Raw genomic sequence first — 121,896 nt, 5'->3', positions numbered from 1 at the left:
TCCTGGCAGTGGGTACATAGGTGACTGTGGAGCCCTATTCTTGACCCGTATGTTCTCCTGCAGTGAGAGCATCAGTTTCCAGGTGAAAGGCAGTCCTTGTTGAGGTTGGCTTGACGCATCTTCCTCTTGGCATGTTTCTCCCTTTTGCCCTCCATTTGTACCTCTTAAAATTCTGCAGCACTGCTGCTCACAGCTGACCTCCAGTTAGAGTGCACAAGGACCAGAGCTTCCCAGTTCTCGGTGTCTATGCCACAATTTTAAAGGTTGGTTTTAAGCCCAATTTTTAAATCTCTTTTCTTGCCCACCAACATTCCATTTCCCATACTTGAGTTCAGAGTGGAGTAACTGCTTTGGGAGACGGTGATCGGGCATTTGAGCAACATGGCCAGTTCAGCGGAGGTGATGGCAGAGGAGCATCGCTTCAATGCTAGTGGTCTTTGCCTCTTCCAGTATGCTGACATTTGACCACCTGTCTTCCCAAGAGATCTGCAGGATTTTCCGGAGGCAGTGCTGATGGAATTATTCCAGGAGTTGCATGTGACGTCTGTAGACTGTCCACATTTCACAGGCATATAGAAGGGTTGAGAGGACAATGGCTTTATAAACAAGCATCTTGGCCTCCCTACAGATGTCTCAGTCCTCGAATGCTCTCTGCTTCAGTCTGAAAAATGCTGCACTCACAGAGCTTGGCTGGTGTTGTATTTCAGTGTCTATGTTGCCTTTTGTGGAGAGGTGGATGCCAAGGTAGCGGAAATGGTCAACATTTTCTAATCTTACACCATTATGCTTTATCTCTGGCATTGCACAGGGATTGGCTGGTGACTGCTGGAAGAGCACTTTGGTTTTCTCGATGTTCAATGAGATGCCGAGCTTCTTGTATGCTTCTGCAAACATGTTTAGAGTGGCTTGTAGGTCTTCTTCTGAATGCACACAGATGACATTGTCATCTGCATATTGGAGTTCTATAACATATGTTGCTGTGATCTTGATTTTGGCTTTCCATCTGCTGAGGTGAAACAGCTTGCCATCTGTCCAATAGATGATTTCCACTCCAGTGGGAAGCTTCCTACCAACACGATGAAGTATCATAGTGATGAAGATAGAAAATTAGGTTGGGGCAATAGCACATCCCTGTTAGACACCTGGTTCCATCTTAACTGTTGCCATCATGTAATTGTTGAGCCTGGAACCCCAGGTTTCAGTGATGGCTAGGGGAGCTTTTGCACAGCTAAAATTTGTGTGCCAGCTGTGCCCGTACCTTGGGAAGTCTTCCTTGGCCACACTCTTGTTACATCCCGTTTAGACTACTGTAACACACTCTATGTGGGGTAGCCTTTGAAGAATGCCCAGAAGCTTCCGACTCTTCATGACCTCATGGACCAGTTCACATTAGAGCTCCCTGTTGGCCGTCACCACCCCCAGCTCCTTCAGAGTCAAGCCAGTCTCTTCATTTCCTGAAGTATGGACTGTTTGGATCTTCTTGTAGTCCAAGGCACTCTCAGAAGTTTCCTCCAGCACTACAGTTCAAAAGCATCTATCTTTCTTCACTCAGCCTTCCTTATGGTCCAGCTCTCAATCCGTAGGTGACTGGGGAATATCGTTGCTTTAACTATGTGGATCTTTGTTGCCAGTGTGATGTCTCCACTCTTCACTATTTTATGGAGATTGGACATGGCTCTCCTCCCAAGAAGTAAACGTCTTCTGATGTCCTGGCTGCACTCTTAGTCTGCAGTAATCTTTGCACCTAGAAATACAAAGTCTGTCATGGCCTCCACATTTTCACCCTCTATTTGCCAGTTATCAATCAGTCTTGTTGCCATAATCTTGGCTTTTTTAATGTTTAATTGCAACCACAGATTCTCCAAAAATTTTGGCATAGATGCACCCTGTGCTGGATTAACTCTCTCTGAAGAAACGTTGAAAAGAAAATTCAAGCAGTGATGGGTTTTCCTTAGGGTCTCCCTAACTGGGCAATGACTTGAAGGCACTTACTTAGGCAATCCCTGGTTATCCAAGTAGGATAGTCCTCCAAGATCAGTGTACTGGCGGTGGGTCTGTAGGTAACCGTGGAGCCCTATTCTTGATCTGCATCTTCTCCCGCAGTGAGGACATTGGTTTCCAGGTGGAAGGTGGTCCCGGTCGGGGTTGGCTTGGCGCAACTTCCTCTTGACACCTTTCTCTCTTTCGCCCTCCATTCCTGCCTCTTCAAATTCTACAGCACTGCTGGTTACAGCTGACCTCTAGCTGGAGCGCTCAATGGCCAGGGCTTCCCAGTTCTCCACGTCTATGCCACAGTTTTTAAGGTTGGCTTTCAGCCCATCTTTAAATCTCTTTTCCTGCCCACCAACATTCCGTTTTCCCTTTTTGAGTTTGGAGTAGAGCAACTGCATTGGGAGACGGTGGTCGGGCATCCGGACAACGTGCCCTGTCCAGCGGAGTTGATGGCACACAAGAACAACTCACCCTTAATGAATACTGGGAAGGGAATTGACGGGTCCAGGGCTAACTTTCTTCCTGTTATCGGGAGTGGGACAGCCAGGCGACCAGGCGGAGGTGCCAGTCCCTTAGGGGTGGTGGAGGAGGAGGGGCCTTCCTCTCTCGAGCTCTGCTTTGGCTCCTGAGATGATGGAGAGGGAGGTGGGAGCCGGGCTCCGTTGGGAGATGGCCCCGTGCTCCGTTCCTCTGCCGCCGCCCCCAGGTAAAGGCAGCCCTGCCTCCTCCTGCGCCCTCCCTCCCCGCCTTCTCCCTCCTTGCCCGGGATAAAACGCCGGGCCAGGCGCCGCAGCCGGCCTCTTGCTCCCCTCTCTCTCAGTCTCTCTCTCGCCTTGCCTTCCCTCCCTCCCTCCCTCTCTGCCCTTCTTCCAAGCAGGCCCCTCTCCGCCAAGGCATTGTCCCGGGATGGCAGCGCTGGGCGCCTTGGTGAAGAAAGTGTGGAGCCTCCGCCGCTACTTGGTGCTGCTTGGCACCCCGCTGGTGCTGCTGCCCATCCTCTTCAGCCTGCCCCCCAAGGTAACCCCGGACAAGCCCCCTTCCTTCCCTCCCTCCCTCCCGGCTAGAAGAAGGGCCTTTTAGGGAGCAAGGTTTCACCCCTTTCCTCGCTTTCGCCTCCAAGCCCGTCTCTGGATTTGAGAGGATTTGTCAGCCCATCAAAGGTGCCTCTACACTGTAGAATTATTGCAGTTTGACAGGACTTTAATTGCTATGGGATCCTGAGAGTTGTTTTACAAGAACTGGAGCCTTCTCTGTCAAAGGGTGTTGGTGTCTCACCAAAGACAACTCCTACATTGAGCCAAGGTAGTGAAAAGTGTTGTCAAACCGCATTAATTCTCCACTCTTGATGCACCCCAACACTGTTCTCTCTGCAAAAGTGCTAAACAAATGATTCCTCACATCATTTCTTTACCTGTATGGCAGGTGGAGCTTCCATAGGTGATGTGTTACCTATGATTCTGTGTATCTCACCTATTCCCTTCCTGCTTACCCTCATGTAGCTCAGTGCTTCTTTTGGGTCCCTGGTCGCAGCAGGTTAAACCTCTGAGCTGCTGGACTTGCTGAACGAAAGGTTGGCAGTTTGATTCTGGGAGTGGGGTGAGCTCCTGCTGTTAGCCTCAGCTTCTACCAACTTAGCAGTTTGAAAACACACAATGTGAGTAGATCAGTAGGTACCGCTTCAGCAGGAAGGTAGCAGTGCCCCATGCAGTCATGCCAGCCACATGACCTTGGAGGTGTCTATGGACACCATTTCTAAGCTCTTTGGCTTAGAAATGGAGATGAGCACCATGATTAGACTTAATGTCAAGGAGAAACCTTTACCTTTTAAGTGGGACTAGCCTTTGTGGACTAATGTGCCACAAAGACGGGCATCATATCTGTGCCCATAGATGACAAGTTTTTTCTTTTTCTTTGGAAAAGCCTTCACGGATCTGCAGCTGGTGACTTGAGGACTGGCACCATGGCCCCCGGCTTTGAATAATACTTGTGCTGTTGTTAAAAGTGATGAGAAGAAGTATTGGATCACCCCCTTTCCTTGGCATGGCTAAATGACTGCAGTGAGACCCACCTGTCTTTCCTTGTCAAGAGATGCAGACTCAGACTTCTGCGCTTTTCTTCTTTCTCTGTGTGGCATATCCTCCTCCGGGAGTAACATTTGCTTCCCTACTAAGCACTCAAACTCAACTTTGGAATAGTCAAGAGACTTATCAGAAGATGTCTTTATCTCCTGTCTGCCTTATTTACCCTGATTTCATTTCTGTTTGCTTCCACAATCACTCTTCTCTGCCTCTTCTTTGCAACCCCCATTTTGGAGCTCACTTGGCCAAAGGCACAACAGACACTACACCTGGCTAGATTTTGGGACTTTTTGTACTTTCCCCTATCCTCTAGTTTTGTACAATTTGGTCCAATGAAGAGTTCTACAGAACATGGAAGCTTGGCATTTTAGTGGTCTTGATACCTAGTGATATTACCCAGTTTTGATTTTTGCTTTTTTATTCTGGGATCACACAGCTGTTTTGATTTTATCCCTATCTACTGTTCCAATGAAGGAATCCTTACAAGGAATCCTCTGCTCCCATCCCATATACTTTATTATTATTTTTGTTTACTAGCTACACTTGCACCCCCTTCCCGTGGCACAGCATGTTAAACCGCTGAGCTGCTGAACTTGCTGACTGAAAGGTTTGTAGTTTGAATCTGGGGAGCAGCATGAGCTCCCGCTGTTAGCCTCAGCTTCTACCAACCTAGCAGTTTGAAAACATGCAAACATGAGTAGATCAATAGGTACTGCTTCTGCAGGAAGGTAATGGCACTCCATGCACTCATGCTAGCCACATGACCTTGGAGGCGTCTATGGACAACACCAGCTCTTCGGCTTAGAAATGGAGATGAGCACCAATCCCCAGAATCGGACACAACTAGACTTAATGTCAGGGGAAACTTTTACCTTTACCTAGCTACACTTGAATTACTTGTTAGGGATACTTATGGCCCTTACTGAGCCTTTCAAGAGATCCCAGACTTCCTTCTACTCATAGTCGTTCTCTGGCCCAGAAATTACTTCATGTGAGCTGAGGAAGTGTATGTTTGTCATCCAAGAGAAAGTTCATGAGACGAAGTCATGCCCTTCAGGCATGGTGGTTAACCGGCTTCCTTCACTTCTCAATTCCCAACAAGGCCAGCTCAATGCATTTATTACCTCAAGGAGAGCAATAAATGGTACCATTTCCCAGATATAGTGTTTGACAAGTTATTTCGACATCTGAGGCAGAATTTTCAACAAATTCTTTCAAATATTTTGGTGATAGAACACACCAATAAGAGGCAGTATGGTGTAGTGGTTTGTATGTTGGACTACAACTTTGGAAACTAGGACTTAAATCCTCTTCTGCCATGAAGCCCACTGAGTGACACTGGGCACATCACACACTCTCAGCCCCAAAAAGTCCTGTGACAGGGCCAACGTAGCTTGGGAGATTATGTCAAGGCACACAACAAGAAGAAAAACATTAAATGGCAAATATATTCTGGATTGGCTACTTGATGAGGCCACTTTTCTCTGATTTATGACAGAATTGGCTCTGGCACAGTACAGAATTTCCCAGTTAAGAAAACAATTGGTCCAAAGGAAAATAAATTTCCCCTCCTTTAAGCTGTCTTCTTTTTTCTCCACCTACTTTCTGTTCTTTCTCGATATTCTTTTACCTGTTCATTATGGCATCTGCCCCAAGAAAATATTTCTATTCCTTCCTCCTTGGCTAGATAGATTGGTAAAGGTGTTGGAGCAATAAGAGTATTGTAGTTCTCAAAACTAAGTTGTTGCTCTCTTCTAAGAACAATTTTCCTGCCACTTCAAAAATAGTATATCTTGTTACCTTCTGTGTTGATACACACCCACCCCTAAAGTGTTTGGACAGATGTTCAGTTATTTTCAGGCCTCTTGATAATATTTCTCTCCATTCATCCAAATACAGAACAAATAACCCACTGTTTCCCAAAAGTTTTAAAATGTTATCTTTGTGGATTGTAACTTCATGAATTCTGCTACCCAGCATGGTTCAGGGATTCTGGGAATTGCAGTTAAAAAGGACTTATCCAGGCTCTAAGTTTAGCTCCTGGTGACTCTGGTGGTGCAGTGGGTTAAACCGCTGAGCTGCTGAACTTGGTCACTGGTTCAAATCCGGGGAGCGAGGTGAGCTCCTGCTGTTAGCTTCAGCTTCTGCCAACCTAGCAGTTTGAAAACATACAAATGTGAGTAGATGGATAGGTACCACTCTGGTGGGAAGGTAATGGTGCTCTAAGTGGCCAGATCTTGGAGGTTTCTATGGACAATGCTGGCTCTTTAGCTTAGAAATGGAGATGGGCACCAACCTCCAGAGTTGGACATGACTGGATTTAATGTCAGGGGAAAACCTTTATCTTTACCTAGGTTTAGTTCAAACTGAACCCTCTTCTAAATAAGATACTCACCCATTCAGCTGGGCTTCAGTACCTCAATAGCTAGAAGGCTTTATTTTAATAGATTGCATTTTAATCCATAGCACTCTCAATTGAGACAATTTCCACCGAAAAGGTAGTTTCCACAAAAGTAGTGGAAAGTGGGCTGTCCCATGCTGTGGCATAGTAATCACAGTTGCTTCCTCGCAAAGCTAATTTAGTTACTCTACTTTCAAGAATTCTCTCTTATTCAGGTCACAAGGAAATAATGCTTTTTCCTGGAGAAATTCCCAGAGTTTGTCCACTGCCCTTTTCAGGCATACTTTCCCTTCCGGTTCTCAGAGCTACCTTGTCCAATAAAGAGTATGTTTGCAATCCTTCTCTGTCTCCTGTTTCTCAGATTTCTGTTTCTGAAAGACTTTATCTTAAGCCTATCGGTTGGTGCTGATTTGTAAAATATGATGGTGGATGGGTTGGCAGAGAGCTCATCTATAAATTAACTGTGCCGTTCTATGAAGAGTATTTAGTTGGCAGTAATTTGTGGTGTTCAGTGTGAATTCTGGTTTTTGTGCATATGTTTGCAGCCTGTGACCTTAACCCATTACATGCTTCCTTTTGAGTAAACATGGTAGTCCTGTCAAATCGCTTTCTAAGCATTTTTTTGCATAGTTCTCTAAATAATAATAATAATAATCATCATCATCATCATCATCATCATCTTTATTTGTACCCCACCACCATCTCCCCAATGGGGACTTGGGGTGGCTTACATGAGGCCAAGCCAACAATGCAATACAATAAATATCAAAACATAACAACATAATACATTACATAAAACATAAACTATAAAAACAATATAAAATTACAATAAAATCATTCATAACACATAACATGTTAGTATTGCAGAATGCTTTGGGATATCTTATCAGTTTTAATGATTGGGATTTCTTTAAAAACAAAGAAAGCTCATTTGGCAATGTCTGGATTGGGAATATATAGCAGCTGTCTGTGGCAGAACAAACATTTTATTATATCATCTATAAAAGGGAAATGGTCTAGAATAGGCATGGGCAAACTTTGGCCTTCCAGGTGTTTTGGATTCCAACTCCCACCATTCCTAGTTTAAGCAGTTGAGGGGGGAAAGGAAGGGGTCTGAGGCTTTTAGGAATTGTGGGAATTGGAGTCCAAAACGCCTGGAGGACCAAAGTTTGCCCATGCCTGGCACAGAATATTCTTGCAAGTGTTCACTTTATCTTTTTCCTCTTCTCTCGTTCTTGATTTTGGATTTCAGACTTGCAACAAAAGGGACCCTCAGTTTTGTTTTTGTTTTCAGAAAAAGAAGTGGGTTTTTTTTTGTCTTGTCTGACCTTAATTCTCAGTTTCCTCCAGTTTAGCTAATCTGTCTTTCTGAACTATGAAGTTCACCATAATTACTTCCCTAGCTATGAATTTGCTATTGCATATTTGATGGTTCCTGCATAAATATAAAGTGCCTATTCTGTCTAGTTTTCCTAACACTTTTTCCATGTGTCAAACACATTGGCCTGTAATGAAATGTTCACCTTCTGCAATATGAATTCTTCCTGTCAACTCATGTTAGTTATGAGATCGTTACCTAACTTCCACTGCTTTCTTCACTTGGTAGAGACATAGCTCCTTTGACACTTCCATATAAAATCCAGATTATCTGCTTTGAACTGGATTATTTGGCAGTGTAGACTCATGTAATCAAGTTCAAAGCAAATAATGTAGATGATTGGTTAATCTGGATTATATGGCAGTCACTCAAAACGATAGTTACAACATTTGAGTCAACTGAAATGTGACAAGTGTGTTACTATTTTGGCACTTTGAATTTAGTTTGTAGCAAATGAAGTATTCTGAGGACAAATTGGAGGAGAGAGAAACTTTTGAAAACTTTTCTTTTTCAAGAAAAGCAGAAAAGTTGGATTCAGGAATTAACTGGTATTGCCCTCACCAAATTGGGACCATCAGAGAACTGCGCTTCTTTATATTGCAGTCCTAAGAAAAAAATACTTTTGATGATAGTCTTTGATTTGTGGGAAATGTCCCATTTAGTCAACTGGGGAGATTTTTCTAACTGAAAATATTAGCTCCATATTTTCCTCAGGATTGCAGAAGGAAAGATACAGGTTAATTTCCATTCCATGCTTGTTGAACTTCTAATAATTATCTCCACCCATGCAATTTGCATTAAAAAAACTTTGCAGATTATATGCCTTTGGTTCAGTTAGGAAGGGGCTGCTGGGAAGGAAAATTTCTCAGCTCTGGACTTTGTTCAGGCTGTTTGGTGTTTGATTTATTGACTTTCTGGCTTGAAACTGATTGACAGGAGATGATGCCTCCTTTTCAAACATATATTTCTTCTTGAAAAAAATGCTTCCTATCTATACCCTGGCTGTATATTTTAGCAAAAAGCAGCTGTTAAATATAATGTAGTTTATTCAGAACCACATTCCTTGTGATAATGGAAATGCTAGGATTATTTTTATCATGTTCAAAGCAATATTAAGAAAGACAAGTTTCAGCTCTAAAGCATTTAAAACAGGCATGGGCAAACTTTCTAACTTGGGGGCTGCATGCTAGCACTCCATGCTAACAGGACTGGCAACCTGGTGATGGAAGGAAGGAGGAAGGAAAGAGAGAAGGAAGGATGAAAGGAAGGAAAGACAAAAAGGAAGAAAGGAAGGAAGGATGAAAGGTTGGAGGGGATGGAGGAAGGAAGAAAGAAAGGAAGGGAAGAGAGAAGGAAGGACAAAAATGTGGAAAGGAAGGCCTGGGTTTGCTCATATCTAGTTTAAAATATAAATCGTCTAACTGGGTAGACAAAATTAACCAAATGCTTGCCATGGAATGGAGGGTTGTTTGCATCGTTGGCAAGATGTACTCAGATATCTCATGATACTTGAAACTGAATGGAAGGAAGCTAACTGAATCCAAGGAAAAATCTGATGAGAGGCTAAGTGAAAATCTTTTTAATTGACTAAATGGAAATGATATAATAATAATAATACAGTAATAAGCCACAAAGATCCACCTAGTCAAAGCCATGGTATTCCCTGTAGTAACCTACGGATGTGAGAGCTGGACCTTAGGGAAGGCTGAGCGAAGGAAGATCGATGCTTTTGAGCTGTGGTGTTGGAGGAAAGTGCTGAGAGTGCCTTGGACTGCGAGAAGATCCAACCAGTCCATCCTCCAGGAAATAAAGCCCGACTGCTCACTGGAGGGAAGGATACTAGAGATAAAGTTGAAGTACTTTGGCCACATCATGAGGAGACAGCAAAGCTTGTTGTTGTTGTTCATTCGTTCAGTCGTCTCCGACTCTTCGTGACCTCATGGACCAGCCCACGCCAGAGCTCCCTGTCGGCCGTCACCACCCCCAGCTCCTTCAAGGTCAGTCCAGTCACTTCAAGAATGCCATCCATCCATCTTGCCCTTGGTCGGCCCCTCTTCCTTTTGCCTTCCACTTTCCCCAGCATAATTGTCTTTTCTAGGCTTTCCTGTCTCCTCATGATGTGGCCAAAGTACTTCAACTTTGTCTCTAGTATCCTTCCCGCCAATGAGCAGCCGGGCTTTATTTCCTGGAGGATGGACTGGTTGGATCTTCTCGCAGTCCAAGGCACTCTCAGAACTTTCCTCCAGCACCATAGTTCAAAAGCATCTATCTTCCTTCGCTCAGCCTTCCCTAAGGTCCAGCTCTCACATCCGTAGGTGACTACAGGGAATACCATGGCTTTGACTAGGCGGATCTTTGTTGCCAGCAAAGCTTAGAGAAGACAATTATGCTGGGGAAAGTGGAAGGCAAAAGGAAGAGGGGCCGACCAAGGGCAAGATGGATGGATGGCATCCTTGAAGTGACTGGACTGACCTTGAAGGAGCTGGGGGTGGTGACGGCCGACAGGGAGCTCTGGCGTGGACTGGTCCATGAGGTCACGAAGAGTCAGAGATGACTGAACGAATGAACAACAACAAGCCACAAAGAAAGCCAAGGAAGAAGTCAGATTTACAATGAAATATCAAGAAAACAAACAAAAAAGCAACCACAGGTTATTTGCACAACTTTAAAATGGATGAAGAAGACACTGAAGTGTTTAAAGATTTTTTATTCCTTGGCTCTGTCATGAATCAGAATAGAGAAATCAGAAAAAGGAATAAAAAAAGAAGGTAAGTCATGAATGAGACAAGATCCTGAAGTGTCAAGGCAGATCATTGAATACTAACAGTAGGATTGTCCATGCCTTTGTATTTTATATTTCTATGTATGGTTCTGATAGCTGGGTTGTGAAGAAAGCTAGCAGAGAGAAAACTAACTCATTTGAAATGTCCTAGAGAATTCTATGTACACTGTGGATTGCTAAAAAGACAAAGTAGTGAGTTCTTAGTAGCCAAGTTGTCTAAACTGAGACTATCATACTTTGGCCATATGAGAAGACATGGTTCATTAGAAAATAAAATAATCCTGGGTAAAGTTAAAAGCAGCAAGCAGTAAGAGTCTTGGAAGTCCTGATGGAAAGGTTCGATCCTTGAGTCCGAAAGACCTGAGAAGGGCTACTGATGATAGGATGACCTATGGCCCTTCCAGACAGGTTCTATATCCTAGATTAAATCTCTAAAATGCTATGTTATTTCAAGCCACAATGACAAAGACTCATTTGGAATGTATATCACAGGTCAGGGAAGGCAGGATGCAGTTTGAGTAATTGCCATCACAGTTAAAGTCATGCATAGGAAGCTATCAGAGGGGGAGGGATGTCTTGTGGAAATCTTAGAATCATAGAATCATTGAGTTGGAAGAGACTGCATGAGCCATTGAGTCCAACCTCCTGCCATGCAGGAAAAACACACTCAAAGTATCCCTGACAGATGGCCATCCAATCCTCTGTTTAAAAGTTTCAGAATAAGGAGCTTCCATCACATTCTGAAGCAGTGAGTTCTACTGTTGAACAGCTCTTAGAGTCAAGAAGCTCTTTCTAATATTCAGGTAGGAACTCCTTCCCTGTTATTTGAACCCATTGCTCCGAGTCCTCATTTGACTTAGGAAAAAAGTGACTACTATGAGACATGAGAAAATTGATACAGAAAATTAGATTGAAAATTGAGACATGAGTCCAATTACATGAACAAAAAGGGGCACAGATTTGTTTGAAAGAAGTTGAAGATGGCAATTTGGTATGTAAAAGGGATTTTTTTTTTTGGAGCAAAAAAATTATTTTATTTAGCATTCTCCACTCCAGCAGTTTCCTCCCCTCATTCTTCTTGCTTCTGTTTCCTTTTATTCTTCGGGCCATTGGTTGTTTGCTTGGTGGTTGTTTTATATTGTGTTATGTTGTTGTTTGTTTTATATTGTTTCATGAGGTTGTTTTATGCATTTTATTATGTTATATTTTAACTATGTTGATCGGGCTTGTCCCCATGTAAGCCATCCCGAGTCCCTCCAGGGAGATGGAGGCAGAATACAAAAATAAAATTATTATTATTATTATTATTATTATTATTATTATTATTATTTTCAACAAAATAATCCACAGTGGGTGGAGAAATCTGTCAAATTATAAACCGGCTAGTTTAATATCTATTCTGACTAAAGTGGTAGAAGGAATTATTACAAATAATGTGGCGTACACCAGTAGCCATTAGGCATGGGTTCTAAATGGTTTTAAAGTACTTACAAAACTAGAGCAAGCTGGTGCTTTGCTTCTACAGTGTTGCTAAAGTTCTGGTGGTGAAAATTTCAGAATTCTAACAAAACTTTCAAAAATTTGTTATAAATGGCAGTTCCTAATTGGTTCTGTCATAAAAATCGCCAATAACAAAATAATAATGAAATTTTGAAAGTTTTGTTAGAGTTATGAAAGTAGAAGCAAAGCACTAGCGCCCTCTAGTTTTGTAAGTACTTTAGAACCATGGAGTTGGAAGAGACCTCATGGGCCATCCAGTCCAACCCCCTGCCAAGAAGCAGGAATATTGCATTCAAATCACCCTTGACAGATGGCCATCCAGTCTCTGTTTAAAAGCTTCCAAAGAAGGAGCCTCCACCACACTCCGGGGCAGAGAGTTCCACTGCTGAACGGCTCTCACAGTCAGGAAGTTCTTCCTCATGTTCAGATGGAATCTCCTTTCTTGTAGTTTGAAGCCATTGTTTTGCGTCCTAGTTTCCAGGGAAGCAGAAAACAAGCTTGCTCCCTCCTTCCAGTGGCTTCCTCTCACATATTTATACATGGCTATCATATCTCCTCTCATCCTTCTCTTCTTCAGGCTAAACATGCCCAGCTCCTTAAGCCGCTCCTCATAGGGCTTGTTCTCCAGACCCTTGATCATTTTAGTCGCCCTCCTCTGGACACATTCCAGTTTGTCAATATTTCTCTTGAATTGTGGTGCCCAGAATTCAAGAGAGATATTGACAAGCTGGAATTTTAGGATTATCATAAGTAAAAAATGACTTGGAGACACAGCGACAACAATATAGATGGAGAGACCTTTGCAGTATAGTTTCTGTAAAGGTGTGCCCTTTCTCTCACATTGAAATATTCTTTCAGTGTTTCAGTAAATAACCAAATGGAGAGATACTCTTTGCTTGGACTAAGAAGATACCTCTGATGAGTCCATAAATATCTTGAGGGTGTCTTTATATAGTCAAAACCCTTTTATTTTTGAGTGCATGGCATCAGAATTGTAATGATATCACAGCATGTGGGGATGGAGGATCATTTCAGTTTTTTATTATTTCTCATTCCCTTTTAAAAATTATATGTTGGGTAATTTTAAGAGCACATGCAATGCTTCATTAAGTTCAAAGAGAAAGAATGGAAGGACAAAATGGATATTTAATTTCTTTTGGGAGCCTGTAAATATGTTGTTATATAAGCTTGTTGTGCATATGATAGTTGAACAAACAACTTTAATAGTTTTTAATGCCTTTTGAAGATGATGCCATTCTAGGCCTGTGAATACAACTTGAGAGAGGAGTAGCAATGGGTTGTCTTTTAAACATAGAAACTCAGCTTTTGGATTGATAATTGCCAGTATTATATTTTGGACTGCAACTCCTCAGATCAACATGGTCAATGGCCTACTGCTGGGGGATTCTGGAAGTTGTAGTCCATAAATAATTGTTCCAAACAGTGTTTATTTGTTTTGGTTTTTGGCATTACAGCAAGTTTGTAACTTGCCACTGGCTATGTATTGATTGAACCCAGGAGTCAATAAATCTCCACTTTCAAGTCCTGCTTGCAATTGTAAAAATAGGGCAGAGGGTTCCTAAGTACATGGCAATTTACACACATAGTTGTTTGGCTGCATTTGAGTTGGTGGCTTTTAAGGTGATATGAATTACAACAAGATATTTTGTGTTGTTTAACCCATCCTTCACACATGTGCAGTCCCATCAAGCGTATTATATATAAACAGTTTTTGGCATCTCTGCCCTGGTGAGAATATTGAATAGGAAACCATCAGGAGTACTGTGCTTCGGAACTGCTATGGATACAGCAGGGGAGTACTCCAGAGTCCTTTCTACATCCAGATGGCTGGATTGACATTTTATTGGGGCTGCTGTATTTTGCTGGCATCTATTTGATGTCTGGATACTGAGTTGGTTTGGACCTCTGGATTCTAGGAAAAAGGGAAGTGTGGTAAGTCTGGTGATACCCATGCTTGGAGCGTGGAAGAGCCCTAGTGCAAAATCTTATGCTAGTCTGGTATTTTGTGTATATATGTTTGCATGTGCTGAATAATCAGATTTGTTTTGGATTGAGGGGAAAAATGCCTTTGTTTGGTTTTGGCAGTCAGAGGCAATTGTTTGTTGTGTCCATGCAGGATTAAGTTCTGATGCTGTGAGAGCTGCGCTTTAGTTTGTTCTGCATGGCCCTAACCAGCAGGTTGCTGCCACAAGGAAAACAAAAGGGACTGCTTACATTTTTAACAACGTCTTAAAAATGCCAAGAGGCGAAGTCACAGCAGGCAAAGGAGGTTCGTGGGGTTATTGGATTCCAGGCCAAATACCAAGAGGAAAGGAAAGTTTTGTCTCTATGCCTAACGTCTTAAGTTTAAAGGATCCACTGGTGATGTTCTAGTTCTACTACACAAATCATACTTTGCCAACAGAGCAGGGAAATGTTAGGATTTTTTGGACTTTTCCCAGAACTGTGGATTCTGGGAGTTTTAATATAAAACCATCACTGTGTACCTAATGTAGCATGTTTTTAATTTCTCCAATACCAGAGTATGGTATTTATACTGATAGTTGGGGCATTTTTTGAAAAGTACACAGTGTGGTCAGTCCAAAGACCTATTGTATTTAGCCCCCCTATTTCATTTTATTATCAACTAGATTCCTCTGCCAAGTCTGCTGTTAGGATATGAAGACTACAGTCTTCTCCTATTCTTACAAGAGACACTTGAAAAGCAGTTTCTAACACTGGAAATGGCATAAATACAGTCATCAGGACACATCTCCATTCTGACACTTGTCTTCCACTCATTTATCCAAAACAGATGTGAGCATTGTGTGGCCTATAGATGTTATTAGGTTGCAACTCCTAGTCAACATTGTGAATCATAATGAATGTTTGGAGTTAAAGAACAATTTCAGGTTTGTCCCTGCTCTAAGCCCTTTTTACTCTTATGTTAATGGCTATCAATGACTCTGGTGTCAAGCTTGAAAAGCTACTCTTGAGGGCTATAAATTCCACAATCTTCCAACCAATATGACTAATGATCTTTGTCTCTAGGGACCTTAAAATTAACACATTGATTCCTTTAAAAAAAAACACCCCCGATGCGCCCAAACTTTCTTGAGGCAGTGTGTCCTCATCTTCTTTTTCTTTTCTGTCACTGTTTTTATGCAAGGAACACTTCCCCTTGCTGTGTATCTCATGGCAATTACGAGGAACTGTTGAATGCTTAACTTTGAGCAGAATTCTTCTGCAAACACTTCTGTGTGCATGGCAAATGATTGCAAGAAGCAGCAGGGCAAGAGGTTGGGGGTGGCTGTGTTCTTGGCAGGAGCAATGGGGACATTTTTAATGAGGTGTGCAAAGAGCTTGTTACTACAGCTTCTAATGAGGACAGGGTTGCTTAGAACGAAGTTTGAAACAGGCAGCATGTCCTGTGGGCAGCTCCCAGTAGGTCAATCTTAGCAGTCTTCCAGGTCAAGATGCAAAAAGATTCTGATTCTTGGTGCTCACCAAGGATACTGCAAGAAATTATCAGAGTCAGACCATTTGAATTCAGGAGAAGCAACCTAAGAATCTGCTTTGTTGTACTGAATCAGGCCATCTAGATGTGGAAGGGCAACGTACCACCTGATGTTGCTGCACTACGGTTCCCTGCATCTACATCGTTGGCTAATGGCTATGCAGTCTAGAATGAAGTTTAACATCTGGAGACTTGAAAAAGTCCCATCCAATCTGTTTTAGCTCATTGCCAACTCAGCTGATTGGCTGTAGCTCCCCATGGTTTGAAGCAGAATTCTTTTCAAGTTCTAGGGCCATTCAGACAGCCTCTTAAACCAGGAAAAAATGGAGCAAAAATATGGTATCTTAAGGAAAGTCCAGACACAGAGCTCTCAGTCCCAGTAAATGGGCCCCAGGTGTCCTGAAAGGCTTGGTAATAGTGTATTTTTCAAAATGGATGTGGAACATCCACCAGATTTTTCTTTTAATTCTTTTAATTGACTCTCTAAGGTGCACTGGACCTCATAAGTGCTGGTGTGGATATTAGAAAGTCCACACAAGCAAATTTCCTGTCATTATTGCTCTTGCTGCCTTTACATGTATTTATTTATTTGCTATTTTATACCCCACTCTTCTCACCCTGAAAGGGACTCAGAGCGGCTTACAAACTATGGCAAACATTCAATACCACATCGAGCACATAACAATAAACATACCATATTAAAATATAAAAGAGTTAAAAACATATAAACAGTTAAAACATGCCCTCTTGAACCCGACTTCCCTTTGGAATCACTTGATGGTGCCCACTGTGAAATTTAAAGCTATTTAATTTCATAAATATGAGAATGAACGAATGGTTGCAGAGAGTTCTCATGGGAATTGCTTTCCAATTGTGCTTCCATTTAGCCACTTGGTTTACAGCCCTCATCAGCTGTTTTGGGATTTTAAAATGTATGCATACACTGGAGCTGTCCACACCAGCACATTGCGATTTAGTCTTGTGTTTTTCTTGGGTGCAGGGATATACAGTGATGTGAATATCCACATCTTTTGGCTGAAAATGGATTTTTTCATGTGTTTTGCTGCCAATAGTGTGATTCAGTGTGCATTTTCAGAAAATGCACACTGAATTTTTTTCTGGATTTTTAGGCCTTAGTTGAAGATGCCAGGGATTGAGTATGAGACCTTCTGTACACAAAGCCATGTATCTTGCTACTGAGCTATTGCTGCTCAACTGTGTGAGCAAAGGATGGAAAGTTATGAAAGTGAACGTATAAGCAAGCAAACAAGCAAACAATGGCCTTATAGTCTTGTTACTACTGTGGGAAGTCTCCCCTTGACACCCTCTACTTAGCCCATAACTTGCTGGTTCATGAACTGCTAGAAATGTGGGCAGTATGGCAAAACTGAAGATAAAAGCTATAGGCAAAGTTGGAATAGGGAGGAGAGGAAAGAAGACTCACTTCCAGCCTCTGCAAATGCTCCAGCAGCTTTGATTCTAACCACTATATTTTAGATAGTAGCTAGCCTATTAGTTCTCAGAGTAGACCACAGAGGAATGCGGTGGTGAGGAATTCCTAGGAGAAATAATGTTAGTAAATATCTTCCTCAGAAATATGCTTAAAGTCATATTAAGTGTGAAATCAACTACAAATAATAATAATAAATAATAAACTTTATTTATACACTGCCACCATTTCCCCGGAGGAGACTCGGGGCAGCTGACAAAGCCCTAAGTATACCACACATATGAACATGTGCAAAGCCACATGTCAATGCTTGCACGTGTTCTTGTCTGCTGCATTCTTATGATTATTTGGTTCTGTCTTGACCTATGTCTGGTGTCAGAATGACCTGTCTCTAAAAAAATCCATGCCACATACAATCTATCATCTGAGTAAATAGAGAAGGAAGACAATGTGTTTTGACTGTTCACTGAGTTTAAAGGTAATGTTCTAATTTAGGGCACTAAAATTTACCTGGATCAGAGAGTATAATCATATTGACCCCCAGATGCCATTGGACTGCAAGTCCCAGCAATTGTGAGGAATGTTGGAGAATTCTGGGGGCTGCAGTCAAATCATATCTGGAAGGTTACATAAGACACAAGTCCAATCTAAATGCTTTCCCTTATACTTAGTTATAAAAAGACTTATCTCCACCATACAAGTGTTAATCTGCACTTAGATATAGTTCCCACCTTAGTTGAATAACAAATTACCATAGGTTATCATCATATTGGTGCCTTTTGTATATCTAGTGCATTTTTCATCCCCTCCCACCACCATATATATAAATATCTGCCCAAGTGAGGTCACATGTAGAGGTGGGATATAATTCGTTTTATTGATAAGTTACTATACATTTCAATTATTATTATTTTTGCAGTAATGAGATGGAATGGAGTTAGATTTTTTATATAATAGCCATGGCTGTAATCCCTTCACTTGTTAGTGGAATAAGAAAGGGTTATCTGCATCTGTGCACTGATAGAGGAGGAAGGTGTGTAAACTATTAACTGTAACAATCATCCCACCTCACTCAGTTTATTATCCTTGGCATTTCTAAAGGGACTTTCTTGATTGAAGTATGTTCTATATCAAGAACTGCATCTTTTATCTGTCTTGAATTTCCCACCCTTCAGCTTCAGTGGATGGCCTCAGTCTTAGTACTATAAGAGAAGAAGAAAAGCCTCTCCCTTATCTGCTGTCTCCATAACATACATATTGTGTTTCTGTTTGTTCACTTTTCCTCAGTGATGCTAGACAATCTCAAACATCATAATATTTACTCATTGGGGAATGTGATTCAATCCCATGGTAAATTTCACTGGCCTTTTCTGTACCTTTTGCAGTTTGGGTGGTAATAGCAATAGCCACAAAAATAGGTAGGGAATACATATAGTCTACAGGTCAATTGTTGTGCACCTGTAGTTTAAGTGAATGTAGAATATATCTTACTGTCATGGGGAAGAATATATGACTAGGTGACCTGTGTACTTGCTTAACTTGTTGTCACTTTAGTGCCTCTTCTATTTTTTTCTTATCTTGCTACCAGTCTATGAAGTTACCTTGCATGGGAAACAAGATTGCCTGTCCTCTCTGCTCTCTTTGCTAGTAGATAATATGGCTGTCCTATTCAAATAAGCATTTAAAGATCAACCGCATGCAGGGAGTCATGGGAGCATGCTGAATTTTAAACTTCATTGTTATATTTTTTGAAAGAACATTAAAAATGATATTTTAGTATGAGGACTTGCTTAATTGTGTTTTAACTTTTGTAAACAATGATAATGATGATGACTGGGTTTTAGTTTTCCTTGTTTTGACATTCCTGTAAGCTGCCCTGGATCTTTGAGTCCTGGATATTAAGCAAACAATTATTTAACTTCAAGCTAGTCTTGGACAATACAGAAACCTTCCTTGAAACAGCTATAAGTGATTGACAGATGCATCAATCAACTAAGACAGGAACAGAAATTGTGTAGCCCAGGAGGAGAGGTCCAGTGAGATCCAACTCCTGAAACAGAGGGAATATAGTCTTTGACAACTTTATTCTATGTGAATTTGTCCAATCTGCAGTTCATTTTGGTGGCTACTACTCCACATCTTCTGTTGATAAATTTCATGATTTGATTATGGTGCATGAAGAAGTATTCCTGCTCTCTGTCCTGAGTCCCCATCATTCAGCTTCAGGTTCTGGAATTATTGGAGAAGGGAAATTAACCTCTCACTGTCTATTTTCTGCATTACTAGAACCAGTGTGTACTTTAAGAAATGTAGAGTTATAGACTCAAACACACTAAGTGTGTCAAAGCTTGCAACCATTCCTTTCTCTTTTAATCTGTGTAGGTTGGGGTGGGTTTGAAATATTATCTAGTATTTAGTGTCAGTGAGTTTTTATTTCCTTCTGCTTCCCATAAGCGAACATTACCCAATGTCCAGCATTTTTGCTTCCCATAAGTGAACATTACCCAATAACCATCAACCTTGGTTTCATTTTCTGCTGTAGAGGCACATTCATGGAAGGAAAAACCCAGACAGTCATAGAACAAGCTATAACTGCGTCATGACTGAGGCGATTGTGTAACTGAGGAAAATACTTCTTGGTTACACAGTTAGAAAATTAATCCAGTCACAAGATTCACAGCAAGGAAGTTTGTATTTGTGACAATTCTCACTCCTTCCAAATCCAAACTTTAATTAAGCAAGATAATAATTTATTTTCCAAAAATAATTTTGACCATTTCTGAGGCTGGGATTATTTGGTGGCTGCCAAACAGCAAAGTTAGGTAGAATTTGCTTTATGTAATCAGAAAGAGAAATGCAGTCTCAATCTTTCTCTTCTCTCTATGGGAACTCATGCCCTTTGTCCATATCTGGTACATGGGCATATAAAGCTTGGACTTTGCTTTTCTGTAGCTTTATCTTCAGCTTAATGACAGGAAACAAGATTGCTAAAATAGCCTTTTATTTGGAAAAATGTAGCTGGAGAACAGAAAGGGTGCCAGAATGAGCAGGTTGTAATATAGGTTTCATCACAAGCCTGTTGTATTGTCCATACAGCCCTCCAAGATGGGGATGAATGATGTCAGTTGTACCATTGGAAGTTTATTTATTTCATGTCAAAAGCATTGCATAAAATAGTTCATCCAAAACTGATAAAATAAAGGGATCACAAGCTGCTAGATAGTTTTAAACCAGAAATGGGCAAGAGCGACTGCATTGCTTTACAACCATTAGAGGTGGGTGGCTCTCTGATTTTGTGTGCTTAAATCTGAACTTTAAAATAACAATGCAAGACTCTGGCTCTATTGTGGGGTAGGACTCAGCATTTTGACAGCTCTTCTAAAGTTCAGGCCAAAACCTGGAATTAATATGCCATCCTGCTGACAGGGAAGCCACCAACTACCACTGGTTTGTGCAAAGCTGATAGTTTTGTGTTTGGCAATTGGAATGCAGCCATCTCATTTCACTTGCTTTTGCTTTAGGATGTGTGATTTCCTTTGGATTTCAAGAGAGATGCTATATGCTAAACCTGTCTTGCTGATCAATATGTGACTTTCTTCCAGATCTCTTTGCTCAGTCACTTCCTGGATGCTGAATTTTAAGTGGGTTGTGTAGTAATCTTTCCTGCCATTTATCAGCTGCCAAGGGCTGTGTAGCCATCATGTGAAGGCAGACCAGGTGCTTCCGTGCGGTGCCCAATTTCATTCACTCATTTGCTCCATTTCAACACTACTTCTCTTTCTGTTTCTCTTTTTATTCTTTGAACATTCATCTAAATATTGAAAATGCTGCAAAAAGTCAGATTGCTCTGATCCTTGATTCTTTTGTTGAATGAAACATTGCTAACTAAAAATAAACAAATTTCACCCATCTCAGTTGTAACTTGGATCTGGAGCTGTTTGCTCTTCTAGGTGACCACAAAGAAACCCAAGTAATCAAGAGAAAGCACACAAATTAGGATGGTCAAAATGAAATGATTGTATAGCAGAAGGATTTCAGCACGTGTTGCTTGTTACTTGGTCGCTTGACCAGCAGCACTTGCTGAAATCTTTTCTTCTACTACGCCACCATTAAGGTACAGAAACTCTCTCCAGTTTTCATTCTAAAGGATTTTCAAGGATATCATGTTTCCCAGTGCTGTAACATAAGTGACCGACTCCCCTCCTTTGTTTTCTTGCAGGAAGGGAAATGTCTTTATGTCATTCTGGTGATGGCCATGTACTGGTGCACAGAAGCTCTGCCGTTGTCTGTGACTGCTCTTCTTCCCATCATTCTCTTCCCCTTCCTTGGGATCCTCCCATCCAGCAAAGTTTGTCCTCAGTACTTTCTAGATACCAACTTCCTCTTCCTGAGTGGACTAATCATGGCAGCTGCCATTGAAGAGTGGAATCTTCATCGCAGGATTGCGCTGAGAATCCTAATATTGGTGGGAGTTCAACCAGCCAGGTAAATAGATGAAATTATTAGGCTTTTGCTCAACTGTGCCAGAAAAGTATAAAATAAAGTAACTTTGCATTTTCTTATCACATTATTGCAGTGATTATAAAGCAGTGGTTTCCAACCTTTGGTTTTCTAGGTGTTTTGGACTTCAAGTCTCAGAAGTTCCGGCCAGCTTACCAGCTGTTAGGAGCAATAGTATGATAGCTGAGACTCTACGCTAGTTGCACAATGTTGGTCAGAATTAATAAAGGAAACACATGCGGGAGACAGCAGAGTGAGTGAGAGGTGCAACTGCGACAGGAGAGCAGTGAAGTAATTTAACTCAGGAGGGACAGGATAAGGGAGAGGTAATGTAACAATATTTTCCCCCTCCTTTTTATCCTTCCTTCCATTGGTAGTCTTTCCCTCCTCATTTTTATCCTTCCTTCCATTGCAACGACTCTGCCGCAGCTGCCTCTCTCACTCGGTGCACTCACTTGCGTATGTGTTCCCTTAATTCAGAGCCACGTTGTGCAAGCAGTGTAGCATAGGGTCCCTGTTAGGAATTGTGGAAGGTGAAATCCAAAACACCTGGAGAATCAAAGGTTGAGAAGCACTGCTATAAAGGTTGCAGCATATGAAATTTCTTTCCTGTGAAACAAGTGTATAGAAGCATCTTCAGGGATTGGTTCTGGTAATTCTAGATGGCAGGTCCAGACCTTGGAAACTCCTAGAGTCCTTCAACCAGCTCCCAGAATTCATTAGCTAGCATGGCCATTTAGCTGTTAGTCTACAAACACTCTGAGGGATATACTATCAGTGCCTCATATTTGTGAGTTAAGCATTTGTGGATTTGATAAGTATATTTGATTGATCCCTTCTGTCTAGGAATCTCTAGGTCCTCCAGCATGACTCCAGTAGAGGTTGACCATAGAAATACCTAGAAAGAATACTTTCATAGTCATTTGTAGTCCTCCTGTGCAACATTCAGCAGATTCTGCCAGGGTGTTTCATCTCTCTACTCCCACAGACTAACCTCTATGTAACTAAATAATGGTCCTTGATTCAGCTTAGATACTAGATAGGATTGTGCTGCAACTCTTCCTTTGAAATAAAGACCATGTGATTAACATTTGGCTAAATCATGCACATATAAAGTTGTATATGTACTTTTATTTTCAACATATTTCTTATAGCAAAAATGAAAATTATTGGTGATTAGACAGAGAGATTGTTGCATTAAAAGAGGATATGGCTGAACAGAATTCTTTCTGCAATAGTTTAATGTTAGTCATGAATGAGAAATGGTTTCTGCAAGCGAATTTTTACAACAGGAATACAAATGGTCTGATCATGCCAGGGCTGAATTTCAAAGGTGCTGTCCTATATCTTTGGAAGAAGACATGGAATATAGCATGAAATTTTCATAATCTTCCTATAATACATAAAGATATAAAAATACAGGTTAAATTTGCAATCCTGATGGTTGAGGCATAGGGGACATTGGAATAAATTTGCAGAATGACAGATTCCTCTTAATTTTTACTTTGTCTCTGAAATAAAGATCTTTAAAGCCCACAAGAACACAGGAAACTTGATCCATAACTGAACACATTGTAATGCAGACATTAGGCAGACTTCAGCTGAGAAAACATTTCAGAAGTGTGGGGTGCATACCTGGAAATTTCAAATTATTCTTGCATTTTCTGGATTTGTCCTACAGTGTACTGCTCCTGGCCTACCTTACAAGGTTGTTGTAAGGAGAATTTAGATTATGAATGTGAAAGGCTTGGGACTGTCCAATTATACTGTATACAAGCTATTTAAATGATCTGTATTGACTTGGAGAACAGAAATAAATTTATGTACATGAGACAGTTTAAGCAGATAAGCCATGCAGTGTGGTATTTTAAAAGGGGTAAGCAAAGAATGCTGTTTGGCCTACACTAAATTCACTAAAAGGGTCTCAGGGATTGTATTCTTGCAATGGTAGAGCCAGGAGTCTGAGATGGAACCAAATGAAACTGTTATGTGCTGGATGCTATTTTTACTAAGGTGGACATTTTTTTAAAAAAACCCTAATTTCTGTTTTTGTTTACCTTGGAGCAAATCCCAATATAAAGTATTTTGGATACCAAAGCAGAACTCTATTCCAAGATTTCCAGGTTGCAGACAAGTATTTAGTTCGATGCACAATTCAGTAGACTGCAAACAGGTCACTGGTTAATCTGATTCACGGCAGAGTCATGAGAGAGGGATATGTGAAAAGGAGTGAAATAAGCAATCCTCACCACAACTATAAGGGGAAAAACACAATTTTAAAAATTACAAATGGACACACCATTGGCTACATGTCTAAATAATAATAAATTTACTCTATTCAGTTTGAGTTTATATGAGGAGAACATACGTTGCATAATAAATACAAGTTAACACAAATCTAGAACTGATGTTGGGAAGGGCAGCAAGATTTTTTAAAAAAAGTATAGGGAGGGCTCTTAATTTTCCTCTATTTGGATAATAAAAGAAGAGAAAGATAGCCATTGAGCACTGCTGAAATCAGATTAATAGTTCTCCTAGTTTTACAGGCTTGGATATTTTACAGAATATGATTGAGATGGATTTGTTTTCCTTAATCTTAAGAGACCTCTGACAAGAGACTTTCTCAGCAAAACAAAAACAAAGCAAAAAAGATGGTAAAACCCTTACTTTTTCTCCTTTCTTTTTGTTTGATAGACTCATTTTGGGAATGATGCTGACAACCTCCTTCCTTTCTATGTGGCTCAGTAACACAGCCTCTACAGCAATGATGCTACCAATCGCCATGGCTATTCTGAAGAGTCTCTTTGGAGAAAAGGAAACATCCCAGGATCTCAAGAAGGAGAAAGATGAAAGCAAAGGTAGATCAGGGAGGGTAATAGGATAATTGTTCTTGTGCTAGCTGGAGAGCAGAAATCTAAAATACTCAAGAGGAAAAAAGGGGGCTCTTAAAGATGTGGTGGCAAAAGGAGCTCATCAAGGGAAGGTATAGTACCATTCCATTGAGAGACAGAATGGCTTTGAGGTTTGAACTCTAGCAGACCAGAATTTGAATTCCACAGCTATAGAAACCTACTGTTTGACCTTGTGCAAGCTATATTCTTTCAGCTGTAGATGAAGGCAATGGCAAACCCACTTCCAGAAATCTTGGCCAATCCCCTCTGTGAAAAGATTACCATCAGTCAAAATTGACTTGAGGGCACAGAGCAAAAACAGCAACAATAACACTCTGTTTAGATGAGATATCAGCTGATGCATTATGTTCACTTCTGGACACCACTGTTTGGTATTGGCAAACTTTGGCCCTCCAGGTGTTTTGGACTTCAAATCCCACAATTTCTAACAGCCTACCAGCTGTAAGGAATTGTGGAAGTTGAAGTTCGAAACACCTGGAGGGCCAAAGTTTGCCCATGCCTAGGTTAGGGAGTGCCAAGAAGAAGTTTGCCAAAGATGAAAAATCAAGATATATGAGGAATGATTGAGAAAGTTTTATACATTTATTTATTTATTTGCGATATTTGTATACAGCTCTTCTCAACCTCGTAGGTTACTCACAGTGTTGGCAACAATTCAGTGCCATCGATAAAACAGTATAAAACATTAAAATTGACCCTCCCCTAATAAAACATTAAACATTATTAAACACATCACATAAAATAGCATCACCTGTCACACATAGACATAGCTGTTGTCGTTAACAGTTCTTATAGAAGATTGAGAGATGATAGGATAGCCATCTGCAAATATCTGAAGTGCTATCATGTAGAACAGTGTTTCTCAACCTGGGGGTCGGGACCCTTGGAGGGGTAGCAAGGGGGTGTCAGAGGGGTCGCCAAAGACCATCAAAAAACAGTATTTTCTGTTTGTCATGGGGGTTCTGTGTGGGAAGTTTGGTCCAATTCTGTTGTTAGTAGGGTTCGGAAAGCTCTTTGATTGTAGGTGAACTAGAAATCTCAGCAATTACAACTCCCAAATGTCAAGGTCTGTTTCCCCCAAACTCCACCAGTGTACACATTTGGCCATATTGAGTATTCGTGCCAAGTTTGATCCAGAGCCATCATTGTTTGAGTCCACAGTCCTCTCTGGATGTCGGTGAACTACAACTCCAAAACTCAAGGTCAACCTGCACCAAACCCTTCCAGTATTTTCTGATGGTCATGGGAGTTCTGTGTGCCAAGTTTGGTTCAATTCCATAGTTGGTGGAGTTCTTTGATTGTAGGTGAACTATAAATCCCAGCAACAACAACTCCCAAATGACAAAATCAATCCCTCCCAACCCCACCAGTATTCAAATTTGGGCGTATCGGGTAAATTGGGTCCAGTGAATGAAAATGCATCCTGCATATCAGATATTTACATTATGATTGATAACTGTAGCAAAATTAGAGTTATGAAGTAGCCATGAAATTAATTGTATGATTGGGGGTCACCACAACATGAGGAACTGTATTAAGGGGTCGCGACATTAGGAAGGTTGAGAAACACTGATGTAGAAAGTGAAGCAATCTAATTTTCTGTTGCTCCAGAGGGTACAACCTAAAGCAATGGATTCAAATGACCAGAAAAGAGATTCCAGCTAAACATTAAGGATTTTTTGGCAATTGAGTGAAGGGGTTTACATGCTTGAGAGCTTTTACATGATAGAGTGAACTACCTCAAAAGGACTTGCCTTCACTGGAGATTTCTTTTAACAGAGGCTAGATGACCATCTCTCAGAGGTACTTTGGCTGCAGATTTCTTCATAAGCAATGGGTTGGACATTGTGATCCTCGGAGTAGCTTCCACTTCTACAATTTGGTGTTTTCTCTGCTTCAGTGGGTGCATACTAATGTACAAATATATACAGCTTACGTTGTTGCTGTTGCTGTGTGCCTTCATGATGTTTCTGACTTACTATTATCGTAAGGCAAACCTATTATTGGTTTTCTGAAGATGAGAGTGTGTTGCCTGCTCCATGCCACCCAGTAAGTTTTCATGGCTGTGTAGGGAATCTGAAAGTTATACAAGTTCACAGATCCAGAACTGAGGAATCCACCATGGAAGGGAAAAAGACAGTAACAGTACATTCATTTTCTTTTTTTACTCCACTGAAGTGTAAAACATGACATTGCAAAAGCCACTGGTTCACTGAACAGATGCAGACTTACTCCCTTCTTCAGCAGAGTGAAAAAGTCCACAAACTTTGACCGCATTTGCTTGTCTTTTCTTGTAATGTTCTTTTTATCTTAATGTGGGGAAACAGATAAAGTGGGTAGCATTTCCAAATGGAAAAATTTATACCAGGAAATCTGGGTTCAAAAGAGCGATGATTCTATTCAGTTCAGTGAGCAGCTGGGCATTCCAATGGTTAGTGATCCCAAACCAGGTCCTCTTCTTACAATGCAATACAATCATAAGGTTTGAAAAGAAAATGTATTTGAATTTTGTGGAAAGAGGGAAGAAATTAGATCAAACATACAGAAGCATAATATCAGTAAATACAGATTTGTGATTTTTCTGGACATTGTAGAGGAGAGACAAATACATTGCTATTAATTGTTTTGTTAATTCAGAATATTAAAATATAAAAAACCTGTAATTATATTGAAAATTGCTGTATATTTGCTGACTTCATAGATGGATATTCATGTTTCTGGTGCTATAGCCTGGAAAATTATTACTTAGTAACAGATAGGTAGGTATGTTGTTCCTTAAGAAGCCCCTTGAAAGTAACAATTATTATTATTATTATTATTATTATTATTATTATTATTATTATCTTTATTTGTACCCTGCTAACATCTCCTGAAGGACTCGGTGCGGCTCACAAAGGCCAAGGCCCTCAATAAAACAACAGCATAACAAATACAACAATAAAACTCATAAAACAAACCAATAAACATTAAAGCAATAACAGTAAAATATCAAAACAATACATCATAACACATTTAAAACTAGGGCCGGGCCAAATGTAATGAATAAATTAAAAGTGCTGGACATGACATGTGAAATGTAAGGATTTTAGGGTAGGTACGATGTGCAGGCAATCTTAAATCTCTGGTAAAGTGCGTTTGGGACATGATGCTGGGAGTTTCCTATTCTGGAAAGGCACACTGGAACAACCAGGTCTTCAAGCTCTTCCTAAAGACTGCCAATGTTGGGGCTTGTCTGATGTCCTTGGGGAGAGAGTTCCAGAGTCGGGGGGGGGGGCTACCACAGAGAAGGCTCTGTCCCTCGTCCCCACCAAATGCGCTTGCGATGCAGGTGGGATCGTGAGCAGGGCCTCTCCAGATGAACAGAGGGATTGTGTGGGTTCATATACGGAGATGCGGTCACACAGGTAGGTAGGTCCCAAACCATTTAGGGCTTTGTAGGTGAGCACCTGCATCTTGAATTGGGACCGGAAAATGAACGGCAGCCAATGGAGCTCCTTAAATAGGAGGGTTGACCTCTCTCTGTAAGGAGCACCAGTTAACAACCAGTTAACAACAATCTCACCAGGAAGGGAGTTACATAGCCAGGGAGCAATCACCGAGAAGGCCCTGTCTCTCGTCCCCACCAATCGTGCCTGTGACAATGGTAGGACGGAAAGCAGGGCCTCCCCGGAGGATGTTAATCTCCACGATGGTTCATAGGGAGAGATGCATTCGGACAGGTAATCAGCAACTGCTCTTCATGATGGTTATATTTCTAGAATCAGAGATGGAATGGTGAGGTGTGTTTGTCTATTGGGGCATCTGAATGGCTGTTGTGTGAAACAGCATGCAATGGTGTTTCACACAACATGTAATGGTTCAGTCTGGTTGAGCAGGGATCTTCCTATGTTCTTATTCAAAATCTCCCACATTTTTTTGTGACTTCATTATTGGTTTTAAAAGAGGATAATATCCTACTGAGTCGCCAATTGGCTGAGAAAGGCAGTATACAAATACAGTAAATAAATAAATACTGGTTAATACCAAGTAAAGGTTGTTACTTTCCTAGTTGGATTTATTTCATAGCTGATTTGCGGGATCTTTTAAAGGTTAAAAAAATCAATATTGCATCAGCATAAATAAAAATATAAATAAAATGTTATAGTGAATGTTGATATACGCATGTGAATTTTGTGACCAAGTGGGCATACATTTGCACGCGCACACCCCTCCTTCTTACTTTTTGGACATAAACCAATGACAGCTGTCATTCATGTTTAAGGTGCCTATTGTAAACTCAACTACTGCTTTCTTGGCTTGTCTAGATAACAGAATAAGGCAATTCCCTTGCATTATTTTTTCTGCTACAGATTGTCCTTCTAGCTTTATAGCATTTGAGTCAATTTACCTCCTCACTACTTTTAAATTCACTCTCCTGCCTTATCCTGTGTTTACAATCTTATCTGTCCATGTGCTTAAACTTTTTAAAATAGATCTTTTGATGTCTACTATCCAATTAAGCACATTAAACAACATTTTCTTTTCTTTTCTACTGGACCAGCTAATTGATTTTAAGGATTGTGTGAAAGCATTTGAACTCCACAATTTCCATTAGGCAGAAATGGATCAAACAAAAATGTAACAAAGTATGTTCATACACTTGCACAGCAGTAGTGACAGGCAGAGACTTGAGAATGTAACTGCTATTGCTGAACATATTTAAATTGTAGCCAGGGTTGCAAATATTTCTTCAACCCTGACAATGAAAAATAAGTCTCACCCTCATGTGTTCTGGACATTGACAGGTATACCACTGCCTAACCTTTTTGCTCATTTACTGCAGCTCCAAATCGCTGAACATTTAATTTTATTGTCGCCTTCTGTACACAATTCTGTACATTAAAAACTCTTCAAAAACCTTTCTTTTCCAGTATGTGCACATCAGAATAAACTTCACATGGTGCCAACTGAGATGCAGCTTCTAGCAAATGTGGATGAGTAAGTTTTTTTTTGGAAAAGTTGGAAGAGATGGAGAGCGGTCATCGAAAGGTTATCCCTATTACTTAACAGGATTGAATGCCTGCTCAACATCATTCTTCTTCTGTCAATTACTGTTTTATAGTAAAGGAGTGTATATTACTCAGAGGTTGGAAAAGTTATTTTTGGGTTACAAGTCCCTGACTCTGGTTCATGTTGGCTGGCATGATCTGAGAGTGGTAATCCAAAAAGTAGCCCTTTTATCTTTCAAAACACATGTTAGCTTTTAAACAAGGCTATGCACATATGAAGAGTCCATCTTGGCTGCAGCAGGGTATAACATGAAGTTATGGTTTAATGTTATATGAATGGGCATTGGATTTATGCACTGTCCCTTTCCTTCTCAGTTTGCATGGTTGTGAAATAGGAATTGGGAGCATTTGCTTCTGTTTTCAACTAACTGTAGTTTGTCATTATGTCTGAAATAGGAACACTGTGGTTAGTTTAAATTATTATTATTATTATTATTATTATTAATTCATTTTATGCTGCTTTCCTCCCATAGGTGAGACTCAAAGCGGTGCACAGTGTTAAAAAAAACATAGCAATTAAATAAAAATACATTCAATAGACATCATAAAACAACTAACACAAATACCCAATTACCTAAACTATTTAGAATAACTTAATAGCTTACAACAATACCATTAAAATTTCCCTAACCTCAGGTCATCGAGGTTATTTGCAAAAACAGGTTATACAGTTTTAACTGTGGCTTGTCCTAATTACCCATGATTGTGACTAATCATCCTGGTTTCTTTGGATAAATTGTAATTAAAACTAACCACAGTTGCCAGTTCAGATAATACAATAAAGTGTGGGGTTTTTTGTGTCAGGAGCGACTTGAGAAACTGCAAGTTGCTTCTGGTGTGAGAGAATTGGCCATCTACAAGGACATTGCCCAGGGGATGCCCAGATGTTTTACCATCCTGTGGGAGGCTTCTCTCATGTCCCTGCATGGGAAGCTGGAGATGACAGATGGGAGCTCACCCAGCCCCCCAGATTTGAACCTTTGATCAGCAGTTCTGCTGGCACAAGTCCTGCTTAACCCATTGCACCACCGGGGGCTCCAATCACATGTGGTTATCTACACACTGTTGTAAATGCTTAATATTTCAAAATCTTCTTATGGCTTTTTCACAATAAGAGGAGGTAGGATAGCTTAGGCCAAAGCAACATTAAACTATGGTGAATCTGCAGTTTGTCTGAATGAAGTCATTCTAATTTTCGATTGATACTGACTTTTCTAAACTTCTGCCAAAGATCTTTACAAGTACTTCTCTTTTTATATTTCTGTATATTGGAATCTGGCCTGAGTCCTACCGGGGAAATAGGGCAGAATGTAAAGTATTATTATTATTATTATTATTATTATTATTATTATGAACCATAAACATTCCAGAAGGACCCTGTTTTGGCCTTTCCATGACATTCGTCTTATTTCTTTTGTCTCTGAAAGGATGGGAGGTATGTTTGTTCAACTGTCAAAATAAAAGCAAACAAATTAATCTCAAGTAATGTAGAAATAATCCATTTTAAGGGTTTTTTTTTCTTTTTGAATCTTCTAAAGGAAAGACTTGATAGAAGAGAAGGTCACAATTGAAGTTTCCACAGATGTAAGGAAGGAGGAAGAATACAAAACAAATGTGTGGAAAGGCTTTCTTATTTCAATCCCTTACTCTGCCAGCATTGGTGGAACAGCAACACTGACTGGAACTGCTCCAAATCTGATTCTTTCGGGACAACTGAAGAGGTATGGTAGTAAAGCACTGGTGGGATACTGAACACAAACAAGTGAAATTCATAAGTACTGTTTCGAACTGCAATGCCAACCATGTCACATTTTAACAAAATAAAGATGGCACAGCAATTGTGAACAAGAGAGACCACAGGATGGGGGAAGCAGTGGTCAAACTCCCATAGGTTGTTGCAAGAGGCATTGGCCATATCATGGTGATGGAGAGAGCCATGGTATAACATGTCTGGAAGGTGCAAGGTTGAGTGCAGTTGATATCGACTGAATCTTAAGAATCACATCTGAAATATTTGGATGACAAGTTTTCTTGGGGTACCTATTGGCATATCAAAAAGTATTTCATTATCTTGCTTTAATCAGAAACATTTCTCCTTCTCCAAGTTATTTTCCAGGATGTGACCTTGTGAATTTTGGCTCATGGTTTGTGTTTGCATTTCCTCTGATGGTGCTCTTCCTTTTCCTCGGATGGCTCTGGATCTCCTTCCTTTATGGATGCATTAGCTTAAGGTACTTTTATGTCATAATACTTTGATACATTTATTCCAATCTCAGACAGATTTAGCTGGGCTTTGGATTAGTTCTCTCTTTTATATTGGGAAAAACATATGCTTTCTTGTAAAGAAAATAAGAAACAGGGAAAAGGGAAAATACCCAAAACAAAACTGAAAAAGGAAATGGAAATAAAATAAAAATTCTTCATGAGTGGTTCTTATCTCCACACGTCTATTGTCTTCAACCATGGCACAAGTAGGACTGCAAAATGCACAAGATAACTGCTGGTCTGTATCAGAGCTTGGAACCTGTTTGGGCCATAATTCCCAGGATCTATCAGTGGACAGTAGTCGTGCTTGCTGAGGGATTCCTGGAAATAACCTTTCCCACATCTCATGCAAATCAGTGGAGTAAATTAAGTTCAATGGTGGAATATATTTTTTGCATATACAAGTCCCAGGTTCAATTCCTAGCTCCTGTAGATTGGATTTGGTAAATTTATTTCTGGAACCCCGAAAAGCTGTTACTGTCATGGTAGACTTTTTATACCAGGAGCATATCCAGACAGCTCACAAAATGTGTGAGCTCCTGGATTTTTACCTGGGGCGTCCAAACAAAGCCTCAGGTAAAAGCAAATTCATTCGGCACCCAGAAAGATCTGGGTCTTTCACCTGTGGGCACTGTGTGGACAGGCCCCAGGGAAGTCCTGGGACTTCTCTGGGGCCTGTTCATATATCCATCTTAGACTTTCTAGGCTCCTGGAGCCCAGAGATGTGAGATGGCCCCCATCCCCTCCTGCCCCCGAAAAAACCCTAAAAATGGTTAAGGTCTTAGACCTTAGGTCTTGCAGTGCACTTCTTGGAATGTACCAATCACATATGAGGAAGTGGGCCAAATCGCTCCCCTGTGTCCCCTGGCCTCCTCGTGTGTAATTGGTATATTTCAGGAAGTGTGTTGCAAGGCCTAATGGGGGCTCGGTAAGTCCTTAACCATTTTTAGGCCTTTTCTGGTTTCTTTTTGTTGATGTGTGGATGCCCTGCCAGAAGGTCCAACAGGGCATGTGGACACCCCACCCAAAAAACATGTGCTTTCTGGGGCATGAGTGGACTTTAAACTGGGCCCAGTTGGGTTTAAGAAATCAGATTGGCCCCAGGTTAAAGTATTGTGTGTAACCACCCTAGATCTCTCTTCCTTTTAGTCCTGCAGTGTATTTACTGTAAGAATTCCATTTTGCTCTTGAAGAATCTAGCTGTTGTCAGGTCAGGGCAAATTAGGTCTACAGATTTGGACATCCCAGCCATGGCTTCATCAGAATAGAGTTTGTGAACTAACAGCAAAATGTGGGTTTAAATTTTGATTTGTGACTGGTTAGCAAATCACAACTTGGTAGCAGAGTCAGGTTCACATGTAACAACCAGCCAGATTTCAAGAAATCATTATAAAATTGTTATGATGGGTGAACAACACAGTCACTGTTTCATAAACTTCTTGTCAGTTCTTTCCAATTTCCCAAGTATTTTGGAAAAGAACTAGCTTTATAGTAAATTCACTTCAACAGAATAAGAGGTTGTAAACCAAAGTTTTTGGCTGCTAGACTTTGGGATCCTTGTAATTTATGGCAGACTGTTTAGCCTAGTTTGGGCATGACATTTGTCTAGGATTTAGCATTGTGTACTTGGGCCTTTGTGATCTGAAACATGACAAAATGGACTTCTCTGTTCCCTCCTGGAAATGACTTTCCAGATGCTGTGAAAAGTAATAAAGTATGTTTTATTTTCACTTCCACTGAAATCCTGGCTAGTTGTAACATACAAATCAGGAACCACTAGTACAGGTTGTAACAGTCCATAACAATCCTGTCTCATTTTCTGTCTTGTTTAACAAACTAGTTTGTGCTAAGCCACAATTCCCATTTTGTTCAAACTAATAACCCAGAAATTAGGAGAAAGTAAGTCTGAATTATAGTTTGTCTTATAAACAAAGTATAGCTTTGAGGAAGTAGTGTGAGTCTAAAGTTCATGCATTAAACCCCAGCTTTCTATTGCATAGCCTATGGCCACTGTATAGGTACCCCAGCCCCTGAGATGGTGATCTTTCTGCCCTGTCCAAAGGACTTCTTGTAATATATGTTGGCATAGCTTTGTATCGATCCACAGAGTTTTGCTAATTTGCTGTAATGAGAAGATGGTTCTAAGTATAGCATTTTATATAAAAAGTGTTGATGATGTTGATAATTCTACATATTGTTTTGCCATTTCAGACTGCATATGTTGTACAAAGAAATGTTCATAATTACAAATAAGAATGTGTGATAATGGATTTGTGCTATCATATTTTAAGGGATTGTGTTCATGCTATAGTTTAGCAGGTTCAAAAATCTCTGTGTGGAAAATTTGATCCAAAACATGTTACATTTGACAAGGATTAAACTCCAGTGATTTCATTGCACAATGTGTTAATTGGTAACTGAAAAATACCATGGTTTCGTTGTAAATCTTTTGCTAAGCTGGGTACTTACAACAGTTTTCCCTGGACTTTTTTTAACAGAATGTTGTGAGATGTGAAGTGATACACATGAGGTGGAACACATGAAAAACTCAGGGTGGTGGTTTTTTTTTTTTTTTTTTTTGGTAATCTGAGGTATAGACATTCTTGTACTAATTTTGTTTTACATTTTATTAAATCGGGTTTCTGTCATTCTGTGGAGCACTATTCAGCCTACAATATATTTTTCCATCAAATATATGGTCCTTATAGCCACTGCTATCACCCCCCCCCCCCAAGTGTTGTTCACCAAAAATTAAGATATGCAATGTCAATCAGCATGGTGGAAGCCAAACATATTTGTTCTTGGGTTTCTGTGAGTTTTCCAGGCTATATGGCCAAGTTCCAGAAGCATTCTCTCCTGACATTTCACCCACATCTATGTCAGGCATCCTCCGAGGTTGGGGACTCTGTTGGAAACTAAGTAAGTGAGGTTTATCTGTAGAATGTCCAGGGTGGGGGAAAGAAGTAAATAAAGAGCAAGACTCAAAAAGCAGGGGAAATCCAGACAAGAATAAATCAGGGCCAGCTAACACCTCCCAACAAAGGATTTCCTCAGGCAGCAACCAGCCAGGCCTTGAAACTACCGGCAATTAAATGCTAATCAAGGTGGCAAATTGCAACATTCACACCTACTTCCAACAGACAAGAGTTCTTTTTCCCACCCTGAACATTTCACAGATATATAAACCCAATTTTCCTAGTTTCCAACAGACCTCACAACCTCTGAGGATGCCTGCCATAGATGTGGGTGAAACGTCAGGAGAGAATGCTTCTGGAACATGGCCATATAGCTCAGAAAACTCACAGCAACCCAGTGATTCTGGTCATGAAAGCCTTCGACAACACATATTTGATCTTTTTAAGGTCATTTTCACATTTCCATTTAAAAATAGAATGGTTATCAAAAATAACTAAGAACAGTTTAAAATACTGAAATCATTAAACGCATTAACTATCAGACATTGAAAGAAAAGGTCATCAGACCCATCCTAAAATATTAAAGAAAAAGAGAACTTATCATACCTGCAAAGACCGGGTGTTTCACAATGAACTTCAGCATTGCATTCTTCTGGCACAGTGCACAAAGCCTGTGAAGCTCTTCTCTGAGACTTGTGTGGGTCCTTCCAACTCCACAAGTAGCAAATCTCCACAAGTAGCAGTCTGTCTGATCAAGAGGAACTCTGATAATCTTAACTATCTTACATAGTCAGGTCTCAAGCCATTTCAGACTTCAGGAAGTTAAAAGAAACATCTTGATTGGATCTAGAAAACCACTGGCAACCACTTCAGGTCCTTTGATAGCAAATTAATACGATCTGGATGCAACTGCCTGCTTAGATGTCATATTTTGCAGCGACTCAAGCTTCCAGTTGATTTCCAAGTGCAGCATGTGGTTGTGGTCTACACCCATGCTTCACAGGCTGTATGATGCAAAGGGTCAGCACATTTTCCTCCATGTGCTAAGGACTGGTACTAGATATGTGCCCAGTGAGGACAGTTCTCTCTTTCTTTCCTGGAAGCTTGCCATGGATTTGCAGCCAATGATTTGGACAAGTCACTGTGTGCTATAGATTGTAAGAGTATGGGAAAGTTACAAAACTAGGATTTCCCATCAGTATGGGCAAAAAGTCACTTTTACAGGATCTGGTCTAATCATATGCAATTCCAGCAGTCCTGAGGGCCCTTCCAGACATGACTAAATCCTGGGAGGAACTGGGATATTATACACCAGTTCCTCCTGGGACTTAGTCCCCACACCTACCCCAAACCCCAGGCTTTCCACATGCCCTCCCAAGTTAACCAGAGGTTGACTTGGGAGGGCATAGAGTCAGCCCCTAATTTGTCCTCAAAACTTACCTGAGAGGCCTGGCTGCATGCTCAGGCCCTTCCATCGAAAGCTCTTGGTGCATGAAAACGATGCATTAGGAGGTTGTGGGGTGGGGGAAGGAGAGATTTCACCACAGGGTCCACACCTGGAAAGATCTGGACCTTACATTATGGTCTGGATCTTTCCAGGTGTTTAATTAATCTATAGTAAACTGGGAAATCCCAGTTTACTCCGGATTAATTCGGGTTTACCTGAGGTATCATTTGGACACATCAGGTAAACCTGAGCCAAATCCCGGGGCATAGGCCTGTCTGGAATGGCTCTGACTTTATACATACATTAGTTTTTCATATTTTCATCCATCTCAAACTCTCTAATAGTTTATTTTATCATTACATCCTCTATATAACTGGAGGAGCTGGATAATTTATGAGTCACACTTGAGAGATGGAGTCAGCTTGTCCCACACATTGACATCTCCTGAAATGAGGAATCTGATGTTGTCTGTCTCTAAAGAGGATTCATGAAGGTGATGAATTAACTGCAGAAGACAGGATGAATCACTCCTGTATAGACTTTGATCTTTCTCCCACAGCATAGGCTTTTATATCTTTTTCTATAAAATGCCAAGAGAATGGAATTAATTTTTTTGGATGGGATAAAAGAGGGTTACTCACAGTGAGCAAAAGTTTAGAAAGTTACTTGTCTGGAATAAAAATCCTAGAATCCCCAACCAGCATTGAAGCAATAGCCCTGGAATTAGGTACCAAAACTGAGGTGATCGAGTTTCTAACAGTGAAATGTTATCCATGTCTACGCCAGTGGTTCTAGCCAGTGGATCCCCGGAGGTTTTGGCGTACAACTCCCAGAAATCCCAGCCAGTTTACCAACTTTTAGGATTTCTGGGAGTTTGAAGGCCAAAACATCTGGGGAACCACAGGTTGAGAACCACTGGTCTACTCCAAAGTAAATCTCTTGAGTTTAGATAATTACTCATAGGATTGCAGGTCCACACCCTTTAGCTTCACAAGAAGTTGGACTTACTCCTAGTATACATTCACATAATTTTAGACCTTTTGCAATTCCATTTCTGTGTCAACTTTTGCCAAACTACTGCTAAGAGGGTCATAATATGTAGATATATGGATGTGGGTGCTAATTCTTGGAGATTTTCAATGATGGCAATCTATTTGCAGAATTCTATCTTCACAAGAAGCTGATGTTGTTGTAGGTTTTTCAGGCTGTATGGCCATGTTCTAGAAGCATTTTCTCCTGATGTTTCACCTGCAGCTATGGCAGGCATCCTGAGAGGTTGTGAGGTCTATTATGGTCTATTATGAATACTAAATTCATAATAAACTGATGCTTATTATGAATTTAGTAAACATTTGTCTTGCATCTACAATCTGTAAAGTGCTTTCCCAAGAACTATTGGATTGCTAGAATAATATTAGCACACTTCTATTTTTCAATTATTTACTTTTGACTGGTTTGTATTTGTGATAATATCTCTTGTGTGTGGCTTGTGTGCTTCATACTAGAAAAACCAAGAAGCAAATTGTGTCATGCAGATAGTTGCCAGAATGAAAACTAGAGAGGCTCATGTATCTTTAATGGTTGTATGGGACCATTTCTTTTTACCTGGATGTGAGATATTCCATTTCCTACTTTTTAAGTTATAGGACCTCCAGTTTTTAATATGGCAATATGAAATATATTGCCTTTTGGGGGGATTTTGCAGTAAGTTTAAATTAGGAATGGATCAGGAATATTTATTAAAAAGAGTGAGGGAGATAGATGAAATTGGGTCTGTATTTTGTATGTTAGGATTGGATTTAGTTGCTAGGAATGGAAAGAGGGGTTTATGGGGTCTTCTTCCTTGTGCCAGAATAAGTTGGCAAATTTGGAGTACTAGTTGTTTTGATTTGATGCATGGAATGTTTGCTGTTCTAATTCAGGCAGACAAATGTCATGGGCCAGCCCGTGATATACAAAATACTTACCTATTTGTATGCCTCTAATAAGACATGACTCATACCAGTTATCTCCTTCGGTGTTGAAAGATCCTCTTTTGCAAGAAATGGTAGCTATTTAAGGCAAATTGCCACCAAGCTTCATAAAACATATCATTTAAAAAATAGATATGAAGAAATGTGTAGAATAGCTCTATTTTTTTTAAAGCATGCCCTTCAATTTCCAAATCTGAGTTTTAAAAACATTCTCCTTCAGAGTTTCCTTTTTGGACAAGCTGTACCATTATTCTCAGTATTCAGGCCAAGTTGTGACTACAGTATGACCCTTGTACCAAAGGTTTCCATTTACCCAAATCTGACATAAAATGTAATGTAAAGGAATTTTCTTTGTCTTCCAGGAAATTCTGTGATATGTTTCTTGCTAGAAGACCTGGCAAATTCCTAGAAAAAATTCCTCTCTAGAAATTTTTAAGTCTTCCAGCAAGGCTCCATGTATCTTCTGATGGAAGGATACTGGTGCAAATCATACATTTCAATATGGCTTGCTCTTATCCATGGTTTCCTGTTTCAGCAGTGAAGTCAGGAATATATTCCCCATGGATACAAGGGACGTACTGTATTTCCTTTGCAGTAAAGTGTTTGCATGGTTTCCTTCATGCTTTGCCCGCCTCCCCTTTTAATAGCTCGTCCTGCAATCTTTGTCCTTTTGTTATTGAGTGAGATAAATAAACAAATTTCCTAGTGGTTTGTGAGCATTTGACTCCACTTTCAGTTGAAATATTAACTTAAAGTCAGCCAAATTGTTAAAATTTTGAAATCTACGAGGTGCTAGGGAAACAAAACAGTGAAATTTGTGGTTTATATGTGGCCCCAAGTCTATGCTTTCCTTCATTGTAAGAATAAAGCAAAACAAAAACAAATCCAACCTCTTTTAAAACCACACAAAAAACAGAAAATAAAAGCTACAGCTGTCAAGAACATCCGAGAAATAGATATTCGAGTGTTCTATAAAAACAATGGCATTAATTCACTGATAAGTTCACATTTGTGTCAATATTAAAAAATATATAATCAAGAATGAGCCAATGGTGTTTAGCTGAGAAGTCTGTGAATTTGATAATGTCTGAAGTAAGCATTTAAAAAAGAATCTTCTTCCCATGTTGTCAAGAGGCTGCAGAAAGAAGAAATCAGAAATCAGAGCTGATGCAGAAGCCAGAGCCAGAGCAGTGATAACAGAGGATTATCAGAAACTGGGACCCATAAAGTAAGTTGCAAGAATAAAAAGTTAGTAGGGTAAAATACTGGGGTGGGTGGGGGAAATAATCAGAGTATGATCTCCAGTGTACAACATGCCAGAGGGACTGGTTGATTGACACATGTGTTACATGTCAAGTGCTTCACATTTCACAGTATGATATGTGAGAATTGGCAGCCTGAATGACATATGTGACTGCTTTCATTCTGCATTATGTGAACAGTAATCATCCTTTGGGGGGCCCTGGTGGCACTGTGGGTCAAACTGCTTAGCTGCTGAACTGACGTAAGTTGGCAGATCAAGTCTGGGGAGTGGAGTGAGTTTCTGCTGTTAGCCTCAGCTTCTGCCAACCTAGCAGTTTGAAAACATGCAAATGTGAGTAGATCAATAGGTACCGCTTCTGTGGGAATGTAACAGTGCTCCAGGCAGTCATGCTTGTCACATGACCTTGAAGGTGTCTACAGACAACGCCGGCTCTTCAGCTTAAAAATGGAAATGAGCACCACCACCCAGAGTCGGACACGACTAGGCTTAATGTCAGAGGGAACCTTTACCTTTACTAATCACCCTTTAGGCAATAAAATTAAATTTTACACTGTCACAAGACATTGTAGAGTCAGCTGGGAACTATAGGTTGTCCATCTATGCCTTAGGATATGAAAATTCTGCACATGAAAAAGTTACATCTTGAATGTCAACTGGTAAAATCCCCTATGTAATTGTAATCTGAAAAAAGTAATGTTTCCTATACATTTCTTACCTCCCTTTTTAGTTTTTTAGACATAGGCCTGGGGAAAGGAATCTTTTATGCCAACATCCTACATCTCAGTTGTGTAGTGTAAATCAGTTGTGTAGTGTTACACTATACCATCCTTTTTCTGAATGCTGTATAATTTATTGTATTATCTGTCAATATGCTTACTTATTGTTCCATTGAGTAAGAGAAAATGCACAGTGAAATAAGAGTTAGATTGGAAGAATGAACAACACTTATGTCCCACTTGAGAATGTGAAACCTCATGAGCAATGGTTATTGCAGAATTCTGCACAACTCAGCTTATTGCAGTGGTAAATTGAACCCCAAAATGAGAATGTTTGCATAAGGAAATTTCTATCAAAAGGATCCTTGCTACAGAAGCCTAAACACAGTTTTTAGTCTATTAGAGTTGACTGATTGAATCAGTTAGCAAATAGTAGGCCAATGCTTATGTATAGGGGAAAATATAGATCTCTAGACTTGGAGGTCTCTCATTCATAGGGTCATCTTAAGTCAAAATTGACTTGGAGACTGATAACAACTAAAACCGTAGTTGAGTGAATTTCAGAGTGAACCTGAAGTAGATGACATGTAGTTTAATTACCTCTCCCAAATTATTTAAGCAAGGAAGAAGCTAATTATGTAATTAGTCAGTCCACTGAATTTTGAAAATGTATAGTACGGTCTACTCATGAATGATCCACAAATAAGTGATGTGCTGAAGACTTCATGAATAATCATTCATGTAATGAGTACAGGAGCTAGAAGAGTTCTGCACAAGAAACCATCCGGGTTTGATGTCATAAATTATTCAGTTTCATCCCATTAACTTCCATATGTAGTCAGATGAACTCTTTAAGATGCACCTTCAGCAGCTGGGCAATTTTGTTTTTATATTTGAGAAGCTATATTTGAGAATATACATCAGCGTCGGAACTGCTGAAGACACACACTGGCTGATTCTTCCTTTAGCCCCTTCTACACTGCCATATCTGAGGAATTTTATGAGGGGTGCAAGAGTAGAGAGGCGGAAACAAAGTGTGGCCTGAAGGCTGCATGGGGCCCATGGGGACAATTTTGTCCTTAACTCAAAAACCTTTTTTGTTACAAAATGCTCCAGAATGACATCTAAGGATTTTGAAGGGAATTCCTACCATTTTTGAGGTTCTGTAACTGGATGGCAAAAATATATTTTTACCCCAAATAATAATAATTTTAAATAAATCAGCTGATGACCTAAAATGGAGTCTCTGCAAGGAAGATGATGAAACCATTGATCATATCCTCAGCTGCAGCAAGAAAATCACACAGACAGACTACAAACAGATGCACAACTCTGTGGCCCAAATGATTAATTGGAACTCATGTCATAAGGGACTACCTGCTAGCAGTAAAGAACTATGATATGGGCAGTATCAATGCAATCATGTTTCTACTGGTGTGTTCACATAGGTACTTTAAGGCACGCCTAAAATTGTAACAGATTTTAGAAATCTCATTGTATTACAGAAGAAAATAGATCCTGAAAAGATTCCTGAAGAAAAGCAGGTACAGGCGATCCCCAAGTTGCAAACATCAGACTTACAAATGACTCATAGTTAAGCATAGGGGTGAGACAACAGGAAATGAGAGAAATCATAAAATCATAGTGTTGGAAGAGATCTCATGGGCCATCCAGTCCAACCCCCTGCCAAGAAGCAGGAAAATCGCATTCAAAGCACCCCTGACAGATGGCCATCCAATCTCTGTTTTAAAACCTCCAAAGAAGCAGCCTCCACCACTCTTCTGGGAAGAGAGTTCCACTGCTGAACAACTCTTACAGTTAGGAAGTTCTTCCTAATGTTCAAGTGGAATCTCCTTTCCTGTAGTCTGAAGCCATTGTTCCATGTCCTAATCTCTAGCACAGCAGTTGCTCCCTCCCTATGACTTCCCCTCATATATTTATATATAGACATCATGTTTCCTTTCAGTTTTCTCTTCTTCAGGCTAAACATGCACAACTATTTAAGCTGCTCCTCATAGGGCTTGTTTTTCATATTCTTGATCATTTTAGTCGCCCTTCTCTTGACAAATTCCAGCTTGTCAACATCTCCCTTAAACTGCGGTGCCCAGAACTGGACACAATATTCCAGCTGTGGTTTGACCAAGGCAGAATAGAGGGGTAGCATGACTTTGGCTTTAGACCCTGGCTTTAGACACAATACTCCTATTTATGCAGGCCAAAATCCCATTGGCTATTTTTGCCACCACATGATATTGTTGCAGCCAGGAAATCAGAAGACATTTACTTCTTTGGAGGAGAGTGATGACCAATATCCATAAAATAGTGAAGAGTAGAGACATCACACTGGCAACGAAGATCTGCATAGTTAAAGCAATGACATTCCCCATAGTCACCTACGGATGTGAGAGCTGGACCATAGGGAAGGCCGAGCAAAGGAAGATAGATGCTTTTGAACTGTTGTGTTGGAGGAAAATTCTGAGAGTGCCTTGGACTGCCAGAAGATCCAACCTGTTCATCTTTCAGGAAATAAAGCCCGACTGCTCACTGGAGGGAAGGATATTAGAGGCAAAGTTGAAGTACTTTGGCCACATAATGAGAAGACAGGGAAGCTTAGAGAAAACAGTGATGCTGTGGAAAATGGAAGGAAAAAGGAAGAGGGGCCGATCAAGGGCAAGATGGATGGATGATATCCTTGAAGTGACTGGTTTGACTCTGAAGGAGTTGGGAGTGGTGACAGCTGACAGGAAGCTCTGGCATGGGCTGGTCTATGGATCACGAAGAGTCAGAAGTGACTAACGAATAAAGAACAACAGCAACATGACATTGTTGGCTCATATCTAACTTGTTGTCCGAGAGGACTCCAAGATCGTTTTTACACATACTGCTGTCAAGCCAGGTGCCCCCATTCTGTATCTTTGCATTTCATTTTTTCTGCGTAAGTGGAGTATCTTGCATCTGACACTGTTGAACTTCATTTTGTTAGCTTTGGCCCATCACTCTAATTTGTTAAGGTCATTTTGAATTCTGCTCCTGTCTTCTGGGGTATTAGCTAAGTTATCCCTTCCAATTTGGTGTTGTCTGCAAACTTGAAGATCATGCCTTCTACCCCTCAGGAGAGAAATTCATTCTTGAAAGAGTTATCAAGGTGTCTCAACCAAAGCCTTACCATCAATCCTTGTTTCCACAACAAGCCAACATTTTTACACTTGAATTGTATCTGTTCCAATTTACATACAAATTCATCTTAAGAACAAACCTACAGATCCTATCTTGTTTGTAACTTGGGGACTGCCTGTATACTTAAGATCCTTGCATTCTGTACAGCTATTCTCTGGAGTAGTTCAAATGAAATCTATGCCTTGATTTACTCTTATTTAATTGGTAGATGGAAGTGCAAAAACAAATTAAGCCTTTTAGGATATTATTTCATTGAAAATTGTTTATATTGCTCACCTCAGTTCTAGGTTTTCCTTATTTTATTCAGAACTTGGAAAAGTTTCTTTTTTAGCTTCAATATCTAGAATTCTACCAGTGATAAGTTGGCAGTTTTATGGAGATGTAATCTTTAAAAATACCTTCATTGTGCTCTGGTTTTGTTATTATTTTTTTATCTGATGATTTTTTTTACACGTACTGGGTCTTAACAGTGCAAAACTAAACAATACAATAGAACCTGAAAAATGCTTTACAAAGACTTCAAAGGTTATGAAATGGGCTCTTCAAGCTATTATACACCAGCAACCTGCAAAGTGTCATTGGAAAAATCAAAGGCTTCTTTCTCATTCTAACAGCATAGAAAGTCCATTAAGTCAGCTGCTTCCAATTTGATTAGCTACTCCAGATTTCTTCCAAATGGTTTTTGTATCTCTCCTTCCTTAAATCTAATGAGGAGCTTCTAGTCTTTACAAGATAGATAATGTAAGGTATAATTCAACAATTTTGCTTCTAAGCATTTAGTAATAACAGGCTCAACAACTTCAACTGATCCAAGGGCCAGTTGTTTTGCTACTTCAGCCCTCTGAGAACTGCATGGACTGTAAATAAACAAATAATAAGAAATATGAAGGTAAAAACAACTGTCCAGTTCTGATATTTGAGTATGGGTTTCTAAAATAAGTAAATAAGTAAATATGCAAAAATATGTGAGAAGTCATAGGGAGGAGGGAGCAAGCTTGTTTTCTGCTGCCCTGTAGACTAGAATGTGGAACCATGGCTCCAAACTACAGGAAAGGAGATTCTACCTGAACATAAGGAAGATCTTCCTCACTGTGAAAGCTGTTCAGCAGTGGAACTCTCTACCCCATAGTGTGGTGGAGGCTCCTTCTTTGGAGGCTTTAAAACAGAGGCGGGATGGCCATCTGTCAGGGGTGCTGTGAATATGGTTTTCCTATTTCTTGGCAGGGGGTTGGACTGGATGTCCTACAGGGTCTCTTCCAGCTTTATGATTCTATGGTTCTATAAATAGTGCAGAGGTTATGATGTATTTAAAATGTGAATTACCACTCCTGGTTGCTTATAGGATAGCTTTCACATCCTGTTTTTTGCATAACATATACTGAAATATTACCATATACCGTGCAGCTGTGGACAAGTTTACATAGGGACCACCAAATGCAGCATTGCCCAAACACGAATCAAGGAACATGAAAGGCACTGCAGACTACTTCAGCCAGAGAAGTCAGCCATAGCAGAGCACCTGATGAACCAACCTGGACACAGCGTATTATTTCAGAACACAGAAATGCTGGACCACTCTAACAACCACCATGTCAGACTACACAGAGAAGCCATTGAAATCCATAAGCATGTGGGCAATTTCAACAGAAAGGAAGACACCATGAAAATGAACAAAATCTGGCTACCAGTATTAAAAAAAATCTTAAATTATAACAATAAAAAAACTCAAACATAGGGTAACTCCTAACAGGAAACAATCAGGGACAGCCAATCACCTCTCAACAAAGGATTCCATCAGGTACGAACAAGCCACACCTAAAAACTGACAGGCCATCAAATGCTAATCATGGTGGCCAATTGAAACATTCACATCTATCTCCAACAGACAAGAGTTCTTTCTCCCGCCCTGGACTTTCCACAGATATATAAACCTACTTTTCCTAGTTTCCCACAGACCTCACAACCTCTGAGGATGTCTGCCATAGATGCAGGAAAAACATCAGGAGAGAATGCTTCTAGAATATGACCATATAGCCCAATAAACCTATAACAACCCACTGAAATTTTAATTAAAATGATTTCACACTTTTCTGTAATCGGTTTTCATGTAGTTTTATATTTTTCTGTCCAATATGCAAGGAAATATTTACTTCTTCTCTTTCAATAAAGGGTAAAATACCTCAGCAATTTATACCTCTAATTCTTCCAACATTATATTTTTGTCTCTCATATGTACATATTGACAAAATGATTTCTTTGCCTTGTATTTTTCCTTTAGGAGAAAATATGAGGCTGTTTCTGTGTTTTATGTTGAATAATTAATTTTCTTTCGCACATTACAGCCATTTCAGCTTAACTCATCTTTCTGGGCCTCTGCTCCTTCTAGCTGAACTTATGCTTATGCAAGACTGAGTGTAAAAATACAATTCCTTGGTTGTGATGGTTCATTGCACTTTCATTTGCTACAGGTTTGCTGAACAGGCGGTATTTGTTCTTTTCTGCTTATTTGCCATCCTGCTCTTCTCCAGGGATCCTAAATTCATCACAGGATGGGCAAGTTTATTCACACCAGGGTAAGAATTTCCCATCATTTATATGTTTGGATATCTAGACTCTTTCATGTTGTGTCCTGGCATTGCTAAGCCCACTAGCAGAAATGCTCACGTCTCTTGAGAGAGCCATTTAGTTGTTCATCTGCCAAAGCAAATGCAATTATATGACTATTTGAAGTCCAGAGATATAATCATAGCATACAGGTGTATCTTGTTTTAAAGTGCTTTGCTGTAGAATGCTTTACTGATATAGTAAGAGGTTTTTTTTTAATTATACAACGCAGTGCCATTTTGCTACAGACCTCACAACCTCTGAGGATGTCCAACATTAGTGTATTTTGCATCTCACTTTCATGTTCTGGATTTTTTTTTTACTTTTGTGCCTTTTTAATGCACTATTTCACACTTAATAAAGGATTGTGTAAACATTAGGCCTTTATATACATTGACAAGTGAAAAAAAGGATGTGGTTCACTTTAAGGAAATATTTGTTTTCAAGTAGTGGTCTGAAACCTAACCAACCATATTAGCGAGATATTCCTGTATACATAGGAAAGTCTTCCCCATTCAAATGCATTCATAGTAAATTGTCATGCCTCTGGGAATACTATTTATATCGAAGACTTAAATTACATGGTTGGCTGACTTTTCTCAGTCCTCAATAGAAACTGCATATATTATATTCCAATCTTTTCACATAACTAAGAAAACTTGAGAATGCCAAATTGGAAAGAAACTAAACTTGGTGCCAATTGCATTTCCAAGGGGAGGGCATTCCACAGTTTGGACGCAACAGTTGAGAAGTCCCTTTCATATGCCCTCCTACAGCATATTGCTTCTATTGGTGGGATATTGTATCTCAGTATCAGAATTATGGAAAAAAAGTTTTTGGTACTACATGCATGCAGAATCTTCTTTGGATCACGGATATTTCATTAATCTGATGAAACCTGCCCAGAAAAATGCAGTTAAAATACAATTTTCAATGTTATTGGGGGGGGGGGGGGGTTGAGGAGTAGTGGGAAAAAGGTTGGCAGCTAGTTTATAGACATTCTGAAACACACCTTCTGAAACACATCCAGTAGATATATATGTACAAAACTGTGCACTCCCATAAGGATTCTCTCCTTAGGTAACAATTCTCAATCTCCAAACAGAGTAGTTACTGGGATTCAATCTTGCCATTGGAAAGGCAGCGAGATTCACCTCCACCTTTCCTGGGTCCTCTTATAAAACACACAGCTTCAGGATTTTTTTTTTTACTACAGTCTTTTCAAAATAATTTTTGCAGTGACACTGGCACTGATGTAGAACTGGGCATGAAACTGGTCCTATAACCTGTGGCGGAATAAAAATCACATGTAGTTCACATCTTTACCAATCCACACACTGTCTTGCTAGAGAAAAGATATGCCACACAGATGATCAGTAAAGAATAAGGTGTTTACTCTTTGTTATGCAGAGCAACATATATACAGTCATGTGAACAGCTGCATCGACTCACACAATGTCCTTTGAGAGATTCAAATGGTCCTTAGGTGTCCATGTGAAAGATCTCCTTCCAGCAGCCCAGAAGCAGAAAATATACTAACGTGTCTTGGCAAGCTCCTGCACAGAAAACCTAAGCATGTAACTGTTACCAAAACTCCCAGACTCAGCTAGCACCCCGGGCGTATCCCAACCAATCCACTTTGTGCTTTGTATTTTTTCAGTTAACACACTGACCAACTGATTTTTAAATGCTCCAAGAAAAAAACCTTGTGAAGAGTATCTAGAGGCGGTGGTCTCTCCCCTGCTGAAGAAACCAGACTTAGATTGTTCGGTTCCCTCCAGTTACCACCCAGTTTCGAATCTCTCATTCCTGGGCAAGGTAATTGAGAGGGCAGCAGCAGAGCAGTTGCAGCAATTCCTAGACGACACAGCCGGACTAGATCCCTTCCAGTCCGGCTTCCGTACAGGGCACGGGACAGAGACTGTGCTGGTCTCCATCACGGATCACCTTCGATGCCAGCTTGACCAGGGCAGGTCAACGCTGCTTGTGTTATTGGATCTCACAGCAGCATTTGACACAGTCGACCACAATCTTTTGACCCACCGCCTTGCTGTTGCTGGAGTCAGGGGACAGCTTTAAACTGGCTGTCCTCCTTTCCTCACAACCATGGACAGCGAGTGGAGAGGGGAGGCCTGGTCTCTGAGAGGTCCCCTCTATCTTGTGGGGTTCCTCAGGGGGCCATTCTCTCCCCTCTGTTATTTAACATTTATATGCGACCACTTGCTCAGCTGGTTCGAGGTTTTGGGCTTGAGTGTTATCAGTATGCCGATGACACTCAGCTGGTGCTGAAGATGGAAGGCCAACCGGACTCTGTACCCGATTATTTCCATCAGTCCCTCGAGGCCATTACTGGATGGCTGCGTGCCAGCAGGTTGAGGGTGAATCCAGCAAAGACGGAGATCCTATGGCTGGGTCGACTGGGCAGTGGAGACATCCAGCTGCCTACCCTGGATGGCGAAGCGCTATGCCCATCATCATTGGTAAAGAGTCTGGGAGTCCTTTTGGACCCTCTGCTGACGATGGAGGCCCAGGTCTCCGCCGTTAGCAGAACCGCTTTCTTTCATCTGCGGCAGGCCAGACAGCTGGCCCCCTACCTGTCCAGGGATGACCTAGCTACGGTGATCCAGGCCACGGTCATCTCAAGACTGGACTACTGTAATGCCCTCTACATTGGCCTTCCTCTGTTGGTGATCCGGAAGCTCAAGTTGGTACAAAATGCAGCTGCTCGGCTTCTTGCGGGAATTCCGATGAGATGCCACATAACACCAATCTTACTACAGCTGCATTGGTTACCAATTGAGCACTGGATCACTTTCAAAGTGATGGTACTCACCTTTAAGGCCTTGCATGGTCTGGGGCCGATGTACCTGAGGGACCGCCTCACCCCCTACCAACCCCAGAGATCCCTCCGTTCTGAGGACCAAGATCTATTGGAAGTCCCCAGTGTCAAGACCTTGCGTCTAATAGCAACCAGACGCAGAGCCTTCACAGCAGTGGCACCATCACTCTGGAATACTCTGCCACCTGAAGTCCATGCCTTGCGGGACTTATCAGCTTTCCGCAGGGCATGTAAGACATACCTGTTTCGACAGGCTTTTAATGTTTGATATTGTTGTTTTTAAATTGTTTTAAACTGCTTTTAAATTTGTTTAAATTTTGTTAGATTTAACTATTCTTGTAAGCCGTTCCGAGCCCCAGGGGAGTGGCGGCATATAAGTTTAAATAATAAATAAATAAATAAATAAATAAAGAAGTAAAAGTGGTAAAACATTGATGGACTTATCCCTTGAATTTGAAAACATTTTGATTCACAACTTCCAGAATCCCCCAGCTGGTATAGTGACAGCTGGCCTCTGCCTATCAGAAAATACAACTTTGGCTGATGATTTCATTTTGGTTGAGAACTGTTACTTATTTTTTAACAAGAGCAATCAAATTTGCTTGCAAAGATAGCAGTTAAAGTTAAAGATAGCAGCAATCCTTCAAATGAATTTGCTGGATTGGGTGTAAGAAAATGTTTTAAGTATTTTTCCTTAATGAAAGCAAGGACACATTGTGTAAGTATCTCTACTCTTTCCAATCATAAGTTGCTATTTATCACCAGTTGTAACATTTCACAAGCATGTTGCAATTCCAGACCAAATTAGGCTTAGCCAATTTCCTTCTGAACAGCCAACTCTTTGACCTGAGAGAAAACATTCCTGATCTGAGGACCTTCCGCAGTAGTTATTCAACTTGAGTTTATCAGTCATCAGTTGTCAAACAAACTTACGGGCTTCTCATGCTTCAGGTTGCATTTTTAAGACTTGTACTAGTTTTGTAGTGCCATGATTTTAGGGCTGCAGGAGGAATTTCCTAATAGAAATACTACGAGTATAGTTTGCTGTCTAACTTGCTGTCGACCTTTGCAGGCGGAAAGACAGAAATTTAGGAACCACTTATGCGGGGAAGCTAATTTAACTAATTTACAATGCCATAAAAAAAATCTCCAACAGTGTACAAAAGAATGAATTGTAGGGGTGATAATGAAATATGATGTATATACTCAGCTTGATCAGTTTATCAGTTTTATCATGTCTTATCATATGTATTTACTGTATTATTATAAGTGTCTTATTTTAACTTACTACGTTGAGTGTGATCAGGTCTTGTCAGGCCTTGTTGTTCTGTTTCTTATTGTGATATGGCCTAAGGGCTAATCAATAAAATTACTACTACAAAAGAATGAGTAAGTACTCCATCTGTGTCACAAGTGGACGGTGCAGTGACAGCTCCCCTGGTGGCCAGACATTGAAGCTGGAAAGTTAAATAGCCTCTGTGTGCCTGTCTATATATGTTGTGTGTCTATGGCACTTAATATTTGCCATGTATATGTGCATTGTGATCTGCCTGAGCCTCCTGTAGGGTGAGAAGGGCGGAATATAAATACTGTAAATAATAATAATAATAATACACTGTGAATTTAAATCTTAACATTCTTTACCAAATTTGACTCTTTTCATTTATATAGAATTCTCACTCTCTTCCTCCACTAGGTATGTCACAGACGCTGTAACTGGAGTCACAATAGTAACAATATTGTTCTTCTTCCCATCAAAAAGGCCAACCCTTAAATGGTGGTTTGACTTGAAAGGTAATTTGCTGTTCTACCAAACCTCAGATTCTATTTATCATCTGTGTTTTCTGTAATAACTGAGCATAGACTGAGCATAGACTTCTACAAACTCTAGGTGTGAGGTTGCGAATTTGACAACTATTAGCCATTGCGAACCTAAGAATTTTCAGCCCAGCAAATGGAGGAGAATTCCTTTTCAGTGAGAGCTTTGGAAACTTACTTGGGAAGATATCAACACACAGAATGCCACAAGCAGCATTGTCAGTCACTGACTATCATGGAATTCTGGGAGGTATTATTGATATAAATAGTTTCATACTGCTAAACTGTACAGTGAATTTGTTTTTCCCTGAAACTTTGTCCCTGGAAAATTGAGGTTTCCATTTTAGCCATTCTGCTTTAGTGAAAATTAATGGATTCCGTTGTCATAATATACTTTCTCCCTCCCGCCTTCCTTCCTGGTGGTGCTTCTCCTCCCTCTGCCAATGAGGTGCTAGAACATTCAATCAAATTCTATTTAAATTCAGGGAGGATTATGTGATTTGATTTGTTTCTTGTTCAGCTAAATGTTGCTGATCTTACTATAAATAAAAACAAAACAAAAAACCCCAACAAACCAGACCTTTGAAAGGAATGAGACTTGAATTCTTCTTTGCCATAAATCTCACAATATTTGAGCTGCGAGTAGAAAATTAACACTGAAAATCCAAAGTACAAACAAAGGGAAAGAAAAAACCCACTTGATGTGCCAAGGTGAAGAATGGCTTCATGCAATGTATTGTGAAACTCACTTGACAAAAGTACCCAATTTACATATTGTCTAAGGCTGCTGTGTGATTTATTGCAGTGGCAACTCTTCAAGTTTCTGGCAGGTCCTGTCCCAATGTTCCCCAGAGATCATTTACCCTTTCTTTAAAATAAGACTTTAAGTAAAGTAAAGGTAAAGGTTTCTCCTTGACAGTAAGTCTAATCGTGTCTGACTCTGGGGGTGGCGCTCAACTCCATTTCTAAGCTGAAGGGCCGCCATTGTCCATACACGCCTCCAAGGTCATGTGGCCAGCATGACTGCATGGAGTGCCATTACCTTCCCACCAGAATGGTTCCTATTGATCTACTCATATTTGCATGTTTTTGAACTGCTAGGTTGGCAGAAGCTGGGGCTAACACACCACTCCCCGGATTTGAACTGCTGACATTTCATTTCATTTAGTTTATTTATTATTTATTTATTTACTGTAGTTATAAACTGCCTTTCTCACCCCTGGGGGGACTCAAGGCAGTTTACAACATACTAATGGCAAAAATTCAATGTCAACATACGGTACACAATGAAATCCTAATAACTAATTGCTACATATAACTATGAACTTAAAATCAATTAAAACAATTAAACATAAAACATACATAAAATGTAAACATTCCGACAAAGTATAACATCGTTGTTGTTCATTCGCTCAGTCGTCTCTGACTCTTTGTGACCTCATGGACCAGCCCATGCCAGAGCTCCCTGTCGGCCGTCACCACCCCCACCTCCTTCAAGGTCAGTCCAGTGACTACAAGGATGCCATCCATCCATCTTGCCCTTGGTCGGCCCCTTTTCCTTTTACCTTCTACTTTCGCCAGCATAATTGTCTTCTCTAGGCTTTGCTGTCTCCTCGTGATGTGGCCAAAGTACTTCAACTTTGTCTCTAGTATCCTTCCCTCCAGTGAGCAGTCGGGCTTTATTTCCTGGAGGATGGACTGGTTGGATCTTCTCGCAGTCCAAGGCACTCTCAGCACTTTCCTCCAGCACCACAGTTCAAAAGCATCTATCTTCCTTCGCTCAGCCTTCCCTAAGGTCCAGCCCTCACATTCGTAGGTTACTACAGGGAATACCATGGCTTTGACCAGGGGTCCTCAAACTAAGGCCCGGGGGCCGGATGCGGCCCTCCAAGGTCATTTACCCGGCCCTCGCTCACGGTCAATCTAAGTATGAAACGATTTGAAAGCACACAACAACAACAACAACAATCATATCTCATCAGCCAAAAGTAGGCCCACACTTCCCATTGAAATACGAAAAAGTTTATATTTGTTAAAATTGTTCTTTATTTTAATTATTGCATTGTTTTAAAGTGTCTTTTGCACTACAAATAAGATATGTGCAGTGTGCATAGGAATTCATTCATGTTTTTTTCAAATAATAATCTGGCCCTTCAACAGTTTGAGGGACTGTGACCTGGCCCTCTGTTTAAAAAGTTTGAGGACCCCTGGCTTTGACTATGCGGATCTTTGTTGCCAGTGTGATGTCTCTACTCTTTACTATTTTATTGAGATTGGACATTGCTCTCCTCCCAAGAAGTAAGTGTCTTCTGATTTCCTGGAAACAGTCTGCATCTGCAGTAATCTTTGCACCTAGAAATACAAAGTCTGTCACGGCCTCCACATTTTCTCCCTCTATTTTCCAGTTGTCAATCATTCTTGTTGCCATAATCTTGGGTTTTTTTTATGTTTAGCTGTAAACCAGCTTTTGTGCTTTCTTCTTTCACCTTGATTAGAAGGCTCCTCAGCTCCTCCTCGCTTTTGGCCATCAGAGTGGTGTCATCTGCATATCTGAGGTTGTTAATGTTTCTTCCAGCAATTTTTACCCCAGCTTTGCATTCATCAAGCCCCGCACATTGCATGATGTGTTCTGCATACAAGTTAAAAAGGTTGAGTGAGAGTATGTAGCCTTGCTGTACGCCTTTCCCAATCTTGAACCAGTCTGTTGTTCCGTGGTCAGCATAACATAATCCTAGTATAAACATTTAAATCTCATGATCCAGAATTCGTATGCCATAGCCATTCTGAGTTGTCATTGCACATGTTCCTTAAATATTCTTTGTACTGCATTATTTAACCTGATGCACCACTGGAGGCTCCAAAATAAGGCTTTAGTTTACAACAACTTCCCATGCAGTTTGTTTAAAAGCAAGTGAGTGCTTCTTAAGAGTGTGAATCTTCTCTTAAACAAGATTCATTAACAACAACAACAACAACAACAACATTTATTTATATTCTGCCCTATATCCCTGAGGGGACTCAGGGAGGATTCCATCAAACAAAAAATGCAAACATCCAATGCCTTGATACAAATGTAGATACACATGCAATCCCAAAATAAACCAACATCTAAGACCAAATTATTCATTAGGAATATGCACCTTCCCTTTTAAAAGAAAAAATGTCAATGAAAGGTAAAACACTGCATTTTTCTAGAAGCTGTAGCAGGGGACCAGAGATAGTTGGAAATATAGGTGGGAATGGAGACAAGCCATGGGGTGCATCCATGATGTCTAATCCTGATATATAAGACTTAATTAATTATTCAGAACTGTCTCAGTGCTTCCCTATTCATATCTCTGTTCTGGGCACAATTGGGCAACAAGTGCAGGGGTATTGAATGTGAAATGTCAGTGGGTGGGAGGCCATGCGTATATGAGTGGTCCTCGGCCTGACATTGCATGTGTACCTCAGAATCAAAACATTTGCCTTTTTTAAAAGTACTGGATGGTTTAGAAAAGCTGACCTTCTATTCTTTGTTTCTGTTTTCCATTTAAACATCAAAAATATCATTATCAGTTAATATCTTCACTTGTTACAGGCTAACAATTTGTGTAGCACATCTTCAGCCTTGGGATGAAACAAACTTCATGTCTGTTTTCATGATTACACATCTGGATTTCATCATAAAATGTCATAAACCGATTTCTAGTACAGGAGATAGGCTCTTAAAACCAAGGTGTCTTATTACCAGATGGATTCTTTAGCTTATACAAGTATTCATTTGGTTTAATTAAAATCTCCCTTTTTAAAGTTCTCAAAGACAGCTATTTTTATGTTAATCCTATATGTTTCTTTTCATATACAAAAACCATCAATTTCTGGAAAATAACGTGGATTTCAATTCTTAGGCCATGATCCCAAGTGTTGCTAAACCCGCTCTTTCTGTGTCACAAACCTCTTTTGTTTAGCACCAAACACTGAGAATGAACCCTTGCTATCATGGAGAAAAGCCCAAGAAAGTGTTCCTTGGAATATAATCCTGTTGCTTGGAGGAGGTTTTGCTATGGCAAAAGGATGTGAGGTACGCCTGTCCAATGCCTTTAATTTTCCAAATGCATTCTTATAGTTTATGATCTTTGTTTTTGTGTCCATAAAGCTTGCATCCAATTAGTGAAAAGTAAGTAGAACGTTGCCTCTCCATCCTCAAAAATAGCTACAGAAATTGGCTTTATTATGAAGTACTTTCTTGTTTTATGTGTAAACATCCATACAAATTCATGGACTGCGCCAAAATGATGTCTCTGACCTTTGTTGCTTGGTCATCTGCATCATTCACCTAGCAGGAAGGGAAGATTCCCCATATGTGGTACAGATGTATAGTAGGTATTTATTTATTTATCATATCAGAAGTGAACTAAAAGTACAGTTATAATGTATTTAAAAACACAAAGTTTAAAAACTTGGCATTATACTAAATGTCCTTTGAACAGTAGCTGGTGTTGCTATAAGAAGGTCCTCCATTGTGCATGTGGTCTGTGGTTTGCTCTTCTCTACACTCACATGTTGTGGACTCCACTCTGTGGCCCAATTTCTTAAGATTGGCTCTGCATCTTGTGGTGCCAGAGTGCAGTCCATTCAGCACCTTCCAAGTCGCCCAGCCTTCCGTGTGCCCAGGGGGAAAGTCTCTCATCTGGTATCAGCCATGCCACTTTTGGACTCTCACTTGCTGAGGTGTTCCTGCAAGTATCTCTGTAGATCTTAGAAAACTATTTCTTGATTTAAGGCATTCATGTGCTGGCTGATATCTGAACAGAGAATGAGCTGGAGATCTCACTGCCTTGGTCCTTTCATTATTGGCTGCTACTTCCCAATGGATGTCAGGCAGTGCAATACCAGCAAAACAATATAATTTCTCCAGTGGTTTAGGGAGTAGACATTCTGTGATAATGCGGCATGTCTCATTAAGAGCTGCATCCACTGTTTTAACATGGTGAGATGTGTTTCACATTGGGCATGCATAGTAGGTTAAATGATAAAATTAGTAATATATGCCCACCTTTCTGTTATTTCCAAGGGGAAGATGGATTGGAATGTTGAGGGGAAGATCTGTTCCTAATTTATTATCTTGTGACAAGAGGTAAAAAAATGGAATATGATTGAATCATTGTAGAATCTCTTACACAACCTTCTAGATTTTCTTCCCTGCTGCAGGAATCTGGTTTGTCCAGCTGGATTGGTAGTCGTCTTGGCCCACTGGAGAACCTTCCACCTCCTGTGGCTGTCATTCTCATCACAATTGTCATTGCGTTGTTCACAGAATTTGCTAGTAACACAGCCACAATCATCATCTTTCTACCTGTCCTAGCAGAACTGGTAAGGGACATTACCACTATACCTTTCAACTATCTGCTCAACGTCTCTAGCATCAGCCTTCCTTCTCATAAGTGAGGTTGATATTGGCACAGACATAAAACCTACATAGGGGGCATTTCATATCTCTTCTGTAAATACGTGTCATAATATAAAGAAAGGAGAGGCTCAAAAGTGCTTTTTAAACGCATACCTGGAAAACATTATCAGGCTGAGAGCCATAAGTTAATGGCCAGCACGTGGTCTCAATAGCTCCATGGTGTGCTACATTCATTGAATGATGTCACCTTCCCTGGTTTGCTTAGCAGATATGTGCTGACAGAAATAATAAAATAAAATAAAATTTGGTGGAAGCATGTACAAAAACTTTGCAGACAGCCATTTTCTGTTATTATTTAGAATTTTGTCTGGTGCCTACAATTCAGCTGATATATTATTGCCCCCACCCCCTTTTTTTTGTTTCTTCAAGGCCATTCGTTTGAAAGTGAATCCTCTCTACTTAATGATACCAGGAACCATAGGATGCTCTTTTGCTTTCATGCTTCCAGTTTCCACTCCACCAAATTCAATTGCCTTTGCTTCGGGTCACTTAATGGTCAAAGACATGGTAAGTTGTTTTAGAGTAGATAGTAAACATTGTTGGTGGCATAAGTGTAGACAGTAGAAGTAGGAAGTTATTTTGGCATTGTGTAAAAAATAAAAGGAATGCTCTGTGGCTGAACTTAGGAGAGCCACTGCCTACTAGAGAATAGTTGATCTGGAAAGACCAATGCCCTGATTCAGGATAAGAAGTTCAATTGACTTCTAAGACTAATTTCAGTGAGACACAAGTATGCTTAATTTTCTCTGGATTGGACCTATTGTTTCCAGCTGATTCCAGCTGAGCCATATCAAGGGAATGCCATGGATTTCTGGATTTCAGTAAGGCCTTCGATGAGATCCCCCATGACCTTTTGGCAAAGAAACTAGTCAAATGTGGGCTAGAAAAAACTATGGTTAGGTGGATCTGGAATTGGTTAAGTGAACAAACCCCGAGGGTGCTCACCAATGCTTCCTCTTCATCCTGGAAAGAAGTGACGAGTGGAGTGCCACAGGTTTCTGTCCTGGGCCCGGTCCTGTTCAACATCTTTATTAATGACTTTATTAATGACTTAGATGAAGGGTTAGATGAAGGCATGATCATCAAGTTTGGAGATGACACCAAATTGGGAGGGATAGCTAATACTCCAGAAGACAGGAGCAGAATTCAAAACAATTTTAACCAATTAGAGAGATGGGCCAAAACTGACAAAAAGATAGGGCAAAACTTGTTTCCGATAGAGCTAACTTGAGGACTGCAGCATAGCCAGCGGTAAGGGCTGATGAGAATTGAGTTCAGCAACATTAAAAAGAATGTGTATTTCCCATCTCTGAAGGAGAGGATAAATGTGTTGAGAATATTCTTGCTTTGTATTTTCTATATCAAACAAAAGGGATGGATGAAGGTTCCTTTGATTCCCACTAATAATTCAGAAACCTTGCTGTATACTTCATCTTTTTGTTTTCCTTCACAGGCAAGGACAGGTCTGCTTATGAATCTGATGGGAGTCTTACTTCTGAGCCTGGCTATCAACACTTGGGGGATGAGCATCTTTCAGCTAGGCACCTATCCTGCTTGGGCCAACATCCATTCAGAAAATATAACTTCACTGTTGGTAGATGTACAGAACACCACATTGAAGTCATTATGAATAAATTATGAACAGAAATTTCTTATTTTGGACAGTTCGTTTAAATCTGAGCACTGAATCAAATCAAGATGAAAGTACAAAGTATGCACAGTAATGGCACTGAGTTGTTGCCCACTCAGCCCAGGACTGTTCTCACATGTTTGTTTTTATAAATATTGGTAAATATTCACTGGATAATCATGCCTTGGAAGACCTTCTCCATCTGAAAACGTCTATCAATCAATTTTTGGTTGGTGTAGACTTTCACTAGTTTTGGGCATTAATTGGTGATCCTGGAAGGTGTTCTTTCCCCATTTCTTCTCTTGTAGAAACAAAGGGAGCTTTTTCTATTTTCTCCCTGGGATCCATCATCTGAACATAGCATTCAAAGGCTACATGAATATTAAAAAATCTTCTCATCTGAATGCAGAAACACGGAACAACAACATGTTGATTTCTCCTGGACCAGAAAACAATGGAAAACATTACAGGTTGCATATTTTTCACCTGACCCCAAAACAAAACAAACAAAACAAAACAAAAAAACAAGAATAGATTTATGATATGATTTGTAAAGGGTGATGGTTAACTGGCTGCACTCCTTGCTTTTAAAAGCAGAAATAAGAAACCTTTGGGACTCTAGGTGTTTTGGTCTGCAATCTGTTATATTTTCCATACTTGATAAAGCTGATGGAAATTGTAGGTTTCCCATTTCCTTTCGAAAGAAGAGCTTGGAGCACAGCTGTGTTGATAAAAGTGCCTTGAAAGATGGCTGAAAGATTTGAACACTTTTGGGGCGGGGGAGGGGATAAGGTGAAAGATACTTTAGAGACAACTGAGAGGGAATACAGATATGAAAAATCAAATCTGGAAGGCATTTATTGAACTTGTTCTACTTAAAATTTGCAGTCTGCTTGTAAATAGAAGAAAAGATCCAGCAAACATGTGATGAAGTAAAATAGTGTGAGGAAAGCTGGAGGCTAAAATGCAGCAGCTGAACAGCCAATTTGATTGAAAAATGAATTCTCAATATCCAAATGGGTTATTGTGACAAATTCTCAGATCATAGTATCATCTCTCAAAATTGCAGAAGAATTGGTGACATTTTATTTGACCTGGGATGCTTTTTCTTGTACATTGCAATGGGAACTACTAAATGGGGCAAAATATCAAAGTATAAAATCATGACTACAAATTTATTTTTGTCTCAAACTTTTCCGTATTTGCTGCTGCAGAACTGATCTTGCATTTATTTTATTTTTTGCACATTCAGCCTTCTTTTCTCTGATTGAAATTTTTAACTGAGCTGTTAATTGGTACTAAAGATTTGCAATTGTTCCCAAATAACTATATACAGTATATACTGTGACCTACCAGAATGGATTTGATTCAGTATTTGGAAGTCTCCCATTCGTAAAGTCTCCCATAAGTTGAAGTCAGGTTGATGGCATGCAAGAAGAGCAACTGAGAAAAAGGGTTAAGACAGGGTGTTAGCTAGGTATTTAGTTTCAATTATCAATTGAATAAGCTGTCTATGTGAATGGAAATATGTGAGTGACACAATTTCACATAGAAATGATAGAGAATAGGTTAGAGGATAGTGAAAGAGGAGAGACAGGACAGTGCCTTGGAGGAGGGACAGCACATGATTCATCTAGAGACAGGTTATACTGATCCTTTTACCTCTTGAGCAACATACAAAATTTGGAGTGTGGAGTTCAGCAAATGGTGTTTCAAAAGTGGCAGACCATAGGGGACAATGTGAACAGCAAACATTTTCTGAAAGTAGCAACAGCCCCTAAAATGCAATGAAAAACTTTATCAATTTAAGGCACTTCTTTAATGTACAACTGTCCATCATGTACACAGTTATCCATAAATAATGGAATATAGGAAAATGCCTTCAACTGAATATTGTCTTTAACTGGGAATAATCAGGGGTACTTGGTGGTTACCATACTAGTGAAGAAGAAGCAACCATAAATTTTAATTAAGATTTCAGAGAAATTGGGGAGAGGGAATCCTAGCCTCCATTAGGTTCAATGCTTTGCACGTTTCCTTTAAAGTTTAGACTAAAGGCCAGAATGGATTTGCCATCCTAGTGACATAGGAGCTGCTGGCAATGTCTGTAAAGTTTTTGCAGAAATCTATACCAACCCTTTCTCAAGAAGTTAGGCAATTATTACATCATATATTTGTGAAAGACTTTCCAAATACCATTGGCTGTTTACTATGAAACTCTTTGCTTTCCACTTATTACATGATATTTAGAAGTACAGCTTAATTGACCAGGAACTTTTCAAATCTGATTTTGATTCAAAGGCTAGTGGAGAAAATGTTAAAGAGTAGTTCAACTCCTACACATGCAGGCACACACATGCCCACTGTCTTCTTAGCCTGGCCTATTTTGCAGGGGTGTTGTGAATATTAAGTAACTCATTGAAAATAATGGTAACAAATACTATAAAAGGACAATTACTTCTCAATTGTTGAGGTTTGGATGGGAGCAGCTAAATCTTTGATCTCATTTTCTATACATTTGATTATTGGGTACTTTCAATGAAAGTGTTTGTAAATGGACAGTGATTCTAATCACCGCTGTAAGCATCTATGTATGTTATATTATTCATGTGTACATAAGGCATGGACTTAATTTCATGGAAAGATGAATGATGAACATGTATTTTGAAAGGCATGACTGAGAGAAGATCTATAGGAGGGAAGCGAGGGGACAAAAGAGGATTCTTGCTGTGGCACAGAATGTGAATTCAGTGCCTTTATAATTTTCTGTAAGTTGTAACCATCTCTTTTGGGGAATCTATTTCAGAAGCATAACTGGTAAATACAGCTATTGGATCCAATTTGATGTTTCTATCTCTCTCTCTTTTTTTGTTTAATCGTAGTCTCTGATATGAAAATAACATAAACATTGCATCATGAATACACAGCAGCTAGAGGTCAAGCTGAAAGCATTCACAAAGCCCAGTGACTATAAGGACTGAAAATATAATGTACCGATTGCACCTTGTTTGCACTGTTATATTCTGTATGCATGAATCATATGCATGCATGCATGTGCCCATAAACTATGTTAAATTGGTGGAGACTCTACAACAGGGGTCCTCAAACTTTTTAAATAGAGGGCCAGGTCACAGTCCTTCAAACTGTTGGAGGGCTGGATTATAATTTGGGAAAAAAATGAATTAATTCCTATGCACACTGCACATACCTTATTTGTAGTGCAAAAACACTTAAAACAATACAATAATTAAAATGAAGAACAATTTAAACAAATAGAAACTTATTTCAATGGGAATTGTGTGCCTGCTTTTGGCTGATGAGATAGGATTTTGGTTGTTGTTGTGTGCTTTCAAGTCATTTCAGACTTGAGTGAGGGCCAGGTAAACGACCTTGGAGGGGCACATCAGGCCCCCAGGCCTTAGTTTGAGGACCCCTGCTCTACAAGATATTCAATCATTGAGAAACCAGAGCAAAATGTGCTATAGCAGGATGTTTTTCCTGCAAAGACAACATTTTTGCAGTTTAATAAACCTTTCTCATGTGTTTATGATAGAACTAATTAGGAAATCACATTTATAACCCAGGAACAAAAATCATAGCCCAGGAGAGGAGGTGTTTCTTATCACAAAGAAAATGGGGGAGGAACAGTAGATGGGAACAACTCTCTCTACAATATGACAGAAAATCAACTGAGAACTATTGAATGAAATGGATAGTTTGCTAGTATGTAAAGGAGGTAGGAAAATAGTCTATTTAATTTCAAAACAGAGTATGCCTGAGCTGTATGGTAATCTACTCTTCCAAACACTTGACATGTGCAGTGGGATGAAGTCTTTGGTCATATTTGACAGGCAGACCCACAGTGGAATACCAACATCTGGCCACAGGGAGTCAGCATTGTTTCAGGCAGATGGAAAAGAAACTTTTCATTCTAAATATATCATTCATATGCATGAAATGTACTCAGAAGAGATCTCCTCTTAAATCAAGGAAAAATTGTGCACAGTGGGGGGGGGGGGGTACAGTTTAAAAATCAGTATTTTTCCAGCCTCTGACTTTCTGTAAAAGGACCCATGGGAAACCCTGATTAACATCTTCAAATTTTTCCAGAAATTTTCTTTATGAACTTCGCCTTTTTCATCTGCCACACTGAATAAACCAGTTCACGTATATAGCATACACCTACCACATAGTTTACTGCTTTAACATTCATGATTGGTATTCCTCAGGGCTTTTTTCTGAGGAAAACAGCAATCCTGCTGCAGGGTGATGGCCGTAATGCTTGTCTGAGGAACAGACTTTGTTCCATAACTAACCATGGATTGGAGTGGGCAAACTGAGGAGTGCACACATCTATATATAGTCTCCATTACTTAGAAATAATAGTTGGAATCCTCTTGGAAGCTTACATCTTCCTTCTTTCTTCTTTATAAAGGTCAAAAGTGCTTTTTAAAGAAAGAAATACATTTTTATCCAAAGACCTATTTCTAAGCAAAGTAGACAATTTGCCCATTTCTGCCATTTCACAAATCTTCAATATTCCATCTTATAAGAATCAATATAATAAATGCCGGACATGCAAGGAAGAAATGGGAACTTTTTTCTACTCTTGGTGGGCCTGCAAAGTAGTTAAAATATTGGGAAAAAATACATGAACGCTCCCCAAAAATATTAAAATTGAAGTTTGAATTTAGGCCTGAATACTGTTTATTAAACCTGACAGATTTTGAGATCGAGAGAAATAAGGATAAAATGTTCTACTATCTGACCTCCGCAGCAAGAACACTACTAGCCCAGAAAAGCCACAAGAAAGAAATCCCAATGACAGACACCTGGATAATAAAATTACTGGACTATATGGATATGGACTCCTTAACTTTTCTATTACAGGATCAGAAAGATAGGTGCAGGATGGACTGGATATCATTTAAAGACTATCTCCAGGAAGAAAATTCACAATGCAGATAGAATAGTTTGTGCAAAATTATGAGAACTTTAAGAAGAAAGGAAAAACTCCCTGTGGAATGGACTTGAAGATAAAGGTCCCCCCTCCTTCCCTTTCCTTTCTTTCCCTCTTTTTTTCATATTTTCCCCTTTTTCCTCCCTTGTCACCAAGATTCCCACCTCACCATCGTACCCCAAATTTTAATGTTCAGTTACTTAAAAATTCAATAAAGATGATTTTTTTATTTAAAAAAATCCATCTTCTTTTCTTGATATCTCTGACAGAAATTTGTTGTTATTTTGGCTGAGATCCCTTCCAATGCTGGTCGACTGCAATTTCCACCAGGAGATTTGTGCTGGTTTTGGCGCAAACTGGAAGCCAGCCAGGTAATGGTACTACTCCACAGCCAATGGGTAGCTGTATCGGTTGTGATGTGTGTGGTCAAATTGCGCCATGGTGCCATCTGGATGGTTTTGCACAACCTGAGAATATTTTCCCAAGGAAACACTGGATACATCTTTGTGCAACATGCCAAATCATACTTCTGTTGGTGGCTACAGCATGGCACCAGCAAGATTCAAGCCATTTTTAGAAAGTACTACATTACATTGCTCATTCAGATGCTTGATATTTTTCCTCTTACTCTCCATCAATTAAAACAAAAACAATTCATGAATGATAAAGAGAATGGCATAAAAGGGCATCGTGTTCAAAATGGCTCTAAAAATACCCTAAATCCTCTTTAAAAATAAGAGGTTTTTATTTGCATCGTGCATATACCTTTGCAAGAAATGCAAATCACAAGAAGTGAAACAATTTGAATGGGTTGCAAGATATACTACATATAAAAAGTAACTGGAAGGGATTACAGCACTCTTCATATCCTACATATGCAGATTCAATCACTCACATCTTGAAAATATCACACTCCCTCCTAAAATCCAAAAAGCAAACCTTGACTTTCCCATTTTATATAAGGAACACCATTTGATTATGCCATTGTATATAATGAGACTTATAATGAGGGGGGTGGGGGTCCAGGGACCAAACTCTCAGCAGATAATAAGGGACAACTGTGTTGTTACATCATTCTTGTTTCTACATTATTTTGGAAATGTAACTTCATTATGTTCTGGTTGCAAAAAAAGGAACACTATTATTAATTCAGTACTGCTTTCTCTAAAGTAGCTAGTGGGAATCTTGGAACATAGGAATCTGCCTTATATTGGTAGACCATCTACATTAGTACAGTATGACCCCCATGTTTTCCATGGATAATAGATATTGGGATTCTACTGTATTAGTAAGTGGGGAACTGTGGCTCATCTTGGGGAAAAGTTTTGCATGTAAGAAATCCCAAATACAATCAGAGCTGGGAGGGTTTCTTCTGAAACCTTGGAGAGCCAATGCCAGATGCTGGCAAATGGAAAAGTGGTCTGACTCAGTGAAAAGCAGTTTCTATGGCAGCAGTTGCTCAACTCATTTTTTCCAGTTCCGCTTGGAAATATAATGAGAATTAAACATGGGACTTTAGCATGCAAAGCGTGTGCTTCATTTGAGCTACAAGCCTTTGCAGAGAGGAAATGATCAATACTGGAAATTCCATAACCTATTGGAAATAAGTGCACCATAACCTTATTGAAAAGGTAAAAATGATGTCACATCCGTTTGGCAAATGTGAATCTCCATGAACATGTGGAGACCACCTTTTGAAAAGCATTAGTCAAGAAAAGCATGACCTTGTTAGAAGTCAACCCTTTGAACAAGTGATATTCACAAGCATTCATGTAATGGCACATGGGTAACTCTGCTGTTAAACTGAAGAATCATGTCTTTAAACTGCCAAGGATAAAGACATGCCACTACAAAAATATATTGGTTGAGCAGAGGATGGTTTTTTCTTTGAAGTTTCAGTTATCCAAAAAGATATACACTCCCTTGAAACTGCTTAGTTAAAATATGCACTCAGAGATTAAAAACAAAGTCTTATTTGAGGTCTGATGCGAAATAAATATAAAAATGGAGTCCCGTGTCTGAAGCCCCTCCCACACTAAAGAGGTACAGTCAAACTGGCAAACCAAAATCTACATACAGTATAAGTTAACAGTTATACACATTTACAAACAGTTAGTGGAGGCTTGGAAGGCTGCTATTTCCAACATCAAGTGCCAAAAAGTAGTGGCTGCCATCATATGCATGTGCTTAGAAAGCCACTTAATGCTCAGTTTGTATAGCATTTTCATAGCAAGGCTTTTCACTGATTAAAATGCTCTAGATTAAGAAATATCTCCTTTTGTTTGTTTAATTTGGAAAATGTAATCTCAGACAGTGAGTGAAACTTAGGCCCTGGTTTTATACATTTGGTAAGACTGAATAGAGAATGACTATGCCTATTTATATTCTTATGAATGAATGTTTAATTTCTAGTAATAAAATTGTATTCAAATCTGACAACAGAGCAATACTTTACATCTCAAAAACTCAAACCCTTATCTCAGTTGTGTGAAGAAATACCTGTTGTGGTCTAGTAAATAGACACTTATCTTGTTCATAATTAACCTTTTCACTGCTAAGCTCTTAATTGCTAATGAACCCTTGCTGGCTGTTGTACACTAATGTGGATGTTTTGTTTAGATTTATGTTATTATAGAATTTGGTCTGATTACATGTTGTTTAACTTATTGATGTCAGGTTTAATTTACTGATGTTAGGTCTTAATTTGATGTTTGGCTTTAATGTTACTTTTATATGTGGGGGCTTCCTGGGATTTTATTGTGTGTTTTATATAGGCATTGAATGTTTGCCATTGTTATGTTGGAATCCATCCTGAGTCCCTTTGGGGAGATAGGGTGGAATACAAATAAAGTTATTATTATTATTATTATTATTTGAAACACAACAAGATTAGTACACAGCAAACAAGATCACGTTGCTGACTGTTGTATTGGATCCTATGTCGGACGCTTCCCAGTGTCTAGGACTGTGTGATGTATAGGTGAATATAGGATGGCCTTTTGCAGCTGACAAAGGTAATTTGTTTAAGTGCAGGCCAAGGTCTTTAGGCACAGCACCCAGTGTGCCGATCATCACTGGATCCACCTTTACTGGCTTGTGCCAGAGTCTTTCGATCTTTAAATCCACATATTGTGTCACCTTTTCCAGTTGTTTCTCTTCAATCCTGCTGTCACCTGGGATTGCAACATCGACAGTCTATACTTGGTTATTTTGTTGTTGTTTCATAGTCTCTTATCAAAAACAGTTCTGGAGCTCAGAGATAGCCTCAGACAACCTCCCATGGTTGTATTTGCCTGAAAAATGATCATAAAGGAGGAATTTGCTCTGAACAAAATGTTGCAGCAGGGCTGAGTATGTAAACAAATATCAATATCAATCCCTTAGCCAAAAAGAACAAATTAATAAAGCTTAATAGTGCATGAATAATCCCTAATTAGATTCTAAGAAATGCAAGAGGCAGCACTACTTGACTTTGATATTACACAGCTGGGACACACATTTCATAGGAGGATTGATTTTATAGAGACAAAAACTTGAACTGTAATAGGCAACTCTGTACAATTTTATTCATTGAATAGCCTTATTAAGAGAGCAGTATCCAGTCATAATAGTCTTTCACAGCTTGGATCAAATTGGAGCTGGAACATCTCTGTCTCCTTTCCTCATCAGTCAATAGGCAAAAAAAGAAAGAAAGAAAAAGAAAAAGAAAAGAAAAGAAAAAAAGAAAAAAGATGGGGCATTCATGCTACACAATTATAGCCCTTTGCTTCCACTTTAGCACCTTACAAACTATAAATCCCATAATTCTATAAGATGCACCTATGGTAATTGAAGTGGAACCATAACACTATCAATGTGTAGTGTGGAAGGTCCCAGAAAACTGAAAGTCAACACAGATTTGGATATGTGTTTTTGTATTTTTAAATATGTTGTAAACCGCAATGAGTCGCCACACAGGCTGAGATATTAGCGGTATACAAGTGTACTAAATAAATAAATAAATAAATATGTTAATTCAAATGCAGAGAGACAAGCAACTCCTGCTGTTTCTATTGACATACAAAGCATCTAACACAATGAGAAATAATGTCATCTTGTTTTCTTTTGCAAGGTCACAACCAACAAAATTAATTTCAGCAGGGATCAATGTAAGGTACTACATTTGGGCAAGAAAGCAGAGGGTGCATCTTCACTAGACAATTAATGCAGTTTGACCCCACTTCAACTACTATGGCTCAAAACTATGGAATCCTGGAAGTCGTAGTTTGGTGAGGCACCAGCACCACTTGGCAGTGAAAGTTAAAAGACCTTGTTTTCAAACTAGAACTGCCATGCTTCTATAGCACTGAGCCATGTCATTTAAATAGTATCAAATTGCATTAATTTGGCAGTGTAGCCAAGACCACAGTGTTTTGGCAGTCTGTGCCTTACAAACTGTAATAGTTTCCTCTTTTCTGTTGCAGTGTGTGTGGCTGTGTGTTTTGGAAAAGGCTAGTTCTATCTTTAAATCACTTTGTGGTCGGAAACTCAGCCAATTAGTACAATTTCTTTTCTTAGTATGCCACTCAAAAGATTCCCCACTAGATTTCTTTTCCTATTTTCAAATCCTCTGTTTCTCTCTTCTGTTCCCTTCATAATATTACAAACAAATCTACAGAATAATTATCCATGACCTGGAAATATTTTTAAACACATACAAAAGCAAACCTTGATTTTGCTGTTATGCAAGGGACATTCACTATATCATTGAATATAACGGAACTAGAGCATCTACATCTTTTGGTATTTACAAGGGATCCTGGAACCATCTCTTCACAGATACCAAGGGTCTGGAATATTTATTATCATATTTACTTTGTTTGATTTTCCCGTCTTCTGTTGTTTTAAAGTTGGCACTTTACTTGCTTTAAGACCCCTCCCACCATGTTTCCTTTATTAGACAAGAATTTCTCCTCCTGCAATGACAAAAAGGTACACAGTAGGATGCCAATGAAGAATTTTTAAAACATTTAAACTAGTACAATTAATGGAGCTTGATACCACTTTAACTGCAGTGGTTCAATGCTGTAGAATCATGGGAGTTGTAGTTTTACAAGGGTTTTCACCTTCTCTTCCAGAGTACTGGTACCTCACCTTATTCCCAAGTTGAGTTCAGTTGCCAGAACTAAACTCAACGGCAGAGGTAGTCTGCCTTTGATGATCAGAGCTATAGAAAAATATGAATAAGAGAAAGCTATTGCCCTCTTATTCTGTTTCTAGGCTTCCCAATATGGTTTCTACTGAGTGTACAGAATGATGAAGATTGTCCCATAGTCTTGTTCAGCATAGGTCTTCTACTACTGTCATAGTTTTTCACTCCCCATGGAGAGGGATGCAGCTGAATCGATGTGAATACTAATGGAAAAGCTCTCAAAGGAGGAGTCCTTCTCCCCATTTCCGCACTCAGTTTCAAAAATATGCCCATTTAAGGAGACATTTTTGTTTTTGTTTTAAAAAGGAACAATGATGGAGGTTCTGCAAATGAGCAATAGCAGAAGATGCATTCAAATGAATTCAGTCCATCTATTTGTTTCTCAGGAAGAATCACACAGCAATTTCGAAAGAAAAGAATTTCCTAATATGTAATGATTGCATCAAGGAACAACAGTGTAATATTGATAATGAATACTACCCACACAGTCAGTACATTTGCACTTCCTCCATGTGTTCTTGAGTCATTAATTTGGGAAATGTACATTTGAAGCTCTTAACTCATGGATGGAACAAACATCTCAGCTATTCATACCAAGTTTACTCTTGGTGTGAATAGGGTAATTCTTTACTGAGTGAGCCTTTTCTGGGCCAGATCTACTTTTAAAATTCTACCTGTCTAATTTGCAATCTATTTTTTAATTTTGAATTTTTGGAGCCCCTGGTGGCACAGTGGGTTAAACCACTGAGCTGCTAAATTTGTTGACCGAAAGGTCGCAGGTTTGAATCCAGGGAGTGGTGTGAGCTTTTGCTGTCAGTCCCAGCTTCTGCCAACCTAACAGTTTGAAAACATGCAAATGTGAATAGATCAATAGGTACTGCTCTGGCGGGAAGGTAATGGTGCGCCATGCAGTCATGCTGGCCACATGACGTTGGAGGTATCTATGGACAATGCCGGTTCTTCAGCTTAGAAATGGAGATGAGCACCAACCCCCAGAGTTGGACACGACTGGACTTAATGTCAGGGGAAAAATCTTCACCTTTAGCTTTAATTTTCAGTCATGGTGCAGATTGCCACCTTGATGCTTTCAATTCATCTGGTAACACTAAATTAGGCATGATGTTGATGTGCCCAAGAGTTTGTTAAACAGCAGGTAAGGAGAAAATGTGGTAGTCTAAGGTTTTTGTTATTCAATATGGTAATTAATGCTGTCACCCTCATAGTCTTCCTCTGGTACCAGACCACACCATAAAATTGTAGCTAAACTAGTCTATTTATTTATTTATTTATTTTAAAAGCCAGCACCATACAGATGACACCATGATTCAATGTTTCATTCGATTTAGGTAATAATAACAGATTTGATCCAAGTCCATGAACATTAGAAGGAAAATTAGCATATTTAAGATTAGTAGGTATATTGATATAATACATGTAATCTAAACTTGGATTTATACAAAAAGTGTTTGCAGTTATATCTAGCTGTGGGGTTATTTTATTTTAAAAAAGTAAATGTTTGCGGAAACAGTGCAGAGTTTTTTATAGACAGTTTTTTTCAGTGTCCCTCCTCTGGTGATGACACTGTCAGAGGTTTTATACAATAATCTTTGTAATTGCATCTCCCCCTATGAACCTGCATGGCATCTTCTGGGGAGGCCCTTCTCTCACTCCTCCCTCCATCACAAGCATGGCTGGTGTGGACGAGGGAGAGGGCCTTCTTGGTGGTAGCTCCCCAGTCCTGGAACTTTCTCCCCAGGGAGATCAGATCGGCCCCCACCCTATCCACTTTCCATAAACAACTAAAAACGTAGAGGTTCCACTGTGCTTTTGACTAATCAGTTCACGAGATAATTTTGGCACCCCCAACCATAATTCAATACCTAGTTCTTGCACTTTACCATTGTCGTTGCCCTACAGTTGTATTGCTCAGATTGACTTGGCCCTTCTAGCCCAAACTTATCATCTGGCTTTTGCACTTTCCCACCAGCCCTGTCCTCGTAACTGGATTGCACAAGCCCCTGCTTCGCCCCTTAGCTCAGTATATGGCCACTAGGTTAGGCTGCTGGTTGTTGTTGATGGTTATATTTTTTATGATGTTTGTATTTGTGAATTTTACTGTGTTATATTTTAATCTGTGTTTGACCGGGCTTGCCCCCATGTAAGCCGCACCGAGTCCCTTCAGGGAGATGGTGGCAGGATAAAAAATAAAGTTGTTGTTGTTGTTGTTATACTAACCTAAAATCACAGTATGACATAGCAAACAAGATATATATGCTGGATTTTATATTACAAAAAATCACAAGTTGAACACTTCCCAAACGTTTAGTACTGTGTGATATATTTTCAAATGATGTGTGCAGATCCAAGTAAGGTGGGCTTTTGCAGTTGACAGATCATGATTTTGTCAATGTTTCTTGTTTCCAAATGCTGGCTGAGATATTTTGGCACGGCACACAGTGTGCTGATTACCACTGGGAACACCTGTACTGGTTTACGCCAGAGCACTTGCAGTTTGATTTTGAGGTCTTGATAATGGCTGAGTTTACCCTGTTGTTTTCTGTCAATTCGACTGTCACCTGGTATATAATCCAAACTTTTTTTTTCTTTTCCACAGTCGTTGATGTCTGGTGTATTTTGTTCCAAAACTTTGTCAGTTTGGATTCGAAAGTCCCACAGTATTTTTGCGTGTTATTTTTCCACCACCTTTCTACAAGTTCTTTACTACTGGCAGATAGTACTTGTGACATAAGTTCCAGTGAATCTTTTGGGCCACATAGTTGTGCCTCTGTTTATATTCCATCTGTGTGATTTTCTTGCAGCAGCTGAGGATATGATCAATGTTTTCAGCAACTTCCTTGCACAGTCTGCATTTTGGGTCATCCGCTGATTTTTCAATCCTGGCCTTAATTGCATTTGTTCTGGAGGCTTTCTCCTGGGCTGCAAGAATCAGGCCTTCTGTCTCCTTCTTCAGTGTTCCATTCTTCCTCTTCCTCTTGGACTCTAATAATTCCAGTTACAGAATCAGTTACTCATAGATAGGTGTAGTGGACTTCTGCAGTAACAAGAACATAGATACAGAGTTGTCCTTTCCAAAAATATGAAGGAAGGCTTTTCTCTTCTTTAGTTGCAACAATATATACAAAAATCCAACCCCACCCTTCTCTCACACACGCAACTTTTATACTTCCCCCATTGCATCAGCCTCCACACCCTGATTATGGTGACACAGTACTTTCATATTTGGTTTGGCCTTCAGTATTAACTCTGTTATCACTTAAGAAATGCTAAGCAATTTACACATTCTGACAGGCACCTGAGGTAGTTTTCACTCCTGAACCCCCTTAATGATGCCACTGGTCTCCACAAACATGGAAGGATGAAGTTTTTAGTTCTTTGTCTCTCTTTGTTATGGTTCTGATGAAGACCATGTTCTCCAACCTGTTATTTGTATTTCAGGGAAGCCTCTCTGGCATCCATGGGAGTTTCACTTGAAATGCAAACAGCAGCTTCAGAGAGGTGCTGCAGTGAGAGAAAAAGAATTAAATCCCACTTCAACAGGCCAGAACAGAGTTTAGAAAAAATGTTTTTGGAAACCTCTAGTTTCCACAGTCATGTTTGAAATATTTGAGGCAGTACATTGTCATTATGCATGCAGATATAAGGAATGTGCTAAAATCAGTTGACAAATAATGGAGTATTTAAAGGCATCCAGAGTGGCTTAGAGATCTTTAATCTGACACTTCCCCATGCTCAGGTTGCACTCCAAATTAGACAGGACATGCAAAGAGAAAGGATGACAGTGTGTGTATGTGGGACTAAGTTCAGATGATCCTGGCTGTTCTTCTCTGTCTTAGATGCCACTTGGCAAGGCTGGTTGGAATGAGGCCAAAGTCTCCCACTAGCTCCTAGCAGTTAAAGTGGCATCATTGAGCCATCACTGTGTAGTGTAAGAGACCACTGTTCCTCAACCTGCAAATGCTTTAGCCTTCTGAAAAAGAAACATTTTAAACTCTTAGTCAACTTAGCAGTCTTCTCTAAACAAGTTCTACTGCAGTAGAAATATAGGCAACTTCTACATGTAGAAGCTGGGGCACATTTCCTTCCTCGAACCTGCAATAGAATACCACTGAATTTAGTATCACAGCCCTATGTCTCCATCAGCATACTTATTAGGAATTGACAGGGGCCACTGGCTGGATGGCTGCTTTCCCTGGAGCTCCACAATGAGAAGCTGCAAAGATTCATTATTACTCTCCTGGCCAGATTAGGACAGTTGGAGGCTATGTCTTCATAATGTTAACCATTTCGGGGTGCCTTTGACAGTGGTAATAGACCACCCTATTAGAAATCTGAATCTTCCAGAAGCCAGGAACTGTCCCTGGTCCTTAAGCTCTCTAACTGGAGGTCAGCTGTGACTAGCGGTGCTGCAGAATTTGAAGAGGCACGAATTGAGGACAAAAGAGAGAAACATGCCAAGAGGAAGGCGCATCAAGCCAACCCTGACCGGGATCGACTTCCACCTGGAAAATGATGTCCTCACTGCAGGAGAACATGCGGATCAAGAATAGGGCTCCACACCCACCTGTGTGGAGCCCAGACCCACCACCAAGACACTACACTTGGAGGACCATCATTCTCAGGCTACAAAGGATTGCCTAAGTATGACCTTCAACCCCATCACAAAGGCCACTGAAATTGCCACACATCATGGTGATTCCAGGAGTGCACGTTGGGGACTGGGGAACCTGTCACCCCACACCCCACATTGCCCAATTCAATGTCCCACGGGGGGGGGGGGGGAAGCATCAACCGCCCAGCTTCTCCCCATTGTTCCTGGCAGAATACGAGAAGCCTCCCATGTTGCTGCAGTGGTGGCATGCTCCACTTTGCCTTCCCTTTAAGCACAGGTTGTTTGAGAATAACAAACTAAAGGAATAAGCTAGTTCAGAAAGTGTCTGTTAATTAAAGTAATGGGCAGAAAGAGAGTGTCAGATCTTAAATATATGCAATGATGTAACCTCACCTTTTTGCCTTTGACCAATTTGTTAGATAGTAACTTAGAAAGGCTTCAAAGGCATCTTTACATTGTTTTACCTATAAAAGTAAATGCTACTGCGCCACTGATGGCTCCATCTTTTTGGCGCCCACAGGTTCCGTGTCTTTTGTTTTTTTCTGTTTTCTTTCACCTTTTTTCCTTATCTTTTTCAAAATAAATATTCCTCTTGAGATCAAGAAGCAGCTGATTAAAGGTATGTGAATATGCGTCTTCACATCACCTGTCAACTTAAGACAACTCCATGAATTCCATTAGATTTTCTTAGGCAAGGAATACTCTGATTGGTTTTGTCAGTTCCTTCTTCTCAAATATAACCTAAAACAGTGGATGTGGCTCTTAATGAGACATGCTGCATTATCACAGGCTGTCTGCACCCTACACTACTGGAGAAATGACACTGTTTAGCCAATATTGTACATCCTCCAGGAAGTAGCAACCAATAATGAAAGGACCAAGGCAGTGACATCTCCGGCCCATCCCCTGTTTGGATATCAGCCAGCATGCTAATGACTTAAGTTTTCTGAGATCTACAGAGACACTTGCTGGAACACCTCAGCAAGTGAGAGTCCAAAAGTGGCAGGCTAAAACCCATAACCTCAAGCAATGGCTGATACCAAATGAGAGACTCCCTCCTGGGCACACAGAAAATTGGGCGACTTGGAAGGCACTGAACAGACTGCACTCTGACACCACAGGATGCAGAGCCAACCTTAAGAAATGGGGCTACAAAGTGGAATCCATGACATGCGAGTGTGGAGAAGAGGAAACCACAGACCATCTACTACAATGCAACCTGAGCCCTGCCACATGCACAAAGGAGGACCTTCTTATAGCAACACCAGAGGCACTCCAAGTGGTCAGCTACTGGTCAAAGGACATTTAACAGAATGCCAAGTTTGCAAACTGTGTTTTTTTTTTTTAAAAAAAATATAATACAACTGTTTGGTTCGCTCCTGACACGATAAAGAAATAATCTACATCACCTGACTGGTATTCATTGGCAACCTTCTATGCAAGTACTGGGCAGGGATTATCCTGATTAGCTTCCAAGATCTGAATCTGATGCTTTCAACACCATCATGAAAACAAAGTTCAAAGTGGTAAGGGTATCATGAAGTAGCTGTATGTGGCCTGTAAATTTCCCAACCTATTCTATGATCATTTTTTTTTCAAGATGGGAAAATTAGAGCAGAAGTGTAACTTTGTGGAAGCAGAGAATGAAATTTTCCTTCACTCCTTAAATTTCTAGCATTACAGTAAAAATTCAGTTGCGCATGTAGAAATGAAAAAAGGCAGGTGAAGTTCCCAAGGGAATACAAACACAGTGAATATAAGTGTCCTGGGTGTATAGAATTTTAACGTTTCACTCTTTGCAAAGGAAGACATTTGAAAGCTGAAGGAAAATGTCATGGAAGGGGCAGATTTCTCATTTCAAGGGGAAATACCCTCATTTAGATCCTCTTACAGTTACAGCCTTGAGCCAGAATGGCAAACACAATTATAAATTATTTCCCATTGCTAACATCTTCATCAACAACTTGTCCTTTTGAACTGTGGAGTCTTACTGAGTTTATGTTTTAAGGAAGTGTTGTGTTTCCAAAGTCAAAACCACAACACAGTATATTCAAAGCCCTTTAACAAGTGTAAACATTAGTAGAGGATCAGCTGATTGAATTCATCACCAAGATGCAGTGGTTATTCATAGTGACCAATCTTTTCTGATATCCAGGGCTGGTATTTAAACAGGAGACATCAGCACATACTTACAGTCCACGAGGGACTTTTAAAGAGAGAAAGCTCTTGTTTTGTTTTGTAGTGTGCAGAGCAGTCGGCAATGGGCATAATTACTTATGAAAGACAAAGAGATTTGATTTCATCCCTTACCTTGTCAGTGAATGTAAGACATTTCCAAGTTAATACATACATCATCCTACATTCATAGTTCTCTTGCAACTGTTGGGAGTTGTATCCATGTTTTCTCTAAGGCCTCCCCATCCCTAACATACAAAAACAAGATGAAGATTTACAGGGCTACTGAGAACTTACAAAGGAACTTGGGGCATCTTCAGAAGACAGGGTATGTAAGAATTTTTTTCTTAACTATTTATCTTTGGGTGCTTAGAAAAAGAAAATGAATATTATCCAAAAGAGAATAAGTATTTGCTACGTGTAACTTAAATATTTGAACACTAAGAGGATTCCTGTAATAAGTCCTGAAAACTGTAGTTACAATAATGATATTCTGTAGGATGGTTGGACAGACTGTAGATTCTGTTTTTGCATTATCTCCTTTCTTACCTGCCACAGTCTAGTACATTATGTAAAAGAACTTCAGTAATATCATTATCAGGAAGGACAAAATAAAAATCATTTAGTTGTGAGTTATGTTAGATATTTGTTGATTTTTGTGTGTGTCAGGAGCAGCTTGAGAAACTACAAGTCTCTTCTGGTGTGAGATAATTGGCTGTCTGCAAGGACATTGCCCAGGAGACACCCAGATGTTTTACCATCCTGTGGGAGGCTTCTCTCATGTACTCGCATGAGAAGCTGGAGCTGACAGACGGGAGCTCACCCTGCTCCCCAGATTCGAACTGTTGAACTGTCGACCTTTCAGTCAGCAGTCCTGCCAGCACAAGTGTTTAACCCATTTGTTGATAAAAGGGTCAATGCTTAAACGTTAATGAAAGTGAGTGAGTTAAGATAGAATTTCAGTATTAAGATTTCTTCAGAATTAATTCATTAATTAGGTTATTCGTTAGTTAAATAACCCACAGAGCTAAGACCCAGCAAACTCTTAATTAGCCAGTTGAAAAAAAAAGATTTCTTGCTTTTTGTTTTTCTCTCAAGGTTAAGGAAATAACAATGTTTAGATCACAAGACTCAAACATAATTCCAGGGAAACAAACTGAATTAAGGCGCTTCTGTGGTTAGCAGTCGAAGTTGCAGTAACATATTCTTTACATCGTATTTTTCTTTTAAAAAAAGAATAAAATCCATATTACTGAAACCAAAATTTGTTTTATAGATATAAAAGAAAACATTTATTGCCTTGCTTCTATCCAAACATCCCAAGGCATTAAAATTGATTTCTGCAAGTATAAGAATGTTAGGTATCACTAAGTTAGTGAATATTCATTGAAATGTTTTTGCATGAACCTAGTAAAATTTAAACTTGGAAAACTACAATGAATAAGAGGAATAATTACAAACCCAATTTTGAAATCTGCTTGGAGAATGATAAATTAAAAAGAAGGGAAGATGAAATTATAATCATGGTAGAAATTGAAATCATGAGAACAGTTTTATGGAGTAGGTGAGAAAAGGGGTTTTAAAATATTAATGTATTTATTTTCTTCCCCATAGTTCTCAAAAAAGAGCCCTTTCATACTACATGATCACAGCATTGCAATTCCATTTAACTTCCATGGTTGCATCCTATAGTTTTCTAAAGTTTGTTTAGGCACTGTATCTGAGGTGCAAACACCTAACTCAGGATTCAACTTGATGTTGTCATGGCAGTTGATGTGAAATCAAAGAGCTATTATTGTATAATGTGAAAGGTCCCAAGATGTGTGAATGGAAGCAAAATCATGATTGAATTCTTCACCTTTGTTATGATTAGGCTTTAATTTAAACATAATATGTCTAAAGAAAATTAATTTTATTTAAAAACCCTACTGTCCAAAGGGATGTGAGAGCTGGATTATAGGGAAGGCTGAGCGAAGGAAGATAGATGCTTTTGAACTGTGGTGCTGGAGGAAAGTTCTGAGAGTGCCTTGGACTGCCAGAAGATCCAACCAGTCCATACTTCAGGAAATAAAGCCTGACTGCTCATTGGAGGGAAGGATTGTAGAAGCAAAGATGAAGTACTTTGGCCACACCATGAGAAGAAAGGAAAGCTTAGAGAAGACAATGATGCTGGGAAAAATGGAAGGAAAAAGGAAGAGGGGCCGACCAAGGGCAAGATGGATGGATGACATCCTTGAAATGACTGGCTTGACTCTGAAGGAGCTGGGGGAGTTGATGGCTGACAGGGAGCTCTGGCGTGGGCTGGTCCATGAGGTCATGAAGAGTCGGAAACGACTGAACAAATGAACAACAACAACAACAACAACAGTCCAAAGAGTGTTTTTGTCAGATAAAATATACCACATGAATTTATGTTCTGTGGTACATGGGGCAGGAAATAAGGAGACATTATTTGTCACATCCTGCCCAAAAATTCCAGGCCCTTTGCAGAATTTAGGTTTGGTTATCCATTATCTGAAATACCGGAGACCAGAAACATTTCGGATTTTTCTAGATTTAAGAAGACTTGAATTTGCATACATGTTCATATTGAGATATCCTGGAGATTTGACCAAGTCTAAACAAAATATTCATTTATATTTTTAATAACCTTAAGGTAACTGTATAGTCAATATTTTTAATAATTTTGTGCATGAAACAAAGTCTGTGTACAGTCAGAAAACAATGGTATCGCTATCTCAGCCACCCATGTGGACAATTTTGAAGTCTTTTGGATTTTGGGCTTCCAGATAAGGGATGTTCAATCTTTTTCTGTCATTACTGAACTATTGTCATAGAATAGCATTTAATGTTTAACTTTTAGTAGTATTTATTTACCCCACAATTACATCTTTAATGTTTTTTACATAATATGTTGGTTGGTAGTGCATATTATATTTAGCATCTATAAGTGGACCATTTATTTGAATCACCATATGATGCACATTGAAACAAGAGCTTAGAAAAGCAACTTTTCCAAATGGGCTGAAACAATCTAGTCTAAGCCTGCAATTATAAGATGAGGGTATTCCCTTAAATATAGTATGATTTAATTTAGGATTTAGCTGTGAAATTTCACATTCAATGTTTCAATCTTAATATCGAAATTTCACATTTGCACTCCCATTAGCTTTCAGGATCAGTGCAGGTTGGGGTGGTTTCAATTATTTGTTGGATCAATCATATCAAATCATAAATAATTTTTCATTATTGGTACAGGTTAGGAATCTGGACCTTCTGTCAGGACAGTCTCCTTCCAAGGATACAAGAAGTCATCTTAGAAGCCTGGGTCGCTTATTCCACACCAATACCATCTGACTATCACCAACTGCTATTCTTGTTTCTCATGTGCTGTTGCATTGCTGTTTCAATTGGAGGCCTCTTCTACTGCTGGATGTTTTCCTCTCTGCAATATTCTTCCCAGTTCTCTGCCACAGCTGCTTCAACCATTAGTTTCCTGGCCTTGTGGACACTCTTTTTGGTGCACCCTGTCCGTTGCATGCTCACCATGATTGTGCCTACATTAGGGACTAAACAAGGGAGGAGGCTTCTCCTGTCTGCCTGTTTCATGATTGTAGCTCTCAACATAATCCCAAACATCACAAGCAACATCAAGGCTATTCTGGAAATCATTAAATGCATCTGCAAGGATTCCTCTGAGAGTTTCCTAAAGTCAACGTTTCTATTGGAAAATGCTTCATCGGACTTCAGTCGCGTTCTCAAAATTAGAACTGATGACTTGCCAGACAAATTTGGGAAAACAAGGGATAGCCAGGTTATGTTTGAAACTCACAGTAATGAATTTCTCCTGAGTCAGAAAATGACTGATGCTAGCCATCAGATCACAGAGGATTTCTTGAGAATTGAAATGTTAATTCAGAAGATCATATTGTTGGCCAACCGAGTATCTGCTGGCTTCTTTCTTTGCTTTCTTATTTTTGAGTCTGCTTCTTACCTGAAATGCTATCTCACAGATCTCAAATTTGATAATATTTATATCACCAAAAAACTAGATTCTTTAGCTCAGGAGAAGAAAACAATTCACCTACTCTCTTGCACTTCCAGGAAGCTGATAAAATCAACTGGTCTCAAGTTAACCAGAGAAGAACTCATGACCTCTCTCACACATATTTTTCTTCTTACCTTGGTGTTGATATTAACATTAGTGATCATCGCAACAGACTATATTGCCTTCCATTTGGCACAAGCAGCTGTGAGTGAAGTTACTCAGTTCCCTGTAGTGCCAATTAGCTTCTGGATAAAATACGATGTGAGTACTAAAGCCACCAGCCCAAGTATTTAAGAGAAAAGTAATAAGATGTCAGTTGTCTAGGCAAGCCAAAACTATAATTGAATAATCATGGTTTTAATTGTAAGTACTGTAGTTAGTATTAATGAAAATATCCATAAAAACTCTTGTGGCACTTTAAAAACTCAAAAAAGGTTGGCTGGCATCCTTTAATGTGTTGGAGTGGCATAAATCTAATTTATCATAACCCACTTCTTTGGACATTGCAAAGTTCAGGGAAATGGTGACAGAGAATTCTAAGAGCCACATTCAACTACAGATCCCAGAAATCTGTAGGATGCAGCCATGAATTATTACTATTATTCAGTCAAAGTCATTTATTTTGTGTTTATTGTATGTGTAAATGTTTATATTTTTATGGCATTGAATGTTTTTCTTGTTTGTGTTACGTTTCAAAGCTGCCCTAAGGTGCGGGTTAGAAATAAAATTTTATTATAATGTTATTGTTATGGTGGTTAAAGTGGTATCAGATTAGTATAATTGTGGAGTATGAATAAGACTTATGTTGTTGTTGCTGCTTTAAATCAATAATCTCTGCACCTTAACATGGAATAACTAGTTGAGTCAATGGAGCCTTTGAATGCGGAACAAGTGTGTGGATGAGCTATACATTTCAGCTAAACCAATTCTCTCTTGTTCTTTCAGGTCAAGTTAACCTTTATAGAATTTTTTGGAAAAGTTTTTAATAATGCTTTTTCTATAGAACAATCCAAATCACCATTTGAAAGGAGTTACCACCAGAATCTGACTTTTCTCTCTACTAACTGTTCCTTGAGATATCCGACTCCACCAAACACAGCTGTAACATTTGCTGTCGGAGTCCTATATTGCATCATTTATGCAATTACGTTTTTGGAAACATATTCACGTCGCCTATGCCGAAAAATTGCCGCCTCTTTCTTTGAGAGTCAAGAAGACCAGAGAATTCAGTATCTTTACAAGAAGCTTGTAAGGAAGCAGAAGAAAAAAGAGCAACAGGAACAAGAACTGGAACCCACTGTATGTTGTTAAATTGTTGCATGGTGCACATTGGACAAGAGGTGCATTTTTATGACAGAAGGTGCTGAGATGACAACTTGAATGTGCTTCTTTAATGTCCAGAAGCTCACACCAGTTTGGAATGGACAATTCTAATGTCTAACCACAATCTCATTAATTTCAATGGCCTTTCTCCAAGTAGAACTTAAGAGTTTATTTACCATACTCTATTGTTACTGTTTGGAGACAGGCGGAAGTTTGGATTACAGTTGGTCCTCCAAATGTGTGAATGTGACTTTTTGTGGGTTTGATTAAAAAATTCTTTCTAGGTTCTCCAGTGCAACTTTATAGTGCACTTCTGCTGGAAATTGATCACAGAGTCATGCCGGAGGACGCAAAGACTCCTTGAGGGAACACTTTTCAAGGAATCTCTAAGTCCTCTCATACAATTCTATTGGAAGTTGATCCTAGAGTTGTGTTGGAGAACTGAGAGATTCTCACAAGGAAAAAGACAATGCTTTTATTTGCAGTTTTTCACTTTTGTGGTGTCCCTGTGCCCTTAAGCCTAGCAAATGTGGAGGGCTGACTGTAGAGCAAAAAATGCTGCTTGCCTATTCCTTTCCATGGTTTTGCAACTGCAGTTGGAGGGTGGGATTACAACTCCAATAGCCAGTCGATGACCAGGAGCGGAGCTGCTTCCTGGCAGTCTCCCATCAGCAATTCCACAGCCAGGAGAAAGTAATATCCTTCATCACACTAGAGAAAAAATCAATTTAAAATCTGGTTTCTGCCTCCTGCAGAATTCTGGGGTTTGTAATTTAGTGAGGCTGTTAAAGGTTCCTCCCTAAACTACAAACTCCATAATTCTGCAAGAGGCAGAAATCAAATTTTGAGTGGATTTTTCTCTAGTGTGATGGATCTTCAATAAAGAGGCTGCTCCTTTCCTTTTTTCAGATGTGTAACTGCAGCCAGAGGGCACCTGGATGCAGCTCTAGTCAACTTCTAGACACTGATTGATTATGAGGGTTAAATAGGATTGTACAATAGCTTCCAATAGGCTCAGGCTTGACCCAGAATCCAAACAATACTCTTGCAATTCAATTTCTAATGTGAGTAATGCCAAGGTGTCCTGGTTAATGGATACCATTTTGAGCCATGGTACCAATCTCCAGTACACAGATACTTAGTGGAATGTGAAAGCCCAGAGTTATTTTTCAAAAATACTATGTTTAAGGTGGCAGTAACTGAAACATAAGAATAAAAGAGGCACAGGAGAATCTCTTAACTACAGTATGGCCCTTATTTATGCAGAACTGATACTCATGATTTCTCTTACCTACATATGAAAAGGTTATCTCTAGGCATTTTCTAAGTCCTCCATTGTGATTCTATGGTATGCTTCCATTGGAAATTTATTGTAGAGCAGGCATGGGCAAACTTTCAAACTTGGGAGCCACATGGCGGGCTGGAGTGGGATAGGCAGGACAGGAGGGAGGGGTTTCTTCCCAAGCCCACTCTCTGCCCTTTCCTCCCCTTCCTCTTCTCTTTTGGAGGCAGAAAGTGAAGGAAAGATGGAAAACACTTGGATCCTAAAAGAGTTGGCCTTGGTCTGGATGAGATGGTGGACGAGAGAGAAAAAGCATATCCATTAGACCCCTTATTGCCTACTCCTGATATGTAATCCTAGAATCCTAGAGCTGGAAGAGACTCCCAAGGACCATTCAGTCCAAGCCCTTGCCATGCAAAAGAGCACAATCAAAGCACTCCCAATATACAGTCCCTGACCAAAAAAAAAGCCTTCAGAGAAGGAGACTCAACCACACTCCGAGGCAGCCTATGCCACTCTCCAACAGCTCTTACTCTCAGAAAGTTCTTCCTAATATTTTCAGTTGAATCTCTTTCCCTGCCATTTAAAATCATTGCTCCCTTATGCCCTGGTCTCTAGAGCAGTAGATAAGTCACTCACCCCCACCCCTTCCTCAATGGGAATCTTGAAACATGGTTCTCATGTTCCCTCTATAACTTTTCTTCTCCCAGCTAAACATCCCCAGGAGAAAAGGAGGAAGAAAAAAGAGAAGGGAGGGAGGGAAGGGAGAGAGGGTGGGAAGATAGACAAAAGGGAAGGAAGGAAGGAAGAGTGAGGGGAGGCAGGAGGAAAGAGGGAAGAAAGGAAGAATAAAAGGGTAGAAGGTGGGAGGGAGGGAGAAAGGAAAGAGAAAAGGAAGGAATGATAGGATGGTGTCAGAGAGGAGGGCCTGAGAAAACTGTTGTAGAGTGATGCTGGAGGACCTAGAAATGCTAAAGAGGTGTTCCATTTATGCATTTTCTAGATCTTCCAACATAGTTCTTTGGTATGTCATTAATGTAAGTCATTCATTTCAGTAAGCTTCACTATAATCTGCAATTCTGTATTTCCATGGTAGGTCCAGGAATGTATCCCCCCTAGTAGTACTAGATTTGCATTTTGAAGGAAGAGCACTGTGCTATGTAATGATATGTACTATCACTAGAGGTCCCTGTTTACTATTTGTTTCTTTTCCTAATGGCTCAGAGAAGGAAACTGGCAAAACTACTTCTAAAAAAAACCCCTATGGAATTCACTGGGTCGCCATAAGTCAAGAAGCAACTTGAAGTCACACACATACATAGAGTTCATGGAATGCTGGTAACATCAACTTGTGATGAAAAAACAAACCTACAGAGATGCAAAACTTTCTCTTGCAATCTAGATTGAATGTAACGAAAAATTAAAAAATTAAGGTGAACTGGCATATTTCCACTGGAGGTCCGCATGAGAACATTTTAATTCATCTACAAAAGTCAAACCCACAAATGTTAAGGGCTGACTGTACATTGAGGATGGACAAAGCACTGTGCTTCAGACGTTGTGGAACTGCAACTCAAAGAATTATAGAATTGGAAGAAACCATAAGAGCCATCCATCCCAACCTCCCTGCCATGCAGGAACAATCAATCAAAACACTCCTGATAGACAGCCATCCAATTTCTGCTTTAAAAAAAAACTTCCAGCAGTCCTTATTAGCCCAACCAATGGAAAAGCATGCTGGGTGTTGCAATCTGACAATTTGGAGATCCACATAGTTCCTACCCTGATATACATCATGATGGTAGAAATTCACCTTTGATGCCAATCCTGACCTTGTGTAGTGATGTAAATCTAATTGTTACTGCAACCTACAGTAGACCCATTGAATCAATAGGACTTTGATGATTTAGGCTATGGATGGACAAGAGCATGGAAGGCAGGGGCCACATTCTGTGTTTCAGATGGGCCAAAGGACTACACCTTTTACATTTTATTTCAGAATTAATTCATTAATTATAAATTGTAGCTCATTGTCTTCTGAAGAAGAACTGATAGTAGAAAGAAGCATTGTTTTTGGTATGCATTCAACTGGAACAACCTTCCCCAACTTCCTCCAGGTGTTATGGATTGCTATTCATATCAACTCCTGTTATGACCAGCAATGAATAGTGAGAGTTGTAGTCCAGAATATATTTGTTAATGCTGTTACAGTTGTAGTGTGCCTTCAAGTCATTTCTGACTTATGGCAACTCTAAATCAACTCTATCATGGGATTTTGTTCAGAGGAGGGCTGTCTTTCCCTTCTTCTCAGGCTTTGAGTGAATGACTAACCCAAGTTCACCCCACAGATTTCCATGGCTGGTCTCCAGAGAAAAAATGCAATGATCAAACTGCTTCACCACAGCAGCCATGTGGAAGACCCAAGTTGAAGCAGGTTGAACTGAAGATAGGTATGTATTTTGATGGAATGTGCAGTGGAAAACTCACATTTGCCAAGAAAGAAAGAAAATAAAGGAAACAAGGAAAGAATCAAACAAATGTACGGGAACAACCCATTCCTGCATCCAAACAACAGAACATCAGGTTTGTATTGGTTGTAATTGTAAGACCTATGACTATGTCACCTGAATTTTAAATAAGCCCACATGAATAGAATGGTAAAAACAATATAAATTATTAATGTAGCCTAGGTAAAAGGGACTCTGGCAAAGATGCACAGAACTGTCTTGTGTGATCATTGCAATTATAATCACCAAGCAGATATATAAGTTCTTGTTATCCGAAACAGAAAAGCTTTCTTGAGAGATAAAAAGAATTCTAAAGTCAATCATTATTTTCAGCGAATAGATCCAGAAAATCTATAAATCTCTGTAAAGGATGAATTAAAGGCTCTTTCTCAGCTACACATATATTTTAGTTTGTGTTATGTGTCAGTACATTGTGCAATGGGCATAAAGTTTGAGATTGCATGCATGGGATATGTCAGTACCTTGGATAAAGTAGCAGTATGCCATCCTATCTCAAAGTTATGTATTTGATCATATATGCCTTTGATTGAGTGTGCAGCTGAGCGCTAGCATGGAGAAAGACAGGCTCAGAGAGATAGCGAGCAAAAAAGAACTTAGTAAGACGAGAGCTTCTGGGTGAAGAGGTTTAAGTCAAAATATGTGCTAGAGAAGACCATAATAATAAATATAATATACTTTGTTTATATTCTGCTCTATCTGCCCGATGGGACTCAGATAGGATTACAGGTACATATATGGCAAACATTCAGTACTGTTATACAATTGACAAAGGCAGACATAAAGTGAGTGCATGGTTTATTTTATTATTGACTAACTTGGGTACCTGGCGTTGCCCTGATTGTTTGAAAAAGGGATTGTTTGTCTTGGGATGAAAAGTAGTATCATTTAGTTAATTTGTAACAGTATTTATTAGAAAAAAGCCAGTTTTTGATTTAGTTTTGTATGAATGCTCCCATTTGAAAATGAATAAGGATGTAGGTGAACTACAATTCCCAGGGTCAATCCTCCACAAACCAGGCCTGTATGCACAGTTGGCCATGTTGGGTCTGTGTATCAAGTGTGGTCCAGATCTGACGTTGGTTGGGTTCAGTGCTCTCTGGATGCAAGTGAACTACAACTCCCAGATTCCCAAGGCAGGCCTGTAGCGAGGGGGTGGTTTTCAGGAGTTCAACCCCCCCCCTCCCGAAATGTTTCAGATTTTTTTTTAAAAAAAACCTGGTTTACTCATGAATTTTAACTGGTTAACCAAATCCCCATGCTAAGTCAATGAGATGCAAAAAATTAAGAGTCCCTCCAGAACCGTAAGCACTATCTCAAGCAAATAGTGACAATTTATTCACACTGTCATTACTTGCAGCAATAGCCAACGTAGTGAAGCAACCAAGTTGGGGTGTGTGTGTTGAATGCTCATTAAGGAGGCCAGACTTGGTGGAGGTGGTTGACAGGGGCGGAGATGCAGGCTATTGAAGGTTGCTCTGTCCCCTGCTGTGCTCTTTGCTTCAGCATGAGCTAGGAGGCAGGTTTCAACCCCCCCCCCCAAATTTTCAAACCTCCCTGAAATTTTCAACCCCCCCCCCCCAAGTTGTCAACCCTCCCCGAAATTTTTTTCTGGCTACGGCCCTGTCCCAAGGGAATCACCCACAAATTCCCCCGGTATTGGGTTGTTGTAGGTTTTTTTAGGCTATATGGCCATGTTCTAGAGGCATTCACGTGGGAAGGTCAGTCCCCCCAAAAACACCTCCAGAATGTAAAATCAAGGTCAATTCCCCCCAAACCTCTTGTTCAGTTGTTGATCAATTCCTGTTTGCTGTGTGCCAAAGGAAAGAGTTAAGGGAAAGGCAGTGGACGGGGTCATGCAAATTCCACACCAATGGAGAGAGAGAAAGGAACCCTGGGATGTCCATTCTACAGGAAAAACAGAACATCTAGGATGAAATTGTCCCCAAATGAAAGCATTCCTTGGGTAGTGGGCAGTATGGTGTTTGGGGAGGCCATTAGCAGGGGTTGGGAGAAGTGTTCATGATGCCCTCTATAAACTGAAATGTCCTTCAAGGGAGTGCTTTAGGTGGCTCCTCAGCACTATGGGTTAAAGCTGTTTGTGGAGGCAGGAGGCTGTCTGTGTAAGAGGACACCTCTGCCACATACACATGTTCACTTTTACTATGTGTATAGATATAGATGTAGATAGATAGATTGTTGGTGCAGATTCTAGGATGGGAACCCAACATCCAATTGGCGCAGTTAGAAAATGTGTGAGGGTTGTGATAGCAATCTGAATCTGCCACCTTGTGTTGGTTATTCTCAACTAGAGTAGAGCCATTCAATCAGCTGTTGAAAGATCAGCCAACATGTAGGTTCATTGGGTCTACTCTAGTCAGGATTAAAAGAGTTTTACAAGTTTTACAAAAACTTCTTGTTTGTCCTTAGACATATTCTTCGTTAAAATAGTAGTTTTTTGTTTGTTTAATTTGAAGCCAGCCAGTTTACCAAATTCTTCAATCCTATTTATCCAGTTTTTAATATTTTCTCGTGGGTTTTCTATTATCCCAATTATGTCGTCCGCATATGCTCTTATTTTAAAATCTTGTTTGCCTATTTTGACCCCTTTTATATTTTCATCTTCCTTTAAATTTTTCAGCAGTAATTCTAAAGCCATTATAAATATCAGGGGTGAAATCGGGCAACCTTGCCTTGAGCCTTTCTCAATCCGAAATTCCTCAGATATTTGTCCATTAATTTGCACTTTAGCTTTTTGGTGCTTGTAAATCTCTTCAATTGCTGTTATAAATTGATAGCCCAAGTCCAATTCTTTCATCAAAATTTTAAGGAAATCCCAGTTAAGATTGTCAAATGCTTTTTCAGCATCCAGTGCCAGAAAAGCAACCTCTCTTTGTGGATTGGCTTCAAAGTATTCAATCATATCGACAACTATTCTTAGATTGTCTTTAACATTTCTCTTAGGTAGAAAACCCACTTGTTCCTCTCCTATCCATTCACTCAGAAAGGACTTAAATCTTTGTGCCAAGATATTTGTAAATATTTTATAGTCCACATTTAACAACGAAATGGGTCTATAATTTCGTACATCCGTTGGATCTGACTGCTCCTTATGGATTACAATTATTTCTGCGGAGTTCCATGTCTCCGGAATTCCCTGGCCCTGGAGCACTCCGTTCAGTACCTTTTTCAATAATGGCATAAGTTCCTTTATAAAAGTTTTGTAGTACCCTGCGGAGAATCCATCCGGGCCAGGCGCTTTATTTGCGTCCATTTTCCTTATGGCTGCTTCTATCTCTTCCTCCGTTATTTCCCTGTTTAATTCTTCTCTTTGGGCCTCTGTGATCTTGGGGATCTTAAATTTACCTATATATTCTGCGATATCTTCTTTGGATACTTCTTCTTTCTTATAGAGTTTTTCCAAATATGTTTTAAATTCCTTAACAATCTCTTTGTCTGACATTGCCTCTGAATTCTCCGACTTTATTTTAATTATACGTTGGGTCTGTTTCTTTTTCCTCACTTGTTTTGATAGCCATCTACCTATTTTATTTGCATTTTCGAACTGGTATTGTTTTAAGAACTTTAACTGTTTGGCTTGTTCCTCTAATTCTAAGCTGCGTCTCTTCTGATGTAACATTTCTATTTCTTTTAGTATCATTTTGTTATCAGGCTTCCTCTTCAGTTCCTTTTCCTTCATTTTAAGTTTATTTAGAATATCCTTCTGTTCTTTGAATCCCAGTTTACGTTTTTTGGCACTGTGTTGTATAAAATTACCTCGCATCACTGCCTTTGCAGCATCCCAAATTATGTTGTGGTGCATATCTGGGGTGTAGTTTAGCTCCATGTAAGTGTTTATAGCTTTTTTGTAGCTTGTAATGTCCTGTTCCTTCTTCATTAAATTCTCATTCAGTCTCCACCTTCCTTTTAATTTTTTTGGATTAAAAATAATTTCTAGAGGAGCATGGTCCGAGATTTCTCTTGGTAAGATGTTTATGTCCCAAACTTTTGTAATAATATTTTTTGTGGCCCAACACATATCTATTCTAGACCATGTCTGATGTCTATGTGAATAAAATGTGTAGTCCCTTCTTGTGGGATTTTTCCATCTCCAAACATCCTCTAGCTCCTGCTCCTCCTTTAAATCAATCCAATTTTTAGGAAGTGTAGACAAATTCCCCTTAGGGGTATTTTTTGGAATTTTTGTTTTGTCCAACTGACTGTTGAGTATTCCATTAAAATCCCCCAGAAGTATGAGGTCATCAAAATCTACCTCATCCAATTTCGCCTTGAGAGTTTCCACGAAATGAAATTTAGGACCATTTGGTGCGTAAATGTTACAAATTAAAATCTTTTGATTACCAATTAAGATTGTGACCGCCACCACTCTGCCCTCCACATCCTTAAAGGAAATCTCCGATTGTAATGAATCTTTGACATAAAGGGCTACACCCCTTTTCTTTTTTTCAAATGAGGAGTGATAGATTTTGCCAATTTTCTTATTGATTAGATGAGGTGTGTGCTTGTGCATAATATGGGTTTCTTGAATGGCCACTATATCATACTTTTCTTTCTTTAGTCTATTAAATAACCGCTTCCTTTTATTGGGAGAATTAAGACCATTTACATTCAGAGAGAAGATTTTTATTTGTTGTTCATTAGCCATCAGTTTTGTCTTCTTTTTCCAGTCCGGGTTCATCGTCATCTTCATCCGAATAGGAAGTGCCATCGTCGTCTGTTCCTGGTTCAGCATAGTCTGGGGAGTTGAATCTTGCCCTTTTGCTCCTTTTCCCCTTTCTTGGGGTGAGAGATGTCATCTTAGAGGCTTCTGCCTGAGCAAATTTGCGTTCTGGTTTCGGAGATTTAGTGGTTGGAAGATCTGGATCTTGGTCTTTCATTAGGCTTTCATAAAAATTCTTCGCCTTCTCCACTGAGGTTAGCCAATACTTTTGGTCTTTATAAGTGGTCATTATACCCTCCATTCTCTCCCATCTGTATCTTATGTTTCTTTTTTTCAGTTCTTCCGTAAGGAAGAAATACTGCCTTCGTCTCATTAAAGTAGTTTGAGGAAATGGCTATCTCGGGTCTCAAAGTAGTAAATAAGATGAAATATTTGGGAATCTGGATTACCTCTAAAAATGCTCAACTCCTTACAAACAATTATGAGAGACTTTGGAAGGAAATTAAAAAAGATTTAGAGAAATGGAAATTCCTGAACTTATCTCTTATGGGAAGAATTGCCTTAATCAAAATGTCAGTCCTTCCAAAACTGTTATACCTCTTCCAAAATATTCCTATAATTAGGAATTTGAAAAAATTTAAGGAATGGAATAGAGATCTTATGAAATTTATTTGGAAGGGGAAAAAACCAAGAATAAAATTCCAACTGTTGACTGACCAGAAAACAAGAGGGGGTTTTGGGTTCCCTAATCTTCAACTTTATCACGATGCATCTGCCTTAATTTGGTTAAGAGACTGGATGGTTTTAAAGAAAGAGAATCTCCTTACTTTAGAAGGCCATGACCTGCGTGTAGGCTGGCACGCCTATATTTGGTATGGCAGAGAACAAAAAGAAAGAAATTTTGGAAATCATTTTATCCGATCTTCTCTAATTAGAATCTGGGAAAGATATAAAAACTATTTTTACTCCAAAACTCCTCTTTGGATCTCCCCGATGGAAGCCAAACAAAGGAGGTTACTTGGCTGGAATAAATGGCCAGTCTATAAAGACATACTAAAAAATGGCTCATCGGAGCTGAAATCTCAAGGAGAAATAAACCAGAGTTTTCCTAAGATTACATGGTTACATTACTTACAAATAAAAGAACAATATAACCAGGACATTAAACAAGGATTCCAAATTAAGGAGGTATTTTGGGATAAGTTTCTTAAAACAGAAACCAAATGTATAACAAAACTTTATGAAAAACTATTAGAGTGGTCAACGGAGACAGAAATAATCAAAGCCTGCATGGTAAAATGGGCGGAAAATTTTAAAAGACCAATAGCTCTATGTGACTGGGAATTAATCTGGAAGAAAAAACTTAAATATACATATGCGATGGATTTAAAGGAGAATTGGTTGAAAATGTTTCATAGGTGGTACCTGACACCGGTAAAACTACATTCTATGTACAAGAATGTGTCAAAGACTTGCTGGAAATGCAATCAACATGAGGGTACTTTTTTCCATCTCTGGTGGAGTTGTACAGAATCTCAAAAATACTGGAAAATTATACACGATGAAATGCAATTAATATTTAACAAAAAATTTCCAAGAAAAGCAGAATATTATTTATTAGGATTAACAGACTCGGATATAACACTTGATTCAAACGAGGATATCCTATTCACATATATAACTACGGCTGCCAGAATTATTTTTGCTAAATATTGGAAACAGAAAGAAATACCAGATGTACTCCAATGGATTATAAAAATAAATGAGATTAAGGACATGGATACTTTAACCTTTTTATTGAAGAAGAATACAGGCAACATAATGAAACAGACAAATTGGTTCATATTAGATAAGTATATGGAAACAAAGGACAAATTAGACTAATGGGACAGAGGTTATTTGAAAATAATAAAGAGGGTTTTGTATCCCTCATCTATACCAAGAAGAGAAAACTTTTAATTGCGATGCAGTATCAGAAGGGAGCCCACTCTCTCTCTTTTTTTTTTTTTTTTTTTTTTTTTTGGTGTGTTTGTACACAGATGCTCACTTTTTCTTTTTTGGAGTTTTACCTCCTGGACTCTCTTTTTATTTTATTTTTTTTCAATTTTTTTTTTATTTTTTTTTGGGACATTTGGGGTTCTTTGGTTTCTCTCTTGGTTTTCCTACTTTTCTATCTTCTTATATTATTCTCACTCTTTCGATGTAATCACATGAAACCTAATAAAATTTTCTAAAAAAAAAAAAAAAGAGTTTTACAAGCGCTCTTTGCCAAAGATTGATAGTGCCTCACCAAACAACAAATTCCAGGATTCCATAGCATAAAACCATGGCAATTAAAGTGGTGTCAAACTGCATTAATTTTCTAGTGTAGGTACAACCCTAGTCTCTGGCGCAGCAGAAAACAATCTCTTCCTGTCCTTCCTTTTTCGTGTTTTGGAAAATTCTTTAACTGGACATGGATTGGACAGTTTTTTAAATAGAAGAAGCTTTCAAAGAGAGGTCTCTAAAACCTGTGGCCATTTTAAATAGTAGTCAGCTGATAGAGATATCATACATAGCTTTACAGCATTGGGAAAGGAAACCAAGATCCCTATGGTGAACTACCAGACTCAAGCAGGGACAAAAATGCTGGATGGAAGACTGCATGGCAGCAGTGCAGGTGAAGAGCTCATGTGCTCAGGATGTTGCTGCTTTATGGTTGCCATATTCATGTAACTTGGTTCCTATCAGGGCCAGCCCTATTGAGAGGCAGATTGGACTAATCACCCCAGGAAGCTGAACTTAGGGGTAGTGGTAGCAGCCTTCTGGGCATTCTTCCTGGAGCCTATAGTTGTTTCTTCTTGCTTGACAAGTCCTGACCTTCCTCAAAGGTAGTTGAATCTATACACAATGATGCTATCTATTAATGGAACAATGTATTGTCAAAGGCTTTCATGGTCAGAATCACTGGGTTGTTGTAGGTTTTTCTGGCTGTGTGGCCATGTTCTAGAAGCATGCTTTTAGAACATGGCCAAACAGCCCAAAAACCCACAATAACCCTATTAATTGAATGTCTTTAGTGGCCCTGGTTGCTATGCTGCAGTAATGGTGAGTCTCCTTTTTATAGTACTGTGTTGCTATTGCTGGAATTTAAGCAGAGAATTTACTGCTAGAGCCATATGGATCGTGATTTATGCTGTGGAATGAGATGCTGTCCATATAAAAAGGGTAACATCTCCATCATAGTTCGTGCAAATCAGCCTGAAGAACAACCACAGATTCATCAGAAATGTGTATGATGGGATACCAAGATCTGATTTATCAACCATTTTTATGGATTAGTCATAGCCAGAACTTGGAATATTATTTTTTTAGACCTTTTTGATGGTCATGATGTGAGCTAATGGATTCTGGTAGTTGTCAAAGGGGAACATTTCAAAGCTTTAATCATTACTTATAATGAAATTAAATCAAAATAAATCATCCTGTAGAAACCGCATGACATAATCATGTTGTCATTGTCAAGGATTTTATACATAGATGGATTTGGTATATTATTCCTATTATGAGAGAGTGTCATGAGTAATAGAGCCATCAAATTTAGTTCTATCTTCTCAGAATATCAGCAGCTCTTGAGTTTGCCAAGAAAATTCAGAGCTTTTTCCAAAACACAACAAAGTTAGTCCAATCAGATATGCCATGTAACAACTGTAGTCGTCTTCCATCAGCTTCTAGCAATTTAGGAAAGTCAGAGCAATGTACATGGCAATGCTCAAGGCAATGCTGCAACTTCTTACTAAGCAAACTGCTTTTGCAATCATTTAAATAAGTTTCTGGGTTCTGTATTGTTTCGGGTTTACAGGGCTATCTTTTATAGGATTTCTTTAAGATTTTCAATAAAAAGATTCATTCATGTGTATAAACTGAAGGTCTTTATCTTCTCCCTTTGCCTAGCCGAGTTTGTGTTTGCTTTTTGTTGTTCAAACAAGAAATCTGTTCATTAGCACAATGAATTCCAGGAAATGACTTCTCTTTATTGCCTTTAGTAAGAAAACAAGAATCTCCTTGAATATGTTTACAAAATGATGTTTTTAAACATGGTTTGAAACTTTTTTCTGTAGTTCAGGTTTGAAATTCCAAGATATTTCTACACAGTAGGGCTTGAAAATATTGGCCTTCCAGCTATTGTGGACTACAATTCTTATAGAATCATAGAGTTGGAAGAGACCTTGTGGACTATCCAGTCCAACCCTTGCCAAGAAGCAGGCAAATCACATTCAAAACACCCCCGACAGATGGCCATCCAACCTTTGTTTAAAAGCCTCCAAAGAAGGAGCCTCCACCACATTCCAGGGCAGATAGTTCCACTGAGGAACAGCTCTCACAGTTAGGAAGTTCAGGTGGAATCTCCTTTCTTATCGTTTGAAGCCATTGTTCCACATCCTAGTTATAATCCCTTAACATTGGCTATGGGAGTTTAGCCTTGGAGTCAGGTACAAGATAAGCAATGGTGAGATAGCCAAGGTTGGTGTGATGTTCAGAACATCTTAAAATATAAATAGGCAGGTTATAAAAATACTCTGAGAAGACACAAACTGGAGCTTCAGCATGAACCTGAGGCCAAGGTGTCATGCACCAGGTGGCTACAATGAAGGGGTCCATCCTGCTGCTCTCTGAGGCTCCCAGCAGTGGTATTGAGGGTGTCTTGTATGATATGTAATTTGTTTGCTGTATAATAAATTTAAAACTTTTTTTAAAATCCACAACTGATGTCTGGAGTTCCTTCTGAATCCAAAACAACCAAACCTCTCTTGAATTTGGCAAGACAGCTGCTGGATCTTATGGAAGATTGGGAGAGGTATTTACAATCTTTGCAAATGTGTGATGATCATTTATTTATTTTGTGTCAAAAGCGTTGCATAAATAAGTATAAAACTGATAAAGGGGACACAAGCAGCTAAATAATTTTAAACCAAAAAAGGCAACAGTGACTGCATGGTCTGTAGTTTTAACAGTTCTTTCTCTGTGCATGAGACAAGGCAATGTAGGCAAGCATACAGATGCTGAATTGTTTGTTCTGCTTCACAATCACACTAAGTGAAGGATTCTTCTAGGTAGTGCAATTTTGCCAAGTTGTCTTTTGATCTGCCCACTCCACTTCTGAGTCTGTTCAGGGATTTCCAAGTTGCCCGTTCTTGGTTTGCCCTGGAGGAAGACCCTTGTAGGGGGCCATCCAGTTGGAATTGCTTGATTTTTCTGCCCACAGGGGTGTTCTTGCTGTTGCTGGAGGAACATTAAGAGGAGTGGTGGTTCGCATGAAATATTTCCTTAATGATTATCATGAATATATACTGTCAGCAAATGTGAAGCATTTCTGGACTTGTCATACTGGGCTGTAGATGCCAGTCACATTTTTCTTTTAAAACGTGAAACAGTTGGCATTTGCAACCTGTTTAAAAGGCAGGGAACACACTTGTTTTAAGGGATAGAAAAAGGGTGGAGTGATCAAGGGCTTCAAAAACAGACTTGATGCCATATCTAGTCCTGGGATCCCATTGTACCCCCATCCCTGATATATGGTAACTTAGAAAGGCCATGACTGTGTCTCAGCACACAAAAGGTTTGCTAGTGCTACAGTTTCCAAAACAACCCCCACTTTCTAGACTTAATAAATCCTTCCTGAGTTCGATTTAGCTGCCGTGAGTGCCAGTTTGGGAGCAACTTGCAATATATATCTAATGAATGAGTGAAGAAAGATTGATAGTCTGTACAGATATTAAAATAACAAAGAAAACATTTTGAAGGCAAAACCTGCCATCCGTTTCTAAAAATATAAAGCTCTCAATTGGGTAGCATTGGATGACAAGGAATTAGCATTGTAAAACAGAATATTTCCAGCTAAGGGCATTTTTATGGGTTATATTGTTTCAAAGATGGCTTTAGGAAGAGACTAATTGTCAGCATCTTTTGCTTGTAACTCATGTGTCTCCAATTCTGTTTCTTCTTATCCTAAAAATTTCACTAATTTTGTTCATGCTTAGGAACTGTCCAGCTGTTTTGAAGCATGGATTATATCAATTTATCTTACATTTTTTGTTAGGAAAACTGCATTTTGGGTATGTCAAAGTTTTTGTGTGTGTTGCTTTTTTCTTCATGACATCTTGAACATGCCCACTTCCACCCATGAAAAAAGACTGGGTGTTAATCTATAGAAAAAGCACCCTCAAACTGAAACAGTGTGCACCAATTACAAAGACATTTTCTCCACCCTTTCTTGCTAAATTAAGAAAAAACAAGCATGAAATGCCTACAATTTTTGTTTGTTTGGCAATATGTGGTTAGACATCTTTCCCCTCAGCTCTTTATTTATTCTCTTTTATTTTAAATGCCACTTGCAAAGTGGCAGCAACATTAATTACATTTTGCAGCTTGCTTAAAAATTCCATACACAGCTCAAGTAATTATATCTAAGAAGAGAAGCTTACCAATACAACCTCACAAATGTGCTGTAACCTACATATACAGATTCATTTTTCTCAAGTCAGAGGGATTAACAGTGAATTAAAACTAAATGGCTAAGGGGTTGAGATTCAGCCAGGACTGAGTCACCCTAAAACCATTCCTTTTCAGTGCCACTCCAGAGTATATATGCATGTGAATGGTCAAAATCCTGTTGGTGACTCATGCATGGACATGTTCCCCTACTTGGAAGCAATTTTGGGCATTGAGTGCCATTGCTCAAGAGGAACATTCTGCATGGGTACATTTGGATGCTTAGCTGCACATTCAATTGCTAATTTGGTGGCTTGATTCAGCTGCAGAACACTGCAACAAGTTGGTTGCATAGCAAAGCACATGTGTAACTCCACATTAGCAGAGTTATACCATACAATCTTGATATGGGATCTCTAGCCTTTTCCTCTCTTCCTCTCTCTATATTTAACCTTTGCCAGAGATAGACCAAGGGCCACAAGTTAGGGATTTTGGGGACCCCTATATTCAGTCCTGGAAATCACCCAGAAACCCCCTAATTACTTGATTTTCGAATTCTTTTTGGTAGCTTCTTTTTTTTTTTGCCAGAAAACAAGTTGATGTGCTTCCCCCAGCATCCCTGAGCTGCTTCAGCCTGCCTAAAAATCCCCCAAAGAAAAAATCAACCACAAATTGGCCAAAATGTCTCATCATTTCAGGTGGACCAGATTATGCTGGTGCAACTCAACAGGCATTCATGGGGAGGACCTATGTGCTGCTGTTAACCATGTCATGCAGCAGCTAAAACAACCAATGGCATTTTGACCTGCATAAATAGGAGTATAGTGTCTAGATCCAGGGAAGTCATGCTACCCCTCTACTCAGCATTGATCAGACCACACCTGGAATACTGTGTCCAGTTCTGGGCACCGCAATTGAAGGGATGTTGACAAGCTGGAATGTGTCCAAAGGAGGGGAACTAAAATGGTCAAGGGTCTGGAGAACAAGCCTTATGAGGAGTGGCTTTAAGAGCTGGGTATGTTCAGCCTACAGAAGAGAAGGCTGAGAGGAGACATGATGGCCATATATAAATATGTGAGGAGAAGTCATAGGGAGGAGGGAACAAACTTGTTTTCTGCTGCCCTGGAGACTAGGACACAAAATGATGGCTTCAAACTACAGGAAAGGAGATTCCAACTGAACATTAGGAAGAACTTCCTGAGTGTGAGAGCTGTTCAGTGGTGGAACCCTCTGCCAAGTGTGGTGGAGGCTCCTTCTTTGGAGGCTTTTAAGCAGAGGCTGGATGACTATCTATCAGGTCTGCTTTGAATGCACTTTTCCTGCTTCTTGGCAGGGGGTTGGATTGCATGACCCATGAGGTCTCTTCCAACTCTATGATTCTATGATTCTCTCAGGGGAATTTCAGTAAAACTAGAAGATATACAATATATTTTAGGAAGTTTGTGTAGTTGGAGGGCTGAGACTGGGGGACAGTTTTATTTTTCATTATTTCTTAGATTTCCTAGTGTATCAAGGGAATTTCCCTATCGTATGTGCTAATACCTAATTTTTTGTAAGCCTTCAAGTTTGCAGAGGCATTAGCTAATCCTCTCAATGTGAAAGTATATTCATTATTTACTGAATTTTGTAACTGCGGTGGTTCAATGATTATATTTATTTGTTGGTTACTCTCAGTGACCATTATTCAAAACTAAATTATATTACAGATTTTGTATATGTTTCGGCTCTATGGATAGTCTTTCTTCCAGTTCTAAATACTTTGTTGGGGCAAATTTTCTTTCCTATTCCCTCTTTTAAAATGATTTGTAATTTTGTCTGCTATTTTTGTTGTCATTGTTTCAATCCTGTAAACCCTTGGAAACATTACCTTTTGGACTACATTTCGCAGACTAGTCCCACCAGCATGGATCATAGAAGTTCAAATCTAGAAATTATAAAAGTCATATATGTGCACATGCATAAGTGATGGGAAGAATTATATCTTTGGTTTGCAAACATACATTTTCATGGACCAGGCCCCTCAAAGTGATGTGTAATCTTATGTACAGTAGAATCTTGCTTATCCAACCTTTGCTCATTCAATATTCTGTATTATCCAACGCAGTCTGCCTCCCTCCCGGATCCACAGCTGTTTCAATATATTGCAATGTTTCGGTGCTAAGTTCATAAATACAGTAATTACTACATAATGTTACTGTGTGTTGAACTGCTTTTTCTGTTAACTTGTTGCAAAACATGATGTTTTGGTGCTTAATTTGTAAAATCATAACATAATTTGATGTTTAATAGGCTTTTCCTTAATCCCTCCTTAATTCTCCAACATTTTCGCTGATCCAATCTTCTGCCGGCCCGTTTATGTTGGATAAGCGAGACTCTACTGTATTATCTTATGAATTTATGGCATTGAATTCTGCCTGTTTAGTGAGCCGCTCTGAGTCCCCTTTCTGGGTGATAAGGACGAGATATAAATTCAGTAAATAAATAAATAATGGATTTTTAAAAAAAACATTAAACACACATATACCCATGTATAGGTCAGCCTCATGTATGAGTCAAGGGCATTTGGGGGGGGGGCACCATTATGGATTTTGATATGACACAATGGGTAAGTCTAGGGAGGAAAAGCATCCAATGCCACAGCAGGGGACCAGTTGCCCCAGTCACTGCTGCCATTTCTGCACCCAGGCATTCACAAAGCAGAGAGAGTAGAGGAGGTTGGTGCTTCTTTTATGCCCTCTCCTTTAACCACTCTACTTAGAGAACGGATGATTCCTTTCTGCATAAGAGTTAAGATACCATACACAAACTGACCTGTGGATAATTGAAAGCACATATTTTTGGGGAGGTTGGGTTTTTGATTACGTTTTCTAAAGTTATACATAAATACATAGGGTACATAAAAGCTTTTAAAAACAGCTTTAAAAACCAGAATAAGAATACTTCTTGGTAATAATTAGAAACCAGAAATATAAAGCAACCATAATTCTGAAAGCCAAGCAAACAGTACAATCTTAGCTGTCTGCCAGAATTTTAAAAGGGAAGAAGCCAACAAGACTTCCCTTAGGAGACATAGATACTGCTACGAAGAGAATCCTGTTATGTCTACCTTCCAGCTAGCTTTGCAAAGAGGTGGAACACATAACCTGACCAGCACTATCTCTAATTTCACAGATTCTTATGGCATATCTCCAAGCAGGCCCACATTGTCTGGTACATTTCTGTTCAATCCTATGTCATTCCACTTTGGCAGGCATCCCCGGAGGTTGTGAGGTCTGTTGGAAACTAGGCAAGTGGGGTTTATATATCTGTGGATTGTCCAGGGTGGGAGAAAGAACTCTTGTCTGTTTGAGGCAAGTGTGAATGTTGCAATTGGCCACCTTGATTAGCATTGAATGTCATTGCAGCTTCAAAGCCTAGCCAGTTGCTGCCTGGGGGAATCCTTTGTTGGGAGGTGTTAGCTGGCCCTGATTGTTTCCTGTCTGGATTTCCCCTGGTTTTTGATTGCTGTACTTTATTTACTGTTCTGATTGAGTTGCTCAGTTAACTGGAGAATGGGACAAGGAGAGGAGCAGGGCCCAAATTTGTTCTTTCCTGTCAGCTCAGGCAAAAGCAGACTGCTACAGCATGTCCTAGCTTAGCCTATCTGTTTTTTCCTCACTGATAACAGTTGCCATCTTGACCACACTCTGATTCTGCTTGGTCACAGGTGACCAGGTTTTCATCTGCGAAGTTCTGAATGGTATGATATGGAAGGAGGCAGTCTTTGAGATGTTTTGTGTCTAAACAACTTAAGAATTTCAAAACAAACATCTCAACCTGAACAAGTGGGAAGTTGGAGCAGTTCTTGTAAGATAAGGGTTGTATGGTTCCCAAAACACACACCTGGCAAACATAGTTTCAGAGTACATAAATATGAGTCTTAGTTTCTGTGTCTATGTTGGCTGCTTTCTCTGTGCAAGCATATATATAACCTGAATATTTTCTGTCCCTCTCTTTGTTATCAACTGGTGAGTGCATGATGTCTTTGTACACGTTATTCCTTTCAAAGCGATCAGCTGAGATTTTTTTTATTGATTCTTAGAGATGTTCCTGCATTGTTTGAACTTAAAAGCTGGTGAGAATGGGTTCCCCCCCCCCCCTTCTGCTTTGTGCTAAATCATGACAGCTTGAGACACCTTTGTTAGTAAATGAAAGCTGAAATGTTACAGAGCCAGATAACTTATTCATAGAATAGCCTATATCACTATGCGCCAGCTATTTAGATCCCTAGACAGCTTCAGGATGTGTGACTCACACTTGCTGCTGGAACCACTTGGCATTTTGAAAAGCAAGACAGCATTCAGGGCTACTGTGCCCCTTTGGACCTATGTGGGCACTGATATCACTTAAAGGAGCCATCATATTTTTTTGAGAGTTGCTCAGAAAACTGTGCATACCAACACTTATCAGCAAAAACAATGGCTCAAGATAAACTTTTCTCATGTGCCTAATCGCAGAGGAAACAAGCACAGCACATACTCTCATTATGGCTCTGACATGATGTTTTATTAACTACACATCAACCCATGGCTGTCAGGAGGGAGCAATGCTGGTGACAATTTGGAAAGTCTGTTTTGGAACAAACAGAGTCTAATTAAAAACATGGAGAAGCACAATGTGATTTCTTTGTTATTATCATATTCATTTCCATTTAGGGAAAGTGAGTGTAGCTTCATAAAGCAAAGCACTTATTCAAATGTAAATTGTGACTGGAGATATTGATGTGTTTTGGGGGTCTGAATCATCCAGTGTTTATTAGCTAATCATTTCTTCCACTCAATTCTTCCTTTCCATAAGGAATGACGCAGCAATGCAAATTGCGGGGTGCAAAAAAAGTTGCACACTGCAAACTGATGGATTTAATAACATAATAAAAGTATCAGTACTTCTAGAAAAGAAGTACTATTTATCTAGCATGTGTTTTCAAACTATCAGAAGCATCTTAAAGCAAGTAATTTGTTCTTTTTCACAATTCATTTTGCAGTTAGAATGGAAAACGGAGGCAGCAGTGATGTGTAATTTCAGGACAATAGGTGAATAGGCTACCAAAGAATTATAAAGCACGCTGCAGAAGCGAGGACAGAACAACAATTCAATCACAAGCAGGGTAGAAAGCAATATAAATATACAAGAGGCCATACAAAGCTATGTGACATTGCTGAGAAATAAAGCATACTCTAGCCAAGGGAGGTTACAAGCACAGGACGGTTTAATTAGAATATAAAAGAGTTACCTTTTGGATTGCAGCTTCCAGAATCCTCTGGCAAGCAGATTCACTAGATTTTTTTAAAGTCTAGTTCTGATTTTAGATTTTTCACCCATTAGAAGCAGGAAGGCCATCCAAACAGGGATGCCAACCTCAGGCCTGTCATCCACATATTGAACACAGATATTTGAGCCATAGAAGCCAATGTGTACACACACTTCTATGGCAGTCTTAACTCTAACAATTGAGAATCCTTGCTCTTATGGCAGGCCATACAGAGAGGTTCACAAAACATTAGCTATCCTGGTTTGTGTATCTATTCTTGCCAGTGGTGGGAAGCACATGATTTGGAAAGGAACAGAATGGGATGATCTTCCTAAGCATGTGGCCAGCTTAGCATGTGGATTTGCTTTGATGGGTTATGCCCCTTGTGTAATGTGTGTAATATACCATGTATGCATTGCGTAGTGTAGAAGACTTGCTAGTGGGAAGTGCTTTAAAAGCATCAAGTAGCATAAAATAAACCGTTATATCAGTCCCAACTCTATTTTCCTTCTGAACTTGCTGCTACTTTAAGGTTGCCCTGCAATTTGTAAGCTTGCCTTTGATACATCTATCTTGTCAAGAGCTGTCAACTTAACCAAAGTTATTTATTATAGCTTTTCAGAAAGCAACAGTTGGTTTATAAAGACTTTATATGTACAAAATCTCCTTAACTCTCTCAAGAGTCTTCTATATTTTTATCCATAAATTCCCTTAGGAGTTTACCTGTAATTCTTCTTAAGTCTTGCTACAAAAAACTTCTTTACAAGATATTAAAATTGCTTCATGGGACACAAAATATAGGAAGAAGAAAAAAACTAACACACAAGTCAAAACAAGAGAGTATCTAAACCCTTGCCCAGAAGCAATTAGACGAAAACTCTTCAATCCCATGAAAGTGACAATGCCACTGTTCAATTAGACTAATTTCACACAGAGGAACTTGTCTCCTGTAATGCAAAAATCAGGAGGCTTCTACAGGAGCAGTTGTTGTTGTGAACCTTCTAGCCACTTTGGACTTACAGTGAACCTATAATGGGATTTTATTGGCAAAATTTATTCTGACGATACTTGCTGTTGTTTTAATCTTAGGCATTGAGTGTGTGACATGACCAGGGTTACCAAACAGTTTTTTTAATGAAGATTTGAAGCTTGGGTTTCTAGAGTCCTAACACAACATTCAAACCACTACATCACACACATTCTCCAAGCCTGATCATACCTCTATAAAAGGCCGCAATTTGGGCTATATCCCTTAAATGTCCATGTTTAAGTTTCTTTTGACTTTTGTAGTTATTGTATATTTGCTAGTTGCTGCACTGCAGATTAATATACATAAAACTTGAAAGAGACATGACAGATACACTCCATGAATTCTTTGCTGTGTGTCATCAAGTCATTTCCAATTTATGGCAATTCTATCACATGGTTTACTGTCTTCTGAGGTTCAAAAGAGATTTCAAGTTGCATAGGTCTCCCCTCACAGCATTTTCAATGTCTGAGAGGGAATTCAAACCCTGATCCTCCAGAGTTGCAGTCCCATATTTAAACAACTATGCCATACTGGCTCCCATGAATTCTGCATTTTTAATGAAGCTGTGCATCTTCTTCATTGTGAATTGGTTGAACAGAAAGTATACACAAGAACAAGGAAAATATTTTTGAACTACGATCCTCAGGACTTACCCATTCAGCAGGCCTGTAGCCAGGATTTTGAGTCCGAGTGAAAGAGGGTCTACCCTAGCAAACCTTTTGTATCGTTACCCCAATACCCCCATGCATATGAGATATATTGAGCATGGTGATCAGATCATGATATGAATAAACATAACAGTTTAAATAATGTAACAGTAAGGCAAAAAAAGCAAAAAAAAATGTTCCAAGCATACTGCATCCTAAGTTATATGTTGCTGCTTCAGACTCTCTTGAATTGGTAAAATCAATGAACAGATTGCCTTCATTTATCACTAGATCATTGTTATTACTGTTCTTCTACTTTGTGTTCTAACATGTCCACTTACCACTTTACCTACTGCCTCTCTGTAAAATTTGCACTTCCTCCATTAACTCCAGGTTATACTTCATTTCCAAATAAAGTTGGTTTTTCAAGTTTCTTTAAAATCGCAATTGAATCCTTTATTTTGTCCATTAAATATTATCTACAAAAGGTGTTTCAATAACAATCTGTAACAGTATTCCTTTTAACTGCTCCTTTAGGAAACTCTGAGTCCAAAACACATCAGTGCCCTCCCCACCTCCCTCCCCCAACATGTCACTAATCATCATGAAAGTCAACAGCATAGATCGTGGCAAGAATCCCAGCATGCAGGTGAACTGGTGAGAGACATGACTAGAAAGAAAAACATTACAAGTATGCAAGTGACAACCTACGGTCCAAAGTAGAAGTGTGACTTTGTATGCATGATTTTGAGATTGATATTTCCACATAAACCCTCTTAAGGAAGTTCTTTAAGGAGTTGCCATATTGTCTATTGAGTTATCTTCTTCTAGTCCACATCCACAGGAATACAGTGGCATTCCTCAACTTGCCTGATCATCATTCTCTTCCTTGGGGGTAAAAGGTCTGGGCAGTGCAATGTCACTGAGGTGGTGGTGAATCGCTTCGGTTTGCAGAAGTAACAACCTTGGAAGACACCTCTCTTATCGTGGATGTGCCACGGGATGTAGAAAGAATTGCACTGGCCATAACAGAACCTGTTCAAAAAGGTGTAGCTCTTGCAGCCTTCTTCATAGATAGTTTGCATTAACTCTTGTGTTTTGCACCAGCCTTGATTTAGGTAATTTTCCTCTGTTACATATAGTGTGCCTGGGATTAGCTCAGTCTCTTCATCACAAGATAGATTTGGTTTCCCATTATTGCTGTACTTGGAGTCCTGGCATTGCTGTAACAGGTCTGAATTATTAGCCACCCTTTTGTCCAGATCTTTCCCATGAATAAAGCCTTCAGATACTGGGATTCTCTGTCCCTCAAGCATGTGCAGCAGAAGTCCAAGCAGGATGAGAACTCCAGTAGTTGAAGATTTGTAATCCATCCTAGAAATATGGAAGGGAATTCAATTAGTTTCACATAGAAGTTGCAAAAAAATAATAAAATCAAATCAAAAGCAGTCTGTAAACAGCCTAAACTCTTAAGTGCCAAACTCTTAAAAATGACATGGAATCATAGACATAAAATCTCCAAAATACAATTTTTAGTAAGGACCTTAACTTCCCCTCATTTTCTTACCATCTTAGCATGCTGGTAAAATGGTGTCCCACGGAGGCCATCCCATGATGCACAGCCACTTCTGGTGGCTCCCCATGAGAATCCACCTTGCCAGCATGCAAAGATGATAAGAAGACTCCATTTTCAGGAGGTGGGTGTTTTGAGAATGTAGGAAGTGGATGAAAGCTGGAAGAAATGGGAAACGACATGGGATGGCTGTTCATCCCCAAAGATGGGCCTTGCCAGGTCAGATGGGTCCCCACTTCCCTGCTTTCCCTCCAGCTTCCCTCCCATCTCTGGGATAATGTGATGTGTTTTAGATTCACGACGAGCATTCAACAATATGATAAAGATTCAGATTAAAAAACAAACACTACAAGATACCTCCAAAGTCACTGACTTCGCCTTTTGTGTTTGGTCAGTTCAGTTTAATATTTGTGAAATATTTTTATCTACAAATTTAATTTCCTCCACTGGATGTTTTCAACCTATTTCCAAGCATTGTTTATTCCCTCAAAAGATCAATATTGGCTGAGGTCCAGAGTTGCACAATTGAGTGCAAACTACTTTACTATTTTGAGCTTGGGTTGCATCAACTGAAGACAAATAGGGAGCATGAGAGGAGAAGAGAGAAACTGGGACATTTTGAAAGCTCTTCAAATGACAAGAGGATTATTTCGGACTGTTCCTATGAAATCAGGATAGTTAGAGACTATGCTCATAACTCCATCTAATAACTGGGTAAAAACAATGGACTTACCATTTAAATAACACCAACCCCCTATTCATGGTTAAAACACTCATTCATAGAACTTCTTGGGAAAAAATACTAATTGCAAAATTATTAAAACTTAGCAATAAATTTAACAAGATATTTTAAAACAAATACTTCAAAATTATTTTTCAGCAAACCACTAACCTTATGAAGAGCCTTCCTCTGGGAGAGATAAGCTTCAATCTACATTCTTCTCTTTCTTGTAGATATATATATGTACCAGCAAATGTCAATTACCTAATCATTAAATAGCAACACCAGACCTTTGACTGATCTTTTAAAAATTGCTCCCAAGGAATCCCTTTATCCAGATATACTGCTCCTTATGTGAAAGCCTATGCAGAAAGAAATTTTGAAGGAATCTGTCTTGCCCTCTTTCAAAGTTCATCTTGAACAGGATGGTCACATTCAAAAGAGATCAGTGAAATGCAGATCATTGTGTAGAAGAGAGAATGTCTTCAAGTGGCACTTGCATGAAAATTTCTGTGTGCCATGCCCCCCCCCCCCCCCCAACACACAGAAACAACTATTAAAGATACAACAGCCCTGTACAACCCTCTGCTCCTTGTATCTGGCACCTTCTTTTATTTACATTTTACCTATCATATAATTATAAGGTAGGTAAAAAATGTGTTTTTGTAAAAAAATCAAAATCTGCAAAAGGACCAGTGCTTTTAATTAACAGGTATTCATCAGCATCAAAAGCGAAATTTTTGTGCATTTTCTCTTTGATATGAGGCTGAATTAAACCCTGTTATGGAATATTGTATTTGGGGGGTGGGGACGGCACACTATACCTGAATGCACTCTGGAACTAGAATTTGGGTGTATCTTCACTGCAAAATTACTGAAGTTTGATGCCACATTAAGTGCACAATGCTATGGAATCATGGCGATTGTAGTTTGGCGAGACATCAGCACCCTTCAGTAGAAAAGACTCAAAACCTTGCAAAACTAGAACTACTAGGATGACATAGCATTAAGACATAGTTGTCAAAATGGTGTCAAACTGCATTAATTCTATAGTGTGGTGGCACCCTTTGTTGTTGTTTTGTGCCTTGTAGCAATTTCTGATCTATACTTACTTACTTACTTAGGTGATCCCTCGTTGGACGAGTAAGATGGTCTTCCATTATGGATTTCCCTGTGGGTCCATATGTGGCTGTGGAGCCCTATTCTTGCTCTGCATCTTCTGCATCTTCATCTTCTTCCGCAGTGGTGACCCTAAGGCCAATGTATCACAGAGTTTTCTTGGCAAAACTATATTCAACTATAGGTGATCACTCATGGCCAAGTAGGATTGTCTTCTATGGACAGAGTCCTGGCGGTGGGTCCATAAGTGACTGAGGAGACCTATTCTGGATCCACGTGGTCTGTCACAATGAGAACATAGGTTACCAGGTAGAAGGCAGTCACGACAAGGGATTGCTTGACATGCCTTTCTCTCTACACATTTCTCCCTTTCATCCTCTAGCCAAGTCATGAGCAAACTTTGGCCCTCCAGGTATTTTGGACTTCAACTCCCAGAAATCCTAGCCAATTTACTGGCTGTTAGGAATTGTGGGATTTGAAATCCAAAACACACAGAGGGCCAAAGTTTACCCATGCCTGCTCTAGCCCTTCAAGAGACTTCTAAACAAGCCCTTCTCCTGACAACACTTAAGGATCTTCTATGGAACACCCTGAAAGTGTTGAGAAACATTGGAATAAACCAATGGCCTCTATCATTACAGTCTGTGAACAAACCATTGTATATCAAACTAAGAAACATCAAGACTGGTTTGATAGGAATGATGACAAGATCCAACATATAATCGATAAGAAAAGGAAAGCCTTCTAAGTATGGAAAGGAGGCATCAACTGTGCTGCTAAGGAAAAAAAACCTATGCTAGTGCAAAAGCTGAGGTCCAAAAAAGGACCAGAGAATGTAAGAACATCTGGAGGACAAAAAAGGTTCAAGAAATCCAACACTTTGTAGATGTCCATGAAACACTGAGATGTTTTTAAAGCTACAAACAGAGACCAAAGAGATGATAAGGAGACCCAGGCCTCCCTGATTAGAGCCACGTGGCCTACACCTGATTCCAGCCAGAGGTTTTCAGAACACACCCATCTAATTAAATTCTAGTAAAAAAGCCTGTGATCCCAATGAAGATATACAGTAAGCAGAGATCCTTGTTTAAAAGGCCGTTGCCTATATTCTGCAGGAAAAAGGCTATTTGGACACTCACAATGTATTATTTTCCCCCTTGTATTCAGATATCGACGAAGATCCATGGAATTATGTATTATCTGCATTTCCAATGTGTAATTCTATGTCTCTTTAGGTAGGCAACCAAGTAAAACTAGACAGCGGCATTAGTCTCCCAGATGATCTTGGAGGCCTGCACCTTCCCAAGAAAATCTTTTCTGTTGTCTTCAAATGCCATCTAGGAGGTAGGAGCAGTTTCCCAAGTTTTTAGGACCCCAGTGCCATTTTAGCATAGATAATCTATTAACAACAGCCTTTACAAAGGGAGCACACGGGGTCTGTAGGCCACATATTTACTGTACCTGGTTAATGTCTTCCTATTACTTCATGGCCACAAAATATTTTTTCTCTTGTTTCTTGGACATATTTGATAATGCTCAAGTTGTCTGGGCCTCTCTATATGTGATGTGTCTGCAGTGTTTGGCTGTTCTTTCCATGTACACCTGTGTGTAAACATGTCAATTTCATGCATAAGCATGCTTATGTCCATTTTATGCATAAGCAATTCTGGACAAGATCCTTGATTGCCTCAGTGTAGCACAGACATTTTTCAATTACCATGCTTATGCTAGGTTTGCAATATGTAGAGGTGTCCATGAAAAATGTGCATGGTATATACTCCAAAATGAGTTTAAATGCATAGTTTAACCTATCAATCCTGGTTCAGGAAAGAAAACAATAACTTATATTTTGAAAAATGAATTTTAATCAATGTAGTTGCATGCTGAGATCATGCAGTCACAGGCAGATGTTTGGGGACACAAAGCATGATCCTTCTTTTGCTCAGTTAAGTATGAATGGCATTACTATATCATAATAGTCATCCTTCTTAAAAGTAATTTTGCAAGATATATTTTCATTGCCATTAAAAGCCTCTAAAATTGCAGTAGTGACTCAAGAAACATGAAAAATTTACATGGTATATATTCCAAAATGAGTTAAAAATGTATAGTTTAATCTATCAATCCTTTCTGTTGCATTCAGAGAAAAGTACTTCAAACCTTACTCAGAGTTTGAAAAATGAATTTTTAGTAATATAATTACATATTGAGATCATCCAGTCATTGGTGGATGCTTTGGGACAAAAAGCATGATCATACTATTGCTCAGTTAAGAATGAATTGCTTCACTGTATTATTATACTCATTCCTCTCCAAAGCGATAATACAAAATGCCATTAACAGCATCTAAGTGTGATCAAGAATTGCAATAGTGACTCAAGAAAGAAACCTCTCTACACCACAAGGATAGGCAACATGTAATTCTCCAGTTGTTGTTGGATGACAGCACCCAGCATCCTTCACCATTGTCTATAGTGGTTAAAGTGGATGAGAGATGCAGTCCTACTACATATGGAGAGTCATGCTACCTACATGCAGGCATGTAGCCGGGGGGGGGGGGGCTCGGGGGGCTTCAGCCCCCCCCCCCCGAAATTTTCATGGTGGTTCGCGAAAAGGCCTTATTGGTGCATTATTTAAACTGTTTGGGACCACCCTACCTGCGTGACCGCATTACCATCTACGAACCCACGCGCTCGTTACGGTCATCTGGAGAGGCCCTGCTCGTGATCCCACCCATGTCGCAAGCGCGCTTGGTGGGGACACGTGACAGGGCCTTTTCTGTGGCGGCCCCCCGACTTTGGAACGCCCTCCCAAAAGATCTCAGACAGGCCCCCACTCTAGCCGTTTTCAGAAGGAACTTAAAAACTTGGCTGTTCCGTTGTGCCTTCCCAGACTAGGAATCCCCACCCCAAGTCCTAGTAGCACCTTAGCATAACAAATTGTCGCTGCACATCGCACTTTTAACCTTACGTGCCTCCTGCCATTTCAGCACTTTTAACCCTTGTACCCCAGTGCGCCGGCCGAACCAGTTTTTAATAATGTCTTGATGTTCTGCCATTGTCGTTATTTTTGCTTTTGTTGATTTGCTTAGTTATTGTGGAGTTATGTTATTTTGTTCATTGTCTGATTTGCTTTGTTATTGTGATGATACGTTCTTATTGTATTGTGTTTTGAGGCTTCGGCCTGTGTAAGCCGCATCGAGTCCTCTGGGAGATGCTAGCGGGGTACAAATAAAGTTAATAATAATAATAATAATAATAATAATAATAATAATAATAATAACTGTTATGTTTATTCATATCATGATCTGATCACCATACTCAATATATCCCATATGCATGGGGGTATTGGGGTAATGATACAAAAGGTTTGCTAGGCTAGACCCTCTTTCACTCAGACTCAGCCCCCCCCCCCGAAACCCACCCCTGAAAAAAAATTTACCCCCCCCCCCCCCCTGAAACGAAATCCTGGCTACGGGCCTGCCTACATGTGTTGTACAGCATGATCAGTAGAAAAGTGCTCCAGTTGAGGCTGCCCTTTAGAGACATCACTGGGCAAAGATGGTTAGTGAAGAGCTAGATATTAACATAGCTAACTTGTTTTGTACCAGGTGCACTCGCTTTTGGGATAATTTGAGATTTTGGAGGTAACTGTCCCCAATATGTTTGTATTTCCCATTTGATGAACATTCCACTGCCTCTGTTGTCTAAGGCTGCATCTACACTGACCATTTAATGCAGTTTGAAGCTGGCTTCAAAGTGTGATGGGCAGATAGTGAACTTCAACAAAACGGTAATAAAGAAAGTTCGTAATGCATAAGAGTACTACTCTATGGTTTGTATAATCACCATCTTGGCCTCTAACTGGTTCCAGGATTTCTAATGTGCAGAATGAAACTCCTTTCTTCAATATCTGTTTGAAACTGCATTAAATGGTCAGTGTATATGAGGACGATATCAAGCAGGTGTCATGTTTTTCTGGTAAAAACACCAGAGGTGCAGCAAATCTAGGCTCAAAGGATCAAAGTCCTGGCACTTTTTCTTTATAAGAAGGAATTATGGCATCACACATCCACCCTCACAGGCTCAGTAATATTTCTCATATCAAAAGAGGAATATCAATGGTGAAGCAAAACGAGAGTGTGATCTAAAATGGTAAAAATTATTGAGGAAGAAGATACAAATTAGGAGAGGCTGCAGCAACTGGATTCTTGTTCATGCTGAAGGACAAAATTGCACCCCATCTTTCCTTTTCAGTAAGCACACTGACTTTTCACTCAGTTTGCAGCAACTGAAGTAAGCAATTGTTTTCATAAAGGAAAACAAATAGTAGTAGTAGTAGGAGAGAGAAACCAGGACACTTTAAAAGTGGCTGGAAAAGTAAGACAACAAAGAATTAACTGGGATTGTCCCTATCAAATCAGGAAAGCTGGAGAGTATGCACACCACCACAATGAATTTAGCTGTCATATCTATAGTGTTTAGAAATCAAATGTGTTCTTCCAGCAGGAACATGTTTTATAAAGTATCCATCCTGGAATCAATCCTGGAATCAATATATTTTGTAATGGCTTGGTCTTGAATTGGTAGGACTCATTAGCCTTAACAACAGACTTAATCATGGAGGGAAGTGTAAAGTTCTACAATGTTTTAAAATCAGCACCTAATTTTTGGACTCCTTCTGGCAGTATTATTATGGAAACTATCTTGCTGGACTACTTATGTTAAGTTTTACACAATGAGTAGGGGCTCCCTGCTAATTGTTTGTCCCACAGCTGGGAAGAGTTTGGCCATCTCACCACCATCAACAGCATAATGGAGAGATTATCAGTTACATGCTTCTGGGCACATTAATCTTGTTGGGAACATGAACTCACTCTGTGCTTGGATCTATGAAACATGATTTTTTAAAGAAACAGGAGCATATTTTCAGTAAACTTTTATCTCACTTTAATAAATATCCTTGGTGGCTTTAGATTGTCTGTTTGATTGTACTTTGCTCTACAAAGTAGAGTACACTGTTAAAAAGAAAACACCTAGCATTTTAAATCCATATTTAAATGGAGAAAGTTATTGGCTGGAGTTAAACTTTTAAAATGTACCTGTTCTGACTTACAAACAAATTCAACTTAAGAACAAATTACAGAACCTACCTTATTCGTAACTTGCGGACTACTTGTATTGCACCGAGTGCTGTTAATATATTGCAATTACCATGCAATGCCATGCAAAACCCAGTGTTGCTTATTTTATTTGAACTTTATTTGAACTTGAAAACTCACTCAGTAATGGAACAGGCTAATGTTTGCACAGTTGTGTTCCCACTGCTTATCAACTGGCTGACTTCATGAAAAATGCTCTTGCATTCAATTGATTTGTCTAAGGACCTTTTTTTACTGTTACGGCTGTTTTTTTACTGTTATGGCTACTGCTAATAATATCTGTTCTTGTTCATACTTCTGAAGGTTTGGTCTTTGTAAGACATATGTTAAAAGGAATGTTCATTGTGGCTCAATGCTACTTTCCCCAATAAAATTCATTCATATACAACAGCTTCCAGTATCGCTGTGACAGCTTGGAAAAGGACACAGTCCACTATACTAGTTTCTAAAATATGTTTGCAAACAGCAAATTGTGATTTTGATTTTCAAAATGATAAGAATATTCATTCTGAACGCTGATGTCGTTTGTTACTGACCATGGAAAGTGATGCTATCAAGACTTTGGTCACGTTCTCCAGCTGGGCAATCACCTCTGGGGCTCCCCCCACAGCCCTTGCACTGAATGCATCCTGAGGTATCTGAGAAACACCTTGTTAGAGTCCTGTTGGTTAGTCCCAACTATAGTAAATTCAGGGATCAAACCCCATTCAGCCATGACCCAACTTTGAGAAAGTAACACTCTCTCAGTCTCATAAAAATACAACCTCCCCTCTTCTAAACAAATCTGAAGAATGACAAGATTAATACTTTGAAAGTTTATTTCTTCAGAGGTTTCCTAAGTACTTGTAGCTCTGTAGAAGGATTACTTGAGAGAAACTCTTTTTTAAAAAAAACTGCCAAAGACCTGGTGTTCATACTCGATGATTAGCTAATTGGTATTCAATGTTTTACATATAAAACAGGGAAGAATTTGGCTTAAACTCATTTCTTCCAGAGGAAGTCCTTTGGAAAGGTATGTGCTTGGCTAAAAAATGTTTCTCTGTTTTAAAATCTTTTGTTGCAAGTATTGTTAAATTTTAAGTTTAGTGTTTTTTAAAATGGGATTGTTATGTTAAGTAATGACATGATAATGTTAAAATGTTATTTGTTAGTTTTTCAATTGTATTGTAAAATGAGTATAATAACTGGAATAGATGGTGTTATGAATATCACTTTCCTTCAAAATTTTGTTTTCTTTCTTTGCAGTTTGTCCTTAAAAAGGAAAACCTCCTTCACTACAGCAAGGTACTACTTGAAGTTTGAGTTTTCTTGTTTGTTGTTATACTTGATGCTAGGCTTTTGATATTTAGGTTGACAGTTCAATAGATGACCAAGTTTCCTCCCTCATCCTTTTGTTTTCCCCACAGCTATACTCCAAAAAGTACACATCTATTGTAGTTAAGAAGTTCTTAATTGTTTTTCCATAGCTTAAGGCTCCATAATACAATAATGCACATCTGAATCAGAGTAGGCTAAATAATACATAGAACATGACTTGCAATTAATCTGTCTCCATGTATTTACTTTCAATTCAGCTTCCCTTGAAGTAAGTGTTAGTTTTACTAGGGAAGTATTGAAGCAGGAAGTATGAAATCAAGTTGCATTTATTAATACTTGTTTTGGGAAAATGAAACTCATAGTTTACTTTAGCCATTTCTGCTGGTGCTTCTTAATGCTAATTTGTTTTTTAATCTTCTCACTGACACTTTTTTAAAGTAACTGATGTAAAGTGGCACTTTAGGCATTTTTATTCCAGCTCCATTGTGTTTCTTAACCAATAACAGTCTTTCTGAGCAACTTTGATCAAGTTGGCCTTATGAGAAAATAAGCAGTGCTTTGAAATGGGTTTGAATCAGAAAAAACAAGGACATTACATTTTCAGAAAAAGGCATTAAACTCATCTAAAAGCTGTAGACTGAGCAGAACAGCCCAAAATGCTAGCTGAACTAATGTCAACTCATTGTTTGCCATTTCTGAATCTTCCCTCAGACACATCACTCCGTTTACTTATCTCACCCAGGGTTTTATAAATTTTATCCTTTGCATTTGGCCCGCTCACTGCGTTTCAATTCCTCTATCATTTTATTTTGCATATGTTTTATTGCATATTTTGTTATTGTTTGCATTTTACTTTAATGTTATTAGATCTGTTTGTTTGTATTTTATTTTACTGTATTGTAATTCTTGGGCTTGATTGCATGTTAGCCACCCTGAGTCTCCTTGTGGAGATGGTGGTGGGGTACACATAAAGATTATTATTATGTCTAAGGTGCATTTACATTGTAGAATTAACGCAGTTTAACACTACTTTACAATAGCACAATGCTATGGAATCCTGGGAGTTGCAATTTGGAGAGGTGCCAGATCGCTTGGCAGAGAAGGTTGAAGATCTTGTAAAACTAAAGTTCCCATGATTCCATAGCAGTAAGCCATGGCAGTTAGTGGCACCAAACTGCATTAATTTTACATACTAATACATTTTATTTACACCCTGCCCCCTCTCCTCAAAGGGACTCAGAACGGTTTACAACAGCCAAACAATACAAAGAAAATATAACAATATTCAATAAAACAAGTATTACTCAAAAAGTTAAAATTACATCAATAAAGCGCATTCTTGTTTTTAGAGTGCATCGTTTGAAGAAAAAAAAATTTAGCCCTGCAGTATCTTGCCCTAGGACTCTAAACAGAAGGAAATAACTAGTGTTTCTTCTTGAGGCCTTTCAGGACACTTATTTACATTATCATAGATTGCAAAGGAGTGGGATGATTATTTCAACACAGTCAATAACGCAGATCTTTTTCTACAGGAAGACTGCTGGTAGAGGATCTTCAAAAGGTATTGGTCACATTTTGTACATATGTCTATAGAAGGCCAGTCCATCATGCTTTTTGTATGAGAGGCGGCAATACACAGTGGCGCTCCAACACAAGAATTTTTTTTGTTGAATCCAAGTGTTCTATTTCATATAATAGCTGTGCATTTTTCTGGTCTTTAACGACCAGATATTCTTCCTTGGTGAAGTTAAGGAGAAGGTGTTCACAAAGCCTTACAGGCATAGACATTTTGATGCAGCAATCCCGACAGGCCACACTGCTGCAGAGATGGCACATAGAAGGCCATAGAAGGCCATATGAAAGCTGGTTATGGCAAATGGGACAATCCTGAGCCCTTGAAGAGATACACAGATCTCTTTGGGTGGAACTTTTCATTTCTGAATATCTTATTCCCATCAAATTTGCAATGGTTAGTAATGATAATGCTATATGCTGTCTGATTGTAGACAGTTGTTGATGCACCTCCATTCTGTATTTTTAACATCTGAAGCTCTCAACATTTTGTTGGATATTTGACTTGAATCTGAAACCTGTAGTTCAAAGTTGTACTTTGAACACTTTATTGATGATTATTCTCATTTTGTCTTTAAAAACTGAAGTTTTTATAAGATTGAACATTACTCACAAGCAAGTAGAGACCTCACAATCTGAGGGTGCCTGCCGTAGATGCAGGTGAAATGTCAGGAGAGAATCTTTCTGGAACATGGCCATACAGCCCAAAAAACTTACAACAATCCAGAATGTTAAAACTTGAAGACTTTCTCATAGTAAATCCATGAAATTTCATTAACAAATCACTGGGTGTTACAGACTAAAAAGAAAGTTGGACAAAAGTTGTTCTCCAGATGCTTTATTTAATGGATAGACTGCCTGAGGTTGAAGGGAATTGCCGTATAACAACATATGAGTGTTGTATTTTGCTCTCCCCTTGATTAAGGAATGTCATTTCTGAAGGCTCCACCCATTTAAAAAAAATGAAGTCACTATTTTCAAGAAAAAAATGAATCCTACAAAGGACAATTTTAACTGTCACTTCTAATGTAATTTTATTTCTTGCTACATCTTTTTTTTTGGGGGGGGGGGTAGTGTTTCTTACTTGCTTCAAATGTTGCTATCTACTTTGTTACTTAGGTATGCTGCCATCTAATGCTAGCCAGTGATCTGAGAAATCAAGATTCTGAACGGGAGATTGAATGATATGTAATGGAGTAGCTATTCTATGTAAGCCTGAGGTTTAATTTGTGTTTAATGTGAAAGTGACAGGATTCCTTTCTCTGCTTTGTTTCTAGGATGGATTGCAAAGTTCCTATTGTTGAAATCCTTATTATCTTAGGGTTTCTGCTACCCACCGTGAAGGGAGAGACTATCCAAGCTACAGAAAGTATTGTTCTTCCTGAGGAGCTTGGTAAAATGTTGGCCAATGACAGAGAACTGGCCCAGGAATGGTTGGGACTGATGAACTCCAGCGGAACTGATGAAGAGAAAGTAAAAAATCCTCCTCCTCAAAAGGCACCGGAATCGAACTCAGATAAGGTGAAATCAAATTCTGGCACCTTCTACATCACAAGGAGAGACTATGTGAATCAAGGCTGGTGTAAAACACAGACATTCAAGCAAGCCATTCATGAGGAAGGCTGCAACATCTACACCTTTACCAATAGATTCTGTTACGGGCAATGTAATTCTTTTTATATCCCATGGCACATCAATGATGAAAGAGGTGTCTTTCAGTCCTGTTCCTTCTGCAAACCAAAGAAATTCATCACCACCTCAGTGACACTGCACTGCCCAGACCGTTTGCCCCCAAGGATGAGAAAGAAGATCAGACAAGTTAAAGAGTGTCATTGTATGACCATACATTTGGACTAGGAATAGACAACTGCAAATGCAAATTAGCAGCTGTTAATTGCTTCCTTGAGTATGGTTACTCACAGTTTTGCATCTGAAAGAGAATAAAGCAAACAGTGTGCACTTTCTTTGAATGTGAACCACAAATATGAAAACTCATTGGTGGGAGTACAATACCATGCATATCACCAGTTCACTTGTGTGCTGGGCTTCTGTCCTGTGGCTCCAATCTTTCACTAGGACCTATGTTGGTTTTCATGGGGATTAATGTTATATAGTGGTGGACACTGATATGTTTTTTTTTTGGGGGGGGGGGGGTTGGAGTTGATTCCTCTTGAAGGTGGTATGAGTAATGCTCGGATATTCTTTTTTTATACCCTGTGTAAATAGTATTTAAGAATAATAAACAGTCCAATTGTGATTTTTTAAAAAGCTTAAGTGAGACCAACTTTATTTGGAGGTGAAATGTGAGGTAAACTTAAACTTGGCCATAATCTAGATGTGGACTGAGCTATTTATTTTAAGTTAGATTGGATCATTGCTACAATATGACCAGAACAAGAACCTAAGCAGTCTAGCTGCCAAGATCTCAATGTCTTACAATTTTTCAAGCTTCCTGGGCATTGTGGTTTTTCCAGAGTTGCTGACTGCACTAGACTATTGCAGCAGTCAGGCTTAACATAAACACAGATATTGCCAGATAATTTTCAGGAGGAAAGGGCAGCTCTGACAGGAGGGAAGGAAGGCAGATATTAGGACAAACATAATTATGACCTGAGCCCAAACATTGGAGGTTTGCTCTTAACTTTTAATCAAATCTGAATTTCTGATGGTGGACATTTCAACCCATCTCGTACTCTGAGATTCCACAACCAAACATTATACGTAGGGTGGGTAATGAGTTTCTAGTTGCATCAGGGTGGATATGACGGGTATAAAAATAATTAGAAGGTGCTAATATGTCTAGTTTCTAAAAAGATATCAAGTTTCTGCAGTTGACCACAGCATGTCATTCAACTTGTTAAAAACAACAAATAGCAAATATTTCTCTAGCTGGAAATCATGATCCAGTTTAAACAAGGCAATAATTTCTAATGTATTTTGCAGCCATGTAATCTAACAATTCTAAGCTATCTAGCATTCAGTTATCTGTAGCCCACTGAAGCATTTGTGGTCTTCTGTTGCTTCCTGTGTCAGTTCAAAGAACTCCAATAGCTTTTTTTAAGAGATGCCAAGTTTCAGATAGCTTTAGTGTGTGATGTTGTGTTTTAATAATGTAATTTTCACTCTCCAAAACGTTTGCATTTAATTTCCCCATCTTCATTCTCTATAGACTTTGCATATAGAGCAGCAAAGTGGGTTTGAGTTCTATTTCTTTTCTTAACTAGAATTAATGAGATTTACATTCAGTCGTAGATTCAATGAGCATGCTGCAATAGTGACTAAACAATAGGATTCGGACTGAATTGGAGTTTAGCCATAAGAAATACTGTTATTCTTTAAGACACTGGTAATTCAAGCACCATCTATATCACGGGTCCACAAACTTTTTAAACAGTGGGCCAGGCCACAGTCCCTCAAACTGTTGAAGGGCCAGATTATAATTTGAAAAAAACAACACATGGATTCCTATGCATGCTGCACATATCTTATTTGTAGTGTAAAAAACACATTAAAACAATACAATAATTAAAATGAGGAACAATGTTAACAAATATAAACTTATTCATATTTCAATGGGAGATGTGGGCCTGCTTTTGGCTGATGAGATAGGGTTGTTGTTGTTGTTATGTGTTTTCAAATCATTTCAGACTTAGGTTGACCCTGAGCGAGGGCCAGGTAAATGACCTTGGAGGGCCGCATCCAGCCCCCGGGTCTTAGTTTGAGGACCCCTGATCTACATAATTCAATAGGCAACTTTTCTATGTAGGTAAAGTTAGATTGAAAAAGGTCACCAACATGTGCAAGGTTCTGCCAGTCTTCGAAAGTAGGTCAAGCTGAGAAAAATACCACCAGAAAAAGTGCTGGATTCTTAACTCCTGCCATGTTTGTGTGGTGGTGATGGGAGCTTTTGTCTAGGAAATGTAGTTTGGGAAGGCAAGGACCTCTGTAGCTGAGAATTCAAAAGGCCCTGCCCTGAACTACATTCCCCAGAATTCTGCAAGTGGCAAAAATACAGGGCTGCCCACTTTAAAGCCCTGGTGCGATAACATCACCGTGGCAGACTGCTTTTTTTGGTGGGTGCGTGGGAAGAAATAAAAAGCTAGCTTTTCTACAAATCACTGCAAAATCTCATTTTGGATAACTAGCCCAACATCCTTCAGGTTCATAGGTAAGAATTCTCAATCCTATAAAACATCAGGCTGAGAATGTAATGTGTTATCTGACATAGCAATTTTTTCTGGGAGTATATAACATTTTTAATCTGGCAAAACCTAAAGGGAGACTATGTACTTTTAGGAACAAGAGCTAAGACATAGTGAGCACCACAGTCCAAAAGGAGGAATGTTTTTAAACCATGTTTAGAAAGAATAGCATTTTCTCTACACAAGATGCAAATCATGTTCAATAAAACAATGGTAATGAGCATTATATATTTTGGGGAGGGAGATATTTATTTCAATAGTGTCAGCATGGTCTGTTGGTCTAAATGTTGGGCCACAGCTCTGGGGACTAGGGTTTTAATCTCCACTCATCCATGGAAATTCACTAGGTGGCTTTGAGCAAGTCATATGTTCTCAGCTTCAAACAAAGGCAGTCCCCACTTTGAACAAATCACATCAAGAAAACGCCATGATAAGATATGACATACATTGGAAATGACTTGAAGGCACATGACAAGAAGCAAGGGAAATGAAAGCAGAGAAAGCCTATTTTATGCATGTAAAATCTATAGCATTAGTAGGACTTAATATTAGCATTAAGGATGGTAATGTTCCAATCATAGCTTCAAGGATTTCTGAAAAGCAAGGGAGACAGAGAGGAAGACTATGAATGGAGCTAGAAGAAGTGGGAGGAGAATGAGACTAATGAAAATTAAAATTATCCATGGAAAAATAATAAATGCTGAACTTTAGTTTCTTTAGAACAGGGTATATACATGTATTCTCTGTATGAGCTTGCCAAAGGTGACTAACAAAAATATTTAAAATGTTCTAGAATCCTGAGATTTGTAGTTTGGTGAGGCACCATCACCTCTGGCAGAGAAAGGTGCCTTGTATTTTGACAATTTCCATGATTCCATATACTTGAACAATAGCCGTTAAAGGGGTGTCAAACTGCATTAATTCTGCTGTGTAGATACACTCTTTCTCCTATGATGGCTGGCTAATAGTGTCTACCCTTTGTTATGTTTCTTCATTTTGAATGGGATTTTGAATGGGCAGCTCTTGAAAGTATAGTCAACATTCAGTATCCATGAACTGAAAATATTAATCTTCCAAAAAAAGGGGGAAAAAAGAAAAAGAAAGCAAATCTGATTTTGCCATTTTATATCATTTGCTACACCAGTGCATATATGTAATGGAACTAGAGTATCCACAATTTCCAAGGGAGTGAGGTTCCTGGGACCAAACCCCCGCATATACCCATGGGACTGCACAGAGGACCATCCTTTGTAAAACTGCCTTACAGACAGTAGAACAGATGCTGCTCCGTGAACATTGCAAAGTGAGATTACCTATAATGAGCTTTTCTTGACTGACATTTTACTTTGTGCTTGCTTTTTTTTCTACAATATTGGTTTCTACTATCATGGGGAAATTTGCATATCTATAATGAACTGATATGCAAATCTTACTGTGAGCCCACATCTATCCATCTCGGCTAAAGCTCTGAGGTTCAAGAAGAACATCATCCTGCTTTCCAGTAAGATGCAAATTAATTTGTTCTATTTCTCCTCCTTGGACAATTGTTTGAGCAATATTTCTAAAACTAGGCCATAATCCGAATCAAAGATTGCATCCTAAGAGACAGAAGGATAAGCAGAAATAAACACAAAATGTTGTTGCTTAATTAGTTTAGAACATCAGTACAAAACCAGTCTGGAAAGATGGGCAATTAGGGAGTTGTGTATTAATAACAAGCAATCCTCTGAGTCAAACTAAGTTTCAGAATAATTAGTTATATATATATATATATATATTTAAAAACTGATAAAATACTCCTTAAAGAGAACCCATTTAGAAAATGACTCACCTATTATTCATAACACTTTTGTTTAGTAAAGGTCCTTTTAGCCATTTTTATGCGGAAGGGATACATTGCATGGTAACAAGGGAATCTAGTAATTCCCTTTCCAAATGAAATTAAGGACTTCAACATTTGATTATCAGAGGAAATTGGAATGAAAACCACAGTTACAATCATGAGCGAAATTTTCCGATTAATCTCAGAATCTTGCTCATGTTTCCTCAGGAATCTTTTTTTTTAAAATATTTTATTGAAATATTCCAATTAGGAAAAACAGGGGGAAAGGGAGTTAGGGATGTGGTGGGGGTACTGCATGAGGTGGGGATAGAGGAAATTGGTAGACTTCCCATTCTCTTCATCATGGATTGAAAAAGAAAGTAAATTCTCCTTTATTTCTTGTTATTTTCTACTCAATTCCAAAGTCTAACTCCTCCTCTTCTTACACTTTCTTCTTATTTATATTATTATTCTCATCTTCTCTTGTGTCATATAATTGATAAAAAGAGTCTAGTCTGTTTCTTTTCTGGGATTATTTTGCATATATGAAAGTTGTTGTGTTAATTTATCCACACTCATGATTTTCATTATTTTTGTCAACCATTCATTGATTGTTGAGGTTTCTTTTACTCTCCACTGTCATGCATATACTATTCTGGCCGCCGTTGTTCGATAGTTAAAGAGGATATATTTATTTTTCTCTAATTTTTCATGTTTAGTGCCCAGTAAAAAGTGTTCTGGTTTAAATTTATTTTTTCCTATAATGTCTTTTGAATGGTGACATGAATTGCTTTCCAAAATTATTATTATTATTATTATTATTATTATTATTATTATTATTATTGCTTTTGTACAATTCCATCACATGTGAAAGATGGTGCTTCTTTTTGATTCACATTTCAGGAATCTGTTTGCTTTTTTTGGGTGAGTCCAGTTGGCTATTAGTGTTTCCCCTTCAATACTATTGAGAAAAGGATGATTAGTATAGAATTGCATGTGTTGTTATATCTGCATAGATGATAATTTAGATATTTTTAAAAGAAGTTAAACAGAAGGATTTGTGGACTCGGACATGGTTGTGTTAATATTATAAGGGCCAATATTTTAATGTTTTTATTGCTTTTAATATATATTTTTATTACTGTTGACCTGTTTATGTTATTTGTTGTGCTCTAAATGTTTCTTTGTTAGCATCTAATGACTGCCCTTCAGGGGTTGAGAAGGATGGGATACAAATGCTCTAAATAAATAAATAAATAAATAAATAAGGACAATCTATTCTATATCATCAAAGGACTTGTGTGATTGTTCCTTGTTTTTCCCCAGGTGTGCATAGTTGACAGGTAACTTCAAGATCCTGCACTTTGCATTCTTGGATTTCTTTATTTTAAAAATTAACATGGATAGGGCATTTCCTCAAAGAGACGAGGCCTTCGAACACAGTACTGTCTCATTAAAGATAGGAAAACATTCATTCTAGAGGGGCATGATTGGGTTTACTCTTCCATAGTCAGTAACATGAGATAAGGATCTGCAAAGAAGGTCCTATACATGCTAATTTATTGCTAGCATGAAGTGATGATTCCATAAAAATATAAAGTATTAATCTTTATCACTGTATGAATGTATGCTGTAATCCCATTTAGGAGAAAAGTGTCAAATAAAGATATTTTCCTTATTATTTGTGTCTCTTTGTGCTAATTTGTCAGAAACAATGCTAAACTTAACAATGATTAGGCCATGTCTCCAACAAGGAGAGTTCAAAATCCCTTCAATTATCTCAGTCTATTTTTCAGTGTATGGACCCAAAGAGCAGCAAAGAGCACAACATCCAATGGATTGGATGCCCTGACAGTCCTAGGACAAGACATGATAAATGCAATGGAGTGGGGAAGTATGTTGGCTGGAGAGACCTGTCAAAGCATGAAAAAAAGTAAGGAAAGGGATAAAATATTATCAACCAGTACAAGATTTTCCAGGAGCTGTTCTGGGAGGGAGATGAGTCTCTGAACACAACAAACAAACACATTTAAAGTCATCATATCAGCTAAAGTAGATTCATCTCCATCGGGAACAGGCCTTTTAGTAAACAAATGGCTCCTGATTGCCAATTGAAGACAAAGTCATTCCAAAATATTATATTATAACTGGACAGTTCACAACACTGGATGGAAAATCAATTTTCTGGTGACTACCATGAGGATGGAAGCTAGGCTCAGAGAGAAGAAGAAATGTTAGATAACATTTTCCCTGCTTCCATCATGGCTCTGTTATCCCATTAGTGGCTCCCAAATGACATCTGCCAGAGACCTGCCTTTTTCCAAATGCCTAAAACTAACAGAGAAGTGTGACTTTTTGGGATAAATGCCCATAGTCTCTTAATAATGCCCAATGTTGTTTGAATGGCAGTTCTTTAAGTAAAATGATGATTTTGGCCTAGCCAAAGATGACTCTCACTTGTTGAATGGCTGAGAACCTAGAATTTTCATTAACTAATC

General features: G+C 39.2%; 4 protein-coding genes across 4 annotated transcripts; 3 read left to right on the top strand and 1 right to left on the bottom strand.

Annotated features, from left to right (window-relative positions):
* The first annotated feature begins 2,812 nt into the window (after nucleotides 1-2,812).
* On the top strand, nucleotides 2,813-59,168 carry SLC13A3 (solute carrier family 13 member 3). Its single transcript, XM_060772173.2, has 13 exons — nucleotides 2,813-3,009; nucleotides 21,318-21,583; nucleotides 24,293-24,456; nucleotides 29,421-29,487; nucleotides 31,097-31,279; nucleotides 31,664-31,789; nucleotides 39,291-39,386; nucleotides 45,784-45,888; nucleotides 50,455-50,552; nucleotides 54,527-54,639; nucleotides 55,770-55,931; nucleotides 56,398-56,535; nucleotides 57,482-59,168. The coding sequence occupies exons 1-13, from the start codon at nucleotides 2,899-2,901 to the stop codon at nucleotides 57,656-57,658; spliced, it is 1,806 nt and encodes a 601-aa protein (XP_060628156.2). The 5' UTR covers nucleotides 2,813-2,898; the 3' UTR covers nucleotides 57,659-59,168.
* A 15,525-nt stretch (nucleotides 59,169-74,693) lies between these two features.
* OCSTAMP (osteoclast stimulatory transmembrane protein) lies at nucleotides 74,694-80,043 on the top strand. Its single transcript, XM_060771660.2, has 3 exons — nucleotides 74,694-74,942; nucleotides 77,873-78,923; nucleotides 79,608-80,043. Exons 1-3 carry the CDS (start codon nucleotides 74,881-74,883, stop codon nucleotides 79,971-79,973), a joined length of 1,479 nt encoding a protein of 492 aa, XP_060627643.2. The 5' UTR covers nucleotides 74,694-74,880; the 3' UTR covers nucleotides 79,974-80,043.
* A 22,695-nt stretch (nucleotides 80,044-102,738) lies between these two features.
* Nucleotides 102,739-103,284, bottom strand: LOC132772594 (gremlin-1-like). The gene has a single exon (XM_060771496.2). The coding sequence runs from the start codon at nucleotides 103,282-103,284 to the stop codon at nucleotides 102,739-102,741; it is 546 nt and encodes a 181-aa protein (XP_060627479.2).
* Nucleotides 103,285-114,652: 11,368 nt separating this feature from the next.
* LOC132772806 (gremlin-1-like) lies at nucleotides 114,653-115,231 on the top strand. The gene has a single exon (XM_060771667.2). It carries the CDS (start codon nucleotides 114,653-114,655, stop codon nucleotides 115,229-115,231), a length of 579 nt encoding a protein of 192 aa, XP_060627650.2.
* Nucleotides 115,232-121,896: the final 6,665 nt, after the last annotated feature.

The sequence above is a fragment of the Anolis sagrei genome, chromosome 4, assembly GCF_037176765.1.
Source record: "Anolis sagrei isolate rAnoSag1 chromosome 4, rAnoSag1.mat, whole genome shotgun sequence".
Classification (NCBI taxonomy): Eukaryota; Metazoa; Chordata; class Lepidosauria; order Squamata; family Dactyloidae; genus Anolis; species Anolis sagrei.
This window is presented reverse-complemented; position numbering and strand designations above follow the sequence as displayed.

Excerpts from the sequence above, each read along its gene's own strand:
- LOC132772806 (XM_060771667.2), top strand. The coding sequence starts at position 114,653 with ATGGATTGCAAAGTTCCTATTGTTGAAATCCTTATTATCTTAGGGTTT.
- OCSTAMP (XM_060771660.2), top strand. The coding sequence starts at position 74,881 with ATGAAGATTTACAGGGCTACTGAGAACTTACAAAGGAACTTGGGGCAT. Across the intron at positions 74,943-77,872 it reads GGGCATCTTCAGAAGACAGG|GTTAGGAATCTGGACCTTCT; the intron begins GTATGTAAGAAT and ends TTATTGGTACAG. Across the intron at positions 78,924-79,607 it reads GCTTCTGGATAAAATACGAT|GTCAAGTTAACCTTTATAGA; the intron begins GTGAGTACTAAA and ends TTGTTCTTTCAG.
- SLC13A3 (XM_060772173.2), top strand. The coding sequence starts at position 2,899 with ATGGCAGCGCTGGGCGCCTTGGTGAAGAAAGTGTGGAGCCTCCGCCGC. Across the intron at positions 31,790-39,290 it reads TATGGATGCATTAGCTTAAG|AGGCTGCAGAAAGAAGAAAT; the intron begins GTACTTTTATGT and ends CATGTTGTCAAG. Across the intron at positions 45,889-50,454 it reads GCAAGTTTATTCACACCAGG|GTATGTCACAGACGCTGTAA; the intron begins GTAAGAATTTCC and ends TTCCTCCACTAG.
- LOC132772594 (XM_060771496.2), bottom strand. The coding sequence starts at position 103,284 with ATGGATTACAAATCTTCAACTACTGGAGTTCTCATCCTGCTTGGACTT.